The sequence below is a fragment of the Sorex araneus genome, chromosome 2, assembly GCF_027595985.1.
Source record: "Sorex araneus isolate mSorAra2 chromosome 2, mSorAra2.pri, whole genome shotgun sequence".
Classification (NCBI taxonomy): Eukaryota; Metazoa; Chordata; class Mammalia; order Eulipotyphla; family Soricidae; genus Sorex; species Sorex araneus.
The window spans coordinates 277,098,066-277,212,527 of record NC_073303.1 but is presented as its reverse complement, the minus strand read 5'-3'; the positions used below and the strand labels follow the sequence as shown (position 1 = coordinate 277,212,527).

At 49.0% G+C, this 114,462-nt stretch overlaps 2 protein-coding genes across 4 annotated transcripts; one reads left to right on the top strand and one right to left on the bottom strand.

The window, feature by feature from the left end:
• The first annotated feature begins 6,656 nt into the window (after positions 1-6,656).
• On the top strand, positions 6,657-19,334 carry FAIM (Fas apoptotic inhibitory molecule). 3 transcript variants are annotated; one of them, XM_004603217.2, is made up of 6 exons: positions 6,657-6,790; positions 12,321-12,379; positions 14,470-14,602; positions 15,402-15,630; positions 17,251-17,300; positions 18,849-19,334. In XM_004603217.2, exons 2-6 carry the CDS (start codon positions 12,336-12,338, stop codon positions 18,996-18,998), a joined length of 606 nt encoding a protein of 201 aa, XP_004603274.1. In that variant the 5' UTR covers positions 6,657-6,790; positions 12,321-12,335; the 3' UTR covers positions 18,999-19,334. The 3 variants fall into 3 exon arrangements, with proteins under 3 accessions (XP_004603274.1, XP_054985396.1, XP_054985397.1); XM_055129421.1 differs by lacking the exon at positions 12,321-12,379 and adding an exon at positions 7,131-7,390; XM_055129422.1 differs by lacking the exon at positions 6,657-6,790 and adding an exon at positions 7,227-7,390.
• Positions 19,335-19,722: 388 nt separating this feature from the next.
• On the bottom strand, positions 19,723-113,179 carry PIK3CB (phosphatidylinositol-4,5-bisphosphate 3-kinase catalytic subunit beta). The gene is made up of 24 exons (XM_055127861.1): positions 113,007-113,179; positions 87,524-87,624; positions 68,161-68,347; positions 64,786-65,011; positions 58,017-58,240; positions 57,009-57,188; positions 55,644-55,814; positions 54,744-54,821; positions 52,845-53,096; positions 50,404-50,500; positions 49,235-49,365; positions 47,172-47,222; positions 42,274-42,462; positions 41,372-41,493; positions 38,669-38,812; positions 36,924-37,023; positions 35,186-35,364; positions 34,469-34,578; positions 32,922-33,000; positions 28,936-29,103; positions 27,742-27,865; positions 24,638-24,783; positions 22,468-22,600; positions 19,723-22,140 (listed from the first exon to the last, which is right to left on the bottom strand). The coding sequence occupies exons 3-24, from the start codon at positions 68,329-68,331 to the stop codon at positions 22,003-22,005; spliced, it is 3,213 nt and encodes a 1,070-aa protein (XP_054983836.1). The 5' UTR covers positions 68,332-68,347; positions 87,524-87,624; positions 113,007-113,179; the 3' UTR covers positions 19,723-22,002.
• Positions 113,180-114,462: the final 1,283 nt, after the last annotated feature.

Below are 114,462 nucleotides of genomic sequence, written 5' to 3'. Positions count from 1 at the left end.
CTGTCCTATCCCTCCAGCCCCAGAACTTGAAAAACCGTTGATGGGGACCCCGCTGGAGCCACAACCGAGAGCTCACCGCACTTCGAGAGTGTGCTAGCCCCGTAGCAAAAGTAAACCCCAGCGAGCACCGCAACGGAAACACTTCAAGAAATTGTGAATAGCGTGGCCAGATGTGCGAACCCTTGGCAGTCTGTGCCACTGAAGAATTCCGGAGCACCCCAACTAAAGGGGTGCGCCCCGAAGTGTGCAAGCACGGGCGACCAAGGGTGTGCAACCTCTAGTCAGGAAAACAAAAGGAGATTAAAAAAAACAAAACTGTGGGGCTGGAGCAATAGCTCAGCGGGTTTGCCTTGCATGCGGCCGACCCTGATTCGATTCCCAGCATCCCATATACTCCCCCGAGCACCGCCCAGAGTAATTCCTGAGTGCATGAGCCAGGAATAACCCCTATACATCACCTGGTGTGACCCAGAAAAGAAAAACAAAAAAAAACCAGAAAACCTTGTGGGGGGGCAGTGACCAAAAATTCCTCAAAGTCCAACCTCTCACACCTGGAATCTCATCGGCCCACAGTGTCATTGCATAGTATAGCCACATGGTGTCGTTGTTAACCTCTAGTTCCCTATTGGTCTGGCGGTGCCTTGACCAAGGGATCCGTCTGCCCAGGTGCCATCAGCCAGTTATCTTAGGTTATCTGGTTTGGGACAGTCATAGAAATTAGTGTCCAATACTTTCAGACCTTTGCACAGTCTTCTTTGGGGCCCTTTTACTTTTTCTGTCTGCCCCATGCAAAAATGACCTCTACTTCCCCTTTCCATACCTAGGTACTCACTATTCGAATGGACCAGGTGTGTTTCAATTTTCACCTCTTGAAACAAAACCCATCTCACACCTTGCCTTTTCCAGTACATAGCATGACTTGCCTATTCTTCTGAGTACAGCTGCCTCACTAGACAGAAAGATCCAACATGAATGGATCAGGGCCAGAATGATAGTACAGAGGGAAGGACACTTGCCTTGCACTCAGACGACCAGATTCCATCTGCGGCATCCCATAAGGTCCCCTGAGCACCACCAGGAGTAATTCCTGAGCATTGCCAGGTATGGCCCAAGGGAGGGGACACACCATGATTGGGTTAGCATTGTGTGGGCAGCTAATTGATTATAAATTCATTCTAAGTCCGATTATAAATTGATTCAAACTAAATAATAAAGGAAATCATTTTCTCATATGACAGGATGGATGTCCAGAGGCAGGACAGACATTGGGCTTGGTTAGCTCAGTGCTTGAACAACTCTCTCTGTTGTTAACATGGTAGACTCACTTATGCTAACGTGCTTTTCCACAGACCTGCCCCGAGCATCAGGACCATCTGCTTTCTTTCCATGGAAACTCTTCTCTAGGCTTCTGAGTCAATTAGTCACAGAGGCACACACTTTGCCTCCCGATCAGTAGGGTACCTGGCAAATATGCAGATGACTCAAAACTGGATTTCCAGCAGGGAAAAGGGCTTCCCATCTCTGGAAAGGAGTGCTCCCTTGGATGGGTGGGGTACTCCTTGAATCACGTGGGTTGCAGAATGGAGACATGGTACTTGAATCAAACTGGAGTCCTCGGAGGAGCTCAATGACAGCAGATAGTAGGAGCTGGATGGGGTCACCACCAATGTCCTTACTATCTTCAAGGAAGGGGGCTGGAATGTAACTAAGCAGGAGAGCACATGCCTTACATGTATGAGGTCCTGTTCCATCTCCGGCACCATCTGAACAGAATAACACTACAATCTTCAAAGTGGGGGAGGCTGATTATCCCACCTACAGCTGCAGAGTCTCCCTCCCTTAGTTTTAAGGATCAGATGGAGGGTTGAAACTCTGCAGGAGAGCTTCTCAAACTTTCCTTCTTGTTTAAATCACCAGGAGAGATTTTAAACACCTAGTGTTTTTCCAATACTCATGGCCACAGGTTTGAGGGCCAGACCATGACCGGCATGATACCAGAGTAATCTCCAAGGGCAGGTACTCTGGAGCCTATCAGGTGACTGTGCGAAGGATGAGGGTTGAGGACCACTTCTTTAGAAGAAAGGTCTTTCCTCGGACCACCACGGCCCCTCCGGCCTCTCTCTCTGCATAGAAGTTCAGTGTTGAACTCAGCATCTGTCACTTGGGCTTTGTCCCTCCCCCAGAATTCTAGTGGTTGTGAAAACTCGCTTACATTCATTTACAGGATTCACGTGATGTGCCTTTTATGCACCAGGGACAAAACAGATGGTGACTTCACCATGGTGGAGAAGCCAGCTCCTGCCGTCTGGGAGCCGTTAGTCCTGTTAGAGAGAGAAAATGAAGAACGCAGGAAGCAAGTAATTATGGGAAGTGCAATGGAGTAGAGGGCTGTGTGGGGAGGCTTCTCCTAGAAGGGAGCACTGCGCAGAGATCCAGGCAAGTCTTCAGTTCAATGGGTTTCCCCTGGCCTTTGACCCCCTGAGGTCCAGCCCAAACCAGCAATCACAGCAGATCGGCTCATTGTGACCCAGACTGTAGCTCAGTGTGAGCACGTGCTCCCCACGGAGGCTTGGAGCTCAATTCCCAGTCACACACTCGCACGCGCACACACACACACATACACACACACTCTCTCTCTCACATGCACTCATGTACATACACACACGTACTCACATACGCACTCACATACACACTCACACTCATACACATTCACATACACACTCATGCACTCATGTACATACACACACGCACTCACATACTCACTCATACACACGTTCACATACACACACTCATACTCATGTACACACACGCACTCACATACACATGCACACTCATACACACATTCACAGTCACACTTATACACATTCACATACTCACCTACACACTCACATACTCACACACACTCATACACATTTACATATACACGCTCACATACATATACTCATTCACACTCACATACATGTAAACACACATATATACACACTTTCACACACATTCACATCCACACATCCTTTCATTTCTAAGCTTCCAGACTGACTCTGAAATTTCCTGACATACGATCGCTTTTGCTCCACGACAACATAGGGTTCCAAATATGAACAAACTTGGTTACCCCACTTGAAAGTTCGACTCTTTCAGACAAATCTTTCAAACTTAGAATTCACTATTACCCTAACCCACATGCTTCTGCTTCCAGGTGAGAATTTGCAGTCACGGGAGGAATAAATCAAGGATGGAGGGCAGCTCCCCAGGATGCAGCAGAGTTTGCTTGCCTGGTTTCCCAGATGGAATCCTTCACGAGGTCGCTGCCAGCCAGGGCTAGTCGCGTCTAGGTTCAGCCGGGGCTGAAGGACTCACTTGCAAACTCACTGGAGTGTGAGGATGTGGGGGCACCTTTTAAAATTTTTAACACAATTTCAAAAGAGATGCGTTATTTCTGTTGAGCACAGCTGATCACAGACTGACCCTGTAATGTAGAAGGCCACCAGGAAGTGGGAGTCACCAGGAGCCCTTTGGGTTGTGGCATGCCACACTCTGGTTTTCTGACTACCTCTTCCACCAGACTCTAAAATTCAGGGCTGCTCTGATAGGGAAGGGATCACCAAGCAAAGGGTGCTAGGCGGGCCCACTAGGGATGGGAGATACGAGCTGAAAATAGACTATAGGCCGAACATGATGCCTACTTAATACCTCTGTAGCAAACCACAACACCCAAAAAGAGAGAGTGAGCAAATGGGAATGCCCTGCCACAGAGGCAGGGTGGGGTGAAGGGGACAGGGTGAGGTGGTGGGAGGAATGCTGGGACCATTGGTGGTCGAAAATGAGCACTGGTGGAGGGATGGGCACTCGATCATTATATGAAACGTAAGCATGAAAACCTGTAAGTCTGTAACTTTATCTCATGGTGATTCACTAATTAAAAAAAAAAATCAGAGCAGCTCACTATTATATTCTGCTGTGCCAGGTCTATCAAATTGTAAAAAAAAAAAAAAAAAAAAAAAAAGAATAAACAGAAAGAGAATTAGGATAGAAATTCCAAAGGATAAGAACCCTATACTTCTGGAGCTGGAGGGCTGGAGCAATAGCACAGTGGGTAGGGCATTTGCCTTGCACGCGGCCAACCCAGGTTCGATTCCCAGCATCCCATATGGTCCCCTGAGCACCGCCAGGAGTAATTCCTGAGTGCAGAGCCAGGAGTAACCCCTGTGCATCACCGGGTGTGACCCAAAAAGAAAAAAAAAGACCCCTATACCCCTATACTTCTGTCTTATTCTCTAATTCCTATTTGTCATTCACAATGCCATTTAAAAAATTTTTTTTTTCAAATGGGACTGTATTAGGGCTGGGGATGAGGCTCAAGTGGTGATAAAGCCTTGTATGTGAGAGGCCATGGTTGGATCCAACACCCCCACCCACTCCAGGTCTGCCAGCTGTGGCCCCCACAACCACACCAGAAAGGTGCAACTATACCATATCATACCCAACACTCAGTGGTGCTTATAAAGGTACAGAAAGTGAACATGGAAGGAAACACACATGTGCAGAGAAGGCAATGGTGTTGGGTTGAAAGGCAATAGGCCCATATTCGCAACATTTTCTTCTACTGAATTTTTTATTGAGCCCATATTTAAAGGTGGTCAAGTCTAGGGGTAGGATTATGTATTTTTCTTTTGGAGAAAGTGTGAAAGATACTGGGGATTGAATCCAGAACCTCAGACTCTACCATCAAGCAACCAACCCATCCACGCACCCCCAGCCCTTCTCTACTTCTAAGTCTCAAACAAGAAACATGTGCAACTCTTCCCCAGTTGAAGTATGTATCTGACTGCCTTGCTTCAGCTCTTTGCTCTAATTGAAGACGTTGGTTATCTACAAACCCCAGGCTCAGATAACTCAGACCTAGATTCTTTTTCCTCCTGAAACTGTTCAGCTTTCCTGTTTGACAATCTACAAAATCACCTCAGTTCTCTGCTGCTTTGCAATGTAGAGTTGATCTTTAGTGATACCTTTTGCTATCACTTTGATAACTGATACAGTGATGACAGATCTAGTAATTACTGGGGGATGAAATCTCCGTGTCAGGCAGGACCCTTTCAAAAGAGCCTGTTCAAAACCAGAGTGAGCTTCCCTGGTGAGGGCAGAGCCTGGCACCAAGGAGAGCTCTGGGCTTCCTGGGTTTGTGTAGACGGACACAACCCGTGTCTAAGCAGCAGGAGTCAATGGCAACTGGCACTGATCCCGACTCACACCCTCTGAGGTGGAATCCCAAGCTCCTCGCTGATTTCCAACCTCCTGGGGGCTCTTCCTTCCATGTACTCCGATAGTCACCCTGGGCCCATACTGGATGGGACAAGGCAATGTTTTATATCTGTAGGAATCGATTATACAATTTCTCCCTATTGTTTTATTCTCCATTTATGCTATTTGAAAAGCACTTACAGGGGGCCGGAAAGATAGTACAGTGGGTAGGGCAGTTGCCTTCTATATGGTCAAGCTGGGTTTGATCCCCAGCACCCCATACGGTTAGGACCTTTGCGCCCAGAGGGCCAGACACAAATCAGTATCTGTAACCAGTTTTATTCTATTCCTGGAAGTTTCCACTCTGGGGTATTTTTTTCCACCCTGCTAATTCATTCTTCCCACAATCATTGAAAACTAGTCAACATACTTTGCAGAAGAAAACACAAGTAAAAAAACCCTGGGCCATGCCCTAGAGGCAGGCTGGGGTGGGGGGTGGCTTGAAGGGGTGGGAGGGAAACTGGGGACACTGGGGAAGCTGGGAAATTACACTGGTGTAAGGATGGGTGTTGGGACGTTGTATGACTGAAACGCCTCATGAACCACTTTGTAATGCTCTATCTCACGGTGACTGAATTTTCAAAAAAATCAGAAAAAAAAAATCCAGGCCACTTAACACATTACCCCAAATCTGCTTTTCCTTCCTGCGCCAAGCGACGTGGGAGCTCGCCGAGAAAGTCCCGCTGCCCTGGGCCCCGCCTTGGTGGACCTCAGCCTACTACTAAGCGGCACCTTGGCAAAACTGCCACACATCAGGGCAGAGAGATGGCTCCAGCACTTGTCTCTAGATTCCAAGCACAGAGGTAGGAGTAGACCCTGAGCACCGCTGGGGTGGCCCAAACCACCATCAGCAACCTCCAAAAAAGACTCCACAACCCCCTGGCGCTCGGAAAAGGAGTAAAACTCCCCCCTGGGGCTGGCAGGTTCTGGGGGTGTCCAGGTGTTGAGAGGCTATTTACAGAACAAGCTCAACAACCCACTGCGGAGTCATCGAGGGGAGGCGCCTCCGGGGGGCTGGCGGGGGCGGCTCCCCGCGAGCATCTCCGAAGGTACCCCCTCCCCACCCCGCACTGATCCGCGCCCTTAAGCCCCCCTAAGGAGGCGCGACCCTCAGAGAGTGCCCCCAACAGCCCCGGGAGCGGTTTCCCGGCGCGCGAGCCCCACCTGCCCCTCCCACCGCAGCGCAGGCGCCGGGGCTGCTTCTGCCCCCCACCCCGGGGCTCCCCAACGTCCAGCCAGGCGCCTGCCCCATGGTTGCCCCCGCACGCCTCGGGCAGGTGCGGGGCGGGCGCGGGAGGAGCCCGGACGGGGAGGAGAGCGGGGCTGGGGCGCGGGGCCGCGCGCGAAGGCGTGTACGACCCGGCCCGGCCGCTCCGGGGGGCGCCGCAAGCGCGACAGTCGGTGCGCTGGGGACCCGCTTGCGGCTTCCCGGCGGCTGCCCCCGGACTGGGCGGAGGCTCAGTCGGCGCCTCCCGCTGCCCACGGAGACCAGGTGAGCCCCGCGGGCCCCGTGGGAGGCCCCGGCCCCGCCCGGTCCCGGAAACCCGAGCGCGCGGCCCCGGCCCCCCCATCCCCCCGCCGGGGCTCCCGGAGGCCCGATCCCGACGGCCGCTCCGACCCGCGCAGCTCGCGGAGGCCTGATCCTGCTCCCGCTCTCGATCCCGGCTGCTCCCGGCCGCCCGATCCCGGCCGCGGCTCCGATCCCAGCTGCTCCCGGCCGCCAGATCCCGGCCGCGGCTCCGATCCCGGTTGCTCCCGCCGCCCGATCCCGACGGCAGCTCCGATCCCGGCCGCTCCCAGAGGCCTGATCCGGCTCCCGCTCTCGATCCCAGCTGCTCCCGCGGCCCGATCCCGAGCGCGGCTCCGATCCTGAGCGCGGCTCCGATCCCGAGCGCTGTTCCGCTCCCGGCGGCTCCCAGCGGCCTGAGCCGGTTCCCGCTCTGATCCCGGCCGCTCCCGGCGGCCCGATCCCGACGGCAGCACCGATCCCAGCCGCTCCCGGCGGCCTGATCCCGAGCGCGGCTCCGATCCCAGCCGCTTTCCTGAGGCCCGATCCCGGCGGCGGTTCCCTCTCCCGCCCGGAGACCCCGCGGTGAGCCCCTGGGCCGCGCAGAGAGGTGGGGGCGGGGGGCGCGGCGGGCGGCGCTGTGGGCGCGGTGGGCTGGGCCGCCGCGCGCCAACGGGCCGGTGCGGGAAAGGCGGGGCCGCGAGCGGGCGGGTGTGGGGGATTGGTGGGGTGCCCGGCGCTGGGCGGCCGGACCCTGCGACCCCGCACTCGGCTCCTGGGGAAAGTGCCACCAGAAGGCCCGCGGGCAGAAACGGCGGGGATGGAGTCCCTTTGTCCCGTAAGCAGGAGCCGCTGCTTCGGGGCAGTACAGGGTCCCTGGCTGGAGCGATAGCACAGCGGGTAGCAAGTTTGCCTTGTACGCTGCCGACCAGGGTTCGATTCCCCGCATCCCATATGATTCCCTGCATCCCATATGATTCCCTGAGCACCGCCAGGGCTAATTCCTGAGTGCAGAGCCAGGAGTAACCCCTGTGCATCGCCGGGTGTGACCCAAAAAGCACAGGGTCCCGGTTGGGGCTCTCTCTGCGCGCCCCAAGTCTCCGCCCCCGGCTCTGAGTGGGTTTCTGCATCCTGGCGGGGTGGGGGAGGGTTGGCTGCGCCTAGAGCTGGAGGTGGGGTGGCAGTAGACCTGGGACTTGGGTGCCTGGCGCTGTAATAATTCAATGGGGCCCCTCTGAGCTGATGAAGGGGTGGGATGAAGGGGTGGGGTGGGGAGCGGGGGCGTTGTAAGTTTTAACAATCGCAAAATGTCCATCTGGGGTGTGTGGGGGGGGGAGGGGGGCACGCAAACTGTTCACAGCGTCCTCACAAGGCTGTGGTATACCTGGCAACAGGATCCACAGCCAAGTTTCTTGTAGACAATTCCCGGGTCCCGGGAGCCTGGGACGCACGTTGCAGGGACTCCCCAGTTGCCACGCCTGTGGGTTGGAGGGTGACCGGCCAACTGGCCACCCGCAGCGCTTTGGATGGGAGGGATACCATGAACAGCTAAGGCATGTGTCAGAAGGGACTTCGGGATCTGGGGAGCCTGTGGGGCACTTGCCTTGCACCCAACCGACCCCAGATCAGTTCGGGCACCACATATGGCCCTGCCATATTGCATCTGCTGAGCACCACCAGGGGTTGCTCCTGAATACCAAGAAGTGCATTAAAAACAGAAAAAACAAAAAATGAATAAAGTTGGCTTTCATGTGGACAGACTTCTGCAGCCCCCAGATATGGGGACTTGTTAAGACCAAGTCTTAAGGAGCAGAAACTTTTAAGATGTGAGATGTGAGGGTTTAGGTGCTAGGGAAGAGGCTTTAAAAGCTGAGGTGCTGCTCACCTCAATGACCCCCCCCCCAAAAAAAACAAAGCTTTCTTTAAAGATGTTTAAGAGTGAGTCCCAAGTGAGTAAGGTCCTCCCCACATGCAGAAATTCCTGGAGTGTGTTTTTCATCTTTTCATCTCTGTAATAAAATAGAGGGAATTTTCCAGTTTGGTCACATGATGCTAAAAGTAAGTGTATGTGTTTGAGTTTTAGGAAGATGGTGGGGAGATGGAGAGTACCTTAGAGAGAGAGTACCAGAGTACTAGAGAGAATACCAGGGAGAGAGAATACTGGAGAGAGAGCACTGGAGCAAGAGTACTGGAGGGAAACTACTAGAGAGAGTACTGGACAGAGTACTGGACAGAGAGTATAGGGGCTTAGGTGCTTGTCCTACATGCTCTCCATCCAGGTATGGTCCCCAGATCACTGCTAGAGGTCACCTTTACAGAGCCCGGAATAGACTCCAGCACTGTGGGATCCAAAAGAAGAACTAACAAAAGGGAATGCCAGTGGATTGAAGTCCTTTCTCGCCCCTTTAATCCACAGTCCTAGGGAGTGAGGGAGAAGGATCGTCAGTTCCCTTTCCAGTGACACATTTTATTCTTTTTTTTTTTTTCTTCTCTTTGTGCTGGTACTCCTAGTTTCCTCCTAGCCCTGTGCTCAGGGACCTCTCCTGGCAGGCCTTGGGGACCATGTGCTGTGCCTGGGATCTGAGCAAATGGACTGCGAGCAAGGCAAGCCCCTTCCCGCTGTGTTTCTTGTCTGGCTGGAGGCCTCTGTCGCTGTGAGGGCCCATCTCACAGCCCAGTGCCATGTCGGTTCCTGACCCAGAAGTGATGGATAATTACTGCTGTGCCGCATGCATTTAGATGGGCCGTATGTTCAGTTTGTCCAGGCTGCAGAAAGCTCTGTTTGGGGAGCTATTTCTCATCATTCCAAAGAGTGGACTGGGCAGGAGCCACAGGACTCCGTTCTGGGGCTTGCCTTGCACGTGGCCAACTGGGGTTCAGTTCCCAGCACCACACACAGTCCCCTGATCTCAGAGTGCAGATCAGGAGTAAGCCCTGAGCACAGCCAGAGTGTCCCCACCCAAATAAAAACAAAAACAAGAAAGTAGGGGCAAGGGCAGAGGTGGCCATCACTTTTATAGGTGTAATTTCCTTTTTTTTTTTTTTTTTTGCTTTTTGGGTCATACCTAGCGATGCTCAGGGGTTACTCCTGGCTCTGCACTCAGGAATTACTCCTGGCAGTGCTCGGGGGACCATATGGGATGCTGGGAATCGAACTCGGGGTGGCTGCGTGCAAGGCAAACGCCCTCCCTGCTGTGCTATCTCTCCAGCCCTTATAGGTGTAATTTCAAGCGTTTCAAGACACTCCCAAGCAGGCCACTTAGACCTTTTGTGAACTGTTGTTGAGGGAGCATTCAGGTGTCTTATAAAGCTCAGCCTGGGAGATGCTCAAATCCTAGGGCGTATGCCTGGCAAGTGGAGATCCTGCTGGATGGTCCTATTAGCTCCTCCTTAAAAAAAGAAAAATGAAGGGGCCAGAGAGATAGTTCAGCAGTTAAGGTGATCAGGCCAACCTGGGTTCGATGCCCTGTACCATATACCCTGAGTGCAGAGCAGCGCACCACTGGGTGCTGCCAAAAAATATCACCCCTTTGTACCCCCTCCCCTCCAAATCCAAGGTCCTGATAGCTCATATTTTTAAAAACAATTGTCCTTTTAAAATATATAATTCAGTGTTTTTAGAATATTGTACTATTCCTTTTTTCAAGTAGGGATAAAAAATGCCCCAAAAGTGTCATTTCTAACTATTTTAAGTGTACAATTCAGGGTGTCAAGTATGTTCACACATTATACAAGCCACTAATTCCAAAACTTTTCAACATCTTAATAGATGCTCCACAAATGTTGCATGTATGAAAGGCTGTTGATAGGTCAAAGGGAAAAAAATTCAATGTAATCTTGACTTCTCCTGTAATCCTCCCTTCTCATTTGTGGTATCCTTGGGGGCTGGGAGGGGGCTCAGGGGTAACACTTGTGCCAGGACATGGTCCCGTGGTCAGTCCCTCATGCTGCAAACAAACAAAACCCCCAGCAAACACGGTGTGTTGCCTTCTGTTGCTCTCCGTAAAAAAGTGATTCATTTAGATAGCACTGGGCTTTTTCTTATGATGATAATATTTCGAATCCCTTATAATGGAAAACTGGGCGATTCTTTCAGATTTGAATTAGTAAACTTTCTGGGGCTGCTGAAAGTTGGAGAGAAAAATTTGAAACCCCCCAGTTCCACTGTAATTTGCCAAAGATGCTTTGTCTCATTTTCTGCTGCGCGGTTCGGCTTTCTCTCCGGCTAGTAGTCTCTGCTTTTATGCTTGCTGGGTACCCTCCCCTCTCACAGCCAGGGGCTTCTTAAGACTAGAAAAATCTATCTACATTTGAGGACCGCTCATAAAACATGAGGGATTTCCTTTCAGTACCGAGTGTTTTTGAACCTTTGTTTAGTTCTCAGTGTAAAGTTTCTAGCTTTTCTTTGAATTGCTTCGATGGGTTTCTGTTTTGTCATTAACATCTTTACACACACACACACACACACACACACACACACACACACACACACAGAGTATGCTACTTTTGGCTGTTTCTAGCCAAAGAAGATTGGCAAACTCTCTTGTTTTCGACAAGAAGGCAGATCTCCCTTGGGCCTCTCTGTAGGGAGAAGGCGGGACTAGGTTCCATCTGGGCAGCAGAAAACAGTTGAATCTGTTTGTCATTCAGTTTGCAGAGGTTAGCCCCAGCTAGTCCCAAATCGTCAGATATGGGGGGTTTCCTGCACACGTGAGTCATCCATGCTTCTGAGTTCTGCAAAACTTAATGAGCGCCACAGCCGGGTTACTGTTTATTTCCTAATATTGGCTCTAGTTCTGATCTTGGTCCTGCTAGTGACCTGAGCCATACGTGAATCTTCTGTGGATTTTCATGAACTTACGGAGCAAATTAAATTTGCTCTTAGAAAGCGAATTCACATATGCCTGGCTGCTTCCCGCAAACTCCACATTTCTTTGAATTGATCTAAAATTTAGAAATAAGTATAGAAATTCGTTTATCTACCTATGCCACCAGGCTCTAGCTTGCTCACATTAAATGGGAGATTCTGTTTGGAGTTTGTTTGCACCCTAGAACAGAGGGCCCAAGCAGGTGTGTGCCATTTGCACCCCACTTTCTGTGTTCCCTGCCTCTCCACCTCATGCCGGGGGTGTCTTATGCCTCTGTTGGAGAAACACGGGACCCAGAGGAGCCCCGCTTCTCTGGTGGCTCTGATGGGGTACAGTACTTGGAACAAACTAGAGTTTATCCTCTGCTTTTAGGGTACCACAAATCCATAAAGGATAAATAGGATCTGAAATATTCAAGGTTTTTGCAATTCGATTGTAACAGTTGTTGTATTATCAAATAAGTAAATACATTTTGAAAAAAAATGAAATAAAAAAAAAAACAAACACCTCCAGCTCTTTCATCAGCATGCAACGGAGGCTCTGGTCCTGCAACTAGAAGCCCCTGTGCAGATGTCTTCTTTGTTGCCCTCTACCTTTCTCTGCTGCAATTCTGCTTTTCTCTTTCCTGCCTGCTAATTGGATTAAAGACTCTTTGGGTAACCATGGCATCTGGAGATGACAGTCCAGTCTTTGAAGATGACGAAAGGTAAATGTCTTGCATGGCAATAAAACTAGCGTCTCAAACGGTCAGGATTGTTTTTGCTCGTTCAGGAGAGTTTCGCCTTTGTTCAGGGAGCGTTTTGTCAAGTCGTAGAATGCAGGGTTCCATTTTCCTGTGGTTTCGAATAAGGCTGATTGGCACTGCCTGGCACAGATGGGACCCACGAGGTCTCCTGTTCCAGTGGACCAGGATCTGAGGTGTCGGTTTCCACAGCGTAGTTGGTAATCCCTTCAAAATGATGCCCAATCTGATGATGGCCATGTATGATTTCAAGCATGCTAAGAAGGGGACAAACAAAGACCCTGATGGACAGGCTCTGGGTCTGAATTGAGGGTTTTTTGTTTTGTCTTGGGGCCACACTCAGCAATGCTCAGTGGTTACTCCTGGCCCTATACTCGGGAATTACTGCTGGTGCTTTATGGGATGCCAGGGATTAAACCTGGGTCAGCCACGTGCAAGGTAACTGCCCTACCTGCTGCACTATCACTCCAGGCCCAGGGAGTTGAGGTTTAAATCTCCTCCAATACTTACCGCCATTTTGCCTTGGAAAAACCCTTGGCCAGTCAGAGCCTCCGTTTCCTTATCTATCAGAAAGAATAATAATTACCATTTCACTGGGGGTGGGGAGGGATGGGGGGTGGGTGGGAGTCGACACAGAACTCCTATAGTGACTGACATCCCCTAAGCATCAAATGACTCATGATCATTGATTCTATAATACTGCTTCTCTCAGTTGGGCTAAAGATTCAGATCAATATCAAAATATCAATTATATATAGTATAAATGCCTTAGATAATAAATGCCATTACATCAATAAATGCATTTAGTTTGGGCCAGAACTCATAGCAAAATAGATTTTTTTTTTTTTTGCTTTTTGGGTCACACCTGGTGATGCACAGGGGTTACTCCTGGCTCATGCACTCAGGAATTACTCCTGGCGGTGCTGGGGGACCATATGGGATGCTGGGAATCGAACCTAGATCAGCCGAATGCAAGGCAAACACCCTACCCGCTGTGCTATCACTCCAGCCCCGCAAAATAGAATTTTTTAACTAAAAAAAAAAAAAAAGGATCTTTGAGGGGCTGGAGTGATTGCACAGAGGGTAGGGCATTTGCCTTGTAAGCAGCTGACCCAGGTTCGATTCCCAGGATTCCGTATGGTTCCCTGAGTGCCGGCAGGAGTAATTCCTGAGTGCAGAGCCAGAAATAACCCCTCTACATCGCTGGGTGTGACCCAAAAAGTGGGGGGAAAAAAAGAAAAAAGAAGATCTTTGGGCCTAGAGAGATAGTGCAGTGGGCAGGGCGCTTGCCTTGCATGCAGCTGACCCTGGTTGAATTCCTGGCATCCCATATGATCCCCTGAGCCCCACCAAGAATGATCCCTGAACAGAACCAGGAGGAAGCCCAGAGTAAATTTGGGTGTGGACAAGAAAACAAAAAGAATTCTTCAAATTTGGACGTTGAGTGACTATTTTCTATAACATTTTATGTCTGTCGTGGGACATTTTTCTCAGAACTTCTCTTTTTCTAGTTTTTGTAGGGCAAATGAGACCCCTTTCTGTTAGACTGAGTACCAGGTTATTAGTCAAAAGGCAATATGGAATGAGTGAAGATAATATTTGTTTTGTGTGATTGGACATGACATTAAATATTGAAAGTGATGGGTGTGATACTTAAAAAGCAAGAAGATCAAATAATGTTTTTTAAATGGAGGGAGGGATAAGTAGGCTTTTTTTCTGACCTTTCCAAACATTATTCTGTAACCAGCTCGAAGACTCATGTGGATAAACTTAATCGTATTACTATCGAGGTGACTTTGTTGGGAATTACCCAACCATGTCCCGCATACATAGCCGTTTCTTAAAGGAGAAGTGCAGAAGAAGGAGAAGAGGCACCGCTCATAGAATTTCTTATGCAATTTTACGTTCATATTTTGTCATTTTAGGGCTTTAAAAAATATCTGATATTTATATATTGGATGGAGTAAGTGGTTACTTTAGTCCAGTCATGTAATAATAGGTTATTTTAATGCTTTTTTTCTGCCAACTACAATTGCTTTATTTTATTCCCTTAGCCCTCATTATAGCCTGGAAAAGATGTCAGATCTTGTAGCTGTTTGGGAAGTTGCTTTAAGTGACGGCGTCCATAAGATTGAATTTGAACATGGAACCACGTCAGGCAAACGTGTGGTGTATGTGGATGGGAAGGTAAGGAAACTCTCAGTTCTTCTGTGCAAACTCGTGTGTCCATCTGCTTCTTCATGTGTGAATCACAGACTTTTCTAGAAGCAGTCTTTATATTTGACCTCTTTCGTTTTCCTGACAAAGCAAACTTACACTAGTCACAGAATTCATAGACCATAACATTAATATTTAAATGCAACATGCCTTTGTTTCCCTTTCTATCATGAATAAATAGAATTACATCTGAAGAGCATTATCATGTTTTTCCACCTTAGTTATGTTATTTCTTATACCCCAAGCAGACCTATACTTAATGAAGTTTGGCATTTTTGACAATATTATGAAAACTGTGGTATCATCTTAATGTGGTTCAGAAGTTGAATTCCAAGTGGTTTTCTTTGTTTGGGGGTCACACTTGGAAGTGCTCAGGGCTCACTCCTGATTCTGCGATGAGGGATCATTTCTGGCAAGCTTGGGGGGCTATATGGGGTGCTGGGAATTGAACCCAGCCACATTCAAGGAAGCACCCTGTCCACTGTATATCTCTCTGGCCCTGAATCCCAAGTTTTCTATGCAGTAAGATTTAGCATCTTAAGAAAAGCTTGGAGCTTTCTAAGGTGACTTTTTAATAGGATCATTATTTTTTGGAGTGTGTGCTAGGGTCGATTCATTTTAACATATCCCATTGTAGTTGTAATTCACGAACAACAACAACAACAACAAAACTCCGAAATCAGAAACCAAGGAAACAAATCTGCTTGTCCAGTTAACCATTCAATGTCCTTCTGTTCCGTGTTTACAACTTTTGTATTTTCTTCCTTAGGAGGAGATAAGAAAAGAATGGATGTTCAAATTAGTGGGTAAGGAAACGTTCTGCGTTGGAGCCGCACAGACCAAAGCTACCATAAAAATAGACGCGGTCAGTGGCTTGGCTTACGAGTATACGCTGGAAATCAATGGGAAAAGCCTCAAGAAGTATTTGGAGAACAGATCGAAAACCACCAACACCTGGACGTTGCGCCTGGACGGGGAGGATGTGAGGGTGGTGCTGGGTAAGTGGGTGCATCCCTACAGCCAGACACCCCCCCCCGCCCCGCCCACGCCCCCTGGCCCCCAGCTTCTGACTGCAGCTCTGGGCAGAAAGCGCCTCTGTGGCAGTTGCTATTTCTGAGGCGTGTGTGAGAATAAAGTATTCATTTGGTTTGTTTGGGGCCACATCCAGCAGTGCTCAGGGCTTACTCCTGGCTCTGTGCTCAGGCATCACTCCTGGCAGGCTCAGGGGACTCTATGGGAGGTGGGGGGATAGAAATCCAGGTTGACTGCACTCAAGACAAGTGCCTTGCCCACTGTCCTATGTCACCGACCCCTGTAGTATTATTTTTAATTAATTAATTATTTTGCTTTTCGGGGGGTCACACCTGGCAATGCTCAGGGGCTACTCCTGGCTCTGCACTCAGGAATTACTACTGGCAGTGCTCGGGGGACCATCTGGCATGCTGGGGATTGAACCTGATTTGGCCGCATGCAAGGCAAACACCCTCCCCACTGTATTATCGCTCTGGGCCCTGTATATTAATTTTTATCCACTGGTGCAGATCTAAAATATATGAGTGCCAGCTGTCATAGTGATGGATTTGAGGATTATAAACATGGGTGAAAAGCAAAGAAATATAGGCAGGGGCATTTGTTATTTGATTGTGCTCTTTGAAGCATGTCTAAGGGCCACCGGAAGCTTAAGATTCAGTAGTGAGAAGGACATTTTCAGTTCGTGGCAGCAAGTTTAGCACTGCGGCAGACCACAGGCACCCCTCTCTCGATAGAAACAGTTTTTAATTTGTTTGGTTTGGGGGTCACACCTGGCGGTGCTCAGGAGATGAAACCTGAGTGTGCCGCATGCCAGGCAAGTGCCCTACCTGCTGCACTATCTTTAGGGTGCTTCTGCACCCACAAACACTGACAGAAAACAAAATCACTCATGGCGTTCTACTAGAGTTCATCACTAAAAACAAAACAAATTTTAAAACGGGCTGGGGTGGGGTGGGGTCAGAGAGACAGTCCAGAGGGGTTAGGTGCTCGTCTTGTGTGCAGCTGACCCAGATTTGATGCCCGGCCCCACCAGGAACTGATCCCTGAGCAAACAAGAGCTCATTGTCAGCCTCTGAGAACATCCTGAGCCAGAAGCAGGAAAAGGCACCTGGGGCCCATTTGGGCTGCGTGCAGGGAAAAACACCTGCCCAAGGTCAAGTTTCCCAAGGAGGGCAAAGCAAGGAGAGCAGCAGTGGGGGGACAAAGACACTGTTCCCTTTGGACTCCGCGAGCAAAGCGTCAGCACCCCCTGTGGTCACATCGAGAAGAATCTCCCGGAGCTGGAGAGCTGTGTAGGGGCCGGGCGATGATGGCCTTGCATGCGGCTGAGCCTGGGTTGGTCCCTGCACAGGACACAGTTCCCCAAGCACCATCAGGAGGGACCCTTAGCACAGCTGGGTGTGGCCCCCAAACAAAGAACAAATTTTAGAAAAATTGCAAAGCCACGACAAGCACTGAGTTTTGGAAAAAGCGGTGGCATTGTAGGGAGCTAGCGACACCGGCCTCTCAGCCAGGGGTCAACAGCCAGGGCCCAGCGTGGCTGCTGACCCGCCCGGTGTAACGTGCCCAACTTGTTGCTTTTGCAGAAAAGGACACAATGGACGTGTGGAGCAACGGTAAAAAGATGGAGACAGCAGTAAGTGGCTTTCCCGCCCTCCTCAGCACCACACGGGGCCTCCCCCACCCCCGGAAGGTCACTGCTTCCAAATCAGAAGTCACCCACTGGCTCGTGGAGCGACCCGGTGCCAAGTCCAGTCTACATCTCTGTGCCACCCACCTCAGCCTCTGCCCTTTCTCCCCTGCCCGAGGGCCCCTGCGAAGACTGACACTCCCGCAGCTCACAGGGGCGGGGGGGAGGGGGCTCTCCCCCAGCTAGTTCCGGTGCCCATCTGCCCAGTGACACGTGTGTTTGCCACCTACTTTGCATTTGTATTTGCCTGGGGGCCACACTGCGGTGCTCAGAAGCTATTCCTGGCTCTGTGCTCACGAGTGACCCTTCTCCGTCATCCCCACGGGCTACCTGTGACTAGGAAAGCTTCTTACCAGCTGCTCAGAGCAAATGGTCTGACCCTGAAGTCAAAGTATGGGGGGGAGGCAGGGAAGGTGATAGGCAAGTGTGGGGTGCCCAATTGGCACACAACACAGCGCACAGAGCGCACTTTCTAAGCCAGTAACGCTAAGACTGGGAGGCTGCCCTGACTCAGGCCTCTTTCGGGAGCCGCACCGGGGTTGGGCCCTTCCTGCTGTCTGTCACCAGGGAACCGTGTGTGGTGTGGGGGGGTCAACCCTGGTGCAGCTTCTTCAACTCTCTTGGGACCCCAAGAGCGCTTTGCCCAGAGTTCAGTTCAACTCAGAATTGCTCTGGGCTGCTGGAGCCCACCACACACCCCCCAACCATCCCCCTGGACACGGGACAGCTTTATCCCGAGGTTTCCAGAGAAGACATCTGCAGTTTAGGGGCCCTTGGGGAACTGCTTGTTTCCGTTCCATGGTCCTTCCGGGCGCCCAGCAGTGGCCAGAGCCACACTGGGCCTTGCTGTCAGCTTTCTCCTGGGGCTTCTCTAGCTGGCAGATGCCAGACATGAACTTCACCCCCTCCCTCCACCTCCAGAACAAGTGGAGGTTTGCAACTCAGTAAAGAGGGCACGCAGCCCACCCTGGTTTGATCCCCAGCACCCCATAGGGTCCCCTGAGCACCACTGGGGGTGGTCCCCAAAATAAATAAGAGGTTGTGGGAGCTCGAAGTGCATGTGGCAGTGGCAGCAGAGGGTACTGGACCCACCAGCCCGTGCTGCCTGGGACTGAGTCTGCATCGGGCCCAGCCCTCGCCCTGCCCTCCACCTGCCAGCGCAGAAATCTGACCTCTAGGTGCCTTGTTTAGGCTCCATCTTAAAAGGCATGCAGCGCCCACACTCCATGGGCACTACTGCGGGGCCAGCCCGCGGTTCCCCCACGAAGAACTGCTGGCCAGGAGCTGGACGCACAAGGCTTCCTGCCCGGCCGCACATTCTCCCGAGGGGAGGAACCGAGCAATGCTTAACCGCGAGTGCTGGCGCTGGTTCTGCAGAGCCGAGTGTTGCCCCAAAGCCCTTTCTCGTGCCCTGATGCAGTGCCACCGCTGATGCGGGAGAGAGGTTGGGGTTTCTGAAACACTAACTCCTTTCTCTCCCCTCTGCTGGCCTAGGGCGAGTTTGTAGATGACGGGACGGAAACGCACTTCCGGATCGGGGGCCACGACTGCTGCATCAAGGCCGTGAGTAGTGGGAAGAGGAGGGAAGGCATCGTCCACACGCTGCTCGTGGACAACAGAGAAATCCCGGAGTTCCTGGAGTGAGCCCGCATGACCGGACCTAATCGGAGGAAGCCGAGATCAGGACTTGTCAATGACCATGGCAATGAAACGTGCCCGGTACATACATCTTAGCACATTTAGTCGGCCAGGATTTTGTTTAGTTACCGGAAACTGTTAACATTCCCAGAACCAGGGGGCATGGGGGCAAAGGAGCACCTCCCCCCTCCCCCCTCCCCCCTCCAAAATTATGTACAATCATAAAAACTGCAATTTATTTTGTAAATAATGTAAAATGTTTTAAAGTGAAATGAAAATGAACCCAAATCACTAATGTTTTACTAAGAGGCACTTTTACTAGAATAAACAGCATAAAATGAACTGTGTCTATAGAAATAGATGCTTCCTATGCCTGACCCATGCTCACGGGAAGGAGGTCTCTCATTCCAAGCCTCTGGGGCCCCACAGGAGGGGGTCTGGTGTGCGGCTCAAGGATATAAGGGCTCCTCCGGGAATCACACTACTGTAACCATGAGTTCCTCAGAAACCTTGACACAGGGGCTGGGGTGATAATACAGCAGGTAGGGCATTTGCCTTGCATTCGGCCGACTCGAGTTCAATCCCCAGCACCCCGTATGGTCCCCTGAGCACCGCCAGGAGAAATTTCTGAGTGCAAAGCCAGGAGTAACCCCCGTGCATTGCTGGGTGTGACCCAAAAAGAGAAAGAAAAAAAACCTAGACATAGACACACGGATAAAACGACAAATCATTGTGGATATAAATCAAGTTTATTATCAGTCCCATTTTACAAATTAGGAAACTCAAACCCTGAGAAATGAAATAAAGACCTTACACAGGGGTCATGACAGGCAAAGCTGGGGTGGGGTCGGGGCCTTGGAGGGCCTGGTCTGCCCGGACAGGAGAAGCTGTGCGTTCAAGCCCCCTCCGCCTTCCCGCACCCGGGCACACAGAGGCTGTCCTCTCGGGTGTCGGGGTGTGGCTCTCGAAGACGAGGGGAACCCAGCGCTTGGGGGCAAGAGTCGTGCTGACCAGAGCCCTGACCTGGCAGACACTGGGTAGCCACCCCCGTTCCTGCAGCCAGACCTGGGCCCACTGGGAGCCCCACCAGCCTCTTGCCGCCCGCCCTCCTCTGCCCAGCCCGAGCCGCTGTGTCTCAGAGACACGCAACTCGGCCAGAGTATCTGTGGATTCGGGTTAGGAGGGGAGATGCGGCGGCCACGCAGGGCACTAGTGGCACCGGTGGCCCCGGGCCTGGCACCCTCTGAGGGGAAGGGAAGCGGCCAGGGCTTCTCTGCGCTTGCTCCCAGCACTGTGAGGGCGTTAGCTTCCCTGTCTTGCTCTTCCTGTCTTTCCCCTTCCATCTGAGGACACCCCTGCCCGGGCAAAGAGCCGTGCCATCTCCAACCCTCACCCTGAACCTGCAGGCCCGGCTCACCAGTCCGAGTTTCTAAGAAACGAGGTGCTCTGAGCATCAGGCCAGAGAAGAGCGAGCAACCCCAAATGGTCCCGGTGATAGAGGGACGTTCTCCCAGGCCCTAGCTGCTTCCCGAAGGGATGGAAACGGACGGGGGTAGCCCCAGACCTCACGCTCTTCCGAAAGCCCAGGAGGCCTCCCGTGCTGGGGGCGGGGACCAGAGCTGAGCCACGCCTGTCTGTGGACGTGGCTGCTTCCTGGAGCCCGGGGTGACACGCCAAGAGCAGCTGAAACAGCTCAGCCACTGCCCTGACTGAGAACAGGAGGGAAGACGACAGAATGGAACAATCTTTAATAAAACTCCCATAGAAAACTCAGTCACGAGGCGGGTCCTCCGTCTTGCTGCCGGCCAGGGGGCGCGGGGCCGGGGGTGCCCCGGTCGTCTTTGGAGGATAAGCAGAAGGGCGGAGGGTGCTGCCCCTACTCAGAGAGTGGCCGGTCACTCGCACATTCAGACCAGTAGTTCCTATTGCACATATTAACATTATTTGCCTTCTAGCACCCTAAATATATGGTACCTCAACAAATAAATTAAAGAATTCCACAAACTATTTCAATTGGAACGAAGACCCTTGAAAAATCACATTATTACAAGTTTTAATAAATACAGTAAGAACAGCTGGCATTTTACTAAAATACTGAATTTTAGCTATGGCGTTGAATCCATAGTCTCCTTTTTATTCGCTTTCTGCCTTGTGTACGTTTGCTCAAGTATAATGCTCTGTGAAGTGAACACTTTCACAGACACCATGTAAAAACTGTATTAATATGTGCCTCCTTACAGAAGCATCTGGAAGAACTGGATCATATAACCAAAAAGTTGCTTAAGAAAAAGCTCTGCTTTTCGTAAAACTTTAAAACACAGACTGAAGATCAAAGAAACATCTTTTCATACAGAACTCCCACGAGAAACACTGTAAATATATATGCAGCATCGTTATTATTTGCCTTACCAGCAGATTTTCAGCAAGTCTGGCTGGGATGATGCTATTATGGTGATAAATAACAACAAAATAATTAATGTTTCCACAGGTTTAAAAGATTTCTTTTGAAAAATAATCATAATTTCAAATTATATTATAATTTGTAGTTTACACAATTTAAAAAGGGAGGGGGGGGGGAAAAACTTTTCAAGCTTCATTTGTAAGATCAGTCCCCAGGTGTGGATAAATTGGCTGAATGGTAACACTTAGTCACAATAATAAAATGAAGTATTTACACCTTTCTGGAAAAAGTACCAAATACTTTTTTTTTTTTAAGAAGAAAAGAAAGAGACAAAAAAAAAAAAAAACAATCTTAGTAGCATTCCTTGGCGTGCAAAGTCAGCAGGAAATGATTATCCATAATGTTGACAGTTTCACGATGAATCTTGGAAGCATCCAGAAAGCAGAGGGCGGTCGTCGGGGTTGTTCGGATCAGGTTCTGCGGAATGCCTGGTTCTTCACCGAACTGAGTTTCAGGACTTCCTTCCCTTTTGGACATCTCTGGCAGGGTCCTGTCACTTAGTGCAAGAGCAGGATGGACGGGGCGAGCGGCCGGCGGCCGGGGCCGAGGTTAGGAGCGGTAATCCTTCCGCACGGTGTGCGCCATCCAGTTCACCTTCGTAGTCCAGCTTTCCCTGAGCGCCTCGTCGAATTTCTGCTTGAACTGTTTGAGTGCCTCTTCTTCACTCTTCCCTAAGGCCAGGGAATCCTAACAGGAAGAAACACAGCGGGGTTTATCTGGCTTCTCCAGCTGGAGAGACAGCACAAGTGCTAAAGCCTTGTAGACAGCTGATGCCAGTTCAATCCCCGGCACCGTCTGGTCCCGCTAAGCACTGCCAGGCGTTAACAGAGCCAGGGGTAACCCCCACCCGTGCCAACAGGGGGGAGGATGGAGTCTACGTGGACAAAAACCAACTGCTGAATGGTTCCTGAGGATGAAATACATGCCGACTGCAATCAGACAACGCCACACGGCTGCTTGCCAGGACACACACAGGGAAAGCCCAGCTGGATTCGCAGAGGAGGGAGTGTGTACCTTCAGATACTGGATGTCCTTGACGGACGTGAGCTCAGGGAGGCCCGCGGTCAGCATCAGTGCAAAGAGAGTGATGAAGAGATTCCCGTGCCGCCGCAAGATCAGGTACGCGTCCTCACAGCACTGCCGGAACCTGGGGACAGCGGGCCAGAGAGCAATGTCGGGGGGGGGGGGGGGGTGTGTGGTGTGTGTGTGTGTGTGTGTGTGTGTGTGTGTGTGTGTGTGTGTGTGTGTGTGTGTGTAGGGAGGGGTCTTCGAGTGAGTCTCGGGAAGGGAAGAAGGCGAGAGGCAGCTCTACGCTTCCCAGGAGAGCGCGAACATTCGCACCATTCTAAAGGCTCATTTCTGATTTTAACTTTTCTACAAAGTGTCTCAGGACTAAAATTTACAGAAAAAAAAACACCTTTTAATATCAGTTTTCCCCCCAAGACAAAATCAGCTAGATAAGGGAGTGTAGCAGGTAAGGCAGTGACCTTGCACACAAGGCCCTAAGGCTGGTTTGACCCCTGCACCACATATGGTTCCCCCGAGCACCACCAGAACTGATCCCCAAGCACAGAGTCAGAAATATGCCCTAATTACCACAGGTGTGGCCCAAACCCAGAACAACAACAAAAATTCTGTAATAAAAGGCAATCACACCTATATGTTTTATTTTATGGGGAAAAAAGGGGCAAATTAATTGACTATTAAAATCCTATAGAATTAAAAAAAATCCTATAGAATTTCAGAGTATATTTTTATCCCAGATTTGTGGTCTGTCTGCTGTCTCCAGAAATTAATGCCCTTAATGTCCCTAAGACAGTGTCAGATCAGTTTGTTTATTTATTTATTTATTTATTTTGCTTTTTGGGTCATACCCGGCAATGCACAGGGGTTACTTCTGGCTCTGCACTCAGGAATTACCCCTGGCGGTGCTCAGGGGACCATATGGGATGCTGGGAATTGAACCCGGGTCGGCCGTGTGCAAGGCAAACACCCTACCCGCTGGGCTATCGCTCCAGCCCCTATTTTTTGCTTTTTGACCCCAGCAAGCCAGGGTTATTCCTGGCTCTGCACGTAGGAATTACTCCTGGCATTTTGGGGGATCATATGGGATGCTAGGGATCGAACCCTGATTGGCTGCATGCGAGGCAAACACCCTACCTGCTGGACTATCGCTCTGGCCTTGTGTCAGATCCTTTTAAAGTCATATTCCACCCTGTCATTTGACTCTTTGCTCTCTCTTCTTTAAAACAGACTTTTCAGGGGCTGGAGCAATAGCACAGCAGGTAGGGCATTTGCCTTGCACATGGCCTACCCAGGTTGGATTCCCAGCATCCTTTATGGTTCCCTGAGTGCCGCCAGGAGAAATTACTGAGTTCAGAGCCAGGAGTAACCCCTGTGCACTGCCGGTGTGGCCCAAAAAGCAAAATAAAATAAAATAGACTTTTTAGGCAACCATCAGATTTTGTCTCCCTAATTTTTGCTTTGTTTTTTTGGGCACACCCAGCAGTGCTCAGGACTAACTCTGGGGTCTGCACTCAAGGATCACTCTTGGAGGGCTAGCGGGGCCGTATGTGGTGGCAGGGATTGAACCCGGGGCAGTGAGCACACAAGGCAAATGCCCTGCCCATTGTACTATCCTCCCATCCTCCCTAATCTTGCCAAAGAGAAAACTGTGTCCAGGGGTCTATTCTGCAGAAAGCCAGGCAGAACTAGGAGTGATGGTATTTTATACGTATAAGCACACAGTATGAGTTGGTCACATCACTTACCGCAAATCACCATAATCCCTGAAATGCAATGGTTTTGCTCTTACTTCAAGACAAAATGAAGATAAGGTAAGAAAGGTGCCCGGAGCAGAGCCCATTAATGCTCTCAGAACCTGGGCTCCCTCTCTGCCCTAACTTAGAACGACAGCAAAACCCCTGACCTCAGTGTTGAAAAACTCCCTCAATGACAGGTGAAGGTAGGAAGTGTTCTGTTGGACCAAAACCCAGTAACTCATTCCAAATCCCCACATCTGTGTCTTCTCTCTGAGCACGTCTGAATTAGAACATAGGCCTCAGTGGCGAGTTCCCCCAAATTCCTTCTGAAAGCAGAGTTTACCCCCAGACTTCCATCCTCCCAGCTAAGAAACACCAGGGCAGCTGGTCACCTGAGTCTCGGGCACCAGGGCAAGACTCACCGGCCAAACTTTTCAGTGTTTCCTGTTTTTCCTTGTTGAATCACGTGGATGAAATCATAGGTAAGAATGAAAGGCACTCGCTCTCTTTTAATGCCAAATTTGGACTTGAAATTTCCAAGAATGTGTCCAAAGTCGATGTGGAAGAGCTGGGAAAACAAACAGAATGTCATCTCCCTTGCACGGGGGGCTCCATGCAGGCACAGGGCCCATCTGCTCTGGACTCTGCTTTTCCCGGCACCTGGCGTTTCCTTTCAGCACCCCGTCGTTCTGGGGTGGCGATGTCTGCGATTCCTCGGGGGAGTCGGGGGTGCTCTCCTGCGCAGCCAACAAGCGGTCAAGCCAGGGCACTGCACACGGTGCCCGAGGCACCACCAGGGCTCACTGCTGAGCACAGAGCCAGGAGCAGCCCCTGAACAAACAGAAGCGGGGGAGCACGCCCCCTGCCCCTTGCTCCTGATGGCCTGTGCTGCTATTTGTTTGTTGTTTGGTTTCCTTTCTGTTTGCTGTTTCTTGGGTCTCATGTGGCAGTGCTCAGCGCTTACTTCTGGCTCTGAACTGAGGAGACCCTGCAGGGTGCTGGGGATTGAGCCCGGGTCAGCAGCGTGCAAGGCGAGCCCCTGGGTGCTGTGTGATTGCTCTCTTCCATGTGTGCTACCCTTAGGAGGAAACTTTTCTCCACACTCTTGCCTGTGTGTTCCCTGCCATTCGCCTCCAGTTTTCTCAACAGCATCCTTTGACTAACGCCACTCCTCCTAATCTTGTGGACATAATCCTGCCTTACTTGAGGTCAGGATTTAATGATGCTGTGCTGATACAATGCTATGCAACAGTGTGTGATGTACCATAACGTTCAGTCAAACCAATGTTCAATAGTTAAACTGTTCACACCACGTAGGTCCATTTAAAGCCAACCCAAACGGTGGCGGTATGCTAGGACGACGCTTCTTTTTATCCTCTATCCTTTTCCTGAACAAAAGAGTATTATTAGGGGCTGGAGCAATAGTACAGCGGGTAGGGCATTTGTCTTGCAAGCGGCAGACCCGGGTTCGATTTCCAGCATCCCATATGGTCCTCTGAGCATGGCCAGGGGTGATTCCTTAGTGCAGTGCCATGAGTAACCCCTGTGCATTGCCAGGTGTGACCCAAAAAGCAAAAAAAAATTAAAAAAAAATTTAAAAAAGAGTATTATTATTATTATTATTATATGATGAGGAGGATTTTGGGGTGTAGGTGGTTGGGTGAGTGAAGATGAACATTCTATGATGTTCTGTAATTCAAAGTACAAATCTGTAATTCTTCCAGAACTCTCCAACAGCTTCTAACAGCATGGCTCCAGTCAGGCTCGCCGGGCTCTGACGCCAGACCGCTGCACGACCATAACCGGGAGCCCCTGCTCATTCCTCTCTCCGTTGTTTCTGAGCCCCAATCACGTCTGTCTCTTGGTTTACACCAGGGCTTGCAACACAGGCCTCACTGGTATCTGGGGCCTGATCATTCTTTGCTGTGGGATTCTGTCGCCTACTCTAAGGATATCTGGCAGAAGGACCCACTCCCCCTGCTGTTTCTTTCCCCTGGTGGTACACGGGGACTGTATGTGGTGCCAAAAATCAAACTGGCACTGGCAGCATGTGGGTTAAGAGTCGGTCTTAACCACGCAGGGCACCGCGCTGTCTTCACTCTCTGTGCTGTCTCTCCTATTCCAGGGGATGCACTTAAAAAAAAAAATCATTATTAAAAGTATTTTATTGGGTTTTATAAATATATTTTGGATTTAAGTACTGGTTTTTAAACAAAGAGCTAGGGATATGGGGAACACTGGTGGTGGAGAACGGGCACTGGTGGAGGAATGGCACTCCATCATTGTATGACTGGAACGTAATCATGAAAGTCTGTAAGTCTGTAACTGTCTCATGGTGGTTCATTAAATAAACAAACAAACAAACAAACAAACAAAGAGCTCTGCGTGGTACTGTCTGTGTCTAATAATCATGATCCCCAGGTACAAGATCCCCGTGAGAAGGCTTCCTTTATGGCAGCGGGATCGCCTGCATGTGGGGGGAGCGAGGCTTCACCTGTCACCAGCTGCTGGTGGACCGGATCTCCCGAGGGTGCTGGCGAGGGTTCTCAGCCACCCAAAGGCATTTCCCAGACAGCAGATCCCAAACCTCGGCCATGCGGTCAAGGAGATGCCCTTTTCGAGAACTAGTGTCTGGAAACGTCTCTCTTCTACCTCTCTGCCCACCATCTCTCTGCTCGTTGTATGACTGGAACATAGCGAGCATACTCTCTGCTCGCTAGAGAACTGCAAGTCTGAAATCGTCTTCTAGCTCCACTAACTCCTCGGTCCCCGTGGCTCCCGGGGAGTCCACTCTTCTCGACCAAGCCTGGGATGGGACCAAAGGCACCTCTGGGAAGGTGCTGGGACTTTCTCTGCACACGACACACTGGGAAGACGTGGTGAGGGGCCTTTCCGTCCACTCTAAAGGACTTCTGTGCTCTGACTGAACATTCGCGAACATCAGTCTTGAGAAAACACTCTCCTTTTTCAGTGATATATTTCACATTGTCAGGGCCACAACTGGGGTACTGGTGCAGGAGCCCCGGGGGCTGGGGGTTGTACACGTGGTACTGGGGATTGAACCCGGGGTTCCTGCATACACACCACATGCTCTGCCCTAGGGACCGGATCTCCCTGGGGGCCTGGAGGGAGCTTGGCAGCGAGGAGCCGCCTGCACATGTGATTTCTGGCTGTGTGAGCAGGGCCCGTGCAAGTCCCCAAAGAGCGACAGTCCTGGCGGCCTCAGGTGTGACAGTACCACCACAACAGGGATGTGAGAGCCAAACAGAGTGAGCAGCCCGCAGAGCGCAGCTGCGAGACAGCGCGACAGGCTGGGGGCTACACGCTGAAGGCCCTGGGTCCCACCTGGAGTGACCCCCGAGCACTGAGCCATGATGTATCCCAAGCATGCCCCTCCCCAAACAAACAAACCACAAACCCAAAAGCCGCCCCAAAGACAAGATTACCCACCAAGGACTAAAGCCCACCCGTGCTTCGGCATGAGACCGCTGCAGCTGGGCCCTTGGCGGCCTGGGGCGTGGCTCACCTGCCCGGTTTTCTTGACCATGATGTTGTCACTGTGTCTGTCGCCAATCCCGAGGACGTAAGAAGCTACACAGTAGCCGGCACAGGACAGAGTAAACTCCTCAATGGCTCGATCCAGGTCATCCCTGCAAAATAGGGTGGGGGGGAAATATAAAGCCACGGTCTTTCAAGTGCACCTGCCTGGGATGCAAGTCAGCCTCACAGCCGTGCCCTCTGCGCCGTGAGGAGCAGCACAGGGTGCCACACTGCCCGGGCAGGCGCCCCGACCACCCCAGCGGTCTGTCCTGGGCATCGTGCTCCAAAGGGGCTAAGGGCCAGCTCACACAGAAGCATCATCTTTCCTCGACGATACTGGGAATTGGAGCCTTTCTGGCCTATGCTCAGAATTCAGTTATTTAAGAGTTAGTACAGTTCCAATCACTCAACTCACTGACTTAAATCAGAAGCGCATCACAGAGACCCCCAAAGAGACAAAAGACTCAAGATATGATCCCAACTTGGAGGATGATTCTTAGGTCCTGGGTCCTGCCGGTAATCAAATTCAAGCCTGACTTCAAAATCTTCAGTGAAAAATACTTGCAGAGTATCTCCTCCGTGAAACATTCCTTCAGGGCTGGAGGGAGAGCAGAGTGGGTAGCGCACTGGCCTTCCGCACAGCTGACCCGGGTTCCATCCCCGGTCATCAGCCCCCTGAGCTTGACAGGAGTGATCCCGAGTTCAGAGCCAGAAGAGGCCCCCCAAAAAGAAAGGACGGGAAGGAAGGGGACGGCAGAGGAGAGGACAGGAGGAGGGAGTGGAAGGGGAAGGGAAGAAAATATTCCTTTAGAGCCTCTGGTTTAGAGGGTCCGCAGCACCCTCACTAGAAACAAAGCCTTTTTCACCGGAAGAGCTGTTTCCAAACTCAGTTCTTCGTACCACAGACATCTGCTAAGCCCCTGGGTTCACACCTGTCCCAATAGCTGCAAAACTCCCATGCTAGTCACTGAAACCCATTCTTCCCTAGGGCTCTGATCCAGGTGAGAGCACGACCCGGTGCTGGGCCCTCTGTAACTTTAAGGAAGATCTGCCCGTCATTCTGCTTTTGCCGGGAAGGAAGCAGAACGCTGGGGGAGTGAGGAGTCTAGCAGGGGGGTGGGGGGGAAAGGGGGTGGAAGGGGGATGTTGTCTGCCTGGCCGGGAAGGGCTCTGCGCTCACCCGGAGTTGTACTCCTTCAGCCAGTTCAGGAGGGCGTCTTTGTTGAAGGCGGCGGCGGCAGCCACGTTGCTGCTGTTCAGCTGAATGTCAGCGATGGTTTCCGAGGTGCTCACGACCTCGATGAGGCCAGAGCGGTCTCCGGTTGCTAAGCAGCCGTAAGGCAGCATCCTGGAAGGCAAGGACCAGCACGGAGTCACACAGGTACGCATTCCATAAGGTTTTCACTATAAGGTATTCGCTGAGGATGCTTTTTAATTAATGGGAGCATCTTTGTCATAAGGGGGTTAATGTTGGTGTCAAACAGCAAGGTACGAGTTCTGCCTTCTGTTGGGGAGTCAATCTCTTGGGTCAACAGGTTATTACTAGAATGTAACTACGTGCTAAATGTGTAATCTTTATCTAGCTATTCTAGGCAGTAGAACACGTTATTTATTCACACAGGCAGATAATAAGCTAGTTAGCAAATAACGGTATTTCATTTTTGTTTGATTTAGTTTTCTGGGGCCACACCCGGCTGTGCTCAGGGCTGCTTTCTTGCTCTGTGCTCAGGGATCACAGCTGAAAATATTTCATCTCACTCTCAGTTTTGGGGAAGTTAACCACCCTTTGTGCAGCATCTAACAGGAGCCACAGACAGACACTTTTGACACTGCCCTGAGCACGGCACCTCCATCCCCTGGGCTGCTTTAAAGTCATTGTGATTGGCTTGCTCTTCAAGCCCGGGTTCCCCCGAACACTTATCTTCTTGTCTTCTTCTCTGCTTATTTTTACTCTAGAGAAGCCTGTGTTCTCTCTTGAACGTGTATTTCTTCTTTCTTTCCCCTTACATCTTTATCAATAAGTTTCACAAACACGTTCTTGCTTCTCACACACACACACACAAAATCTTCAGTCTTTCTTTCCCTTATCCGATATTTATTTACCTGCTTTGGGAATATATAATCTAGTACTTCTCAGTTTCTCCCACCACCTTAGTCCAAGTTACAGTCCACTATTCAAGAGTTCGCTAATAGGGGCTGGAGCGATAGCACAGCGGGTAGGGCGTTTGCCTTGCACGCGGCTGACCTGGGTTCGATTCCCAGCATCCCATATGGTCCCCTGAACACCGCCAGGAGTGATTCCTGAGTGCAGAGCCAGGTGTGACCCAAAAAGCAAAAAAAAAAAGAGTTTGCTAACAGGTATCTGTGGGCCTGAGACGGCTCACAGCACATGCTCTGACACAGCCATGGCTGTGACAGTGGTTTGAGTGCCTGCATCCCTGTACCATATATGGTTCCCTGAGCACTGCTAGGAGTGAGCCCTGAGCACAGAGCCAGAGTCAGCCCTGAGCAAAGCTGCTGTGCCCCCCTTCACAAAAAACAAAACAAAAATCATGAGCTCGGCTCCCTTTCTCACTGGACAGTCTCCTAAGGGCATCAGACACGATCCATTTCAAGCACATCAACGATTTCTCTGATCAACAATTCTGCTGTAGCCTTCCACTCTAGATGGCGGCTTTGCATGGCTCACAGGGGCCTTTAAAGTGGTCCTTCCCGCCAACAATTTTATTATTTTGTGCTTCTTTAAGTACTTTCCTAACTCTAGAAATAGAAGATGGGAGCAGAGTTGTCAAACTAGTAGTCTGAACTGGCATGAAGTTGCTTTGCATCTACGTTATTCATTTCTCCCTCCTTCAAAAACAGTGTCCACACTCCAGGAAAGGCAGCAATGGTGCGTGAATCTTCTTCCCGTCACCCTGGCCACGTGGCGAGAGAACACGGGAAGGCCGCGTGGCCCAGCCAAGCGCAGGCGCTCACTCTGCTGCATTTCCTCCCACCCCACTTCCAGTCCCAACTGGGCAAAAGTTCAACAACTTCCTCTGCAGAAGCAGGCGAGGATGAAAGCACTCAGTGTCGGGGGGATGCACTGCTCACAATGGGAAGGAAAAAACACGCCTGTCCGAGAGACAGTTTACAGAATAGAGCCGGGGACAAACACCCACGTGTTTGCCCTGGGCCGGAGCGACAGCACAGCGGGGAGGGCATTTGCCTAGCATGCGGCCTACGGGGGTTCGATCCCCGGCATCCTGTATGGTCCCCTGAGTACCACTAGGAGTGATTCCTGAGTGCAGAGCCAGGAGTAACCCCTGAGCATCGCCGGGTGTGACTCAAAAAGTCAAAACAAAACAAGACCCGTGTGTCTTATAAAAGCAATGGCTAGTGGGGCTGGAGTGATAGCACAGCGGGTAGGGCGTCTGCCTTGCACGCGGCCAACCCGGGTTCGAATCCCAGCATCCCATATGGTCCCCCGAGCACCGCCAGGAGTAATTCCTGAGTGCATGAGCCAGGAGTGACTCCTGTACATTGCCGGGTGTGACCCAAAAAGCAAAAAAAAAAAAAAAAGCAATGGCTAGTAACGTTTGCTTGCCTTCACAGGTTTCTATAAAACAAAGAATATTCTGGAGAGAGAAATAGCAGAGATTCTCCATGGCTGGGGGTGGCAGCCCATAACCCTGTACTGGCCACGTACAGACAAATTTCCTTTGGCCTTGACTCAAGACATACCCACCCTTCACCCAACCCTCCCGTTGCTGCCATCTTCTTCCTTCACCCTGCCGAGACAGCAGGCACCACTGTCGAGGGAGAATGAAGCAAAGGAGAGCAACCCCTGCCTGTTCACTCACATGCAAAATCACAGTGAAAACTGCTGTCAAAAGTCACTATCCTGTGTGTGTGTGTGTGCGTGTGTGTGTGTGTGTGTGTGTGTGTGTGTGTGTGTGTGTGGTGCAGGGGGACTATAACTCTACCAAGTAGGTTTCTATGGGGACCACCTGTCAAGTGTGGCAGGAAAGACACTTGTTTATTTTTGAGCCAAAGCGTCCAAAGAGGCAGGGTGTGTTATGACATAGTGATAACTTCTAAGTGTTCTGTCATGAAAGGTATTTAAAAAATAAAAGAAGGCTGGGGGCTGGAGAGATAGCACAGCGGGTAGGGCATTTGCCTTGCACACGGCCAACCCGGGTTCAAATCCCAGCATCCCATATGGTCCCCTGAGCACCGCCAGGGGTAATTCCTGAGTGCAGAGCCAGGAGTAACCCCTGTGCATTGCCAGGTGTGACCCAAAAAGCAATAAATAAATAAATGAAGGCAAGGGCCAGGGCCAGAGAGCAGGGCCGGTAAAGTGCTTCGCTTGCACGTGGGTGACCCAGGTTTAAAATCTGACACCCCATAAGATTCTTTAGGCCCTGCCAGGAGCGAGCTGTGAGCACAGTGGGGTATAGCCCCAAAACAAAAGACAAAGCCAACAAAAACTAAACAAGAACATGACGGCTGGATAGCCTAGTGAGGGGGATGTTTGTCTGACACGTGGCTGGCCTGGCTTGAAACCCTGGACCCACATACAGTCCCTAAGGCCCACCGGGAGTGATTCCTGAGCACAGAGCCCAGAGCAACCGCTGAGCACTGCTGGGAATGGCCCCCAAACCAAAAACAAACAAACAAAGATTTACTAAATGAAAGGGACATAAATTGAAACAAAATAATTATAAATTGAGTGACAAAATGTACAAGAGGTTTTGAGCTTTTTAAATGCTCAGGCAGTGGGCTGGGGAGAGAGTACATTTGTCCTGCAGGTGGGTGACCCAGGTTCGATCCCCAGCACCCAGTATAGTCCCCCTGAGCCCATCAGGAGTGACCCCTGAGCTGAGAGCCAGGGATAAGCCCTGAGCACCACTGGTGTGCCCAAAACCTAAATAAACAAATGCTCAAGCTGCTCTGAGCAACCACAGAAGCAGTAAACTTGCTGACAGCCAAGTATCCAGGCACAGAAGAGAAGAACAAAGAGAACGGAGAGTCTCAGGAAGAGTGGCGCACCGGCGAGCACACAGGAAATGCCAGCAGCAGTCTCAGGGAGGGAGAAGGGGCAGGTCCCCCTGCCCACACTCAGACACCCTGAGGGGGAGACCCCGCTCGCAGCCCCTGTCCCTGAAAATTCACTCGAAGCCTCACCGGAGATCCAGCCCAGCTTCCTTCCAGAGTAAGTCCATCAGACGCAGCATCTGCAGCGTTAACATATCTTGCCGTAAGTCTAAAGAGGGGAAAATTGCTTCATTGTAAGTCCTTTCTATTCTATACCGAATAACATCAATAGATAATAACACTAGTCAGGCCTAATAATACTTGGTCACATTTATTTAAATTTAAAATTGCTAATTTTTATTATGTTAAACCCAAGGCTTGCTGGTCCTGGTAGTTCAGAAATCAAATAATAAAACACTTCAAGTTATTAATCATTCTAGGCTACTATACTAGTTATATGGGTATCATAAAGCTTTTTTTTTATATGGTAAAACTTATAACAGTAATACCTTATTCCAGTATCCACAGAAATATCACTGGTTTTTAATTATTTTCCCCTTCTTGTGTGTTTGTAGGAATAAACAAGATATTCTAAAGAATCGCGTTAAGTAACATCACGCTGGGTTCACAACACTGTAACAGTGGACTCTGTTTACTACCATGTCCATGCTCACACGTGGGGACAGGTTAGGAAAGTCCTGGTCCCCACATAATTACATTCATACAGTCAAGTGGAGTGAATATCTAGCAAAGGACTGCACACGTTCATTTCTGTCGTTATAAGCACATATTCTATCATGACTTATGTTACCTTATTTATTAAAAAACAAAAAAAAAACATATAGCTGCTGTAATTCTCATGAGCATCGAGACCTTGAAGCTCTGTTACTTTTAAGTGACTTGCATGTGGTCACACACCTCCTGAGGCAGCGGGCAGGACTGTCGTCTGCTTATACATCCCTTACACATCCTTAAAGTACCGGGTCAGTGATGTGTATTAATCAAAATGCAAAGCAATGGGGGTAGCGTCAAAACGGCTATTCTAGAACCATGTGTGAAACTTTCTTTTTACATGTATTTCAAATGCTCTCTTATGGACCCGAGAGGCATACGGGAGCTAAAGCAATGCCCAGGCATGACGGACGCCAGTTCAATCACCAGTGATGCACGTGATTCCCCCAAATGCAGCCCTGGGTCACCCCTGAGTGAAGAGCCAGGAACGGCCCAGAGCACCAATGGGTGTGGCTGATAAAGCAACCAATAAAATCCCGGGTCGGAAAGATACGCAGCGGGCAGGGCACTTGCCTTGTACACGGCTGGCCTGAGTTCAACCCCTGCACCTCACACGGCCCCCTGAGCACCACCAGGAGTGAGTAAGCCCTGAGCGCTGACTGGTATGGCCCCCAAACCAATCCAAATCCTCTCATATTTCACCAGATTTTAAACAGAGAAGTAGACTTTGTCCTCTAGGGAAGAGCGGGGGGGCTTAGTTGAACAACGTATGGAAAATAAACTATACGAGTAATTTTCCGAGAGGAGACAAAAGGGGCTTGGGACAGGCCCCACTGGACCTCATGAGCACCGACGCCTGCCTCTGGCCGCCACCTGCCACATGCTTACACATCCCTGTTCAGACAAAGTCAGCTGGAAACAAACGAGAGATGCCGGGCTCGAGGCCCCGAGGAAGCCATACGCACCGTCGCCGTTCTTGAAGATGACTCCGACCGAGTCCTCGCCAAACACCTTGTTGTTGTACACCAGCCATAGGGGCTTCATCTTGGAATCCATGTACTTGCACTTTTCAACACTGAAACCACACAAGGGGACATCGGTCACTTTGATTTCGAGACACAACAACCTTCCTTGGCAGGCCTTGAGCCACGGGCCTGCCGGTTCACGTCAGGAATGACACATCTGCTCGGGGAAGCCCGGGGCAGTGCGTGGGGATGACGGGGAGGCAGCAGAGGGCTCCTGCTGACCGGCCCACGCGGAAAATCCCATCCCCCACCCGCAGCGCTCCCTGAATTCCACGCGATTAGACAGCGTGAACTGAAGTGACGCCATCTCACCGGGATACAGTTCGGAATAGAAATTCGCTCCTGGCTTCTTACGGAGGGCGCCACCTTTTTTTTTTTTTTTTTGGAGTTGGCGGGGGGGGGGGGGGGTCACACCCAGCCATGCACAGGGGTCACTCCTGGCTCTGCACTTAGGAATTACTCCTGGCAGTGCTCAGGGGACCCTATGGGATGCTGGGAATCGAACCCGGGTCGGCCGTGTGCAAGGCAAACCCCCACCCCGCCGTGCTATGGCTCCAGTCTAGAGGGCTCCACCTGGAGGAGCTGAAGCCCCATCACCTCCCCAGGCCTCTGCTAGCGGGGGGGGGGGGCCCCCTGTGGCCCCTCACTGCCACTCACTAGAGCTCGGAGAGGATCACACAGGGGTTCAGCGGCGACTGCAGGTCGGACAGGGCCTCGCGGTAGGCGCTCTGCTTCAGGCAGGTGTGCATGGCCTCCTTCCCCTTGGCCCGGTTCAGCTTCACGGCGTTCAGTTTGATCAAACTATTCAGAGTTTTTAGTTTATTGAGAGCTTCAACCTGAAAGCAAGTTTCCCCGCCACCAACATGAGTTTAGGATTAAAACAATGTGCAGGACGACACTGCCGTATGACCCGACCAAGCGGTAGTCCCCCCGGCCCCCGTGCATGCACCATGGATGCCCAGGGGAAAAACAGTCCGGCTTAGGAAAAACAAAAACACATTTTCTAAATCACTTGTTACTGAAACCACTGATTTAAAATAAAAAAAAAAAAACACTTTCTTAAATAAAATCCGAGAGAAAATTAAAGGAAGCTAGTCCGTGTAAGAAGATAAGAATGAAGCGCTGGGGTCGAGGCTGATGTGGCAGAGCACAGGCCTCGTATGTGCGAGATCTGGGGTTCAATCCCCAACAACACGCGACCCCCCGGAACCTCCCTTTTGTAGACCCAGTGACAATTTTTTAAAAAGATGAAACAAGCTACTTTAGATTTAATAAATAGATTTAATAAATGACTCATGGTATCAATTAAATCCTAATGTTCATTTTCTTTCCTGAGGTTATTCCCTCCCCATTGCCCCCCCCCCCCATCATTCTTGCTGATACCACTGCAGAGACTGGAGGCTACACGTTTATCAAAACTCCTCAGGTCACTGAGTTGTAGAATGTGAAATACAAGTCGTCTGAAACCTTCCAGCTCACCAACTCCAGAAGATTTTGAAAGATTTTGATTTTGGAGGATCGAATATCTTAGCTTGGTGTCAAGTTCAGTCTAAATCAAATGGGAGGGACTGGAGCGATAGTTTGCCTTGCAGGCAGCCGACCCGGGTTCGATCCCTGGCATCCCATATGGTCCCCCAAGCACCGCCAGGAGTGATTCCTGAATGCAGAGCCAGGAGTAACCCCTGAGCATTGCTGGATGTGACCCAAAAGGAGGAAAAAAAAACAACAAATGGGAGAACACATGAATCACAAACTCTATGTACCTGGGAAGAGTAACTCAGGAACACAGAGCACAGGGTCCTGTGATGTAGAGTAATCGTGTTCTCATGCTATATTATTTCCCTCCTTTTGGGGGGTTTTGCTTTGTTCTGGGGCCATACACAGCAATGATCAAGGCTTATGCCTGACCGCACTCAGCACTTACTCCTGGCGGTGCTCGGGAGACCCTCTGGGTGCCGGGATCCCTCGTAGGCTAGCTGCACGCAAGGCACAGGCCCTTCCCACTGCTCGCTCTCCCTAGCCCCTAAAAGTTTTTTTTTATTATTTTTCTTTTGGGGGTCACATCCAGCAATGCTCAGGGGTGACCCCTGGCTCTGCACTCAGGAATTACTCCCGTCGGTGCTCAGGGGACACTGTATGGGATGGTGAGGATCGAGCCCAGGTCAGCTGTGGCAAGAAAAACGCCCTGCCTGCTGTACTATCACTCTGGCCCCCCAAATGTACTCCTTGACTTAAAACTTTGCTTAGATATTCATTTCTCAGGCTCAGCTATTAAAAACCTCTGTGAAATAATACGATGGAAGAAAAGGCAATGAGCCAATTCGTCAAATATGACGTGGCCAATAATATACTGATATGATCATTATTATGAGCAGGAGGGTGGGAGCAGCCTTACCTGTTTGGACAGCACTTTCATGTACCCGACGCTGCCCCGGCAGTAGGCCTCAAGGATGACCCCAAACTGGACCGAGACGGCGGGAATGTGCACTTCTGACCTACAGAAAGTCGGACTATTAAAGGGGCTGGCGGCTACATCAGGTCTCTAAAGATGAACTGTGACTAGCCATTTGCCGTGCGGAAAGACTCTGCAAGGCCAATGGCGAAAGGGCAGGCCACTTATCCTGTGCGTAATTACTAGGGAGACAGCAACCTCCCAATTATTTCTGTTGCAGTGGTTTCAGGGTCGGGGGTGGTGGTTGGGGGGCGGAGGGTGTTCTGGGCTGGGCCACACCCAGCCAGGGGCTACTCCAGGCTCTGTTCAGGAGTGACCCCTCGGGTGCTGCTTGGGGGCCCACAGGGGTTGGCCCTCAATTCCTTCCAACGTTGGGCACAGAAAGACTGTGTACACAATAAATGGTGCTGGAACACCTTATTTTGCTATTCCAGGAGAAATCAAACAACAAAGACTGAGGGGCTGGAGGCGGGCAGCATAGTAGGGTCCGGCGGCGGGACCCCGGCACCCGGCAGCTCACCCACACCCCCACGGGACCCCACACTGCTGGGTGCGGCCCCTCTGAACAGTGGTAGTAAAGAAAGAACTGGGTGAGAAAAGACCAGTTAAAAACAAGAAAGGATGATGACAGGATAAACAGCCAGAAACAGAAGCCCGAAAATGAACATATTATGGAGCTGTTTTTGTTGAATGGGTTTAGTCAAGACAGAAAAGTGTTTCTCAGCACCCTGAGATTCGTCTGTTTCGGTGCTTCAGCCCAAAGGAGCCGAATGTGGTGCTGAGGACTGGCTGGTTTGCGGGGCGTGAGACCCGCAGCTCACCCACAGAACTCTGCAGCCCTTTCAAACTTCACCCAGTGGCGGTGACGGCCGATGGGTTCTATCGGGGGGGCCAGGCGGGGGGGGGGGGGCGGCAGGGAGCTGGGGCCACACCTGGCTGTACTGAGGCTTTACTCCAAACTCTGTCTGCTGGTGGAGCTCAGTGCCCAGAAATCAAACCCATAAGGGCTGTTTGCAAGCAAGCACCTTACCCCGGCACTGTCACCCGCCCTGGAAGGACTAAGTCTGTGTTTAGTCCACACACATTAACACAGTAAACATATATAGCAGTATCCTGGTAGTTTGGGTTAAAAATGAAGAAGGAAAGAGAGACAGAGAAGAAAGTGCCTGCCAAGGAGACACACTTGGGGGGGTGGGGGTTGGTGGGAGGGAAACTGGAGACACTGGTGATGGGAAATATACACTGGTGGAGGGATGGGTGTTGGATCACTGCATGACTAAGACCCGACCAAGAACAGCTCTGTAACTGTATCTCACGATAATTCAATTTAAAAAGAAAAAAAAATGAAGGAGGTGCCTAGTTTCTGGGGGGAACCGGTGGTGGGAAATGTGCACCAACGAAGGGAGGGGTGTCGGAACACTGCATAACTGAAACCCAATCATGAATGACTTTGAAACTGTGTGTCTCACGGTATAAAAATCAAGGAGGTAAGGAAGGGACACCTACATCAGTAACTCTGCCAGAGCATGAACGTTAGGCATTTGAGTGAGAGATATGGAGAGACAAGGAGTGCGAATGGCACACACAGCTCAGAAACAAACGCCTCAGAAACAGACATCCTGGATTCTGCAGGTTTAACATTCATAACAGCACGAGACAGACCCAAACTGAAGTGGGACGGAACTCACCGGAGGTGCCAGAAGAGGAACTGCCCTATCCTGCGGTTGGCCAGCGCTCTCTCTAGCAGGAATCTAGAGAGGGCACAGTCGAGAAAAGGCTCATACTTTAAAACTTGCACCAGCTGCAAGAGATACTGGGAGAGTTCTTCATCACTAAAAGGAACAAAAGACAAAGTCGGTCACTCAACAACCGCTGCCGTGCAGATCCCATCGCCAAACCCAACCCTGACCTACTGATTCACAACAACGGCTCCGGGGGGTCAGGCCTGTGCCATGTTGACCCTGAGGAGGCCCCGGGAAAGTGTTATGGGAGAAACTGAGGGTGCTAGAGGAGTGGACGGGAGCGGGAGGAGCTGAGAGCAGCCAGGCAGGACATATTATTCAACTGATGGTGTGTTTGGCAATGCAGTCGTGTACACTGGGCCCTGGAGCACTAGAGAGCACAGCGGGCAGGGCGCTGGCCTTGCACGTGTCCCACCGGGACTCAGTCCCCGGCATCCCATGTTTCCCGAAGCCCTGCCAGGAGTGATCCCTGAACACAGAGCCAGGAGCTGGAGTGATAGCACAGTGGGTAGGGCATTTGCCTTGCACTCGGCTAACCCAGGTTCGATTCCCAGCATCCCATATGGTCCCCTGAGCACCGACAGGAGTAATTCTTGAGTGCAGAGCCAGGAGTAACCCCTGAGGATCACCGGGTGTGACCCAAAAGGCCAAAAAAAAAAAAAAAGTTGAACACAGAGCCAGGACTAAGGCCTGAACACTGCTGGGTGTGACCCCAAAACAAAAATAAAGTTCTGTACTTTGATTCTGTTTTCTGATACTAAAAGGGTTAAGTACTTAGTCAACCAATGAGAATTTTGGGGGGTGTGGGGTGTTGTCTGGGACACACCCAGCAGTGCTCAGGGCTCAGGGATCACCTCTGATGAGGTTCTGGAGACCATATGAGGTGTCGGGAATTGAACCTGGGTTGACTGCTTACAAGGCAAGTGCCTTCACTTCTGTAACTATAGCTCTGCCTAAATAGCTTTTCAAAATAAAAATTCTATTGATACTTCAGCAATTTATTTTCCTTTCTTCTCATAACTGTTAGGTACTTCCTTTTCACCCCAGATGATCAATGAAAAAAAAAATCCTAATTTCAAATAGTTTGAAAGAGAAGGGAATCGAGAGTGTTTTACTGGGAAGCGGTAACTGATTCTCTGAATAATGCAGCACAATATCAGAATGGGCTGAGCGGAATGAAGCTTAGAGGCTCTCTACTCTGTGTCCATCTCTAAGCAGCTCACAAGCACATAAACACACTCTCAGTCATGCACAATGTCACTGCCAAGCCCTCAACCTGCCGACTATAATCTGGGAAATTAAGCATTAAGAAAACAGTCTATTGGGGCAGGGATTAGGGTTCGGGATGGAAACATCTGAAATATGGTAGTGGGAAGGCATACTGTTGGTGGGATTGGTGTCTGGATATTAAACGTAATAAAATAATGTGGACTACTTTGTGAAATTTAAAAAAAAATTTTTTTAAATAGTCTAAGACGGATCTGGAACTGAAACAGAGGGTAATGCATGACAAGAAAATAAAACCTTCATCACCAGAAAATTTAACCTGGAAAACCACAACAGATGGGCCAGAGAGGAGAGGGGGTAGGGTGCTGGCCTGAACTCGGCTGACGTGGCTCTGATCCCTGGTGTCCCATATGGTCCCCTGAGCTCTGCCAGGTGTAATTCCTGAGTGCAGAGCCAGGAGTAACCCCTGAGTACTGCCAGACGTGGCCCCCAAACTAACCAGCCCAACGAAGAAAGCACAAGAGAACTGCCTCTCTGGAACACGGGGGTCCCAGCCACCTCCTCCGGGGGATCAGCGCATTTAAGGACATTCAGCTCTGCCCCGGACAGCCAGGAAACCCCACGCCCAGGTCTCCAGCGCAGACTCAAGCAGAGTGAGTACCGCCGGGAACCTCATTTCGACCATGCAAATACCACAGTTTAGGCTAAATTCCTGCCTTCCATCGGGGAGTAGAGGATTTTTTTTTTCTTTTTGGGTCACAACCCAGTGATGCTCAGGGGTTACTGACTTTACACTCAGGAATTACTCCTGGCGGTGCTTGGGGGACCATATGGGATGCCGGGGATCGAACCCGGGTTGGCCGCGTGCAAGGCAAACGCCCCACCCGCTGTGCTATCGCTCCGGCACCAAGTAGAGGATTTTAACACGCTAGGCAAGGAGATTTACGTGCCCGGGCCAGAGTACGTGCCCTGGCACCAAGTTTCAAATGGCCTTTCCCAGAAGACAGTATTTTAGACAAGCTGTTAATAACTGTTGCTGGAAGAATTATTTATATTCAGTTTTACTCCACTAGGGGGGAAACATTAGGCGCTTCTGCCTGGTTTCTTCCGGTCTGTCCCTCTAGATCTTTTTCCTTTGGCCAACTCTGCTCAGCACCCTTCTGCTAGCATAAATAGCAGAGATGTGACTATATGCTGAGTCCTCCTAGCTAGGGGAAAAAAAAAAATCACAGAAGCTGAAGGTGATCACCCCTCTCTTTCCTTCTACAGACTCAGCGTGAGAGTGGGAGAGAGTCAGAGGAAGCAAGTGCGTCAAATTCTGAAGATTCTTCTGAACTTTCCTCCCATGGGACGTTCAAGCAGAAAGCCCCTTCTCTCTGCAGCCCAAACCACTGCTTGCCCGCACAGCACGGCAGGAGATACCTCATCTGGCGCAGGCAGCCCACCGCGTACTCGCGCACGTACTGGTCCGGGTAGTTGAAATCCAGGAGCTCTAGTGCCTCTCGAGGCGGCAGCTTTGGCCAGATCTGAAGGAGCGCCTGAAGCTGTTTGAGGATTGGAAAACAGGCTCAGAGATTGCAGGGGAGAGGAGGAATGATTTTCCCCTTAGCATTAAGGAAGATAGAAAGGTGCAAAAACCAAATCTGCAGTTACTGAGGCCGCAAACACCCACTCCTATTAATAAAGAGGACCCTTATTAAAATAATCTGTGTAAACCAGTCAAAGATGCTGTCAAGTGTTTATATGAAAAAAGCCTGAGAAACTAAATGACTAGCCAGGAAAAGAACTGTTCAGAGGAGAGAGCAAAGGAGGGGAGGAGAAATAAGGTATGAGGAAAGGATCAAAAAACACTTAAAAGTAAAATTCAAAGTCCAAACACAGGACACAAAACTCAAGGTAATAAAAAGCAAGTCATATAAAGTTTAAAAACAGCATTAAAGGTTCAAGTATCTTCTGGGTATTACTTTTTAGTTCTTGATATTTGTAAGCTTATCTCCTCTCACGTAACTTCTTGCTGATATTTCAATTTCAATCGTACAACAGTATCTGAAGACTAATTTGCCATAACTAAGATAACCAGGGCCTACCACAGGCTCATATTCATTATAGATGCTGACTCCAAAATCAAGTGTTTTAGCTGTCAAAGAAAGATAAGAAAAGCATGCCCAGTATCCGAGACTTTGTGATTACTTCAAGTGTATTTAAGAGTCTAAAACCACAAAATGTACACAGGAGAGATCATCCAAGTGATGGAAACAGAGAAATGAGAAAGGACATGTCACATGGCCACACAGGACCAGGAGGAGGAGCAGAAATAACTGTACCTGAGCGACATCTTCAAGTTTATTCCACTTGATTGACAGCAGTAACTTTGGCAGTGACTGTGGGAAATTCTCTCTGCAGTCTTGTCTCAAAGTCCAAATAAGATCCATTTCATTCTCACACAACTGAGACAAGGGATCCCTGTCCAAGATTTCTTTGAGTACAGCAAGAAACTTTTTCCCACCGCGACTCTAAGAAAGTAAAATTACTCGTTATAAAATGGAACCGTGTGAGCATAGCTGATAAATACAGATTTGTAGAAAGACTTTCCAAAGCTTCCAAGCTTTAACCTTAGAAACTCTGAAAGACTGGTCACTCTACAGAACTGACCTTACCGTAGTGGGGGTTGGGGGGATGGAGGATCCCTGGTGGAGGCTGTGGTCCTGGAATACTGTATGTATGTGTCAACGGTGCTGTATACCAGGGCGTGGTCCTGGAATACTGTATGTGTCAACGGTGCTGTATATCAAAGTGCCTATATTTTCTTAAACACTTTTTAGAGAAAATTTAGTAACAGTTTCATCTTTTAAAAGATAGATCCTGGGGCTGGAATGATAGTACATCGGGTAGAGTGCTTGCTTGCACACATCGACCCAAGTTCGATTCCCAGTACCCCATATGGTTCCCCCAGACCCCCTGCGGAGTCATCAAGAGGGCAGAGTCCAGAGTATGCCCTGAGCAGCGCTGAGTGTAGCCCCAAACTCAACAAAACCAACAAAACAAAAGAGATGCATCTTTTGGGGGGAAAATTTCCACTGCTGAATATTAAGTGTGTAAGGTAAAGATGAGGAAAAATTTATTCTCCCTTCAAAAACTGCAAAAGGACATTGTTGTGGAAATAATAGCCGTGGGAAAACACTAGAGGGCAGAACTGCGTTTTGAAATACGCTTCAATTGTTTGAAGTCAATTTTTTTTCTTACTTAAATTTCAACTGCTATAAACAAGCACAAACAAAATTGATGCGAGTTTCTGAAAAATGTACTGTTTCTTCTTAGTCGGAAGGTATAAAGCCATTCTGGTTAGGAAGTCAGTCTGGGGGCCAGCCAGAGTGATGACACAGCGCGCGGGGTGCTTGCCTCTCATGCGGCCGACCCAGGTTCCATCCTGAGCATCCCGGATGGTGCCCAGAGCACCACCAGGAGTGACCCCTGAGTGCAGGGCCAGGAGTAAGGCCTAAGCACTGCCAGAAGCGGCAGAAAATAAAAACAAAAAACATGTCAATCTGGGACCAGAAGGATGACACAGGGTTCGTTAAGGCGTGTGCCTTGCAGACTGCTAATCTGATCTGACTCTGTACCACATGTGGTGCCCCAGAAGCATGGTAAGCACCAGCGACTGTCCCCGGGCACATGGGGCTAGGAGTAATCCCTGAGCACTGCAGGCCGTGTGGCCCCAGCGTCTCCTTCCCCGCAAAATAAAACCCGGAAACGTTGGCAAGGACATAGAAATGTGTGTGTGTGTGTGTGTGTGTGTGTGTGTGTGTGTGTTGGCTTTGAAAAGAGGAACAATTTCATACATGCTACATACAACATGGATGAAACTTGAGAAACAAAATCATGTATGTATTCCACATCTGTCACTGTTACTGTCATCCTGTTGCTCACTGATTTGCTCGAGTGGGCACCAGTAACGTCTCCACTGTGAGACTTGTTGCCACTGTTTTTGGCATATCGAATATGCCACGGGTAGCTTGCCAGGCTCTGCCATTCAGGCAGGATACTCTCGGTAGCTTGCCGGGCTCTCTGAGAGGGACAAAGGAATCGAACCCCAGTCGGCCGCGTGCAAGGCAAACGCCCTACTGCTGTGCTATTGCCCCAGCCCATGATTCCACATATGTGAGGTATAAAAGGTGACAAAAGTAGAAGAGTGGTTGATATGGGCTGGGGGGGAGGAAAACAAGTTCTTTGATAGTTTGGGGGTGGGGTTGGTCCATACCCAACTGTGCTCAGGGACCATATGGGGTGCTGGGGACTGAACCCAGCTCAGATGCATGCAAGACGAGCGTCTTCACTGCTGAACTGCCTCTCTAGGACCCATTTTTAAGCTTTGCAAAAGGCAGTTCTACACAACAGCCATGCTTCTACACTTCTATTTCCTTCCCTTCTTCCACTTCCCCTCCCCTCCCCACCCCTTCCATGCCCTTTCCCCCTTCACCCCAATATTTCTAAACTTAAAAATACCTTACAAAGATTAAAATGATAAATTTTATAAACATTTTACATAATTAAAATTAATTTCAGTGCTGGAGCACTAATACAGTGACCAAGGAGCTTGCTTTGCACAAGACCAATTCAGTTCAATCCCTGACACCACATGCAGTTCCCGCTCCCAGCCCCACCAGGAGTAAGCCCTGAGCACAGAGCCAGGAGTAAGCCTTGAGTACAGAGTCAGAGTAAGCCCTGAGCACAGCCAAGTATGACCCTCACAGTCACAAGAACTCCCAAGGGCAGGTCTAAGTCTCTTACAGAGACAGCGGTAAATTCACCTGTACTACCTATGAAATTACACGCATACACACCCAGTTCCGTAAGTAAACTCACTGGCATGGCAGGTCACATGACAGTGTAGTGGGGCCAGGGAGAAGGCTCAGAGGTGAGGGGCAGAGCCTGGCAGGCGCAGGACCCCAAGTCTGAACCCAGCTCCATCTGGGTCCACCAAGGCCCCCAAGCAACTCTGGGCGTGGGCCTGCACTGCACTCCAGACCCCAGCAGCTCTGCATGGACGAACCGAACCGCCCAGCCCAGCTGAACTGTCCAGCGCAGTTGAACCATTCGGCCCAGCTGGACGAGACTCACAAGGAGCAGCCCCCCAAGTCTCCTGAGCACCAGAATCAGATCACACACACGCACACACGCATGCGCGCACATGCACGCGCACACGCACTAAACACTGAACACTAAGCAGTAACAGTGATCAAGAGGAGTAGAAACTGGAGCGCCCCTCTAGTGAAAGCTGGCAGGACCAGAGATCAGATCTGCTAGGGCCAAGAGCCGTGAGAATTGGGGGGCTCCAGCTCAGACCAAGGAGCACAGTGTGGGGGGGTGGGGAATGCAGGGAGTCACTGGGAAACAGCCTCCCGGGGCTGAACACAAGCGGCAAAGGGACAGACCCCAGCCGGGGGTGAGGGGCCAAGTCACCTGACGCCAGCAGGAAGGACCGTGTCACGCAGACGCCAGAGCAGGGCTCACCCCGACTCCTCCATCACTGGCAGCAGATCACAGCCAGCCAGGAAACCACAGTGTAAGACACAAGCCAAGAATAGAAAACCATTTAAGGAAACCAACGTCCGAAAAACAGAAAAAGAAAGAGAAAAGGCCAGAGAGGAACAACACATGAGGAGCACAGGATTTCGTCTGCAGCGACAGCTGAGCCAACACAGCCGTGACTGAACAGTGCCAGCCAGTAATCAATTATCGAAAATTTTCTAATATTAAAATTATAACCTTTTTTTGGTTTCACAATATATAGGTTATGTGTTCAATTTAAAAGAATACATTAAAGTTGAATAAAAGTACTGCGTACTCAGGAAGCAAGGGGCCCTGTTTTAAGGTCTTAGTAGAAAGAGTAGGTCACAGTAGGTCATAGTAGAAAGCGTAAAAATCAGGGGCTGAGAGATGGCACGGTGGGCAGGGCACTTGCTGTGTGCACACAGCCAGCCTGGGTCTGTTCCCTGGCATCCCTCATGGTCCCCCAAACATCACCAGGAACAATTCCTGAGTGCAGAGCCAGGAGATCCCCCTGAGCACGTGACCCAAAACAAGAGTAAAAATTACACTACGTTAAAGGAGTTACATCAAAACTAAAACAGGGTAACTAGAGAGTCTGTTGGCATGCAGGGTTCCTGCACAGCTTCAGCTTACACCGGGCCTGTCTGCCCCCCTTAAACGCCTGACAAGCTGGCAGCAATAATCTGTTGTCCACCCAGGAGAACTGCCTGCAAGGTCTGTGCAGTAACTGACGACTTCACTACATCGGGCTAAGAAACCCTCGGAAAGCCCCAGAGGCGAAGCAGAAGACACCCTGGCACAGACGCTATTCCAGCCGGCCAAGGAAGCGACGAGCTGAGGAGAATGCGCTCACGCCCGGCTGTGACCCCCCCCCCACTGTGCGCTCCCCACATCTTCAGGACCGGGCGCTCTTCCTCCGAGGTGGCACATGACCCCATTACTCAGCTTAGCTGGCAGTTAGGTAAGAGACAGCCATGTGACTGATGTGACTGAGTCAGCTAACGGAAGCAGGACGAACCAAGGCTCCCCTTCTTTAGGGCCACCTTCTCTAAAGGAACCAGCAAAAGTCTCCAGCCTCACCCCCCACCCCTACCCCAGGCTACCACCCCCCACACCCAACGTGTCCAGCAGCTGGGGAGGGCAGGTGGGGAGAGGAGGGATGATGGGGCACAAGGAAGGCCCACGGAGGAAAGACTGAACAAGCTGAGTCCACACTGGTACTTAGCACCGAACAGAACTACAAACAGCCGTCACAAACACACACACACACACACACACACACACACACACACACACACACGAGTTTAATAACCTGCTGTGCAACTTCTGCAAATCACAGAGGAGATGAAGGTGCTGAATAATATAATATTATAGTAAGAGGCATGTGAGAAACTTGACACAGGCCAGGGAGGTGACTCAAAGAGCTAAAGCGCAGGGCTAGAATGACATACAGAGGGCACAGAATTTGCCTTGCATGCGGCTGATCAGGGTTCAATTCCTGGCATCCCATTCGGTCCCCTGAGCAGCGCCAGGAGTAATTCCTGAGTGCAGAGCCAGGAGCATTGCTGAGTGAGCCTCTCACCTCCAAAAGAGCTAAAGTGCATGCAAAAATGCCGGGTTCAACCCCCGGCACTGCACGGTGCCCAGTGCACTACTAGGAGAGTATACTCACCGACACGTTCGCACTGTCGCTGCTTGCAATCTCAGCTGCCTTTTCGATGATCTGGTTTAAAAATAAAAAGTTCTAAATTAGGCCCGATTTCTCTTATTTTATGGTTATGCCTTATACTTCGACACAAGGCAAGGCCTAGCCTCTGATCCTCCAAAATAATGTTCTGTTTCTCTTCTTCCAAGTGTCTTTCTGGGGCCAGAGGTATGACAGCCCCCTTTTGAAAACGTGATTTCTCGGGGGCAGAGCGACAGGACAGTGCTCGCCTTGCACACATTCTACCTGGGCTCGGCCCCCAGCATCCCCATATGGTCTCCTGAGCTGGCCAGGAGTGACCCTGAGCACAGAGCCGGGTAGAAGACCCGAGCACCACTGGGTACTGGGTGTGCCCCACCTTGCCCGTGCGGAGGTGGTTTCTAAGACATCTGCATGTTTGCTTTACTTACAGACGACCCTAATCCTCCTCCACAGGAATCTGAGTCCCTTAGGGCAGTTCTGTTTCCTGGTGAGGAGGGTCTGAGATCGAGACGCGTTCTATGACCGGAGTCTCAGTCTACTACTGAAAAGGCGGCCAGGGGATGCCTGCCCCACCATGTCCGCAGGTGCCCCTGGCCTCCTGAGCACTGCTTAGGAGGTTAAGAAACAAAAAGACCCCCAAACTACACATACACATAGGTCCTGTGCCCTGAACATTACAATACAACAAAGGAGCTGGAGGGAGCACTCGGCTTAGAGCACTTGGCTTAGACACAGCCGACCTCACTCAGTTCCTGACACCTCACATGGTCCCCCAGCGCCACCAGGAGTGATCCATGAGCACCACTAGCTGTGGCCCCCAAACCAAAAATGAGGCGGAAATTAAGCTTAAAGTTAAAGGTGGATTAACGTAAATATTTAGTATAATATCAAATTGTTTTGTTTTCGTGACGCTCTGCGTTCAGGAATCACTCCTGGCAGTACTAAGGAACCACCAAGTATATGGGTCGCTCAGAACCGAACCTGGGCCAGCCACGTACAAGGCAAGTGCCTTACCTGCTGTACTATCTCTCCCGCCCCACATTTCTAAAGATAGCTTGTTCTTGGGGCTGGAGTGATAGCACAGCGGGTAGGGTGTTTGCCTTGCACGTGGCTGACCCGGGTTTGATTCCCAGCATTCCATAAGGTCCCCCAGCACTTCCAGGAGTAATTCTTGAGTGCAGAGCCAGGAGTAACCCCTGTGCATCGCTGGGTGTGACCCGAAAAGTAAAGATAGCTTGTTCTCAAATGGACTAGGGAAATATACGACAGTTCTTGTTTATTATCTGAGGACTTGTTCATTTCTCATAACAGCAGTAACCACACCCAAAATAAAACCAAACCTGAAGATATGAAAATATGACAAGGGCCGGTGCAAGTAGGGGCAGGTACAGCAAGTAGGGTATTTACCTTGCAAGCGGCCGACCTGGGTTCAATCCCTGGCAACCCATATGGTTCCCCGAGCACTACCACGAGTGATTCCTGAGTGCAGAGTCAGGAGTAACCCCTGAGCATTGCTGGGTGTGAACCAAAAAAGCCAAAATAATAATAATAAAATAATAAATAAAAACATAACAGCCTCGCTCCCTGAACACGTCACAGTCAGAGCCCTATTTTTAGCACTCACCAGACACTCTCCTTGGATACCAAGAAGTGATCAGAAATAGCAGTCCTGGGTCTAGATCCCACAGAACACGTGAGCAAAGAAAGTGCTACTGGTGGGGAGAGCATGAGTCCTCTGCTCTGACCCCAGCCCGGGACACGCCACTGCCAACCACACATGCGGTGGACACAGATATGACACACTGACAGCCTCTCTGTGCAGGGAATAATCCTGGTCCCTTGTGTTCTAAAGGAGGACCCTGAATGGCAGAGGAATGGCAGCGGGTTTCTCCGGGAGTCCAGTGACCTCATCACTTATGCATCGTTCCACTAGACAAAACGAACGTCAGCGCATGTGACTTTTCCGAAAGGACACAGAACACACAGAGCCGAGCCTAGAACCTTTTAAACCACAGACTGATGGCTCCGAGACTGCACGGAGAGCTTACCTTATCAAAGGGAGGGTAGTAGTAAGGTTGCTTTTTAGTCTCTGGAAATTTAATATGTAAAGCCGTTGCATTTTCAGTATATGGATTTGTTTGAACGGTTCCCATTGGATTCAACATTTCTTCAAGTTCATCTAAAACATAAAAATAATTTTGGTTCTTTTATTTGGGGGAGGAAGGGGGCGCGGGGGGCACCTAGTAGTCCTCAGAGGTAGTCCTGGCTTTGAGCTCAGGGATCACTCCTGGCAGCCTGGAGGACCATGTGGGTGATGGAGACTGAACCCAGGTCGGCTGCATGGAGGCAAACACCCTCCCTGCTGCACGATCTCTCCGACACCTAATTTTAATTCTTAAAAAAATGTTTTCCGTGGAAAGAATGTCACCTGAGGAATCTGGAAAACAACTTTTTTCAGTCTCTCTGTTAATGCTGGATCCAAAGGGCCCAGAGATCTGTCTCAGTGATAAACTCTTGGGGATTCAATCTGGTACAGGAAAAAAAAAAAGGGAGAGGGCAGGAAAAATTAAAAAAAAAAAAGTAGTAAAAAGAGAAGAGGGTAGAGAAAGGCCATGCATAGTACCTAGCCATGGCTCCAACAAATGACCTGATGCCAAATTTGAACATGCCAACAAGTTATATAAATCTTTAAAATAAGTTATCAGGGCTGGAGCAATAGCACAGCGGTTAGGGCGTTTGCCTTGCACACGGCCGACCCAGGTTTGATTCCCAGCATCCCATATGGTCCCCTGAGCACTGCCAGGAGTTATTCCTGAATGCAGAGCCAGGAGTAATTCCTGTGCATCACCAGGTGTGACCCAAAACAGGAAAAAAACCCACAAAAAAACAAATAAAATAGTTATCAAAAATTAATAGCTACCTCAATTCTTTTCCGAATTGTAAGTAATCTCAGCCTTGAATGCAAACTCAATTGAAGATGGTGTTTATCTGCCAAAATCAGTTTTTTTTTTTATGACCTCCACAAGCACTGCCAGGAATAACTCCTGAGCATTGCCAGGTATAACCCAAAAACCACACACACACACACACACACACACACACACACACACACAGAGCAGTGAGTCATAAAGACACATGAACTTCATGCCAAGAAGACACATGAACTTCGTGCCAAGAAGTGTCTCTTTGAGACCACTGATAAGGATGTGAGTCTTACCAGGAAATGAAGACCAACTGTGCAGCGTGACGTCTCCAGATCTCAACTGCCCTTTAAAGTCAAACACCATGGTATTCACCCAGGCCACGGGGTAATGCTGTGGGAAAGACACCACTGTATGAATATGCTCAGAAAGAACTTGAAGGGATTCCCAGGCGCATGAGCTTCATGTCAGTAATGTTATTTTCGGAGAGTTCTGACGTTCTGGGGCCAGAGAGGCAGCAGGGCAGGTAGGAGGCTCGCCCTGACAGCCCCGTCAGGCTCAGCCCTCGGCCTCCTGCTATGGTTCCCCAAGCACCGCAGGGAATGATCCGTGGACGCAGAGCCAAGAGTGAGCCCTGAGCACCGCCAGATATAGCCCCAAACCCAAATCAAACAACAACAACAACAAAACCAAAAAAAGAAAGTTCTAAATGATTTCCACCACCCCTCAAAAATCACCAAAATAAAACACCAACTGTACACACACACAAAAAAAGTTAACACATTTATAGAGGCTAAGTACATATTGCATGTTATAGCTCACAAAACTACATCCCCAAACTAGAGTGCTTATTGTACAGCCACCAAGGGTGAAGAAATCATAATGACCAAAGAAAATGTGTGACATATAAGGTTATATAGTCTAAGATCTTTCCAGACTATATTCATCTTAATGTACAAAGAGTCACTGACTCTAATTTTATAAATAATAAAATGGACCTGTATCTCTAAAAAGAAAACCACGGTGACAAGAATTTTATGTACGTACGTAAGACTAATTAATCTGGTTACAATATACCAAGACCTTATAATCCAATAAATTCTTAATAAGCAGAGGAATACTAAGGAACTAACTCTTCTGCAACTTTTCAGACATCACAAAGCCTTCATTTGGGGTGGGAGTGGGGCTGGAGGCTGGACAGACCCATACCTGGTGGTGCTCAGGGCTAACTCCTGGTTCTGAGCTCAGGGCTGACTCCTGGCGGGGCTCGGGGAACCATGTGGCCTCCCAGGAACTGAACCAGAGCCAGCCTCATGCAAGAGCCTTACCTGCTCTGCTATCTCTCTAGCCCCTAAAACTTATTTTTTTAAAAAACCAAATGACAAACATCAGAACTGTTTACATTCTCTTTAAAAAGAATGTAAAATTCATTTACTACCTTTCAACAAAAAAAACGCTCATGAGAAAAAAAATGTAAAAGTGACTCAAAGTCTGAAATGGAAGATGACTATATGAAAACAGAACCACCAACTCTTTATTTTATGGCTTAAAAATCTAAGAAATTCTGAAAAATTGGGGATTTGATCAGAACGCATTTGACAGTACAAGCTGGCAGGCAATGCCCTGCAGCAGGGTGACAGATTCCACCTGTCCCCTGCAGAATGAGAGTCACACACTCTCCATGGGTGCTGGGTTCCAGGGCGAGCCCCAGGCATCATGAGATGTGTGCAGTGACGGACAACTGACAATCTTACTAACATGCACAAAACTCTGAATCCACCAAACCTAACACCTGGAATTTCAATTAAGGGACAATGGAATTAACAGTTATTCAAGTCTTTTCATTTTGTCTATATAAAAATCTTCTTAAAAGTATCTGCTTTATGGCTAGAGAGAAAGTAGAGTGGGTAAGGCACGTTCATGCATGCAGCTCATCCTGATCATTACATCCCGGCACCACACATGGTTCCTGATACCAAAACAGTATTTCATTTAAAACAAAACACTTTGGGCCGGAGCGACAGCACAGCGGGTGGGGCGTTTGCCTTGCACGCGGCCGACCCGGGTTCGATCCCCGGCATCCCATAAGGTCCCCCAAGCACTGCCAGGAGTGATTCCTGAGTGCAAAGCCAGGAGTAACCCCTGAGCATTGCCTGGTGTGACCCAAAAAGCAAAAAAATAAAATAAAATAAAACAAAACACTGACGATATGATGTTTCCTTTTTAAAAAGGGGCAAAAGGAGAAAAGGTCACATAAGAACATAAATGTAGGGGGGCTAGGGTTATAACACAGTGGGCAGGGCATTTGCCTTTCATGCAGCCAACGCGGGTTCGATCCCTGGCATCCCATATGGTCCCCTGAGCCCCGCCAGGATTGTAATTCCTGAGTGCAGAGCCAGGAAAGTAGCCCCTGAGCATAGCTGTGTATGACCCAAAAAGCAGAAGATGTACAGATTTAGGGTCGGGCATGTGGCTCATTGGTAAAGAACATGGCATAAGCCCTGGCTTGGACCCTGGGCACTGAGAGGAGCAGAGTGACTGATGCACACGCGCGCGCGCACACACACACACACACACACACACACACACACACACTGCCCTCTTGAAATCACGCCTTAGGAATCCGAGTAACGTAAAATTTCATCACTCAGATATTTCAGAGAGTCTGGAATTTATTCCATCCTCTTACTATCCCCCTACCCCGCCCCCTTGAAACAGTGTAACAGTGTATCATTACCACTTTCCCAGCTTTCCTGATGGTCTGGTATTTAGAGGTGTTAATAGTTTTAGTTGATTTCTTCGTTTTCACTTTATCCAAAACTGCATAAACAGCAAAACATAATCGAGCCATCCTCGGCAAGTCGCAAGTGTTAATATCAAATTCCAGTGTTTCATTCCAAACGTGGTCGTTTTTCCCTGATATCTCTGAGCTTACAAGGGGTTTGCACAGGAGTTCAGTCCCGTGAAAAAGACCAGCCCGGACATGAACCTGTAAAGAAACAAATACAAAGCTGACTATCCCCCCAATAAGACTCTACTACAGAGAGTAAAGAAATGCAGACTGGGGCCAGCGTGGTAGTACAGAGGAAGGGCGTTTGCCTTGCATGGAGCCAACCCGGGTTCGATCCCATTATCCATATAGTCCCCTGAGCATTGCCAGCAGAGCCAGGAGTAACCTCTGTGCATTGCTGAATGTGGCCAAAAAGGGAAAAACAGCCCCCACCACCATGCGGTTCCAGGGAGGGGAAAAGGGTGGGGGAAGGGCTCCGGGGAGTGCCCGCCATCCCATAATAAGAGGAGAAAAAAAAAACAAATAAAAAAGAGAAATTTATACTGAAGCAACACATCAAGTTCAAGAAGACATATTTATCATATTCAATACGTTGTTCATTGAACTGCAAGTTTAACCGTACACTAGTTTTTCTTGCTGTTGTTTTTAATTCAGATCTCAGTGGTATAAATGGGTTTTAGTAAAATCGTATGTAGGGCCAGAGAGATAGTACAGCTAGTAGGGTGTTTGCCTTGCATACGCCTGACCCAGGTTCAATCCTTGGCAACCCATTCGGTCCCTTGAGCACCACCAGGAATAATGCCTGAGTACAGACAGGACTAACCCAAGTACTGCAAAAACCAAAAAAACAACAAAAACAAAACAAAACAAAACAACTGCTGACCTCGAATGCCATGTGAGGGTAAAGAGATGGGAGAAGATATCAGTAACATCTCTATCTAATCACATTTGGATTTTTTTTCAGCTGTGGAAACAAGCATGGTATGCTTTTTCAACTAGGAAAGAAACATTTTAACTAAAGAAAAAAGTAGCAGGGCCAGAGCAATAGTTGGGGGGGGGGGGGTTTGCCTTGTACTTTGCCTTGCACTCGGCTGACCCAGGTTTAATGCCACGTATCCCATCTGCTTCCCTAAGCATCACCAGGAGTGATTCCTGAGTGCAGCGCCAAGAGAAAGCCCTGGGAATAGCCAGGTGTGGCCCAAAAATTAAAAAAGGAAAAAGGGGGACTGGAGCTACATTACAGTGGATAGGGCGCTTGCCTTGTATACAAGAAAAGAAAAAGAAAAGGGGGGGAAGCAAAAACAAAAACAAAAAATTAGAATTGCAACTGAAATAGAAAACAAAAGCAAGCTGGCCTCAGGCACACCATTAAAAAGTAAAATCTAATAAACATACCTTAAAAAAAAAAGAAAGTGAATCTAGCTGAGAAACGTTAGAGCAAAAAGCCCCTTCATTCTAAGGAAAGCTAATCAAAGAATCTTTGATGTCCATTTACAAAAGGGAAAAAACTAATAGTCTTTGACCATGTGTTCCGCAGTGCACCCTCAGACCACCAAATATCTCAAACAAATCAAATCTCTTTCTTGGATCACAAAACTAGACAGTTTTCCTGTCAAGTAAAAGAAGGGAAAATGCAGTCTTTGGGACAAATGCCTTCACTTAATTGTAAGGAGTTGAGTAATAAATCCCATGTCTTAACAACTTGTGATCTTTTATGTAGTCATCTTTTCCTACCCCCAGACAATGGCATCAGATGTTTTTGCACTGGGCAAACCTAAAAGGAAAATAGGAGAAAACCAACCAAACAAAAAATCTGAATGAGAACAATGAAATTCAAATACTCACTTTTACAGTTTCTTCTGTGTTAAGTTTATTTCCCTTAACCAAGACAATTTGGAAAGGATTGTTATTTTCAAAAATATGCTGCAAAAGAATGAAATAAGTGCAAGATTTAAATGTAAGATTTAAAAGAAACAAATACTACATGCAGCAATAAAATCACCACATCAATTCTTCTATCTATTGGGAAAATGAAGATTGATCTCTGTGTTAGCAAATAAAAACCACATATTAAACTGGCTTCGTAACCACTAGTACTAAGTGCCCAATGCTGAAACACGCAGATTTCAATACTTCGAAAGGATAGTAAACACTATGAATCAATAGTAAAAGCTGTGATTAAATTAACAGTCGACCACTTCAAACTGAATGATGTGTCAGTCATCAAGAAGTGCTTAAACAGGCTGAAGTGATAGTACATCGGGGAGGGTGTTTGCCTTGCACGCAGCCAACATGGGTTCAATCCCTGGCATCTGTTATGGTCCCCCAAACACAGCCAAGAGTGACTCCTGAATGCAGAGCCAGGAGTAACCCCTGAGCATCATCAGGTATGACCCAAAAAGTGCCCAACCCTTAAAAAAAAAAGACAAAGAAGTAGCAGCTTCAAATTGTTTACTGAGCTCCATGTTTAGTTCGAACTTCAAAATAAATTTAAAAATCTATCGGCGTTTTTCTTTGATACCAAAAGAACATTATAAATAACAAGTGACATTTTTTTCCCATTTACATGTAGCTTGAAGGAGTAGCAAGGAAAATGACTTGTAATGAACAGTGACGAGTCTTTGACAAACATGCACTGGTTTTCACAGAAGGAGAAGTGAGCAAAGAAAGTCTGCAAGGTTTGAGCATACAAACTAAGAAAACCACATGCTCTGGGGTGGATAGAGGTTAACACATGAAACTTACAGAAATAATTCGTGTTTTCTTTGGTGGTAAAGGAAGGGGAAGATTGGATGAATTACGATTTATGGCGGCCTCTATGGCAATCATTTCCTGTTCATACATCTTCTTGATTTTGCAGCATTCCACAAGTATAAAATGGGGCAAGGTCCTGTTCATTACACAGTTCCGGATATACTACAGGGGCAAGAGAGGACAAGGTAAGGATTTTGAGCAAAGACTAAAATAAGCAGAAGAGGGGCTGGAGGGATAGTGCAACCGACAAGGTGCTTGCCAATGGCTTCAAGCCCCACATCCCCCCAGGAGTGACTCCTGAGTAGAGCCAGGAGTAAGCCCTGAGCACCGCCAGGTGTGCCCTGCAACCGCCAAAAAAATAAAATAAAATAAAATAAACAGAAGAGGCCAGGCCGCAGCCCATGGCAGAACATTTGCCGGGAGTCAGGGAAGACCCTGCACTTGGTCACTGGCACCATACACATACAAACCTTCAGTAAAATCAAGAATAAAATGAGCAACAAATGTATCGTGAAAACGAACAATTCGGTATTCAGAACAAGCAACTGAAATCTGCCACCGAAAAGCTCTCACTGACTGTAAACTTAACTACCTTGGAACGGAACTAGACAGCCCATACATGTTATCACCTTCAGCTCGGCAACACTTTGGAAGATCGGAGGCTTGCAAATCAGGACTCCAAGAGAAGTGAACAGACCGAGCACATCCCGTGCATGCAGGGGGCCTGGGTTCAGGTCCCTGGCACAAGCCGGTCCCCCAAGCACTCACAGTAGCAACCCCCAAGAACGGAGCTGGGCACAGCCTCTTGAGCATGCGATCACTCCCAGCAAAGTGAATCCAAGTCCAATGTATTCCTTGGAAGAAGAAATTTCCTATCCAGATGTAGGAGAGTTCTTAAAATTATATGCAATTCAAAAATCATTAAAAATCACACTTTTGGGGCAGGAAAGATAGTCCAGCAGGGAGAGCGTTTGCCTTGCATGTGGCCAACCTATGTTCAATCCCTGGCATCCCGTATGGTCCCCCAGCACTGCCAGGAGTAATTTCTGAGTGCTGAAGCAGGAGTAAATACCCTGAGTATTGCCAGGTGTGACCCCAAAAGCATAAAATAATAATAATTAATAAAACAAAACTCACTTTTAATAATACAACTTAATAAGGTGACCCTAAGTCATATGCTACTACAATCCAGTCATTCAAAAGCTTCTAATGTGATGTGTCTCCATACCCCTTCCCATCCTTTTATGCACTGTGTTATATAGTTCCTCCTGCATATCACTGCATATAAAACACATACACACAAGCCTTAACTCTAACAAAACAACATGCCTTCCCTTTAGCTGGGAGAAAAGATACCTGGAACTGAATTAATGGGTGGTCACCAAACACATATTCCATTCTCCCGCTGACTTGCAACACATAATCGTAAGGGCTGACTTCGTCTTCTTTGCCGTGAATAGTCAAACGTTTCTGGATTGCCAATTCATTAATTTTAATAGGGTTCATATTGGGAGATACTTGAAAGCTAAATACATCCTAAAGGAGGAGAGGCAGGAGAGAAGCACGTTAGTATGAGTGCTGAAAACTCACTCCACAGCTTTCCACGGTCCGCAACCACACGCGGCATTTGTGTAATGTCCATATATCTTCTGTATTTGCTCTTTCGGCCAATTTTCCACTTTGTAAAGTGTTCCTATCAAATTTGCTAGAATGTCTAGTAAATTGCAAGCTATCTGGTGTTATGTGGGTTATCCACAAGTGAGATTAATACTTACACACAACTCATAGTCAAATAACATTTATCATTTCGGTAGTTCATCTCAAGCATTTCCCAGTGACTTCCCTAAAATAAGCTGAGAAAAAAACAAAACCAAAAACCGCTGGTATCCAAATTTAGCCAACACTCAAATAATGTGGGAGGTGCTCAAGTGGGGAAGCACAGTCCCAGCATGTACAGGCACCAGGTCTTAACCCAGCACCACGCAACAACCAAGCACTTAGTTGTGACCCCTATAAAGAAGAATAATCATTACAGCAATTCTATGCTGTCACTAGTAAGAATAAGATACCAATGAAACCATATACCAATGAACAATTCCATTCAATTTTACAAAAACGTAGAAGGAAAACAATTTATTAACAGGGAATGGAATATAGTTGGGACAGAACATTATAAAAGCTTTTCAACATCTCAAAGGCACAGACATTGAAGATTATTTAGCAACTTAAAATATAACAAAATCATTTCCTACAATATGATCACAGACCGGACCAGACAGTTTGTAATAGTGTTATGTAAGTAAAAAGCTAAATCCAGTTAAATCCATAAATTTATTAAAAACTATTATTAAAATATAATACTACCTGACAGTTTTCAAAGTGAACAGCCACAATAAGCTTTCCTCCATAAAGTTTATCTTCTAAGTTCTCAAGGGTCGATGTTTCATGCTCTGGCGGATATGTCTGCTTTAGCCAATCTATCCAAGACAGTCCCACAAGCGACTGGAGCTTCTCTTCACTGAATTTGCGCATTTTTACACGGAATTCATTCACTTCCGGATCCTTCAAGGCATCAAATTCATGTAAACCTAAACACAATTTTTAAAAGCGACATTTCAAGTAACTATTAATAATGAGAGGATACAAACTATAATCAACAAAAATACAGTGAAACCTTGATTTTATCAAATAGGGCAAGAAAATTAAAAAAATGAAAGAACAGTCAAAAAATTTTCATATATGAAAAAATACATCTTTAAGGAATAAAATGTGAAATATAAATGAACAATAACCAGTACTGGTATGAATGCCAGGGGAAAAAAAGGGACCCTCAATCACTGCTGGTGGGAATGTAGATTGGGTCACTCTTTCTGGAAAACACAGATATTCCTCAAAAAATAGAGAGAGAAACTAAAGGGCCAGAGCAACAGATCCACAGACAGGGTGCTTGCCTTGCACATGGCCGACCCAGGTTCAATCCCCGGCATCCCACATGGTGCCCTGAGAATCCCAACCCCAGGACTAAACCCTGAGTATTGTCAGGTGCAGCCCAAAAATTAAAAAACAAAACAACCTCCCCCAAAAAAACCTAGAGATTGAGCTTTCATACAACCCAGCAATTCCACTCTTGGGACTATACCTCCAGGAACCCAAAATCACAATACAGAAAAGTCATCTGCACTTCTGTGTTCATTACAGCACTATTCACAATAGCCAAATCGGAAAACAACCCAAGTGCCCAAGAACAGAGGAGTGGATAAAGAAGCTACGGTACATATACACAACGGAATACTACTTGGCTGTAAGGAAAAAAATGATATCATGCAATTTGCTGATACACGGGTGAATCGAGAGAATATTGTGCTGAGTAAAATGAGTCAGAAGGAGAGGGACAGACACAGAATGACTGCACTCATATACGGGATACAAAGAAGCATAGTAGGGGAGTAACTAATGCCCAAAGATAATAGAAGCAAAGGGCAGGAAACCTTAGTAGAAAGCTTGCCATTGATGGGACGGAGTCAGGGAAGGGATCACTGTGCTAATGAGAGAAGGAAGTGGTCACTCTGAGCTGGGACTGTGATGCATGAAAGGCAGAGTGATATACATGGTACCCTATCATAAGAGAAGTGTTAACCACAGTGCAAAGAAAGAAGAAAAGAAAAAGAAAAAGTACCTGCCAGAGAAGCAGGCAGAACTCGGGTGGAGGGAAGTAACACTGGTGAAGGGATTGGTACTAGAACATGGTACACCTGAGACTCAATCACGGTTAATAAAAAATAATTTTAAAATGAAAGAAACATAGTTGGTCACCAGTTTTACAAAGACAGTCACCAAAATTCACAGTACATACTTTGCGACATATGTTTACATAATAAACATACATATGTAAAGGTAAATATATAAAGGATTCTCACTTTTCTTTATAATCCAAAAACCATACATAGCAGAGAAAGGGTATTGATTCTTAAAAATTTTTAATACTGTTTTAGGGCGATACTACATAATCAATACTTTATGAGTCTAAAATTCAAGTTATTATTTATTTTAAAACTCAGTACAAGTTAAATTACATAGGCTGGACTTTAATTTTACTATAATTTTCAACCATAGTCACAGCTGGTCAAAATCCAAATATAAAAATAGTCTATGGTACACTCAATTATGAACCACTTCTACCATAAATATGTACTACATATAAAAACAACTTTCTAAGAATTATTTTTCAAATAGTCTAAAAATTATGTATACTAATTTCTATCTAACACAGAAAAACATTTAAGTCTGATAACACTCTATGCTCAGAAGTAAAGCAAGCCTATCAAAATTTATCTGACACATTGAGGTCAGTGTGTACCACTCATGGCTCACACTCAAATGGAGTTTAATAAACACAAACTGCAGCACTGGCATCGATGTGTAAATAAACGTGATTACCCACAGCTCTGACCTCAAAGTTCGCTTCGAATTCCAGGATCAACCAGAGAAACCCCACTATGAACTAATCACAGAGCAGGCCCACCGTCTACCGAGCCAACTTTGAGTCTTCCCACTAACAAGTTCCAATCAAGCCTAATAGATTCTGTTACCAGTTCTTTGCTGTCAATGCATTTTCCACACTTTTTACACTGCCAAGCAGGGGCTGGGGCCATAGTGCAGCAGGGAAGGCGCTCGCCCCAGGTTTCATCCCCGGCATCCCATAAGGTCTGCTGGGCTGCCCGGAGAAATTCCTAAGTGCAGCACCAGGAGTAACCCCTGAGCACTTCCAGGTATGGCCCCCAAACAAACAAACAAACAAACAAATAAATAAAATTGATGATCAGGTCATGGTGCTCCTATAGAGTGGTTGGCTCAGCCTCTCTGGTCTTTTGCTTCTCCTACCTACACAATTAAACAAACTAATCACTTTCTTTAGCTGCCTGAACAGGTGACTGCTCACACAAAACATTCCCATTTGTTCTTACTTCTACCCACTCCTCTCCCCTGCAGAGCTACAGCCAAGATCTGAAGGGTCAGTTTAATGCAGTGTACTGCAAGGGACCCTCCTTGGCTGACAGTGGTTCTCACAGCTGTCCCGTGATCGCCTGTCTTGCTGATTCCTTATTTCCACTGGATAGTTCGACCAAGCAGACAGAGACCCTTCACTCAAGTTCTCTGTCAGATCCCCAACGACAAGTAGTCAACACACACTGCTAAGATGCCAGTGCTACTGTTTCATCGTATTCTCCAATCTATTATTAACATGGGACTTTTGTTCACATTTCTGTTAAGAGTCAAGTGAAAAGCACACATTTCCTTACTTCGCCCTGAACTTACTGAATCCCAAATTCTGAGACATTTTTCAAGAAACAGGTGAAGCTGGACTTTGGGAACCAGTATGAGCAACTCTTAGAAACAGGACCTTAGGGGCTGGAGCGATAGCATAGTGGGTAGGGCGTTTGCCTTGCACGCGGCCAACCCGGGTTTGAATCCCAGCATCCCATATGGTCCCCTGAGCACCACCAGGAGTAATTCCTGAGTGCAAAGCCAGGAGTAACCCCTGTGCATCGCCGGGTGTGACCCAAAAAGCAAAAAAAAGAAGGAAAAAAAAAAAGAAACAGGACCTTAGTCAAAATAAGAAATCAGGCCAAGTAACACATTTTAAACCTCATTCATTTCTTAAATGTCTTCTACTAAGAGGATAACAGCAGTGCTAAAACTTGACAGTACTTTAGAGTTTGCAGACATAATTCTTGATATTAAAAAGCACTGAGAGGACAGTCCCATCATACTAAAGACATTACTGAAAATCCTGCATACTATTTCCTCCAATTTAAGAGCAGCGTGGATCTTTACAATGGAGATTAATCAGAACCCAAACAGTAGCTCTGTAAATAATGACTTAGAACAAACAGAAAATGAAATGATCAAACACATCATCTTTCAGGAAAAGGTATTTTTAGACCAGTCAGGGCAGCTAAGTCTGTAAAGGTTCCATTGTTTCCTCTGAAGAGGAGGAGGCAGCGAACTCGTTCCTGAAGTTAAATTGAAATAATTGTTTATTGTTTTCCAGGAGTCATGACCTCACCAAGCTCCGGTTGTAGTGATCACACATAAATGGGCAACTACAAAAATTTAGTTGTTAGGTATTTAAAATGGAAACTCCTTCCAAAATATTGACACAGGCTGACCCAACTTCCAAAATGGATGCGAACGTTTGAATTTGTGTACACTATCTTATCTTACTACCAGCTTTACCAGATATAATTTATAGTTCGACTTTAGACCCTCCTCTATTTAAAGCAATAAAACACTGTTCATGTAATCCTCCTATTATAGGCATATTATTTTTGAAAACTGTGTAATAAGTTTCATGATGCTGAAAAAGGTACAATGATATAACTAATATACGTATATATTCCTCTGTGTATGTGTGTGTGTGTGTGTGTGTGTGTGTGTGTGTAAAACCCCAGTGGTATGTAACAAGAAAATTTTAGGTTACTACTCCCCCAAAAAAGGTTGGGATGTGGGGACATAGAAAAGGAGGGAGAATACCAGCAAACCTATTTTCATCTCAATAATGAATCTTTAAGACAAACAAACAAACAAACAAAACAAAACAAAACTATATCCCATGCAGTAGTTAAATCTCTTGGAGAGAGAGAGAGAGAGAGAGAGAGAGAGAGAGAGAGAGAGAGAGAGAGAGAGAGAGAGAGAGAGAAGTGCCTGCCATAGAGGCAGGCTGGAGGGGGGGTGAGGGTAGGATGGCAGGAGGGAAACGGGGGTCATTGGTGGTGGGAAATGTACACTGATCGAGGGATGGGTGTTGGAACACTGCATGACTGAAACCCCATCAAGAACAGCTTTGTAACTGTGTATCTCATGATGACTCAATTAAAAAAAAAAAAAAGAAGTTAGCTCTCCTGTTAGATCTAACTTGCCAGATCTGGCATACCTAAAGGTAGTACTGGCTAATGAACTGGTATGTTTAGAAGGTCCAGATCAGAAGACCCAATTCAGAAAGTAGCAAAGTGATCTAAATTTTCAAAAGATGGTGAAGCTTGAAGACACGCACCCACACTCTGAAGCAGCCAGTTCTGCACGTGCTGTGAAGCCCTTGGATTACCAAATACTCCAGTGTCCCTAACAATCAGTGTAGTTCCAGTCCGCTTCCTTCCACAAAGTACACAAAAGCTAAGTATTTATAATCAGACACAGGGGCACGCATGAGCCTCCCCCACACTGCTTAGAAAGAAACACAATAAAAATCTGATCTAGTAACACTTTATAAAAATAAAAAAATAAATAAAAATAAAATAATTAGTCATATAGCAATTTTTTTCATTTACCAACAAATATTCTTTGCTTTTTCCAGTGGATATTTTTGTCCTTGATAATAAAATCATTAATCTTATAGACTAATTATATTTTTTTATTTTATATTTAAAAAATTATTTTTCTTCATTTTCCTTCAAACAAAAAAATCCTTTCCTTTAAACAAAAAAAAAATCATTTTTCTGATGATGAATTAGAAATCTAGAAAAATATAATGCCTATAAAACAGAAAGGAACAAATTTTACCAGGCCATTAACACTTAAAAATATTTTTGTATAATTACAAACCTATTTTATGAAAAGAATTACTGTACAGTGGGTAAGATGTTTGCCTTACAGGCAGCGGATATGGGGGCCAATCCCAGGCACCCCATATGGTCCCCTCAGACCACAAGGAGTAAACCCAGAGAGCAAAGCCAGGAGTAAGCCCTGAACTGTCATGTGACTCAAAAATGAAAAAGGAATTACTGCAAAAGAAAACTCATCCTCTAAAGCAGTCAAAGATTTCTTAAGTAGTTAAGCAAGAGGACATGATTTATCTGTCTCAATACAAAAGTAACTGCCACGTAAAGATAACTTTACCTCTGGAGTAAAATCTGTCACTAATATGGATAATTAAGGAGCCTTATTGGGACTTCAAGCCTTGGTTGGTCTACAAGGTGTGTTGGATTAGAGTGACGCTGTAGGGTGCAGTTCACATGGGACTGAGAATGACCTGGGAAGGGCATCTCAAACAACCGGAGCAAAAAAGAACCACTTTTCTGTTGGTTAAAAATAATACAGGTGTGAAAGAAAACCAGTACCAAAAAAAAAAAAAAAGTCCCCGGAGAAGCAGGTCGTTGCTTGTGCCAATTCGACATTGGTAGAGGAATTTCCAAACATTCATTCTCTGATTTCTGTGTTTGGAACAACTCAGACTTCACCAATTTACAGATGAGTACTGGCTTGTGGAGCACTTTGCAAAGTGACATCTTAGGTCATACTAGCTCTGTGTGTGTGTGTGTGTGTGTGTGTGTGTGTGTGTGCGCGTGCGCGTGTGTGTATGTGCGTGCGCGCACACTCGAGCACATCTCAACAGACACAGTAAGAATTCATGCAAGGGCTTGAGAGATAGTACAGGGATTACAGGACTCGCCTTGCATGTGGCTAACCGAAATTTGGTCCCTGGCACCACTTGGCACAGAGCTCAGAATAGCCCCAAGCACTGCCAGGTGTGGCCCAAACACCGGCCACCAAAATAAAACCAAATGCATACCAGACTGAACTGAATTATGACGTAATAAGTAAACGAAAGTCCATTCCACGTTCCTAGACTGGGAGATAGCATTGCAACTATCCATAGACTCACTATGCACCCCCACCAGAATTTCAATGGCATTTCTTTAAGAGATAATAATTTTAAAAATGATTATAAAATGCATATTGCAGGGCAGAAAATATGGCTCGAAGAACAGGAGCATTCACTTTGCACACTGAGGCCCCGAACCACAGCCCTGAGACCTGGAAGGTGTGGACCGGAAGCAGCCCACAAAGCCAGAGCATGGTCAGGAGCGGTCCCCAGTCCCTGAAGGCAGACTGGGAGCACTCCCTAGCCCGTCGGGGGACACCATATGGAAATACAGTTCATATGAGGGCTGGAGCTATAGCACAGTGGGTAGGGCACTTGCCTTGCACACTCTGACCCGGGTCCAATCCCCGACATCCTGTATGGTTCCCGGAGCACTGCCAGGAGTAATCCCCGAGAAGCACTGAACATTGCGGGGTGTGGCGAACCCCACCCCCACCCTGTGCCCGCCCCTCCCGGAAAAGCTTATGCTACCTTTTCCTATCAGGACTCCAATTTTCGAGTCTAATTTTTCCCCGGGATCACAACTTCTCGTCACTAATTTGAGAACTGGAAGGAAAGGTCTGACGTCACAGAGTCTCCTGGTCTCGTCCTCGAGCTCCTCATACACGGCCGTCTGGTTCACACAGGCAAACATGTACGCGTCGATTTCCATCAGGAGGTGGAACATCGGGTAGTTGTGAACCTGCTTCCACAACATCTGCAGAAAAATGAAACATTTCCCTTGACTGAGGAGCACACCGTTTTATAAACCTCAAACACCGAAAGTAAGCTGCTTAAAAACAAGGACTGGTTTAGTGAGTGATAAAATATAACCGAATTTGAAATATGACACAAACACATGAACAAAAAAAGCTATCTAAAATATGTGAAGGTTGCGGGTAGGGCGTTTGCCTTGCACACGGCCGGCACTAGTTGGATCCCTGGCATCTGATATGGTCCCCTAAGGACTGCCAGGAGAAATTCCTGAGTGCAGAGCCAGGAGCAACCCCTGAGCAACGCTGGATGTGACCCAAAAAGCAAAGAAATAAATGAATAAAATTTTAAAAAATTAAAATAAAATATGTGAAGGTGGCTATTTTTAATAGCAAATCACAAAAATATGTACGGTAATTATTCACATTTATAAAGTAATATAAAATAGCTTAATGTATGACAAAACAGTTGCAAAAATTATTGTTAAAAAATTAAGTGCAGGGGCTGGAGAGATAGTACAGCGGGTAGGACATTTGCTTTGCATGTGGCTGACCCGGGTTTGATCCCTGGCATCCCATAAAGTCCCCCAAACATCACCAGGGGTAATTCCTGAGTGCAGAGCCAGGAGGAAACACTGAGTGTCACCGGGTGTGACCCAAAAAGAAAAAAAAAATCAATAAAAACCAAGTGCAATCAATGAGGATTTTCATACTTAACATTCCTATAAACAAAGTTCTAGTTTAAAAAGTAGGTACATATAAATGGGTGAACATGGAGACTATCATGCTGAGCGAAATGAGTCAGAGGAAGAGGGACAGACATGGAGTGACTGCACTCACCTGTGGGATATTAATAAACATAATATGAGACTTACACACAAGGACAGTAGAAACCAGGGTCAGAAGGAATGGGCCTTCCAACAGTTGGAAGCCTGCCACAAGCTGTGGTGGGGGGAGGGCAGCTGGGATAGAAAAGGGACCACGATGACAATGACAGCTGGAAATGAGGACTCTGGACGAGAACTGCGTGCTGAAAGGAGGTAAAGGGACAAACACAACCTTCCAGCACCTGTATTGCAAACCATAATGCCCAAAAGAGGGGGGGAAGAGGAAAGAGACGAAGAGAGACAGAGACAGAGGGAGAGAGACAAAGAGACAGAGACAGAGAGAGACAGAGAGACAAAAGAAAAGTGCCTGCCATGGAGGCAGGTTGTGGGCGGGGGCGGGAGGGGAACCTTAGACATTGGTGTGGGAAATGCACGCTGGTGAGGGGCCGGGTGATGGAATTGTACGATGAAAACCCAACCATAAACAGCTTTGTAACCGTATATCTCATGATGATTTAATTTAAAAAAAAAAAAAAGAAAAAGAAAAAAGCAGAGGGGCTGGAGGATAGGACAGTGGGGAGGGTGTTTGCCTTGCATGCGGCCAACCTGGGTTCAATCCCCGCCCTCCCATATGGTTCGCCGAGCACTGCCAGGTGTAATTCCTGAGTGCAGAGCCAGGAGTAAAGTGGATGAGTTGGGGCAGAGGGCACTCAGGGCACGTGGGAGCCGAGTCTGACCAATGGCACTGAACCATCAGTCCAAGAAGTGTGCCCCCTACACAGCATTGCTGGGAGGGGCTCCTACTTGGGGGCGGAAGCTTGATCCTCAGACTCAGTTACAGCAGAGTAAGTACTGCTAGGGAACAAAAGAAAACTAGAGAAATACAACTTCAGAATGACACCAAGGGGCTGGAACAATAGCACAGTGGGTAGAGCATCTGCCTTGCACGAGGCCAACCCAGGTTCGATTCCCAGCATCCCATACGGTCCCCTGAGCACCGCCAGGAGTGGTTCCTGAGTGCAGAGCCAGGAGTAACCCCTGTGCATTACCAGGTTTGATCCAAAAAGAAAAAAATTTTAAAAAAAGACCTCAAGAGAGATGACACAAAACAGGAGAAAATACCTCAAAACATCTGTGATGAGATAAGCCTTCAAACCATGGAAAGTCTTGCACTCAGTGGAGAAGTTGTGGGATTGGGGGGGGGATAAAAAGTGGTAAAAAGTGGACAATGGTTTTGAATTTTATAAAATCCCACATATGGCAAATATCAGGCCGAAAAGGAGACAGGGAAAGAGCTTACGGGCCCAACTACGAGTTCTGGCAGGTGCACGGTTCCGAGTTCAGCCCAGCGCCGGCAGCTGTGGGCCTGGGAGGCCAGGAGCACCCAAGCACTGACCCACCAGGCCGCATGGCCAGAGCATGGAGAGAGAATGTGAGAGCCACCGAGACAGAGACACAGAGACACAGAGAGATTCAACATGATTAATCATTAGGAAACAATGCAAAACAAGGGGAGCGGGAGGGCTGGAGCAGTAGTCCAGCGAGGAGGCTCGTGCCTTGTCTGCGGCTGACCTGGGCCTGATCCCAGCACCCACATGGTCCCTTGCGCCTGCCGAGTGACCCCTGAGCACAGTCAGGGCTTAAGTCCTGAGCACATCTGGGTGTGACCCAAACACCGAAACTAAATAAATAAAAAATAAATATTTGACAACTACAACTTTGTTGTGATCACCTGAAGTATTTTTAATTGGGGGAGCCACACCCATTGATGCTCAGGGGTTACTCCTGGCAGTGCTCTGGCGGCCATGTGGGATGCCAGGGATTGAACCCAATGGCAAGTGCAAGGCAAGCACCTCACCTGCTGTACTATCCCTCCTGCCAGAGAAGTACAAAAAAAAAATAAAATAAAATAAAATAAACACCTTCATGACCCCTCTGGACCATAGCAAAGGCCAAGAGGAGTGAGTGCCTTGCTGTGCTGTGCTGTGTTAGTATGTTGTATGCATGTGCTCTTCTTCTGCCTGAGTCATCTCAAGCCTCTCCTCTCCTCCAGTCCTTCTTCCCCCAACACTCTCTCTCCTCCTCTCCTCCCCCACTTCCCTCAGCTTCTCTTTCATGCCCAACAATCTCACACGTGCGAAACATGTACTCTACCACTGAGCCACATCTCTGGCCCTCAAAATCTTCAACATGCATTTGCTTCAAAGTTATACCTCCCTCAAACTTACCATGTGACTGACGTTAATACCAATTTCTATAACAGAAGGACGTTTTTCCACAAAGAGAAATATGAACTAAGCTTACAGAAGTCCTGCTCACTCACGTACCTGCTTGATGTAGGAAATGGTGGCTTCCCGAGGCACCTCCAGCTGTATATAAATGCCCGTGGGCAAAAGGAAGTCCACGGGGATGGAGCCATCTGCTGCTATCTGCGAGTCCACTGCCCAGATGTCAAGGACGTCTGCCATAGCAGGAGACATTGTGAAACAGAAGCGCATTCATAACCAGGGGGCCCTAGAAATCAGTAAGGAAAACTCAGTGAAGCAGGTAATTAGCCAAATTCCACGGTAAAATATGATAAAGCCCAACAACATGATAACGCCCAACAATCTAAAATTAGTTCTTCAATTTCAATATAACAAATGATGGAACAGGAGATCAAATAAATTAGACAAGAGCAAAGTCATTGGGAGTACTTAAATATTCTTTTGGTTATCACAACAGAAATTATAAGCACATTCCACACACAGATTCAAAGTTGCTGAGGTACATTACAAATGACAGGTGGAATGTTTAAGGGTCCTGAAGAAACTAAGAAAATGAACATTCCATAATTGACATTCACCAGAATTTGCATTGAAAATACTTCCTACAGAAATAAATATCAAAGAAAATGAGAAGTGAGAGGGTCTTCTTTGATTTTTTTTTTTTTGAGAGGGTCTTCTTTGAAAAGGCATTTTCTACCAATCTCCTGTGGGAAATCAATAGTGTCCCACAACTCACCTCCTATGCTGAAACACCAAACCCAAACCTGGGGGCGGAGAAATAGCATAGTGGGTAAAGCGCCTGCCATGCACACGCCTGGCCCCAGTTGGGTCTCTGGGTCCCCTGAGCCCACCAGAAGTGATCCCCAAATGCAGCGCCAGGAGCAAGCCCTGACCACAGCCAAGTTTGACCATAAAACAACAACAAAAAAAATTTTTTTCTTTTTGGGTCACACCTGGCGATGCACAGAGGTTACTCCTGGCTCTGCACTCAGCAATCACCCCTGGAAGTGCTCAGGGGACCATAGGGGATGCTGGGAATTGGACCCGGGTTGGCCGCATGCAAGGCAAACTGTCCTACCCGCTGTGCTATCGCTCCAGCCCCAACAACAAAAAATTTAAAATAAATGAATTTAAAAAAAAATCAAGTCAGCTGGCAAGGAAGGTCCTTTGTACTCAATCTCTGGCCCATTTTCCTGTGCCTTTCCTGCCATTCCCTGGCACATGCCAGGGATCAAACCCGGCCAGTTGGCATGCAAGGCCAATGCCCTAACCCACTGTTCTATCTCTCCAGCCTGGCAACTTCTTGGGAGGGTACAGACGTAGGTGATTGTCTTGTGATGGTTTTCAGAGACTACGTGCACGCACACGCGCTTCACACTCACTCACTCACACACACACACACACACACACACACCTCAAAATATATCCAATCGTGTGGCCGTCCATGTTCAATCCCTGGCATTCCATATCCATATGGCCCCCCAAGCTCAGGTGATGCCTGAGTGCAAAGCCAGAAGTAACACCAATCTCGGGATGTGGCCCCCAAACCAAAACCACATCTACATGTAAACTATGCAGTACACCTCAACACACCTTTCTAAAAGGGTAGAAACAAGTGAAACACGACAGGCAAAATGCAGCCAGTAGCAGAAGCTGAGGCTCAGGAGCACTCCCCCTTTCTCCTCTGCTTCAGGGTGCCCTGGCGATTTTTCCTTGTTAAGTCCCACCTACACAAACCTCCAGCTGTCTGAATGTGAAAGGCACACTCGCTGAGTTAAGTGAAACAGGGAATGCTAACCACGTGCATCCTGGAGCACTGTGGGGCTGACACTGGCAGACACAGTCAAGGATGGCGCTCCCGCCTAACACAGGGGGACCCCACGTCCATGTGGTCACTTGGTCCTGACCCCGTCCATCCTGTATGCCGGCCTTATTTCTGCAGGAGAGCAACAGCACAATGATAAGGGATCGCAGTGCTCTCAAGGCTTAGTGTTAAGGCCTGATTCCAACACTCACAATAGAAAACTCCTGGACAAATCACTCCTCTTTCTGCCTACTTCCTACAGAACTTTATTTTTAAGTAAGTGAAACTTTTATTTAAGTAAGTAACAATAAGAGCGATAAATTACCCTGTAACACTGTTATGAAAAATAAAGAATGCCTAAAATGTTAAGTTTGAAGTGCTGGCTACTTCATTTTTATTCAAATGCTTCTGGGGGGTAGAACGCTGGTAGAAGCCTGTCAGGGAACCGAAGTGTCCCATTTATGGCACTGTAAATCAGTGTCTCAATGGGCCACCCCGGGTTTCATGCCCGTCCCCACATACAGCCCCTGAGCCCCACCAAGCACAGAGCCAAGCGTTGGTCCTGAGCACAGCTAGGTGCCCCTCCCAACTTCCCCACCCCCAAAAGAACACTTGAGCTCTGAGCTATGCATTTTCGATTTTATTTCCCCATGGCTGCTGAGCGCACAGTAGCCTCTCAGTAACCGTCTGACGGAGAGAGATGAAGGGAGCAGAAGTGCAGGGGTGAGTCCCTTCAACCCAGCAGCAGCACAGTGCTGGCACCTCACACTGAGCAGCCCGTGGCTGGCAGTGGCCCAGGGCCCCCCTTCGGGTCTCTAGTGAGTGCTTCCCCAGGAAAGAACCTTCCCCAAGTAAATGCTAAGGTACAGAATCCACTGGTACACACACATCGACCACTGCAAGATGAGATATGGCTGAGATCACCTGCCTCATCCATTAGCTCCTGGGAAGGTCATAGGCCCGTTTACTGGGATCTCAAGAATTATGTATCTGCACCCAACACTGACTCCAAACAGGCGACATCTCCCGTTAGTTCAGACAGAATGGGGAACTTCCATGATGTCAAAGGGCAGTGATTAGGGGGCTGGAACGATAGCACAGCGGTTAGGGCATTTGCCTTGCACATGGCCAACCTGGGTTCGATTCCCAGCATCCCATATGGTCCCCTCAGCACTGCCAGGAATAATTCCTCAGTGCAGAGCCAGGAGTAGCCCCTGTGCATCACTGGGTGTGACTCAAAAAGAAAAAAAGGGGGGAGGGCGTGATTATTCTTTAATATAGAGAATACAGAGTTTACAGTGATTATTCTTTAATATAGAGAAGAATACAGAGTTTATTTCTGAAAAAAATTAAGCTGTCCATTCCTGCTCTTGTTCATCGTGCCTCACACAGGCACGGCATGCACTCTAGCTCACACTGGGACACACCAGCGGCCCTATTTGTACGTGCAGTTTACTAACCGATCTCTATTCTACTTTACAATAAACATGACTTAAAACTTGCAAAAGTTATTTTTCTTGTGCCATTTCAAAATGCATCGGAAAGTTTAAGCTTTTAGCTTTACAGTTAAACTTGTTTTTCTTTTACTAAAGAAATATCACCCGCTCTCCAAAATCAATCCCCCTAAGCTTCAATTTCAAGGACAAAATCCTCCAAGTGTCAACCAAGTCAGAACAATGCTAATGAGTCAGCAAGACGCTGGAGATCACGGAAAGCCAAGCTATGTATAAATAGGAGGCAGAGGCATGCTTTTCTCAACAAGACTAAATTATCAAAGGAAATATTCCAAGGTTATGCCAAGGTAAAATGGTTTTAAAGTATCAATACACTGATAGCTATATTAATAACTTACCATAACTGAGTTTTAAGGCTGATTATCAACCTTTACAAGTGCCTTGGTTAGACTTGTATGACATGACAACAGTCTAACATGTAGGGTGGGCTTGTGTTTCCCTTAAATTTTTTTTAAAAATTTTTAAAAAAACTTTAATTTTTAAATTAAATTTTGTTTTTAATTTTTCAATTTTGGGGGGGGCTGGAGTGATAGCACAGCGGGTAGGGAGTTTGCCTGGCACACAGCCGACCCAGGTTCGATTCCCAGCATCCCATATGGTCCCCTGAGCATCGCCAGGGGTAATTCCTGAGTGCAGAGCCAGGAGTGACCCCTGTGCATCGCTGGGTGTGACACAAAAAGGAAAAAAAAATCAATTTTTAAAAAAAAATTTAATTTTTGAATTTGAAAAATTAAAAATATTCAGCCGCACTCCTGGCTGTCTTCCCCAGGGCCCCTCCGAGGGGATGGGCTCCAACTTCCCTCCCCACCCCGAGCAGAGCTCCAGGCGGCCGAAGACCTCCAGAACCTAGCCACAGCCATGCTCAAGGCCCCTCTCCACATGTTCGGACAAGCCTCACGCATGAAGGTACCGGCAGAGGAACCCAGGTGTGTGTAATCCCATCAATGGCCAACATCCAGAGACCTTAAAGCAAGCTCCCAGAAGCGATATCTTATAACCTACTTCTCCCTCTCTGGGAGAAACTAGCAAGCTACTGAGAGTTTCCTGCCCACATGGGACAGCCTCACAAGCTTCCCCTGGTGTATTCATATACTAAAGCCAGTAACAAGCTGGATCTCATTCCCCTGACCCTGAAAGAGCCTCCAATGTGGCATTGTTGTGAAGGCCGAGTGGAGAGAGGCTTCTAAAATCTCAGGGATAGGATGAATGGAGAGGTTGCTGAGACCGCTCAAGAAATTCGACGATCAACGGGATTTTGTGATTCGTGATTCGTGATTGAATTTTTTAATTAAAAAAAAAATTTTTTAATAAAACCTTTTACTAGGCTAGGTCTTGAGATTTTCATGCTACATACGAGAATGATTTTTCAATATCCTCAGATTTAATTCTCCTTTGAAACAATTCATTCTTAATGCAACAACTATAACTTATATACCCATATACACCCATTTTTCAAGGCACCCTCACATAACTTCCTAGGTAATATGAAAGAGAACTGGAATAACAACATAAATAAATGCCTGGAGGCCAGTGCTAGCGGGTCCTTGTCGGTGGCAGGTATAATAACTTGGTGTCGGTACTTAGTGCTATTGTAACCATGTCACCTAGACTGGGTATTCTTTTAAAAAAACTTTATTGAATCACCATGAGAGAGACCATTACAAACTGTTCAGGATTGGGTTTCACTCTCCAGTGTTCCAATGCCCACCTATCACCTCTGTACATTTCCCAGCACCAATGTACCCAGTTTTCCTCCCACCCACCCCCAATTCCCCTTCCCCAGCCTCTGCATCTATGGCAGGCACCCCCCCTCCTAGCCCCTCCCTCCTTCCCTTCCTCCCCTTCTCCTGGGAATTGTGATACAGTGTGCATCTTTTTTAAGTAGGGGGCGGAAATACCTGGAAGGAATCTTCCAGCTGCACTGTAGGAGCTGCCCAGGGAGGGCTCAGTGGCAAAAGCAGCTGTCCTGCAAGTGGCAGCCTCACGCGGGATCCCTGGTGCTGGCCACCCCGGAGGCAGCGCAGACAGGGCAGATAGGTCCATGTGAGCCAACTGAAGCCTGCGGCCTCGCCATGCGCAGGGAAGGAGGGACCGAGCACGCACAGAGGCTGCACCACAACTCAAGGATGAGCCTGGCAAGCACGTGGCACCACAACCAAGCATCAACAACACTGGGCTGAGTTCAGACGTGGCCTGCTGGGCTGGGAAGCTGGGGAAGGGACAGGAAGGCCAGGAGAGGGGAAAACCCTTTCCCTCTTCTAGCTTCTCAACTAGGGGACCAGGCGAGCCCCTAGCATTGGAGTCAAGATATGCGAGGGGGTAAGACAAGGGTAGGGGAACAGGCCCGCCACGAGGACTGTCTGCAGCACACCCCATTCTCTTCCTAATCTCACTCTGTTTCCCTCCCGGCCCTCAATCGCAGTGTCAACACCAGAGTCTAGTCCAAGAAGTAACTTAAGTTTCCCGTTCAGGAGTTACAGACCCTTGGAAACTATGGCCCCGTGGGGTCAATCACCTTCATCATCACAATCCTGGCTGATCCCCCAAGCGATTTCACTCATTAGCAAAGAATGATCCTACCCCCACCGCTCCCCAAAGTTCCGCTGCCCATGTACATACATCCCTGCAACCTAGTCAGCTTCGCGTGGCTTTTATCTGAGCATCCAAGCAAAGACCCCGAGGCCTGAGGGAGGGCATGGAACTTTAAGAGAAAACTATCGGGGGACAGCACAGGAACTGCAGCAATGTCAACCGGCTCGACTAAGCCCTGGGACTGTAATTACAAACCCATATCCTGTCGATTGTTCGCTGGCAAAAAGGGAGGAAAGCCGAGCACTGTTCTCAGCTTCCCCGCTGCCAGCAGAGCCGCGGCATGTCACCTCTCTAAAGCGAGCGACAGGCAGAGGGCCACACAACATCCAGTTACATGGGCTCAGCCAAACCACACGTTCACACTGGCCACGGGCGAAGAAATGTTAAGAGACTGAAAGGAAAATAATCAAACAGGAAAGTATTTGCCCAGGATTTACTTCTACTTGCTATGCCTAGAAAAGCTTACTAGAAGGTTCGTAAGAGAAAGAAGAGGAGAGTAGCAGAAGGGACGCAGAGCCTGCACCAGCCTCACTGTCTCTCTCTCGGGGCAGGTCCATCCCAGAAGGCCGAGCAAGGGCATCAGTTCACTGGGGCTCCCTCCCTGTCTTCCCGTGGCCGAGGCTGCTGCTGTGACTCCAGCAGAAGCACCGTGCAGAACCTCCCAGGCGAAGGCTGGGCGCCTCGTCCCCATCACTGCACTTCTGCCAGCCACCAGAAGCGCCATGCTGCGACACCATGCAGAATCATCACGCACGCTGCTGCTACTCTTAGATCAACACTCTTACCTGTCACTGTGACTGCTGGGGAGGGGGAAGTCGCACCTGCCTGTGGTGGGGCCACCTGGGCTGCCCCCGCAGTGTTTGTGGCACTCGGAGCCACCACGACAACACCCAGGTGGGCAACTCTGCTTCTGGCTGTTAGAACAAGGCTGGTGGCCAGACCCAATGGAGAGCGGGTCAGGTGTTGGCCTCACAAGCATCTGGCCTGACTCTGGTCCTGAGCCCCACAGGAAGTGATTCCTGAGTGCTGCCGGTGTGGTGTCCCAAAACAAACAGGCCCGGGTGATGACTCAGTGGCAAAAGAAGCGCCACCAGGGGTGTGTCCCCAGCACCACCTGCACCTTTCCAGTGTCAGGAATGCGGGTGCCCGGAGGCTGTGGCATTCCCAGAAAGGCATCGCCCGAGACCTCCCAGGCAAGGCAGTGTGCTCGTGTGAATTTCCCAAAATGCATCTATTTCTACAGAAATTCCACCAGACAGATCTGTATTAGCAGAGCCAGGGTGCTTAATCTCTCTCCCAGGTTAACAGAAACCATGATCTACTCAGCCTTACCAAATCCCCTCCCCCTTTTCTATTTGTTTTTTTTTGTTTTTTGGGTCACACCCAGCGATGCACAGGGGTTACTCCTGGCTCTGCACTCAGGAATTACTCCTGGCGGTGTTCCGGAGACCATAAGGGACACTGAGAATCAAACCCAGGTCAGCAGCGTGCAAGGCAAAGGCGCTACCCGCTGTGCTATCGCTCCAGGCCCCTCAATCCCTTTTTCAAATAAACAAAATTGCTGCCTGAGATCAGAGCACCAGCACCAGCGGATCAGGCACCTGGGTTCATGCCCAACACCTGACCCCTGGGCAGAACCCCGGAACGCTGACATCTGTTCAACCTTCAATGCTGCTCTTACGTTGCATCTTTGCATCATTTTTTTTTTTTTAGGGTCATCAGCTCAAAGACTTTTAAAAAAAGACCAACAGTAGAGTGGTATTGCTTGTGGCAAAATACAAATACAACTTACGCAACTACTGGAGAGCTCCCAACCCATGACAAAGTCAGTGATGGGTCGCGGGAAGGAAGCGGAATGCAGAGTGCCAGGCGGCTGCCAATGCTGATGCTGGCCTCGGGGTCACCGGTGGCCCACGGCCCACGGGAGCACTTCCTCCCGCTGTCAGCAGAGGCTCTGTGCTATGAGGCGCCTGTCAGGAGGAGCGGCTCTGGCCCGGTGCTGCCTGGTGCCCACCTTCACGTGGGGCGGGCACTGGCAGAGATCAGGGCGGGAGCAGCGTGGGGCTCAGCTGCTGGGCCTGAGGGTTGGCGTTCTGAGGCGCTCCCTTCTCATTCCCTCTGAGCCCCCCAAGGAATGCTGGGAAGAGGGTAGGGAGAGCACCACCCCCCTCCCCACAAGGCCCCCAGGCCAAAGGGGGCTCAGGCAGGTGCTGGAAGCCCCAGCTGCCGGAGAGGGTGATGCGGGTCTCACAAACAAGGCCCTTGGGCCGTCTCCTGGTCCTGGAGCTCTTCCGTAAGCAGAGACACCTTCCTTTAAAGACACACTTGGGGCTGGTGTGATAGCACAGCGGGTAGGGCGTTTGCCTTGCATGCAGCAGACCCAGGTTCAATCCCCGGCATCCCATATGGTCCCCCAAGCATTGCCAGGAGTAACCCCTAAGAATTGCTGGGTGTGACCCAAAAAGAAAAAAAAAAGACACACCTAAGCACTACACTTGTCTCTGCTCCAAGTACTTGCAGAAATTCCATTTCGATACAGGCAAACAAGTATGACCCTGAGCAGCGGCACTCAGAACCCTGGTGCCAGGGAGGGAGCCGGCCACAAGGACACTGGCCTGGGTGTGACCCGACACAGGGACCCCGAGCACTGCCAAGGCCCCCCACATACAAGAATGAATCAGATGTGCCCGAGCAGTCTCCTGTGCCCTCCTTTTGGGTGGCAGATGGCAGGTGGCAACTCTCTCACCCCCGACATTTCCTTCCGACCCCGGGCTGTGGGGAAACTCTCCCCTGCTCCTCCCCGAGCTCAGTCCACGACACCGGACACGGGACACATTTACAACGTTCCTAAAGACGCATGACTAATGTTTCTCACCCCAGTGACAAAGGACCCAACACACACGGACTGGGCGCTCCTTCGAATGCCCATGCCCAGAAGTGGCATCCGATCAACTGTGGGACTTGTTTACAGCCGGTGACATCATGGCCATGAGAACGGCTGGGCGGCACAGGAGGCCCACTCGCCAGTGCCGGGCGGGTGAGTCATGCGTGTGCGGTGGTGCTGGTGAGTAACGCACCAACAGCCTCCCGTCGAGGAACTGAACGGACGCCAGGAAGTCATCTGAATGGCAAACAGCGACATGAGAAGAATCGCAACTGGGCTGCTGTGGGGACACGCGCTATTCCAGGCCCAGAACCGACTAGGTATCTGTCTGCTGTCGTTTGGGAAATCAGTGGCAAGTGCATAAAAATAAAAGAGCATCCTTTAAAAAAAAAAAAAAGCTGGCATCCCCTGCCAAGCCCTGGGGATCACTCGGCTGCGTGCTGTTTGAGCTGTCAGTGCCAGGCTGAGCTGAAGGCTCTCCTCCTCCGCTCCGAGCCGTGAGTGACAAAACGCTTCTGTGTGCAGCTTTCAGTTCCCCCTCACCAGGGACAGGAAGCAGGGACTAAACTCAGAACGCCAGAGAAAACCAGAAGGAAGCTTGTCCCTGTGGTCCAGGCCGCAATGGAGGCGGCCCAGGGAGCCGAGGCGGGTCTCTGGGGCGGGGAAGGGCAGGCAGGAGCAAGGCAGAGGGTCCCATCCATTGGGGAGGGGCACTGGGCGTGAGAGGTGGGTGGCGGCAGGCGGGCCTCGGGAGTGCCGTGAGCCTCACCCTCACGATTTGAGGGTGGAATATTGGGACGAGAAGGCCGGAGGAGGCTGGGGTGAAAGCCTCTCTCTGCCCCCCAGTCTCGCCCCAGCCACAGACCACAGTGAGGCCCAGGCACGTGGTTTCCTGAAGATCCCCAAGCTTCGCCTGGGACTCTTCCCGCTCAGCCTCCGAATACTGTCATCTTACACACGGAACCACCCTACAGGATCATGGGGACAGAAAACTGACTGGTTAGGGGTGGGGGCAAAGGGTGAAGGGGGGCAAATGGTACAAACTTTTTGTTTCACATCAATTGGTCAGGTGGATATTAAAATGTAACATCATGAAAAATAAAAGAAATAAATAAATAAAATGTAGCATCATGGCCTAATTAATAAGAAATATATAATAAATATAAAATAGGAGCTGGAGCAATAGCACAGCGGGTAAGGCATTTGCCTTGCACACGGCCAACCCGGGTTCGATTCCCAGCATCCCATATGGTCCCCTGAGCACCACCAGGGCTGATTCCTGAGTGCAGAGCCAGGAATAACCCCTATGCATCGCCAGGTGTGACCCAAAAAGAAAAAAAAAAAAAAAGAAAGAAAGAAAAAGAAATATAAAATAAAGGGGCTGAAGTGATAGCACAGCGGGTAGGGCGTTTGCCTTGCACTCGGCCGACCCGGGTTCAATTCCCAGCATCCCATATGGTCCCCTGAGCACCGCCAGGAGTAATTCCTGAGTGCAGAGCCAGGAGTAACCCCTGTGCATTGCCAGGTGACCCAAAAAGCAAAAAAAAAAAAAAATGCTGTGGGGGCTGGAACAATAGTACAGCGAGGGGGGTGTTTGTCTTGGACACAACCAACCCAAGTTCGATCCCCAGCATCCCCTATGGTCTCAAGAGTGCAGAGTCTAGAGTAACCCTGAGCACAGCAGGGGGGGCAGGGCAGGAGAATAGAACCTGGGTCAGCTGGCGCAGGGCAAGAGCCTCAATTGCTATAATGGCTGCGGCCCCTGCTGTCTCTATGAGCTCAGGTTTATATGTTCTTGTTTTTAATGTCACGTTAGCAAGTGAAAGCATGCTTTTCCCCCTTGACTTACTTCACATAGCCCTTAAGGTCCACTCATGACCGCACAAATACGGTCAATTTATATAGGTTCCAGTTTGTGCGCGTACCAGCTGGGGTGGCCTAAAACTTACTGAGTTGGCACCTGTTTTCTCCAGATAAACGCCCGTAAGTAAAACTGCTGGACTGTACGGCAGCTCGCGAGTTTTCCCTTCCCTTCCCACCATCACTGCGATGATGGAGGGGTGCACACACGCGCACATGTGCACACACATGCGTGTGCGCACACGCACACACACACACAGGAGCACAGTGCCGTGAGTCACACCCATGGCCTGGGGCGTCCCCCACCTTGGCTGTGGTATGCCAGACATCTCGCCTCCTCGTATTGCAGGGGCACAGCCAGCAGAGCTCTCAGGGCCATGCTGAGGCCAAAACCCAGCCTCGGGCTGGAGCGGTAGGACAGCAGATAGGGCGAGGGCCTGGCATGCAGCTGACCCCGAGTGATCCCTGAGCAGAGAGCCAGGAGTCAGCCCTGAGCACCGCCAGGTGTGGCCCCCAAACAAAGCGACTTTGGCTTAGCTTATGAGATAAGAGCTGTTTGTCTCCGGGCCAGCCCTTTTTCCTTAGTAGCGAAAGGAATTCCCACCCAGAGTGGCAGCTGGTGAAAACACCTGCATATGGCTCAGAGGTGTGTGGCCCGAGCTCAGCAGCAGCCAGCCTTCACAGACAGCAAGAAGAAGGTGCCCCATGCCCACGGTCAGGTGTGCAAACTAGCTGGACGGTCTCTCTGCTTTATTCACCTGGGTAAGCAGGCACCCACGCAGATGCAGGGGCAGGCCTCACCTCTCCACCAGAGCAACATAAAGAGACGTGGAGGACTTGAAAATCACTCTGGTGGGGCTGGAGCGACAGTCAATGGGTAGGGTGTTTGCCTTGCACGTGGCTGACCAGGGTTCAATCCCTGCCATCCCATATGGTCCCCCAAGCACCACCAGGAGTGATCCCCGAGTGCAGAGCCAGGAGTAACCCTGGGCATTGACAGATGTGACCCAAAAAAACCCAAAATAATAATAAAAATACTAATAAAATTTAAAAATATCACTCTAGTTCATTTGCTAGCCCCTTCTTCTCCTGTAATTAAAAGCATTCTGAGGGGCCAGAGTGATAGCACAGCGGGTAGGGCGTTTGCCTTGCACGCGGCCGACCCGGGTTCGATCCCCGGCATCCCATATGGTCCCCCAAGCACCGCCAGGAGTAGTTCCTGAGTGCAAAGCCAGGAGTAACCGCTGAGTGTGACCCAAAAAGCAAAAAAAAATAAATAAAATAAAAGCATTCTGAAGCCAGTTTTCAGTGGGCAGAGAAATAGTATAAGTAGAGAAGGTGCTGGCCTTGCATGTGGCTGACCCAGATCCAATCCCCAGAACCCAATACAGTCCACCAAGTCCACCAGGAATGATCCCTGAGCACAGAGCCAGGGGTAAGCCCTGAGCATCGCCAGATGGGGCCCCAAAATACAAAGTGACAATAATAATAAGCTTCTTTACATCTTATGATCAAAGTGCATCTTATACCCAGAACCCTGATAGAACTTCAGCGCGGAGAGAGGCCCGGTTGTGATGATGAGGAAACCCAGTTTTAGCATCTCAGATTCCCTCAAGCTGCATTTAGACCAGGAGGCTGGCGACAGGCCAGAAACACTTCGCCAATGCCTTTTTGTTTGTGCTTTGCTTTTTTCACCATCACACCCGGTAATGCTCAAGGGTTACTCCTGGCTCTGCACTCAGGAATTACTCCTGCTGGTACTCGGGGGACCATACAGGATGCTGGGGATCGAACCCGGATCAGCCGTGTGCAAAGCAAATGCCCTACCTGCTGTGCTATCGCTCCAGCTCCCTGCCAATGCCTTTTAAGTATAAACTGAGCCACTGGGGAGAACGAGTGAGTGTGCCATGAGTCTTCAGCCTCCAGTCTCTACAGATGCCGTGACGCTGCAGCCGTGACGCTGCAGGACAGCAGACACTAGCTTTCAAATCCGCACTTAAGGTGGCCGGGCGTGAGGCAGCCCGACAAGTGGCACTAGTTCACCTGGGCAGGAGAGAGCAGCCACGGCCTTTGCTCTCTGCAGTGGGATGTTGAGGAGAGCACATCCCACTTTAGGTGAGGGCTTTCTGCAAAGCCGCTCTGCTGCCGACACCCTCTTTCCTCTGCACCGGTCACAGAGGATGAAAGACTTATGAGGTGGTAAAAAGCACTTGGATGAGAAACCCTGTGAAAGAGCTCTGACCGCTGCAGACGTTCCATGAGGTTTTTTTTTTTTTTTTTTGCTTTTTGGGTCACACCTGGCTCTGCACAGGGGTTACTCCTGGCTCTGCACTCAGGAATTACCCCTGGCGGTGCTCAGGGGACCATATGGGATGCTGGGATTCGAACCCGGGTCGGCCGCGTGCAAGGCAAACGCCCTACCCGCTGTGCTATCACTCCAGCCCCGTTCCATGAGTTTTTTGAGGGGGGGGGTCACACCCAGCGGTGCACAGGGGTTACTCCTGGCTCATACACTCAGGAATTACTCCTGGCGGTACTTTGGGGGACCATATGGGATGCTGGGAATCGAACCCAGGTTGGCTGCATGCAAAGCAAACGCCCTACCTACTGTGCTATCACTCCAGCCCCCAGAGACTATGTTTAAACCACTTTTGACTTTTGGTTTGTTACAGTGATTTAGACTCTCCTAATTGTACCCAACTAGCTCAGAAAGCTGCAAGACCCAAATCAAAACCCACATCTCTCCCTCATTCACATCGCGCTCAATGCACGTCGATGGCACTTTGTGTTTTGCTTATCCCCTACTCCATCCAGACAGAGAATAGAGTTCTGAAGAAAAATAGGGGACAGAAAAATGAGACTGGGGCTGGAGCGACAGTTCAGTGGGTAGGGTGTTTGCCTTGCACACAGCCAACTCTGGTTTGATTCCCAGCATCCCATATGGTTCCCTGAGCACCGCCAGGAGCAGAGCCAGGAGTAATCCCTGTGCATTGCCGGGTGTGACCCAAAAAGAAGAGAGAGAGAGAGAGAGAGAGAGAGAGAGAGAGAGAGAGAGAGAGAGAGAGACTACCACTATGATGCCAGTAAATCACTCAGTCCAGTCCTTAACTTGCTCGCTCACCTCAACAGTTTTCAGCCTTTTTTATCATTTCACATGATGCATTTTTTATACTGGGCACTAATGGTGAAGGAGCATCCAGCATGGGAAGGGGTTGGGAGAGAAGGATGAAGAGAACAAACCGGGTGAAGAAGAAAATAGGTACGTAGCTCAGGAGTGTAGCACATGCCCTGCATGTGAGATGGAGGGAGGGAAGAAGGGAGAGAGGGAGAGAGGGAAGGAGAGAAAGGGAAGGAGGGAGGGAGGGAGGGAGGGATGGAGGGAGGGAGGGAGGAAGGGCGAGAGAGAGGGAAGGACGGAGGGAGGGAGGGATGGAGGGAGGGAGGGAGAGAGGAAGGGCGAGAGAGAGGGAAGGAGGGAGGGAGGGAAGAAGGAAGGAAGGATTCATACGTGATTGCATTATATATATATATATACACACATATATATATATATATATATATATATGGGTAAATGCTCAAGCTCACCAGTCACTAAAGGCTTAGAACCCCTGCCCATCTTGCTGCCATGAGTTCAAATCCTCAGTGCACACACATGCACCATGATCCTAACCACAGGAAGAAGGTGAGACCCTGACAAGGACGGCAATAGACAGATTTACAAAAAAGAAGGTGAGGGAAGGAGGGAGGGAGTGGGGAGAGAGAGAGAGAGAGCCTGCCATGGGGGGCATGGCGGGCGTGCAGACTGCAAACTCAGGTAATTAGTGGCGGGAAAGGCACACTTGTGAAGGGACAAGTGTTGGTACATTGTATTACTAAAACCCAATCCGGAAGAACTTAAAAGCAAGAGGGAACAACTTTGTTACTGTTGTTACTGTGTATCTCCCAGTGATTCAATTAAGCAGGTGAAAGGTGTGCAAGCCCCGTGGCCAGGAAGTGGGGCCTGGGCAGCGTGTGTGAGCGCTGGCAGAGACCCAGGAGCAACGCACCGGAACTTCTGTGCCTCCAGTCGGGTCACGGCAACAACTGTGGCAAACGTGTGCAGACACGCCACAGCAGCCCTTCTCCTGCACCCGGGCCAAGTGTGTGGGCACCATGACCTGACCTATGACCCGTAACACAGCCCAGCACGCCATCACGATGCCGCGGCAGAAGCATGCAACGGCCAGCCAAAGAGGGTGAGGAGAGAAGCTCTGGAGGGGGGAAAAAAAACTGAAGAAAAATATAGACTAAAACGTAATGTAAGACTTGATGAAATAAAATCGATTACTGCTGGGGAGAACAGAAACTGATCCTACGGCTTCCCAAAGTCTATCCCTAGGACATCTCCTGAGGCAGCGATCACAGGACCACTTGCTGTTGCTGCTACTGTTTGGGGGCCACCCTGCTGTGCTTTCTCCTGGCTCTGCACTCAGGGGTGACGCCTGCAGAGCTTGGGGGGCCAACAGGGTGCTGGGGATTGAACCAGGTGGGCACCTCTGCAAGGCAAACACCCCGCATGCTGTACAATGCTCTGACCCCGGGAGGGTAGGAGCTCTGATCCAGACACTTGCACATGCCTGAATAGATGTTTTTTGTTTGCTTGTTTTGTTGTTGTTGTTGTTGTTTAATAATATCCAAACCTTGCCGCTGGAGTGAAAGCACAGGCATTTGCCTTGCACACAGCCGACCCAGGTTTGATTCCTCCGCCCCTCTCGGAGAGCCCGGCAAGCTACCCGTGGCGTATTCAACATGCCAAAAACAGTAACAAACAAGTCTCACAATGGAGACATTACTGGTGCCCGCTCGAGCAAATCAATCAGCAACGGGAAGACAGTGACAGTAACTGTGATCCAAGCCTTAGATATAGACTAAAGAAGAGGCAATAGGATTGAATACTTCAAAATATGGAAGCAAAATATATAGCTAGATATAAACTCCCAGTATTAAGCTACACAAATTTTGAAATACTATATAATCCACACGCTAGCCCCTATGCCCAGCTTCCCAACTGGTCTCAGGGAGCCGGAGCGAGCCCTGCAGCTGACCCCACCCACTCCAAAGCCCCTGCAGGCCTCCCTCGGCCCCTCACAGAGCTCACAATTAGACGGGAAAGTCAAGTAGGAGCGCAACAGCTCAAGGAGTGGAAACAGTAACCCAGAAGGCCCAAAGCACAGGGAATAAATCCTCCGGCTAGGACTTTGGCAACATCATGACAAGATACATGTTGTAACAAGCACTAACATAAATTCTTTTGTGCCTGCTAAAGGAGCAGGCCAGGCGGGCGGGTGGGAACTGGCGACACTGGTGGGAGGAAGGGCACCGTGGTGGTGAAACTGTACTGTGAACAACTTTGTAAATCCTGGTGTTTAAATAAAGTTTCATTCAAGACTAAAAAATAAATAAATAAAACCCCCACACAAAGAGAACCCTGGGTTTAAAATCAGGCGGGTACTTGCTAATATCCCTTAATCCCCTTCACAGTTTTAAAGGAGGTTCTCGGGGGCTGGAGCGAAAGCACAGCGGGTAGGGTATTTGCCTTGCACGCAGTTGACCCGGGTTCGATTCCCAGCATCCCATATGGTCCCCTGAGCACCACCAGGAGTAATTCCTGAGTGCAAAGCCAGGAGTAACACTGTGCATCGCCAGGTGTGACCCAAAAGGAAAAAAAAAAAAATTAAAGGAGGTTCTCACAGCCACATAGGACCTGCAGAAAGAGGTCTCCAAGTTGCTTCAAAATCTCTGCCCATGAGCTGGATCAATAGGGCACCTGCCTTGGGCTGACCTGGGTTTGATCACCAATGCCCCGTACTGCCCCCTGAGCCCTGCCAAGAGTGATCTCTGAGCACAGAGCCAGGAGTAAGCCCTGAGCACAGCTGAGTGTGGCCCCAAAACAAACCGAAAACTCCTTGCCCAAACCGCAGTGGATTTACAGCCACGGATTGTACATAACCACCTCTATTAATCAAGAAACACTAAACCTTTGAGGTTGTGCTACGTTTTGTGGGGCAGCCGCACGGCGATGCTTGAAGGACCCTCGGCAAATGCACGCAGCGGTGCACAGGAGGCCAGGCCATGCACAGGGGGTCACCCCCCACCCCCTGCCTAGGCACGCCAGGCATGTGCAAACAAGTCAGATCTCTGCCCAAAGTAACAAGGGATTTCTTTTTTAAATTACAGACACATTATATAAATCTGCACTTATACTGAACCACTGCGCTATATGTAAAATTAACTAATTCTCCATATCAGCAAAGACCGAGTAGGTAAGAGATTGTTTACCGTACACTTGTGTCTGCAAACTGCTCGGAGACCAACAAGGCGGCCATTTATGCTGCCCTGTAGAGTCACTTCCTCTGTCATGTGGCAGTCAAAAGGCTAAGCGAGATGCTTGCAGCAAAGAAAACAGTTTTGAAAGGTCATGCTACACAGATAGCCAGAATTTCTTTCACAATATCCTTACTGTCCATGGGAGACTACATGACAATCTGACCACAGTTATTTTCTCAGCAAAGGCAGAGAGCGCGTTATCAAAGGAACAGAAACAGTAGCAGTTCAACAATATGATCTTTATGAACAATTTTTTCTGACTGCGTAAACATGCAATGCACATTAAAGAAAAAAGCACCCTGAGGCGGAGACTCGGAACTGGAGGAAGAGGAACCAATAAAAACCACTGCAGTTTAAACTCACTCACATGGCTCCTAATGAGGTAAGAAGCGTAGACTAAAATAAACTTTTTCAAAGCAAAACATGTCATTTGCCCAAAAAAAACAAAACAAAACAATAACCAAAAAAACCCACAATACAACAATACTGAGACAATATAATCCACTTCAAAATTTCCAAAGTGTTTTGTTTTGCTTTGTGCGGGTACTCAGGTCTCGCATGCAAAGCAAATGCAAGCTAGACAACACCAGCCCGGATGCCCAAGCATTAGTTAGCATGTAAATACGGTTCAGTGTCAAAAACATCTGAGTGGTAACCTCATCAACACTTTCCCCTGATTAACTTATTAGCCCTTTATGCACCTGAGCCAGTTTTATCTTTTCTCAACTGTTAAATATAATATGGCAGTCAACAAGAAGAAACTTTCTCCAGCCCCCTTATAGAAGTCTCAACCTCAAAAGCTAACAAGAGTCAAAGAGATAGTACAGCAGGAAGGTGCTGACCCAGGTTCAATACCCCGCACCCCATGGGGTGTCAGGAGTGATCCCTGATCACAATGCTAAGAGTGATCCCTGAGAGCCAGCAGGTATGGCCCCCAAACAAAACGAGTTCACTCTCACTTAGGAACAGCAAACCAAAACAAGAAAGAAGATGACACTTGGCACCAGTGAGACCGCACAATGGGAAAGACTGGAAACAACGGGCAAAGCGGGAATGTGGTGGAAAGGGAACCCTCATTCGCTGCTAGTGGGAATGCTGTTGGCTCAATCTCTGTGACAAAACAGTATGGGGCTTGTCCAAAAAAACAAGAATAAGGCTTCTATTCGACATAGCAACTCTACATCTTGGCACCTACCCCGCAACAGAAAAATATGCATTCCGAGAGATAAATGCATACCTCATGTTCATCACAGAACTTCGTACCACAGCCAGCACATGAAAACAACCCCTAATGCCCTACAACAGATGAACAGATAAAGAAGTGACAGGGCCCTGAGAGACAAACAGGACAGGGCTTAAAGCACTCGCCTTCTGTGCGCCTGACCCCAGTCTGATCAGCAGGGCACAGTACATGGTCCCCTGGGCACCAAGGGGTATGCCGTGGTATGCCGGCCACCCTCACCCCTGACCAAAAAAGAAACAGAAACAGTTGGGCAGGGGTAGGAAAATAGTTCGGGTGTTGAATACTTGCCTGGCATGTGCCAGGGTCTAAATCTGATGCCTACATGGCCAAGTTCCCCAGATCCCTGGGACACTGGGAAATAGAGAGAAACGGGCCCCCTAGGTATGACCCTGAGGGTCCCAGGACAGTCCGGCTGCACACTCAAGTCAAGCCCTGCCAGGACTGAGCACTATGAAATAAAATACTTGAGTAATCACATAATGTTGTGCAAAACATATTGTGATAAATCTAGGAGGAAATGGTTGGTACTAATTGATCTACCAGAGGATTAAAGCAAGATATCCAGAGATGTTGACTCTAACTCCAGGGCTGGGAGCAGGAAATCACTTCGTCACCACCTCTTCAAGCTTCAATTATTGCTATTTTCATTACCATTGGAACTCCTGGGGCAAGCAATGACCTCCTAATTGGTAAAATCCAATAAAATTAGTTTTCAATTAACTTCTCTAACAAGCTCCCACTACTACTAAATGACCCCTCTCACCTTCACAAAACTTGATTAGCTATTATAAATAATCCTAAAAATGAGACTACACTAAAAAAAAAAAAGCAATAATAATAAATGGGCCAGTGATAGACAGTGGATAAAGAGCTTGCCTTGCACACAGATGACCTACGTCAACCCCTGGCAACACATATGGGCTCCTGAACACGGTCAGGTGTGATCCCTGAGCACAGAGCTAGGAGTAAGCCCTCAGCACAGCTGGGGATGGCTCAAAAAACAAACAAAAATAACAATAATAATAAGCCCTAAGATTTCCTTCCTCACCCTCTTCCCAGATAAAAATTTTTGAACCTAAGCAAATTGTATATTTTACTTCAATGTTTAAACTTGGAAAAATAATGTAAATAATTGAAGACTTTAAAAACTGGATACTTACCTCGAAAAGACAGCCCCCATTTCAGTCTTGAAGAGAAACAAATGGCATTACTTATTTTTTTAATTGAAGATCTCATGGAAGACTTTCAGATGAGAAGTTAACTACAAAGAAAAAAAGAAAGAATTAATTTTAAAAGGTATTAGCACACCTAAGTGTACTAAATTAAAAAGACAGACTAAATCAGATATATTATTCACATATGTCGTTTTATTTGTAACAAAGATTTGTAACAAAGATGGAAAAACAGAAGAACCAGGAACCACAATATTACAATGACAGGGTTATGAATGGACGGGGCTGTGGTGCACACAGCTAACCAGATGCTCTCATTTTAGATCATCTCTTTCTTGAAACTTTCCTTAGAATATACTCGTTTTGTTCCTCAATCCATTACTCTACATCACAAGCTTCTGTGCATAACCTATTTCATTTTCCTCTTTACCTTGAATAATGTTTTGCACACAAAATGAGGAAAGCATCTAAGCATAAAATGAACATTCAAACCAACTCACATCCCACAGAACATCAGTGACACATCATCGTCTTCATTAAATGTTTAAATAAATGTTTAAAATTAACTTTCAGGGGCTTGAATTATTTTCTTTAAATACCTTTCAATGCTTTATGATCTTCTCTTAAAAAAAAATAATAATCTCTTTAACGTTTTTTCTTTGGAGGATGGGAGGGAGCTGGGAGGGTGAGCAGCCGTCCTGCAGGTGAGGCCCAGGTGCGAGCCCCGCCCCCTCGCACCTACACACCCACAGGGAGCTGCTGCTGCAACATCCCAGCCGGGGGTCAGACAAAACCGGGCTGCATTCCTGCAGGCGCAAGCCTGGGCTGGAGGCTCCATGGCACACTGCCTCTTGGGGGCCCGGTGCCCCCCCCCCACTGCTGGGAAAGCCCCCTGGAAAGCAAAAGTCAGGAAAATGATCTACAGCACTATCTTTTTTAATGATAGGAATGTTGCGAAATGAAATTTTAAAACAATGTCAAAATACATCAAATTTCTGACTTTGCCAAGAGCGAATCACTTAACTCAAAAATAACCCTGCGCTGAGGTGGGAGGTGGCGCAGGGAAGGATATGCCGTGGGGCCCGGCCGGGCTCCGCTTCCTGCTGCCTCCCTGGGAGCCTGAAACTGCGCTCACAGAGCAGCCCTAGTCCAAAAGGAAAACAGGCACTGGGGACGTAGCTCACAGGCACAGATGCCTTGCAGGGTTCAATCCCAGGCACCATGTGTCACCCAGCAGACCCCCTGGGTGTGGCTAGGACCACCATAAAATGAACAGTACAATTTGAAGACTAATAAAACGGGGGGGGGGGGGGGGGGTCCAGAGCAATAGTACCAGCTGCTTGCCTCGCATGTGGCCAACCCAGGCTCAATCCTGGTGTCTGGAATGGTTCCAGGAGCAGAGCCTGCCAGGAGTGATTCCTGAGTGCAAAACCAGAAGGAAGCCCTGTGCGCCAACTAGGTGTGATCCAAAACTCATCTTCCGCCTCCTCCTCCTCCTCATCATCATCACAGAGGCCAGGAAACAGCTCTGGGTTCGCGTGCACATGCGCATGCACCAGGCTCCCAGTTGAATCCACAGCAAAAGTTCCTCAAGCACCAATGGGTGTAGCCCTGGCGGCTCTCGGCACCACTGGGAGCCAACAAGGACCACATCACCAGGCCCAGCATGGAGTCGCAGGCCTGTCCACCCAAGCATCACTGGGAACGGGCCCCAGTTCCCAGAGTGCAGCCTGACAGACCCAAAATGATGATGATGACGACGATGACGGTGATGATGATGGTAGAAAACAATCAAACAGGGCCAGAGAGACATATAGCTGGTCAAGTGCTTGCCTAACATGCGGCCGAACTGACTTCAAACCCCGGCACCACAAATGGTCCGTTGGGCAGTTCAAGGAGAAAAGCCTTAACCACAGTTTTGAACCAAAAAAGGGAAGAAAGGGGGCCAGATAGTCCAGCAGGACCTGAGTTTGGTCCTGGCATCCCACATCCTCTCCCTGAGCATCTCCAGGAGTGGTTTCTGAGTAACCTCTAAGTATTGCCAGGTGTAGCCCAAAACACCCCCACTCCAAAACGATAGGGGAAAAAGTCATTTTATTGCAGAAAAAAATAATGTTCTTACTAATAGTAAATATTAAATACACCGTTTACTTTTCTTGCACAGTCAAAAAGTACTGGTAAACTTAGTTTGATGAAAGTTATTCTTTGAGTTCCCAGTATGCTTTAGGTAAGAAGGATGTTGTTACTAACCACAGACATCAAGGTCAACTCACACAACTAGATTGTGAAAATGAAAACAGTATTTATACAAGGAAGCATATGGTGTTATACTTTATGATTTTTTTTATATATTTTAGTATAGTATACTCCACAGGAAAAAAAGTAATTAAAAGGACCAAACAACACAGGGGACCAGTATTTCACACCTGCCAGACTGACGAAAAGGTCTGACAGCATCAAGTGCTCCTGGGAGTGCTGAACCAACACAGCATTCTCCCCTCCCGCAAACAGTACGAGGAGGATGGCTTCTTAGGAAACAATTTGGAATGATCTGACCAAGTCTCCAAACGTTAATGCTTCTGGTATCCAAATACCAGTCAAGCAGACAGTGGAACGATTTACGTACACAGTCTGCACTTGGAAACTGGGTTATTTTGTCCTGGTGGGCCAGTAAGACAACAGCTACATGCTACCATCTCAGCACACACACAAACCATGTAACAAACATGTGGCAGGGCTGGAGCAATAGTACGGCAGGTAGGGCGCTTGCCTTGCATATAGCAAACCCCGGGTTGATCCACAGCATCCCATATGGTCAAAGGTTTACGAAAATTTATCTCTATACTCTAGGGATTTAAGCATTCTGCTGTACATAATAGAATTAGGGGGAACATATACATAAAGATAGTATAAATTCTGCTTTAAGAAAACCATAAAACAAGGGCCCGAGAGAGATGCACAGTGAGTGAGTAGTGCTCTTGCCTTGCATGTGACTGGCCTGGATTCAATCCCCAGCATCCCATACGATTCTCCAAGCACTGCCAGGATTGAGCAAAAACAAATAAACGACAAAACCTAGTAAAATCCCATAAAGTAGTAAAAGTTCACAGAAAAAAATCCAAATATTATCATCAGTGAGATCAGGGACGTAGCTCAGGGATGCACTGCATACACAAAGTCCTGCATTTGATGCACAGCATGCAACAAACAACAAAAATATGAGCTGACTTTTAACCCACTCACTAGAATAATGCATTCTAAAATGACACTGAGACATAATTCTTCACATTCATGTATCAGCTTGGTCAAAATCACTGTTAGTCACAATACTGACAAAGTATTTCTGGAAAAATACACCTTAATTGTCATCATCGGCACAAGAGAAAATGTAGTTATGTGAGTTATGAAAAAGCACTACCTTTATTGTTAAGTATTTTACAATATATGGCTATATCAAATCAAGACACTCTACACTATAAACTTGCACAACGTTGAAGTCAATCTAATCTTAATAAAGCTGTGGGGTGGGGAGGGATCCCCTTATCAGCAGGAAAGTGGACATCCAAACAGAAGAACACTTTTGCAACATGGACCAAAATTACAAAAATAGGGGCTGGGGAGATAGCTCAAAGGGACAGCACAGCTTTGCATGCGGGTGACCTGGGTTTGACCCTTTCACCTCATTTGCACTGAAACCTAGCAAACAGCAGCAAACCCTGAGTGATAAATTGAGAGTATCCCCTGAGCACTGGTAGGAAGAGCCAAAAACCAAAGTACCAAAATTACATAGCGTATGATCAGCAATGACATGCACACTTAGGTATTTAAAGTATTTTTTTAATTTTTTTTACCAGTGAATCACTGTGAGGTACAGTTACAGACTTACAAACTTCCATACTTACATTTCAGTCATACAATGGTCAAGTATCCATCCCTCCACCAGTGCCCATTTTCCACCACCAATGGTCCCAGCATCCCTCCCATCATCCCCACACCTTCCCCCTCCCCTGCAGCAGGGCATTCTCTCTCTCTCTCTCTCTCTCTCTCTCTCTCTCTCTCTCTCTCTCTCTCTCTCTCTCTCTCCCTCCCTCCCTCCCTCCCTCCCTCCCTCCCTCCCTCCTCTCCTTTTGGGGTGTTGTGGTTTGCAAGAGAGGTACTGAGTGGCCATCGTGTTCAGTCTATAGTCTGCTTTCAGGGTGCGTCTCCCATCCCGAGCAGATCCTCCTAGCACCATTTACTTGGTGATCCCTTCTCTCACTGAACTACCTTTTCCCCCAGTATATGAGGCCGGCTTCTAAGCTGTGGAGCAATCCTCCCAGTATTTATCTTTAATAATCTTGGGTGTTAGTCTCCCACTCTGTTACTTGATATTCCACAAATGAGTGCAGTTTTTCTATGTCGGTCCCTCTTTTTCTGACTCATTTCGCTTAACATGATACTTTCCATGTTGATCCATCTATATGCGAATTTCATAACTTCATCTTTTCTAACAGCTGCATAGTATTCCATTGTGTAGATGCACCAGAGTTTCTTTAGCCAGTCATCTGTTCTTGGGCACTCAGGTTTTTCCAAATACTGGCTACTGTAAATAATGCTGCAGTGAACGTACAAGTACAAGTGCAGATGTTATTTCTACTATACTTTTTGGCATCTCCAGGATATATTCCCAGAAGTGGTATTGCTGGGTCAAATGGGAGCTCAATTTCTAATCTTTTGAGAATCGTCCATATTGCTTTCCAAAACGGCTGAATCAGTCGGCATTCCCACCAGCAGTGAAGGAGAGTCCTTTTCTCCCCATATCCATGCCAACACCAGTTTAAAGTATTTTTAACAGTGGGCCAGAGGCAGTGCAGTAGGTAAGTGCTTGCCTTGCATGGGGCCAACCCAAGTTCAATCCCCAGCTCCCCCACCCCACTCCCGCCAAATGCACACAAACAGTCCCCAAATCCTGCCAGGGGTGATCCCTGAGTGCAAAGCCAGGATGAGTCCTGGACACCACAGGGTGTGGCACAAAAAAACAATATTTAAAAAAAATTTTTAATTGATTTTTATTTCTTAAGACACTGTCAAGACAAATCTTCATGCTAAAGGAAACAGTTATCTATCCCCTTGAACACCCATTTACCATCTATTTGAACTACAGAATCATGTAGTGCACATGGCTACTCAAATAGTATGTATAGTGAATTTTGTGTAATCTTAAATGTGCTATTATTATTTTTTTCATGTTAAAGTCAGATGGACTTTTATTTTATTTATTTATTTATTTTCAAATAGAACCTGCATAGAGCAATTTTATTTGGGTCACGGCTTTTAATCATTTCAAGGTGAAATTTCTTTTTTTTTAAAATTTTCTTTTATCCCTCCCATCCACACCCCCAATCCCATCCACCCCACCCCACCCCGCCTCTGTGGCAGGGCATTCCAATTTGTTCTCTCTCTCTCTCCTTTTGGGTGTTGTGGTCTGCAATAGGGGTATTGAGTGGCCATCATGTTCGGTCACTAAAAAACTTTTTTTAAAGAATCATCTTTTCATTTGTCTGTCTCAAGATTCATTCAAGCCAAGAATCTTTAACTCTGCAGCCGTGTCTCCCAGCATTGAGCATACATCACTCGATAGATGTTCCCTGAATAAAGGAACAGTAAGCAAAGGACAATTTCATATCATCTAATAGAGTGATGTGAGGGGAAGATTCCCATATCTGGTTCTTCAGCCAAAGGAAATGCACGGAAGAATAATATTCTGAAACACTGAGAGCAGCGCCAGCAGTCCGAGGCCCGACCACACCAGATTAGACCTTTTCAAAATTTAGCCCTGCAGGAACAGGGAAAGCAGATCCTAAAAAGCATCTCCAACTGTACACAAACACCCACTGCTCTCTGCTGAGACTAAATACACGCACCCACCTCTGCAGGAGAGGAATGACCTGCTATTTCGAGAGATGGAGCTGGGGCGTCTGTCCAGGCAGGGCGGGCGCCACTGACTCATGACTCGGGGACAAACTGACAGGAGCTAATTTCCCGAACTGTTTTCAACCAAATCGCAATGAAGAAAGTCATCTTCCCTGTCTTTATTTGCATTGCATGATTTTTTTTTTCTAATAAGCTTATGAGAGGCATCAATGCTCCATCCAAAAAGAGAAATTCAAGGGGCTGGAGCAATAGCACAGAGGGTAGGGCGTCTGCCTTGCACGAGGCCGACCCGGGTTCGATTCCCAGCATTCCATATGGTCCCCTGAGCACTGCCAGGAGTGATTCCTGAGTGTAGAGCCAGGAGTCAGCCCTGAGCATCGTTGGGTGTGACCCAAAAACAAAACAAAAAAAAAGAGAAATTCAAGCCTGAATATATTTCTTACAGGCCCAGGAATACGACTCAGTGGCGGCACTCCTGCCTCACATGTGAGGCCACAGATATGACCCCCAGCACTGTCCCACGAGCGCAAGGCAATCCTGGCCTTTGTGATCCCGGGTGCCTACCAAGTGTGCTATAGCCCAGCAAGCTCCATAACCAGTGTGCAAGCACCTCAACTGAGTGTGCGTGACCCCATCGGAGCAACAAATACACAGCAACCACAAAGAGAAAGGCAGCAGGGGAGGGGCCGACCTCCCAGGGGCCAAGCCAACCCTTGGCATCCCCTGTGGTTCCCACCTAACCAGGAAAGATCCCCGAGCACAGCCGAGTGTGGCCCCAAATCCAGAATAAAATCAGAATTCTTTCATACTAGGGGGACTGAGAGACTTGGTCTCCAAATGCACAGTGTGAGCCCGATGGCACTGGTGTTGACAGTGGTGCTATGAGGATTAGAGGTAGGTACAATCAGTTGAACTGGAACGTGCGTGGTCCATTCATGACACAGACCAATGTTAAATTGAAAGTGGGTAACTATAACCTGGCTAGGTAACAGGATGCCTACTAATGTAAGCAACAACTTGGATGCATCTCCAGGGTGATGCTGAATGAAACAAGCCAATCTCAACATTGACATCAAGTTCGATTTCTCTGACAAAGCACCTTAAGGCGGCACCAACACCAGGGAGAGGCCAGACCCGCAGCAGCCAAAGGGTGCAGCAGCTGGGAGGGAGCTCACGTGGCTGAGGCCAGAAAAATGTAGCACAAGGGACTCTGTAATTGTAAAGGTTGTATTTTGACCTCATATCTGATCACAACAATCCACCTATTAAAACTGACACAGGGGGCCGGAGCGATAGCACAGCAGGTAGGGCGTTTGCCTTGCACGCGGCCGACCCGGGTTCGATCCCCGGCATCCCATATGGTCCCCTAAGCACTGCCAGGAGTAATTCTTGAGTGCAAAGCCAGGAGTAACCCCTGAGCATCGCTGGGTGTGACCCAAAAAGAAAAAAAAAAACTGACACAGAACTAAACACACACACACACACTGTGCATGCAAACTGGAGAGATTTGGTTGAGGTGGAAGGAGCACAAAATCAATTACCTGGCTGGGACATCTTTAGGGAACCCACACCTGTGGTGCTCAGGGCCTACTCCTGGCTCTGTGCTCAGGAATCACTACTGGTGGGTATTGGGGGACTACATGAGGTGCCAGGGATCGAATGTGGGTTGGCCACATGCAAGGCAAACGCCTACTATGGCTCCAGTCTTGTGACTTTTTTTCAAACTGTTCTACGAGATACTGCCACCAGAAACAAAAATAAGTTGTAAGCAGGATCCTCTGGGTTTTTTTTTTTATTTCTTTTCCCCCTTCTGTATTATTTTTTACAACTACAGATGAATCTACAACTACCTCAACCTAAGAAAAAGTCTTCACTTTTTTGATGGTTTGGTGATTGGGGGGCCTCAGGGGCTAATCCTAGGTCATGAGTGGACGGGACTCGGGCCTCCGCCCACACGGCCAGCTTCAGCCCACTCCCTCCTGCAGCCCAGAAAAAAAGTCTTAGTGAAAACTAAAACAAGATGGCAGAACAGACACTCACACAGCAATGGCTCCCTGCTAAAGCACAGCCAGAAACCAGCGACTTGTCCCAGGCGAAGCGTCCTGGCTGGCTGGCGCGCTCAGAGACATGCACAGGTACACCTGGAGGCGTGAGAGGCAGTACGGAAGAAACTGGATGGAGAGCGTCGTGAGGAGATCTCAGGCACCGTGCACGGCCGCCGCCACCACTGTGGGCCGGTCCGGCAGACAGCAGAGGTGACGTCCACCTGTCAGACAGGGCCAACTCATCTCGGAGGCAGGACAGCTGGGACACTGGGCTCCACAGCTCAGCCAGGCATTTCTCAGGACCTTCGTCACATCGTTCGTCAGTTTTTAGTTTTGGGAAAGAGCTGCCTCGCAGCTAGGATATTCCTGACGACCCCACAGTGGGTGGCCGAAGTTCTAAAGGAGCAACAGCCTATTCTTGTCAAAACTACACCTGAGCAATGCACACATACACACACACACACACACACACACACACACACACACACACACGGCAGCGCCGTCCAGTCAGGAAAATCTGCCTCACACAAAGCCCTGCACAAAAGATACTCAAGACGCTTTAGGGACCCATAAGCATGGGGATGGGGTGTCCCCGCAACTGTGGGACATGGGCCACATGTGTGCTAGCATAGCAGGTAGGTGTTTGCTTTGCATGCGGCCGACCCAGGTTTGATTCCCAGCATCCCCTATGGTCCCCTGAGCACCACCAGAAGTAATTCCTGAGTGCATAAGCCAGGAGTAACCACTGTGCATCGCTGGGTGTGACCCAAAAAGCAAAAAAAAAAAAAAAAAAATCAAAGCAGGAAAAACAGCTCAATGGGCTTAGCATGCGTTCTGTATGTGGGGTACCTGGATTTGGGCCCAGCAACACATGTGGCTCAGAGAGTCCTACCAAAAGCAAGGCCTGAACACAGAGCTGGCAGTAGCCCCTAAGCATCACGGGGCGTGCTCCCCAGCAAATATAAATCAGATAAAGAAATGAATATGGAAATTCCATAAGTCACCAATACCAGCCGAGACATCTATCCAAAGGATATGAAAACACTAACTCAGAAGAGTATTTACATCCATAACATTATAGTTCACACATACCAGCAGTTATTACTGACAACCAAAACACCGCATCAACTTAAATACTTAAATGGCGTGGAGACGACTGAATGAAGACGCTGTAGTGGGGGCAGAGAAGAGACGGTCCAAGTACATGCTGTGCACGCAGGGGGCCAGGGGCCGCTCCCAACCCCGCATGCTCCCCTGCGCATCCTGAGAGCACACCCGAGTACCACCACACGTGGCACGATGCTCCCCCTCCAGAACAAACCAGAAAGAGCACAGTAGACACAATCAGTGGCACCCTACTCTGTCATGTAAGCTGATGAAATTGTGTTCTGTGCGACAAAATGAGTAGAATTTCAGACTGTCACGCCTTAGAAAAATAAGGAAGTGAAAGGTCATTATTTAATGGCACAGAAATACAATGACTAAAAAAAAATTTTAATTTTTTTAAATTTTTTAAAAAACCTGGCTGGAGCAATAGTACATTCGATAGGGCACTAGCTTTGCATGCAGCTGACCTTAATTCAATGCCCGGAATCCCAGTGGTCCCCTGGGCCTGCCAGGAGTAATTTAAGAATGCAGAACAGGAGAAACCCCTGAGCATCGCCAGGTGTAGCCAAACACAAACCAACACCCACCACATCCCCCAACTTCTGAACTTCTGAACTCAGTAAAAACTAATGAGTTATCAAGGGTAGTGAACAGGATTGGGGGAATGAGCTGATGGCTCTTTTGGGGTCTTTTTCTAACTGTTCTTTTTGTTTGGGGGTCACATGCAGCACAGCTCTAGGCTGGCTCCTGTCTCGGAGCTCAGGAATCATGGGATGCCAAGGATCGAGCCCAGGTCAGCCATGCAGGCGAGCACCGCCCCGCCGCTTACTGTCCCCCGAGATGGCTCCTTTCGCTGGTGGGACTTCAGTGGAAGGCATGCTGACAACTCCAGACGCAGAGGAGTGAAGGGAACCCTGAAATTCTCTAACTCTGGGAACCAAGGATAAAAACCAGTTAGAAAATAGGGTCAATGGGGGCTGGAGCGATAGCACAGTGTGTAGGGCGTTTGCCTTGTACTCGGCCGACCTGGGTTCGATTCCCAGCATCCCATATGGTCCCCTGAGCACCGCCAGGGGTGATTCCTGAGTGCATAAGCCAGGAGTGACCACTGTGCATCGCTGGATGTGACCCAAAAAGAAAAAAAAAAAGAAAGAAAACAGAGTCAAGTACTGCAGTGGGTAGGGCACTTGCCTTGCCTGTGGCGGACCTGGGTTCAATCACCAGCACCCCGTGGAGTGCCCCTGCCCCACCAAGGCATGCTGCTGGGAGGGCGGGGAGGAGAGAGAGAGGGAGGAAGGAAGGAAATCAATGACAAATCATTTAAGAACCTGAGGGGTAGTAAGCCGGGAAGGAGCCTGCCTTGTACACGGTCGTGGGGTCCTTATACTCTGCAGCCCAGAAGTTTAATTCCTGGTTTCATCCCTGGCACTGCCAAAAACAAACCTTGCCCCGGTACTAAGGAACAGCCAACCTGCTTGAGCTGAGCTGTCTCCATCCTCTCCATCACACGCATCCTTGCCCTCTCTCCACCAACAATGCACTATAAATATGCAACACCATGTTAACCAGGTGATACAGAAAAAGAAAATATAGGACATGAACAAGCTCCTGATTAAAGCCCTAATCCTTGGCAAGACACATTTATTAATGGACTTAAAACAGAATTATTCAGCAACACATAGGAAAAAATGCCACGAGCTCTGACATGAAACCTGAAAATGCTACACTGATTTTAAATAGCCATATGGTCCACTCCACAGTGTTCAGAGCCAGCAAACCTAGAGAGACATAAAGTCACTGTCATTGTGAGGACTGGAGACAGGAACGGGACTGGCTGTGGTATGGTCACACAGTTGACTAGAAAGATACTGAAAACCACTGAATTACACACGTAGAATGAACTGTATGGATGCAACTTTCCCATCAATAAAGCTGAAAGGGGTCGAAGGGATACAGCAAGACTGCAAAATGCCCAAATTTTTTTTTTTTTTTTTTTTTTTGCTTTTTGGGTCATACCTGGTGATGCACAGGACTCTGCACTCAGGAATTACTCCTGGCGGTGCTGAAGGGGACCATATGGGATGCTGGGAACCGAACCCGGGTCGGCAGCGTACAAGGCAAACGTGCTACCCGCTGTGCTATCACTCCAACCCCAAAATGTCCAACTTTGACATCCCCAAAATACGTGTACATACACATATGTGCATTATGTAAATATCAAAAAAGCACACGGCTGTCCAATTCCTTCTGACGGAGGGAGATGGCTGTTGGCTTATTTAGTAGTCAGGGCTCGAGTGAGGCCGGGATGGGGGATTCAGGTGTCTTTTATTTTGTGGTGCCAAGGTCAGAACCCAGAACCCCGGTCCTCACCTCACTCATGGAAGGCGCACAGTCTGCCACTAAGCTGGGCCCCCGGCTAATGTTTCCATTCTTCCCAGAAACCCGGTGTTCCCCACATGTGCGTTATCTGTCGGATGCAGATTTCCCCTCCCCGGGCCCCCTATCTAGCTGAGCATCCCCTGCAGCCCTGGAGGACTCTCCTAGTGCGCCCCAGCTCCTTATCTTAGAAGGGATTCGCTCCCTTGAAGCCACCTCCCCAACCAATCTCCTGGATGAATACTTCCCCCAGGGGGGCAGCAGCAATAGTGTCCAGTCATCAGGCACAGCGCAGGCTGAATCTAGCTCAAGGCAGGCTATGGTGGCATGGGGCATAAGGAAGGGCAAGTCTGTGTGCAGAAGCCCAGACGGGGCCAGAGGGCAGAGCAGGGGAGGCACTTGCCTTGCTAGCGCATATTCTGCATTTTCATTTTCACTTGTTTTGCTTGGGGCTGCTCTGTGCTCTGCACTGGGGGGTTATTCCTGGCAGTGCTGGGGCACGTGGAGCTGGGGATCAAACCCAGGCATCCCAGATAGGAAGCCTGAGCAAGCATTTTTATGAGTTGCCTGTTAGGCCACAAGAAGGAAAAGCATCCCCCGGGCTGTGTTCGTGCGCCACTCCTGGTTGCGCTTGGGGTTTGGCCGCCAGCAAGGCCGGGCCTGCAGCCCACCACTCTGGCTCTGCCGTCACTGCTTAACTCTCACTCAGCAGAACTGAGCCACGGGGCCAGGGATGTGGCAGGGGGCGAGGGGCGCGCGCTTCTGAAGCGCCAGGCCTGGGTGAACTTGGAACCCTCTGAGCACCAGAATGACTCTGGGGGGGTCAGCACCTCAGGGAGAAGCAGCGCCCCACCCTCAGGCTGGGAGACTGTGCCACCCGGTCTGCCTGGCCAAGTGTTGGCAGTAGCGCGCCCAAAAGCCTGGCTGAGGAGGCTCCGCACCAAAACTGAACATAGCCATAGAATTCCGTCTCAGAAAGCGAGAGAAAGCAAGGTAATGATTAAAATACTCGGGAAATGGCTTTCTGATTCTGAATATAATTGACACTGTAAAAATGAAGGTGATAAAAATTCTAAAAACCATGCCACGAACCACAGGGCCGAGCAGGTGAGGCGATTCCCTTACATGCAGTCGGCAGGGCTTTGATCCCCGGCACACACCCGGCCCCAAGCCCATCAGGAGTGAGCTGTGAGCGCAGAGCCAGGAGGAAGCCTGGCGTACTGCCAGGGGTTGGCCCCAACAAAACACAAACAATACAATTTTAAAATGTGGCGGCTGGGTCAGAGAGACAGTGGGGAAGATAAAGCACTTGTCTGGCACCAGCTCTGGTCAAGTTCCCCCAATCACCCCCTGCGGTAATCCCCCAAGCACAGTCATACGTACCCCAAAAACACTACCAGGTGTCACCCCAATCTCACCACTGCCCCCCCCAAAAAATAACTGCCATTTTAAACTCACTAAATTTCATGAGGGACAGTGAGATAGTATATGGGTAATGCTCTTGCCGACCCTGCACCCCACACAGTCCCCTGAGCACTGCCAGAAGTGACCCCTGAGCACAGAACTAGCCAGGAGAGACCCTGAACTCAATGGTTGTGGCCACAGCACAGCCAGGAGAAATCCTGAGCCCTACTGGGTGTGGCAAAAAAAAAAAATCCTAAAAACCCAAAAGGGGGGGAGGAAGAAAAGAATTATTCCTTTTTTTCGGGGCTGGAGCAATAGCACAACGGGTAGGGCGTTTGCCTTGCATGCGGGCAACCCAGGTTCAATTCCCAGCATCCCATATGGTCCCCTGAGTACCACCAGGAGAAATTCCTAAGTGCAGAGCCAGGAGTAACCCCTGTGCATCGCCAGGTGTGGCCCAAAAAGCGAAGAAAAAAAAAAAAGAATAATTCTTTGGACCACACCCAGCTGTGCTCTGGGCTCACACTTCTCGTGGGTCCTGAGTTCGAGAGACCAGACTGGGGACTGAACTGGGCCAGATCCTAAGTGCTCTCCCCACTGTACCATCCCTCTGGGCCTGCAACTGGAAGAATAACTCTAAGAATGAGCCAGACCTGGCACTGAAATCCCGCTCTCTCACTTAAAGGCTGTGTGCCATTAGCATGTTCAATTCCCGAAGTTTCAGTTTTCACAGGACATGAACACAAGAAGCCTCTTAGGAAAAACATTAATAATGAAATAGAGGGTAAAATCGTCTATCAAAGGTTCGCAAACATACCATTTCCAGTGTAAGCATGAGATTTTTACAGCTTGGGGCCCAGAGACAGAGTAAAACACTAAGGCACTCGTCTTGCATGCAACCCACCTGGGCTCGATTTGAGGCACAAGGTCAGCTAAATCCTGGCCACGGTGAACACTGACTGAGCTAAGAGCCAGGGGTAAACCCTGGGCACAGTAGAGTATGGCCTGAAAACCAAAACAACAGGGGCTGGAGTGAACGTACAGCAGGTAGGACGTTTTACCTTATGGTTCCCCAGCAGTGCCGGGAGTAATTCCTGAATGCAGAGCCAGCAGTAACCCCTGAGCACTGCTGAGTATGACCCTCCCCCCAAAAAAAAACACATAGAAAAGCTAAATTTCACTAAATTTGTCATCCAGAATATCTAGAAATACTGGTTTGAGTATGTAAATCCCAAAAACTCAATAATCTAAGCTAATAAAGTACACCGTCTGGAAATGGAGTAGGACTCTTGTTGACAACCGCTCAGATTTCTTCCGTGGCTCAGCAGGTGAGGAATTCATGGAATTCAGGTCTTCAAGGTCTAGTAAGCACTGTGGTTAAACCACTAGGTCAACACCAAATTAGGCAGCAGAGCCCGTTGGTTACCCTGCGACTCGGATCCCTCCCAAGCTTCCTCAGGGCCCTTCCTCTAAATGGAGGAGAGAGGGACGAAATTAGCAATTATTATAAATCAGTTATTAGACATGCAAAGGGAAAGGTCAGTTAGGAATGTGGCTGGATTACAGTTTAAATAAATCTTCTGGATTGCCCACAGATTTTTTTTTTTCCTAATCCACATAATTCCCCTCCTGAAAGGCCTAGATAATCAGACCTTTAGGAGTGAATAGGCTGGTGGTCCCCAGAGTAGCCAGGCCCAGAGGCTGTGGGGGGCGGGGGATGGGGGCTGGGGAGTGGGGGGTAGGCCAGTCCTTCCCAGGGCAGTGCTGGGATTCAAGTCAGGGAGAATTAAGAAAACCCTCCAGAAAATACTCTTCTTTGCTAATTACTCCCACTTGAAGGACCAGCAGACAATAATCTCAGGTAATCTGCTCCAATATTCCAAGAAATAGGAAACACTCACTCACTCTTTGTGAAGAGCCAGGAATACAGGAAGATCAGTCCCAGAATCAGAGGAAAGCGTTTTTTTGAGTTTTCCCTTTTCTTTTATTTTTTTCTTTGGCCTTTTGGGGGGGCCACACTTAACGATGCTCCCCCATACCATCTTGTACAAGCAACCAAGCCCATGCGCGTTGAGGTCAGAGAGGCAGTACAGGGGTAAGGACTTGCCTTGCATATCAGCAACTGGAGTTCACCCCAGCACCCCACCCGGTCCCCGGCCTGGAGCCAGGAGCAGGCCTGAGCAGCACTATCCAAAAATAAACAAAAACTGAAAACCGTGCCTCGAGGCAAAGCATGGCTGAGCTCTCAGTGCGTCCCCAGTCCAAGATTTATGATCTGTTGTGCTTCGCTCTGGCTTGGGGTCACACCCAGTGGTGCTCTGGGTTTACTCCTGGCCAAATGCTCAGGGCTCATTCCAGGCAGTGCTGGGGGGACCATGTGGGGCGCAGGGATCTGCTGGACTCTGTCTCCAGCCCCAGGGTTTGTGAATGTGTTAAAGGGGCGGGCACTATAGCACAGCGGGCAGAGAGTGCTTGTTTTGCAGCGGCTGACTTGGGTTCGATCCCCAGCACGGCATAAGGTCCCCAGAGCCTACCAGGCCTGATTCCCTAAGCACTGAGCCTGGAGTAAGCCCTGAGCACTGCCAAGTGTGGCCCAAAAACAAAAAAAGAGGAGTAGAGGAGGAAGAGGAGACAGAGTAGGGGTGAGGAGAAGTAGGGAGAGGGGAGGAGGAGGTAGAATGTCTAGATAACCTGGAAGCAAGTCAGCGAGGTGACAAAGCCACACTGGCAACACACCTTAACAACACGCAGCAGGGCGGTGAGCAGCCTATGGGGTCCAGGTAAGGCGGCTGGGAAAGCAGTCCGGGCCCCGCAGGAAGGCGTCAGGAACACAGCAGCCGTCTGAGGGGCCTGGAACCCGGGGCCTAGAGCACGGCTGCAGCCTTGGGAGGGGCTGTAGCACTGCAGTGAGAACTGACCGAGGCCCGCAGAAGGGCAACTCGTCCCCCTGGAAAAGCCCAATCCACTTGTTTCTATGAGCTATCCGTGTGAGCCCGTTTCCCAGGAGACCGGCCCCATCTCCACCTGGGGGTTTTCCCCGCTGCAGAAGCTCAAGTTCTCTCCGGGACACGCTTCCTCTCCATGCATTACCTAATAAATGTAGAAAATTTTTTTTAATAAAACTATTTTGGAGGCTGGGAAGATAGTACAGTGGGTAGGGAGTCTGCCTTTCACGCAGTCATCCTGGGCTTGATCCATGGCTTCCCACGATCGAAAGAATCCCAGGAAGGGAGAATCCCTGAGCACAGATCCAGGGGTAAGTCCTGAGCACCTCTGGATGTGGCCCCAAAACAAACCAAAAAGTGGCTAGAGCGATAGTAGAGTGGGTAGGGCATTTGCCTTGTGCAAGGCCAACCTGGGTTTGATCTCCGGCATCCCATTTGGTCCCCTGGGCATCTCCAGGAGTAATTCCTGAGTGCAGAACCCGGAGTAACCCCTGAGCATAGATAGATGTGGCCCAAAGCAAAATAACGGGGTGGGGGGGGGAGCGACTAGCTAAAGAAGAAAATTTGGGTGTTGTTTTTGGCTACCCCTGGAGGTGCTCAGGACTTATTCTAGACTCACACAAAGGAATCATGTGCAGTGTCAGGGAGCAAAAAATGCTCCCATCATGTGCAGTGCTAGGGTTTGAACCTGGGTCAGCCACACGCAAGGCAACAGTTACCCTCTGTGCTATCACTCTGACCCCTAGAAAAAGAAATTCTGAGGCGCTGTCCGATAAAATCCACTGGTGGTAAAAACATTCTCTCCTCTCTGGCAAACCTGGAATTTCCATTCACTGCTCTCACAAGGTAAGCTGAAGATGGGTTCTGCCAAGAATTATGTAATGAGGGTTCTGCTTTCCTCTCTAGATTCTCTAGCACTGATCATCAACTTTCTCCAAGCCTGTCTTTTACTCCAGCGCTTAGATTTGTTCCAGGCAGCATTCCTCGGGATCCAGGAGGTAACACGCGACTGCAGGTGATGTGTGTGACATGGGGAGGGGGCCTTGAGACAGCCGTGCTTCCACTTCTCTGCCCGACCACATTGGGGCTCACCTGGCCGCTCACCTGGCCACCCACCCCAGACAGCCAACTACAAGCGCTGACCAGCTGTCAAACTGCACCTGAAGCCTACTTGCTTGATTGGGAGCAGGGACTGGTCCCCACCACCCCAGTTCCGGGGAGCCTCGGACTCTGGCTGAGGCAAAAAAATTGCTCCTGGTCAGAGGGGGAAAGTCCTTCGAACCCTGCAGGGGTTTTCCACGAACTTCACCATCCCACGAACTTTACCAGACAAGAATTTTGGGAGGAGACAAAATAGTGAAGCAAAAGAGGTTTTTTGTTTGTTTGTTTGTTTGGGGGCCACACCCAGGGGTGCCCAGGGCCCATCCTGGCTCTGGGCTCAGGAATTACTCCTGGCAGTGCTCAGGGATTACTCCTGCCTGGTTCATAAGGGGTGCAGGGGATCGAACTCAGGTTTGTCACATGCAAGGCAAGTGCCCTACCTGCTTACTATCTCTTTGGCCCGAAATGGCCCTTTAAGAAGGTCACTCTAGAGCACTTGCCTCCCTGGACAGGTTCTAGAAATTATACATGATTTTTTTTTTTAACTTACAGCCTTTGTAAACATGTCTCCTTCTACAAAGGAAATTCACCGCATATAAATTCCCTGAGTTGAAGATTGGAATTCTCATTTCCATTTGTAACAGAGAACCGACCTGAAGGTCGTGCAATTATCCACTTATTCCAGTTCGGACATATTCCTCCCGTGACAGTGTCTTTAAATAAGTCCAGGGCTTGGGAACGGCAGTATGGGGGTGTGACTACAAAGGGTTAACATGAAGGAACTCCTTGGGGTGCCAGAATTGTTCTGTAGAATGTAAGAGGGGGAGGCACTTATAAGTCTGGGCATTTGTTTAAACTCTCGAGGGAGCACAGGCCTTGCAGGTGGGCGCCTCCAGCTACAGCCAGGAGGCACCCTGAGCACCCTGCCAGGGGCACCCTGAGCACCCTGCCAGGAGCAATTGAGCACAGTCTGTGGCCCCCAAACCAAAATAAACAAAACAAACAAAAATATCTACAGAGCAGAGGGGAATGGCACAGGGAAGAGAACACTACAAAAATGGCAGAGACTTGCAAGTGGCCGGCCAGGAGGAAGGGGGTTGCTGAAGGCTTGTGCAAGGTTTCACGTGACACCCTATCAGCACAGAAACAGAAGCCACGGTGCCAAAGGTGTAAAAAGTGGGAGGGAAACAGTGGTCAGGTGGTTTGGCGGAGGGAAGTGGACGCTGTTGAAGGGATTAGTGTTGGAACATTGTATGCCTGAAACGGAATCATGGATAACTTTGTAATCCACAATGACTAAAAAAAAGAAGACAGAAACATGGGGGTGGGGTGTAGCAATATAGTACAGCAGGTAGGGCACTTGCTTTGCATGCAGCCAACCTAGGATCAACCCCGTGTATTTTATTTTATTCGGTGGCCACAGGGGCAATTCCTGAGCACCTCCAGGTCTAGAGCCAGACCTAAAAAATATTAAACTGAAAAAAAAAAAGGGCTCTAACTTTGGAATAGTACAGCGACGGGGCACTTGCCTGCATGTGGCTGACCCTGGTTGGATTCCCGGCATGCCATGCTGTCCTCCGAGCCCGCCAGAGCCAGGAGGAAGCCCTGAGCACCTCCGGGTGTGGGTCAAAAGTCAAAGACAAATAAGGTCAGAACTTGGCAAGCTCTCAGAATGGGCAAGATGTTCTTTTTTTTAAAAAAAAAAAAAAAAGCATAGGGCCAGACACACACACACACACACACACACACACACACACACACACACAAAGGTAAATTTAGGTTTACAGCATGCCAATTTTTAATTCAGTAGTGCTCTCTTCTTAGCGATGTTTTATTCAACTCTCCGGGTCTTATGGGTTTTACAGGACGCCAGACGCCAGACACCTGAGCCCTAGCACCCCTGACTATTCCCAGGGGTCACTCCAGAGCAGAGCCAGGAACAGCCCCTGAGCCCTGCCAGGTACAGTCCAAATGCAAAACACAACTTTCTCCTAAGGCCAGAGAGGCAGTACAGGGGGCTGGGTGTTTGCCATACACACGGCTGAACCCAGTTCCGTCTACACCTGACACCACATATGGGCCTCCAAGCCTTGCAGGAATGACCCCTAAGCCCTGAGCACCGATGGGTGTGGCCAAACCGCCCCGCCCCCACCTCCATCCCAACAAAATCCCTTTAAGTCATAGAAAAATGTAAGTCTACTGGCTCCAGGAGAGGCCTAAATTAGAGGTATGCCATCCACAGTATCAGGGCAAGTGCTGGTTATCACCCTCAACACACCCACCCGTGCGGTGCTCAGGTTACACTGCCAGGAGAGAGGAATATAAAAGCGACCGAGGAGGAAGACACGGGGGACAGCGCAAAAGGAGGCCCCCCAGCTTGGAGGCGCTCCGCACGGGTGTGAACACAGGCCAACCAGGAGAGACCGGAAACATCCTGCAGGACCCACGAAGGCAGGAATAAAAACATTATCTATAATAATACCTTGTAGACTCGCTTTTTAATCTAATCTTCTATAATGAAAGCTGTGTTATGTGGCAACGATGTTTTTGAGGACCGGAGGGAAATTTCTGGAGCCCAGCCGCTGGAAACCGCTGCGCTGAAAGGTCAGGCTGGAGCCTCGGCTGGGAGCTGCACCAGGAAGGCTGGAAGGGAGCAACGCTCTCGCCCACACGTGCTCGGCAAGCCGTGGGTCGCGGCCCATATGCAGCCGCACAGCTTCCTCAAATTTTGTTTTAAAATAAACATCCTGATGATTTATTATGAGCAGGGAAACGTTTGATTGACATACCAGCTTTAAACACCTAGACGGCCGGGGTCCCTCAGCTGCAGTGCCCGCAGACCTACAGGGGCACAGGGGTCCCTCTCTCAGTGGACACCCACGAGCGACGGTGTGGTGCTCACTTGGGTAGCTACAGTGCTCACACACGGGCCTGGTGGGGTCCCCGTGTCCTGGCGGCGGCACTCACCAGCCTCTCTGCGGGCAGCCAGCAATGGCGTGTGGCAGAAAAGATCACCGCCAGCAGGGCTGCCAGGGTGGTGCCAAGCCCACATACCCCCAGATTGTTTGGTTGTTTTGGGGTTTTTTGGGAAGGGGTGATTAAAATAAAAACATCAGCCCTTCATGAAAATTCCAAGTGCGACATATAGGACTTGGTATGCTAAACTGTATCAAACTACCACATCTGAGAACCAATCCCCTAATTAAATGCCTCCGAAGAACAAAACAAGGGCTGGGGAAGTGACTCCCCGCCCAGGGTCTCCGCCAGGCACTACTGCGTGGAGCCCAAAAACCAAAAAGAGAAAACAGGCTTGAAAGCTGAGTTGCTTCTTTACCAAATTATTAAGAGTCCAGCAGACAATGAACAAAATCGATTCCCAGGGGCTAGAGCCCATCAGTGAAGACACAGGAGAAAGGAGACTTAACAGTAACTCTAGGCCGCCTGGTGCCTTTCTCAATCGCACAAATCTGGAACCAAGAGAAGGGTGAAATGTGTTCAGAACACGTTATACTTGGAACCAGAAGATTGTGTAACTAATTTCATTCACACATCCATTCATACAACATGAGTTAAATGTTCCAGACACTGTTCTGGTTACTGGCAACACCCCAGGAAAAACAGACAAGGTCCCTGCATATATAGTATCAGAGCTCATAGTAAGAAAGCTTAAATTGTGTTGGAGGAAGAAAAGCCAAATAAACCGAGTAAGCAAGAGAATTAACTGGTAATGCAAGAGTTTGGATTTGCTTCTTTGTGTAATATGAAACCGCTGGGACAAGAAAGGAAAGATCACTCTGCTGTTTGCTTGGGGAGGAAAGGTTAGGGGTGACACCTGGTGCTGGGAGCTACTCCTCAATCCTTGCTCAGGGGGTCACCTCGGGGGTCACTGCTAATGATATTGGAAATCCATAGTGGCACTAGGAACTGGACTGGGGTCAGCTGTGTGCAAGACAAAGCGTCTAGCCTCTGTACTATACAAATATTGCTCGAAAATGAACCCGGAGGGAGATCAACAAGCCGAGTGCAAGCTCTAAGTCTCAGGTTCGATCCCCAGCACCACAAGGTCCCCTGAGCACCGCTGAGTATGACCCCTGAGCACCAAGTCGAGAGTAGCCTTTCAGTACCGCCATGCGTGGCCCAAAAGCAAACTAGGTAAGGACGAGACAAGAAAATGAACTCGAAGCAATCAAGATGAGAGCAAGAAGACTAGTAAAGCTACTTCCTAAGTACTGGGTGGTGACAACAAAAAAGTCACGAGCCAAAGCCGGAGCTGGGGGGGGGGCAGAGAACTTGACTGGCATGTGTTGAGGTCCTGGGTCCTATTTCCAGCACCATGAAACACACGGACACACACACAGGTCAAAGAGCCAAGAAGATCATTCGACTGGTGCTTCACGTGACTAACACATGTGGGCCATGAGGTCCATCCCAGCACCCACTGCACCACAGCGTTTGGCCCTACTGAGACACACACACACACACACACAAACACACATGCGCGCGCACGCGCACGCACACACAGACACACACACAGAGCCAGGGGTTAGGCACTTGCCTTACATGCAGCTGACCCTGGTTCAATCCCCCACAATGCATATGGTCAGGGCCAGGAGTAAACCCCCAGCAGCGCCACGCCAAAGATCCCATATAAATTCCTGAGCTGATGTTCATGCTTCGCAGCTGGACCCCTGGAGTCTCCTTGTGATTCCAGCACAGAAAGGTCCGCCAAGTACCACGGAGAGCCATCAGAACACACAGCTGGAAGAAGCCAGAGCACTGGCCTGAAACTGAGATGGTGCGGGGGAGATGGGGTGGGGGGGACGGGGGTCCGAGAGGCACAGGTATGAAACAGAGGCGCAGGGAAGGAACAGGCTAAGGAATGAAAACCAAGGGCTCTCCAGTTCGAACGAGTTAAGTTTCTGATGCCTACTGACAAAGAAAGTGAAGCGATCATGAAGCGGGCGGGCCGAAGACATCTGAAGTTCAGGACGGAAGATAAAAATCTGAGCATCAGCCTCACATTGATAGCGTTTCAAACAGAGGCCAGGATGAGATCACCGGAGCTCGGGGAGGAAAGCGGAACCGCGCGCCAGGCTTGGGAGCCCTAAAGCATTCGGGTGTTTTGAAGTAAGAGATGAAAAAGTCAACAATAGAGTCAGGAGAAGAAAAAGCACATACGTGGAGTATCCTGTGCCCCACATATAACTCAAAAGGCAAAGCACATGCTGCAAATGAGGAAAACCTGGTTTCATTTCCCGGTACCAGCGTACCGGCAGGAGTGACCCCTAGCAGAGTTGAAATAACCCTCCAAGCACCCCTAGGAATTGCCCAAAACAGCAACAACAACAACACAGGATCCTGGGAGACTCTTTTATACCACAGCTCCTCCAACATGCACTCAAATTTTCTAAGTAAAAAAAAAAAAAACCAAAAAACTGTGAGGGAGCCAGAGAGATAGAACAGCAAGTAGGAGCTTGCCTTCCACACCACTGACCTGGGTTTGACCCCCACATCCTGAAAGGCTCCCCAAGCACCACCAGGAGTGATTCCTGAGCGCAGGGCCAGGAATAACCCCTGAGCACCACCAGGTATACCAAAATCCTTCCCCACCTCACCCCCTAAAAAAAATTGTGGGACCAGAGCAATAGTCCAGCCCGTAGAGCGTTTGTCTTGCAAACATACCTTGGTTCCAGCCCCAGGATTCCAAATGGTTCATTGAGCCCTGTCAGGAGTGATGCCTGAGATCAGGGTCAGGAGTAAGCCCTCAGCACCGCCGGGTGTGACCCCAAATACAATACCCAACCAAAGAACTGAAGGGAAGGGATATGATGGAGCTCAGTGGTAGAGTTATAGTTCCCACGTTAGCCCAGGATTTGATCCCTGCACCAAAACACAAAACAAAAAGAAAAAAGAAAATCCCAGGAAGAATGGATAACATCCCCAAGACCCCAGATATTTGGGACTCCGGTGCAGGCCTAAAACCAAGATGTAACCCCAGGCCCTAGCCCTTCACCATAGCCAGCAATGAACCTCACTGCTGGACTCAGAGGGCTGATGGTACACAGCAAGGGAGACCACAATTAGTCGACAAGGAAGAACCTAATTTAGTTTACAAGCGCTATTTCCTACGGGACGAGGGCGAGAGCTGGAAGGGAGGAGAGCGGGCTTTGCACGCGGGACTCTCTGCTTCCATCCTCGGCATTGCCCGGTCCCCAAGACCAAGCAGAACCAGGGGCAGTCCCTCAACACTGCCAAGTGCAGCCCTCTAAAAAACAAAACAGGGGCTGGAGAGATAGCACAGCGGGTAGGGCGTTTGCCTTGCACGCGGCCGACCCGGGTTCAAATCCCAGCATCCCATATAGTCCCCTGAGCACGGCCAGGGGTAATTCCTGAGTGCAGAGCCAGGAGTAACCCCTGTGCATTGCCAGGTGTGACCCAAAAAGCAAAAAAAATAAAAATAAATAAATAAATAAAAAACAAAACAGGGGTGGCAGAGACGGCAGAGCAAGTTATGCACTGGCCTTCCAAGCACAGACCTGGGTTCTATCCCTCACACCACATCCAGCGGCCCAGGAATGACCCTGAAGCACAGGGCCAAGAGTAAGCACTGGCTGTGGCCAGGCTGTTGCCCCGTGTGAAGAAAGAAAGAAAGAAAGAAAGAAAGAAAGAAAGAAAGAAAGAAAGAAAGAAAGAAAGAAAGAAAGAAAGAAAGAAAGAAAGAAAGAAAGAAAGAAAGAAAGAAAAGAAAGAAAGAAAATAAGAACCAGAGAAATAATTCAAAAGGTCAAAGCTCATGCTTTCCACGCAGGAGGTCCTGTCCAGGCCTCACACCACACCCACAGCACCACCAGGAATGACCCTGGAGCACGGAGCTAGGATAAGGCCCTGGGTGCGGGCCAAAGGCAAAAAAAATAAATAAAATAAAAATCGTATACATTGCGCTCCCATTCACAAATCAAGCTGAATCAAATGCCTTATTAGATGATTCTAAGGAAAGCTGGAAATAGGGCATGTGCCATGCATGTGAACAACCCGCCAGGGATCCCAGGCATTCCTTAGTACCTTCAGGAGTAACTCCTGAGGACAGAGTCAGGAGTAAGCCCAGAGCATCACCAGGTGTGCTCCCAAAACCACTAACAGTAACAATAAAACAGAAGATCAGCACAATCAGAGTGCAAATCAGAGGATACAAAACAAAGTGTGTGTTTGTTAGTTTCTTATCACTTTTGTCTTAGTGAATACAATTCCAGACCTCAAAGTTCAGATGTTTCACTTTGTTACACGTCTATCTTTGGGAAACTAGGTTAAGATCTTTATCCTGATCGCCAGGCCTATGCTACATGAACCAGGGCGTCATCAGTTCTGCTTTTACCATGAAAATCTCCCCGTGTCGCAGAAAAAAAATCCCCCAGTGATTAATGACCTGCTGAGGATCCTGAGTCGCTGGAGATGGTGATTTTATTAGGAATCATATTTCCAAACATTCATTCGGGGCTTCAAAATAAGTACTCATCTAATTTAATGACGATGACTTCACCAGACAGAACCCTGCCCACAATGATGTTTACAGAAGCACTTGTCACTCCCTTCGGATGGAGCAATGCAGAAAAAGGAGTGTTTCCCTAGGCTTGGGACGTTCATACTCTGTAGCAAGTGACAGCGTTTAAGTGTCACTTAAGATCGCTGACACACTCAGGCACTTTCCAGTGGCAGTCCCACTAGCATCTTCCCTGCCGAGCCGGCCCTGCATCCACTCGCTGCTATTCCCAACCCGAGTCACTAGCCGCTCCGGTACCCACGACAGGTAGATGGATCCACGGCAGCCCGAGCGAGATAGCAACGAGCGGAGCCTCGGAAGGAAAACGACAACGACCGAGGGCTCCTAGCTGGGGCCGCGGTTTACGATAACCGGCTCCGGCGTTAAGTAACACCCGTGGAAGTTACTGCAACAGCAGCGGCGTTCGGATAGAAACGCGTCCCCAGACGCACCGCCGCAGCCAAGCTCACAGGGGGATGATGCTGCACCAGCAGCGCCGCTGCCCGAGCCCGTTCCCGGGCGCTGGCGCCGGGTCCCGCGCCGCCACCCGCGTCCCAGCCGCGCCGCGATGCGGGTAGCGACGCCGCTTCAGTGCCACGGACAAACCGGTCCCGCTGGCCCGAGGCCCCCGGGGGCCGGACAGTTGGCAGAGCCGGGGTTTGAAACCCACCGGCCCGCGGCGACAAGCAGGGCCCCCGCCCCTACGTTACACACTTCTGCGCCCAAATCAAAAGGGGAAAAGGCACCTGGGGGTCGCCCGGCTGCGAGGGGCGCGGGGCGCGAGGACGCCCCTTGCGAAGGGCCACCGCGCCGGCGGCCCGGGACCCCCGCAGGCCGGGGTCCGCCGCTCACCTTCGCGAGCCCCCGGGAGGGCCGCGGGCCGCGGGGCGCCCCCGCCCGGTGGCGGCCGGGCGGCGCCAGCGGCGGCAGGAAGCGCAGCGCCGGGGCCCCGCGACCGGCCGCCCGGCTGCGGCGGACCCGAACGCGCCGCCCGCCCGAACGCGCCCGGGCGCCCGCGCCGGGCCCCGCGCCGCCGCGCTCACCTGCCCGAGCAGCTGCGGCGCTCCCATCGCCGCCTCTCGCCGTCCGTCACCTCCCGCCGGCTCGGCGCGGCGCTCCAGCAGCCCGCCGCCCACTGCCAGGGCCCGCGCCGCCGCCGCCGCCGCCGCCGCACCGACCCACGGAGCACGCGCGCGCCAACGCCGTGCCCGCGCCCGCGCGTCTGTCTGTCTGTGTGTATGTGTGTGTATGTGTGTGTGTGTGTATGTGTGTGTGCGCGCGCGCGCGCCGCCCCGGCTCCGGCCCCGCCCCGCCGTCCCGGCCACGCCCCCCCGGGCGCCGCTCGGGCCAATCGGCGAGCCGCGAAGGCTGCGGCACGGACCTGCCGGCCGGGCGGCGCCGCCGGAGGGGCCGCCCCGCCGCGCACTCGCCCGGGCAGGGTGCCGCCGAGAGGCGGGTCGGAAGCCTGGAGGTTTCGGGAGGAGAACGCAGGCTCGGGAATCCCCAGGCCGGGCGTCCCCGGGAGCGCTGCACCACCTGACCCGGCCCTTGCAGCCTCCCCCGCTCCGGGATTCGCTTCTGTTCTCGGCTCTCTAACCCGCCTGGTCTCCGCAGTTGAGTTCGGCGGCTTTGAACTGGCACGTCGGTTCCTGGCGGCGCCGCGCTTGGCTTTGACTCCTGTCCTTCTTTGTCACTGCAGATCTGTAGGTGGCGGCTGGATCGGGTTCCCCCACATCCCTCCTGCCTGTTGACGTTCATAAAAGTAAAAGTTCAGGTGAACGGAGCGATAGTACAGCAGCTAAGGCGCTTGCCTTGCACGACCGGACCTGGAGGTTCGACCCCCAGCATCCCCATAGGGTCCCCCCAAGCACCGCTTTAGGTTACCCCTGGCTTTGCCCGGTGTGGCCCAGAAAACAGCAAAAAGGAAATGTTCAGCCGTCCAAGCCCAAGACGCTCTTTTCTGTGCATTCATTCTCATTTCCTTTTTTTCCCCCCTTCTTTGCCATAGCTGCTTAGTTTGTGAGCAGAACCTTGCCGTTGACCCAAGCCCTTGTGTTGTCCCATTATCTGCTTTTATCTTTGACCTCAACCAGAGAACGACGTTTTGCAACCAGCGCACTTGAATGTCACCTACAGGAGACCAAAATTTGATGTTATTGTAAGGCTGCTATATTGTAAAGTTATTGTAACTTATTGCTACTTCCAGAGCTCGGGTCAATACTGGAGTCTCCTGGAATAAATAGTATCTAAATAGTATCTGATATAAAGCAAAGGTGGCAGGGGCCCGAGAGGTAGGGCGTTTGCCTCACACGTGGCTGACCTGGATTTGGTCCCCAGCACCAGCAGGAGTGTAGAGTCAAGGGTGGTGATAAATAAATAAATAAATAAATAAATAAATAAAGCGAAGGTGGTAAACAAGTCTCTGATAAAGGACAGTTTTGGTTAATGATTCAAATTTAACAGACTCTCTAAAACTAAAATCTACCACACTAAAAAGTA

What these genes read in the sequence shown, in the direction of transcription:
- FAIM (XM_004603217.2), top strand. Translation starts at nt 12,336, where the DNA reads ATGGCATCTGGAGATGACAGTCCAGTCTTTGAAGATGACGAAAG. An exon ending in TGGTGTATGTGGATGGGAAG is followed by an intron (nt 14,603 to 15,401) that starts GTAAGGAAACTC and finishes TTTCTTCCTTAG; the next exon opens with GAGGAGATAAGAAAAGAATG. An exon ending in GGATGTGAGGGTGGTGCTGG is followed by an intron (nt 15,631 to 17,250) that starts GTAAGTGGGTGC and finishes TTGCTTTTGCAG; the next exon opens with AAAAGGACACAATGGACGTG.
- PIK3CB (XM_055127861.1), bottom strand. Translation starts at nt 68,331, where the DNA reads ATGCGCTTCTGTTTCACAATGTCTCCTGCTATGGCAGACGTCCTTGAC. An exon ending in ACTACCCTCCCTTTGATAAG is followed by an intron (nt 47,223 to 49,234) that starts GTAAGCTCTCCG and finishes TTTTTAAACCAG; the next exon opens with ATCATCGAAAAGGCAGCTGA. An exon ending in TTCCTCTTCTGGCACCTCCG is followed by an intron (nt 37,024 to 38,668) that starts GTGAGTTCCGTC and finishes GACTTTCTGTAG; the next exon opens with GTCAGAAGTGCACATTCCCG.